The sequence below is a fragment of the Hemitrygon akajei genome, chromosome 21 (genome assembly GCF_048418815.1).
Source record: "Hemitrygon akajei chromosome 21, sHemAka1.3, whole genome shotgun sequence".
NCBI classification, from domain to species: domain Eukaryota; kingdom Metazoa; phylum Chordata; class Chondrichthyes; order Myliobatiformes; family Dasyatidae; genus Hemitrygon; species Hemitrygon akajei.
The window spans coordinates 67,059,058-67,203,236 of NC_133144.1; the positions used below are offsets into that span (position 1 = coordinate 67,059,058).

At 42.7% G+C, this 144,179-nt stretch overlaps 2 protein-coding genes and 1 long non-coding RNA gene across 8 annotated transcripts; 1 reads left to right on the forward strand and 2 right to left on the reverse strand.

Annotated features, from left to right (window-relative positions):
• Positions 1–597: 597 nt before the first annotated feature.
• On the reverse strand, positions 598–61,995 carry vstm4a (V-set and transmembrane domain containing 4a). Of its 5 annotated transcripts, none has more exons than XM_073025655.1 (9): positions 61,450–61,992; positions 42,052–42,444; positions 38,123–38,191; positions 33,651–33,719; positions 29,794–29,838; positions 29,653–29,686; positions 24,038–24,144; positions 11,333–11,397; positions 598–3,390 (listed from the first exon to the last, which is right to left on the reverse strand). In XM_073025655.1, exons 1-9 carry the CDS (start codon positions 61,496–61,498, stop codon positions 3,244–3,246), a joined length of 978 nt encoding a protein of 325 aa, XP_072881756.1. In that variant the 5' UTR covers positions 61,499–61,992; the 3' UTR covers positions 598–3,243. The 5 variants fall into 5 exon arrangements, with proteins under 5 accessions (XP_072881756.1, XP_072881754.1, XP_072881758.1 ...); XM_073025653.1 differs by having other exon boundaries at positions 29,794–29,907; positions 61,450–61,989; XM_073025657.1 differs by lacking the exon at positions 11,333–11,397 and having other exon boundaries at positions 29,794–29,907; positions 61,450–61,995.
• LOC140714400 (uncharacterized) lies at positions 40,123–41,571 on the forward strand. The gene is made up of 3 exons (XR_012095868.1): positions 40,123–40,205; positions 40,835–40,948; positions 41,112–41,571. It is a non-coding gene; the product is annotated as an uncharacterized lncRNA (long non-coding RNA).
• A 34,313-nt stretch (positions 61,996–96,308) lies between the features above and the next one.
• Positions 96,309–137,638, reverse strand: LOC140714401 (transmembrane protein 273-like). 2 transcript variants are annotated; one of them, XM_073025658.1, is made up of 5 exons: positions 137,535–137,638; positions 116,223–116,279; positions 113,667–113,777; positions 109,645–109,675; positions 96,309–97,515 (listed from the first exon to the last, which is right to left on the reverse strand). In XM_073025658.1, the coding sequence occupies exons 1-5, from the start codon at positions 137,593–137,595 to the stop codon at positions 97,491–97,493; spliced, it is 285 nt and encodes a 94-aa protein (XP_072881759.1). In that variant the 5' UTR covers positions 137,596–137,638; the 3' UTR covers positions 96,309–97,490. The 2 variants fall into 2 exon arrangements, with proteins under 2 accessions (XP_072881759.1, XP_072881762.1); XM_073025661.1 differs by lacking the exon at positions 137,535–137,638 and adding an exon at positions 120,492–120,611.
• Positions 137,639–144,179: the final 6,541 nt, after the last annotated feature.

A 144,179-nucleotide genomic window follows, 5' to 3' on the forward strand; every position in this document is an offset into this window, starting at 1 on the left:
CTCCTCTCCAAGCAGCTGATGAATCCAAAGGAATGACAGAGACTGATATAGTTCATAATTAGGCAGTATAAGCAGTCAATATTCAGTCTGCTAATTAGAGTCATAGAGCACTACAGCATAGAAACAGGTTCTTCAGTCCATCTAGTCCATAACAAATCCCATTGACCCAAATTAGTTGTATTTGAGCAGCAGCAAGAGACAATTTATGTGATTAAGTGCAGACCCCTCAGTGCAGTAGACATCTGTAGCACTAGACTGCACTGAGTAATGAAGGCACCCTCAAAGTGGAGGTTACAACAGAAATGAACTCAGAATGCCCCAGGTCCAGTTTTGGTATTTTATCTTCACATGTTCTGTCCTGTGAGTGAGACACTTTAATTCCCCTGGTACTTGGGATAACTTAGAACACTTATAAACCTGTACCCTGAATAAAGTGTGTTTCTGACTCTGAATGATGCACAGTCATTGCAGTCATCTTAAATTATGTCCTCTCATATTACCCCACTTCTGTCCTGGGAAAAGTCTTTGGTTGTCCACATATTGACTTCTCCTGATTATAACAATGGCATTTTGATTCCAATGGAAATAAGAAAAGTAGTGAGTAAATGTTTAAATTTATTCATTATAACCATTGAAGTGTGGTCACTCAGGAGAGGTGTGATACTTTGTACAAGACCCCACAAGTAGCAAGGAATAAATCTTAAGCGAAAACAAACAATCTGCTGAGGACCTCAGTGTGTCAGGCAGCATCTGTGAACAGAAATGAGCAGTCAATGTTTTAGGTCGAGACCTTCCCCTGGACATGACCCTTCATAAGTCCAAATGAAGGGTCTAGACTTGAGACATTGACCATATATTTCCTTCACTTTGATCCAGTTCTCAGCACCTGCAGTCTTTCGTGTCTCCAAATCTGAAGGAGGGTCTTTGTCCGAAATGTTGACTGTTTACTCCTCTCTGCAGATGTTGCCTAACCTGCTGGGTTCCTCCAGTATTTTGTGAGCTTTGGTCAAGATGTCCAAGCCCTGCAGACTCTCTTGTGTCTCTGATTATGGGCACATCTCTCTTTCACCTCAGGTTCCATCACCTCTTGGCGGACTTCACCCAGATAACATTGGCTGACTTCACCCAGATAACATTGGCGGACTTCACCCAGATAACATTGGCTGACTCCACCCAGATAACATTGGCTGACTCCACCCAGATAACATTGGCTGACTTCACCCAGATAACATTGGCTGACTCCACCCAGATAACATTGGTGGACTTCACCCAGATAACATTGGCTGACTCCACCCAGATAACATTGGCGGACTTCACCCAGATAACATTGGCTGACTCCACCCAGATAACATTGGCTGACTTCACCCAAATAACATTGGCTGACTCCACCCAGATAACATTGGCGGACTTCACCCAGATAACATTGGCTGACTTCACCCAGATAACATTGGCTGACTCCTCCCAGATAACATTGGCGGACTTCACCAAATAACATTGGCTGACTCCACCCAAATAACATTGGCGGACTTCACCAAATAACATTGGCTGACTCCACCCAGATAACATTGGCGGACTTCACCCAGATAACATTGGCTGACTTCACCAAATAACATTGGCTGACTCCACCCAGATAACATTGGCGGACTTCACCAAATAACATTGGCTGACTTCACCAAATAACATTGGCTGACTCCACCCAGATAACATTGGCGGACTTCACCAAATAACATTGGCTGACTTCACCAAATAACATTGGCTGACTCCACCCAGATAACATTGGCGGACTCCACCTGCAACAGGTGACAAGTCTCAGCTGGAATTCAAAGAGTCCGATGTTACAGCTGGAGGTTCCTACATAATGTTCAGACATCACTGGTTCTATCCAAATATTCGCAGCTCTGTATATTTTAAAGGCATAAACCATTTTGGTTTATTATATAGTATTATTACTATTCTGTCTTTACAAAGAAGTACAGATTTTTTTTATTTTTGCAAACAGAAGCCCACACCTTTCATTATATTATGGGACTTAGTACAGACGCACACAATTCAAGTAATTCACTAACTGAAGACCATATACATCTACAGTAAAATTAAAAGCACACAGCCAGCAGAATTAAGCAGGAAAAGAGGTGACAAGCTGTTCAGGAAGTTGCCCGGTGTCTAGAGTCCAAGGAGGTCCCGCTGTTATTTTACAAAATTATTCCTTCCATCAAGTTTACAAGTTCACTTTTGCTTGCCTTGGCTGTTTCCAGCAGCTGTGATGGTGGCTGTTGTAGCAAATGAAAGGACCATCCAAATGGAGCTCTGTTCCGGAAGGTTCCAACTGTGACATCCCATGGTTGTACTTGATGTGCAGAAACGGAGGAGGGTTTAGAATGGGACTTCATTTGGTGTTAGTGGCCCCACTGCTGTTTTTGTACTGACCATTAACAATTCATTAAAGAGGTTCATAGAGTACAAGCTTTAGATAAAGGCTAAGGATTCTGGTGCCAGAATAAAACTGGCACACACACTCGGGCATTTACACACCCTCGCACACACTTCGGTGCATATTTCTTCATCATACACAGAATCACACTCACACGTGCATACACATGCACACAAATGTACATATTGTGCAGAAAATCACACACAAACACACTAAAACACATACACTCACTGTTCGCTGTAATATGTACGAGGGTACACTAACCTTTAGTGAATCATCTATCAAGGTATGTAGAACAAAAAAAACACATACTTGTAAAACTTTTATCATAGAAAAGCCTCATAGGAGCATTATCAAGTAAAATTTAGCAAACTATATATGGTCACAATCGCTTATGTATTTATACAATTACTTGTTTATTCTTCCTGCTAATCACACTCTCTGACTCATTACTGTCAGTGTACACTGATTAAATTATTGCTTTATTTTCTTACAAACACACACATACATCTTGCTTTGTTACCCTGACCACAAACTTCCTGTACAGCCAGTTCTTGTGTACAGGTTGGTGGGATAGACACTCGAAGCCAGCACTAAGAAGAAGGCCCAGAGTGACTCTCCCTGTTCACACGAGCGGGCTTTGAGCTGCCGTTGGAGTCTGAGTGCTGAGCTCTAGGCATTTCTCCAGCTGCAGTGGCAAGTTGACCCTTTGTGCAGAAATGTCTCGCTGATCTGGGTGAACTTCAAGAGGGCCACAGTATCACCACAGTCACCAGGTCCGGCGTCAACCGTGATGTTCTGGCAGCGGTGAATTAACTCTGGTTTTTGGAAAAGAAGATCTTGGCATAGACAGTGGAGGGACTCTGAGCGGTCGGAGAGCTCGTGACAGGCGGGGCAGTGGGGTGCGTGGGTGTGAGTTCCAGCTCAGCGTAGGTCAGGCTGTCTTCCACTATCCGAGGCTAAGGAAGAGACAGAAACATTACAAAACTCCTCAAACAACACATCGCAGGAACCAGCCTCCCTTCCGTAGACGCTGTCTGTACTCACGGCCTCAGTAAGGCAGCCAGCATATTCAAGAACTCCACCCACCCCGGACATTCTCTCTTCTCCCCCACACATCAGGTGGAAGATAAAAAAGCCTGAAAGACTCAGGACAACTTCTCTCTTTGTTAATCAGACTCTTGAATAAGCCTCTTGTATGAGAAGATGGACTCTTAGCCCCACAATCTGACTTTATCATTTACTGTCACTGCACTTTTGAGGCAGCGTTTACAGTTTACTCTGCATTGTTATAGCTTTTCTTTATTCTAGCTCAATGCACTGTGTAATGGACAGTGTGCAAGGCAAGTATTCCTAAGCTCAAAGTCAAATTCATTATCGAAGTGCATGTCTGTATCTGTATATAGGTAGTGCGGTAGCATAACGCTTTACAGTGCCAGTGACCTGGGTTCAATACCCACTGCTGTCTGTGAGGAGTTTATGTTCTTCCCATGACTGTGTAGATTTCCTCTGGGTGCTCTGGTTTCCTCCCATGTTCCAAAAACGTACCAGTTAGTAGGTTAACTGATTATTGTAAATTGTCCTGCGATTAGGCTAGGGTTAAATCGGGGGATTGCTGGTCGGCACAGGTGCAAGGGCCAGGAGGGCCTATTCTGCATTGTCTGTCAGTAAGTAAGTAAATAAATAAACAGACAAGTAAACAAATAAGTCATCATATACTACCCTGAGATTCATTTTCTCACAGACATTCACAGGAAAATAAAGAATTACAATAGAACTTATGAAAAACTACACATAAATAAGCATGAGCATGTGCAAAAGAAGACAAACTGTAAAAATAAAACCACAACAGCAAGAAGAGTGATAATAAACTTGTTTGTGTTTCTGATTGTGATTTTGAAGAGTCTTTGAAAATAAGTCAGTAGGTTATGGAATAACATGGTGAGTGAAGTTATCCATGCCAGTTCAGGAGCCTGATCGTTGAGTGGGTAATAACTGTCTCTGAACCCAGTGGTGCGGGACCTAAGGCTCCTGTACCTCCTGCCCAATGATAGTAGTGAGAAGAGAATATGTCCTGGATCTTTGATGAAGGATACTGCTCTTTCTGTAAAGCACGCTTGGTAAATGTGCTCAATGGTGGTATTTGTGAAGCAGTGCACATTTTCTGCTGTTTATGCTGGGGTCCTGCATTCTGAATCTTGAGGTTTTCCATACTACCCTGAATGCTCCTTCCACGCAAAGTGAAGAAATTACTCTGCTTTTTTCTCCTCCAAATCATTCCACCCTTTACTCTGTGGCCTTCTCCAGCCCTCCAACCCTCAAAGATCCCTGCACCCTTCCACCTCTAGGTCCTTTCTCCATAACTTCTGTGCTCTTCTCCAAAAGCCTGGTCAGCCAGTGCCTGCTTGTTTTCACTCCTTGAAGTGCCTTGAGCTGACTCACTGCATCAAAGGTCCTGATGAAACAATTTGTTGTAGTTTTTGTCTTGAGCTCGATTCGTTGACCTGGTATCCAGGAGAACTGAAGTCTTACGGCAGCTTGAACTAATGCAATTAGCTTGGAGCATTGTTTCAAATGTTAAAAAAGCACCACCAGCATTTTTTGGCTAAAGCTGCCTGCTTTGCTGAATGAAAATGTATATTAAAGTGTTTTCTCTTAATTGAATAAATGCCATATATGCTTTGTAAGCCAACTGTAGTAATTGAAAAATTCTGTTTGGAAATATGGTCTGGGTGCTTTTCAACCTCGTGTGCTGAGCATGGCTAAAAGCCAAGATGGAAGATGCTGCCAGCATTGGAACATCTTTGCCGCACCTGCCCTGCTGGTTATCATGCCCTCACCCAGTGTACCAAGGATGGGTCTGATCTTAAATAATGAGGCCCAAATGATGTGGGAGCTTCATGCACCTCATTGGGCAGATTAGGCCAGTCCTACACAGATGTTATCACCAATTGGCAGTTGGGAAAACTACATCTCCTGGCTTCATTCACTGTCAAATCTATCAGTTCTGGTCACCTCATAATAGGAAGGATGTGGAAAATTTAGAGAGAGTGCTGAGGAGATTTACCAGGATGCTGCCTGGATTAGAGATCGTGTCTTATGAGGATAGATTGAGTGAACTAGTGCTTTTCTCTTTGGAGCAAAGGAGGATAACTGCTGATTTGATAGAGATGTACAAGATGAGAAGAGACATATAGAACCATTGAACATTACAGCACAGAAACAGGCCTCCTGGCCCTTCTTGGCTGTGCTGAACTGTTTTTCTGCCTAGTCCCACCGACCCGCACCTGGCCCATATCCCTCCATTCACTTCTCATCCATATACCTGTCCAAGTTTTTCTTAAATGTTAAAAGTGAGCCCGCACTCATGCTTTGGCTCTTGGTAGGGTCACTCATGCCAAATAGGTCAAAGGGTAGAATCCAGACTAACAGTGTTTCACCAGACCTCCAGGATCAGCGGTTCAACTCAGGGCTAACAACCCTGACTGGTAAAACAAACTTGTTATGGAAATAGCAATGAAAAAGCCTTCTACATCTGAGTGTGACAGTATTCCTAAGTCTCCACCTGGGACTTGCATGACTGACAGTAGGAAAAACCAAGAGGAAGCTACTGGTGTGATGAGGGAAGCCCCGAACACCGCCAGAGTTGGAGGACCTTCATTGCTGCCATGAACGCCAGGAGTGTAATGGGCAGTAAGTAAGTCTTATGTCAGTGCATTCTCTGCATTCCTGCCATCATTTCCAGATGCATTTATGGAGTTGTGTTACATTAAGGAGACACAACTCAATGACGACATCATGAAAACCGTAAGGGGAATCAAATTGACTTTGAAATAACATTAATTCAAATGCAGAACGAGATGTGAAACAAAATTCTTCACCAAACACAAAGGGCAGAAAATGGACCAAGCTAATAACATGATAGTGTTAAAGCTGAATTGTAATATTTCAGCCATTTTACTTTTAGTAATGTAATTAGCGTTAATTGTTTTTTGCCAAGTGCCCTAAGTGTGTGTGTTAAACCCTGCTCTCTTGTTTAATCACCGTTAGTTTTATTCTCTTTTCACTGTGCTGACGTTTTACTGGCTCTCATAATCGTCCCGGCAAACTCCAACTCATGCAAATTTTAAGCACATCAAGAGGTAAAATCAGATTCTCTGGATCCTTATTGAATTTTTGTAAAATTGCATTGTGTTCTATTGTAGATTATCTATTTTTTTCTTGATCCTATTATGTTCTGATATGAAAAATAACGTTGCATTCTAGGATGTAGCTCACCCAGTGTGGTGTGTGCTTTTCATACATTTTTATGTTGGTCAGATTGTAAATATAATTCAATGAAGCCAAAGACCACAAAATAAATAATTGGATCTTAGAAAGCAATAAAGATACAATAAAATTAGCAAGTCTACGATGAGTAAATTATACGTGAAATGATAGGATTTCAAATTCTCTCTATGCTTATTGCTTGGTTCTGAAATTCTGACAATGGAAATATATAAAAGTATTGGAGGAGCAGGCAGAGAAGACGAAGGTATTAAAATAATGCACACAAGAGAATGCCGTCCGGTGGTTAACTCTGGAAGGAGGTACTGCTGAGGGTTTCATCACCTGCTTTCGGTCACCCTGCCCAATCTAACAGCTTTGAATCAGAATCTGAATCTGGTTTAAATCTGAGTTTGGTTTCACAACTGGCATATGTTGTGAAATTTGTTGTTTTGCAGTAGAAGTATTTTGCAATGCATTATTTTAAAAAAACTGTAAATTACAATTATATATACAGTGAATTCTGGTTAACTGGGTCATCAGTTAATCGGGGCAGATGATAATTTGGAACAATTCTTAAAAGACAAAAACAAATCAAGAAAATAGATGGGATTTCCTTAATTTATTTGAGAAACTATGTCACTTAATTGTCTGTGAGTCACATACACTTGTGTGGCTATTGAACACTACGCCATGCTTCGAGCAATCAGCTGTGTCAGTTGCACATGCTTGTGTTATGTTATCCATGTGGGCCGATGGACGCTGATTCAAAAAGCTGTGATTTTTGAGGTTTTTTTTAAAATTTTGACTTAAAAATTGTTTGAGACCCTTGCCATGAGGCCATGAAAAGATTTGACAAGAGCTGAAAAAAATTACCATATTGGACTAAATTAAAAGCCATCGACCTACCACCACTCACTGTCAGCTGGCAGAGATCTGCAATTGCATATTTGATATATCAGCAAGATAAACCGTGAGAAGAATAGCATTATGTGAGGGTCAACAGGGAACATCCCAGAAGTGAAAGTGTGAAGGTAAGGATCCAGAAGATGAAGATGCTCTCCGTCAGTGGTTTCTCACCGTAACTAGACAAGGCGTGCATGTCAGTGGATCAATGTTAAAAACAAGCCAGAGGAGCTCGCTAAAGAGCTAGGGCACAAAGACTTTAAAGCAACAGATGGTTGATTGCAGACACAGGAGGTACTGCAGATCCTCGAAATCTAGAGCAATATACACAATAAGCTGGAGGAACTCAGCAGGTCAGGAAGCATCTATGGATGAGAATGAACAGTCGACTTCTTGGGCCGAGGTGTTCGTCGGGATTGGGATGGTTTATTGTCTCGACTGAAATGCTGGCAGCACATTAACTTCAAGAAAGCACGTGTCAAGAAAGATAGCGCTGATGCTGTAAGTGCAGAAACATGGAAATCTACAAAACTCCCCGACTTGCTTGAAAAGTAGTTTACAGATGATATCTACATTACCAATGAAACAGTTCTTTTACTGATCATACTATGCCAAACGGATCCCTTTGCAACAAACACACAATACTATCAGGTTCAAAGAAAGCAATGGATCTCAAAACTGTGTTGTGAAAATATGGCAGGAACTGATAAAAATAATCAGAATCAGAATCAGGTTTATAATCACCAGCATGTGACGTGAGATTTGTTAACTTAGCAGCAGCAGTTCAATGCAATACATAAAATAGAGAGAAAAAAAATAATAAAAAATAATAATAAATACACAAGTAAATTTATTGTGTATATTGAATAGATTTTTTAAAATGTGCAAAAGCAGAAATATTGTATGTTAAAAAAAATGAAGTAGTGTCTAAGGATTCAATGTCCATTTAGGAATCGGATGGCAGAGGGGAAGAAGCTGTTCCTGAATCGCTGAGTGTGTGCCTTCAGGCTTCTGTACCTCCTACCTGATGGTAATAGTCAGAAAAGGACATGCCCTGGGTGCTGGAGGTCCTTAATAATGGACACTGTCTTTCTGAGACACCACTCCTTGAAGATGTCCTGGGTACTTAGTAGGCTAGTACCCAAGATGGAGCTGACTAGATTTACAACCTTCTGCAGCTTCTTTCAGTCCTGTGCAGTAGCCCCTCCATACCAGACAGTGATGCAGCCTGTCAGAATGCTCTCCACGGTGCAACTATAGAAGTTATTGAGTGTATTTGTTGACATGCCAAGTCTCTTCAAAATCCTAATATAGTTGCTGTCTTGCCTTCTTTATAACTACATCGATATGTTGGGACCAGGTTAGATCCTCAGAGATCTTGACACCAAGGAACTTGAAACTGCTCACTCTCTCCACTTCTGATCCCTCTATGAGGATCGGTATGTGTGCCTTCGTCTTACCCTTCCTGAAGTCCACAATCAGCTCTTTCATCTTAATGCCGTTGAGTGCCAGGTTGTTGCTGCGGCACCACTCCACTAGTTGGCATATCTCACTCTGGTACGCCCTCTCATCACCACCTGAGATTCTACCAACAATGGTTCTATTGTCTGCAAATTTATAGATGGTGTTTGAGCTATGCCTAGTCACACTGTGATGTGTATATAGAGAGTAGAGCAGTGGGCTAAGCACACACCCCTGAGGTGTGCCGGTGTTGATCGTCAGTGAGGAGGATAAGTTATCACCAATCCCCTCAGATTGTGGTCTTCTGGTTAGGAAGTCAAGGATCCAATTGCAGAGAGAGGTACAGAGGCCCAGGTTCTGCAACTTCTCAATCAAGATTGTGGGAATGATGGTATTAAATGCCGAGCTATAGTCGATGAAAAGCATCCTGATGTAGGTGTTTGTGTTGTCCAGGTGGTTTAAAGCTGTGTGGAGAGCCATTGAGATTGCGTAGGCAAGTTGCAAAGGGTCCAAGTCCTTGCTGAGGCAGGAGTTCAGTCTAGTCATAACCAACTGCTGAAAGCATTTCATCACCGTTGATGTGAGTGCTACCAGGAGATAATCATTAAGGCAGCCCACATTATTCTTCTTAGACACTGGTGTAATTGTTGCTTTTTTGAAGCAAGTGGGAACTTCCACCCATAGCAATGAGAAGTTGAAAATGTCCTTGAATACTCCTGCTAGTTGGTTGGCTCAGGTTTACAGAGCCTTACCAGGTACTCCATCGGGACCTTCCGCCTTGCGAGGGTTCACTCTCTTTAAAGAAATATTTGTTATTGGGAAAAGCATTAAAACTCGATGCTTGATGGGCCTAAGAATGGATAGTTTACCAACAGGGTACTATGCCAGCCTACACTCGGTGAATTCCTCCATCAGTAACCATTACAATGTAACACACAGTTTTCTAGTCCTATAGTAGTACTGGTAGCATTCTCATTTGTTCTGCATTTCATTTAAATACACAATTTGTCACAGTTACACATGGTTGTCTGTTTATACTTTTTAAACTATTTCCATGAAACTTCGGATAATTGAGGCAGCCGGTTAACTGGGCTAAAATGCATTGGTTCTAATGTGCCCCAATTAACTGGAATCCACTGTATATATAATTAAATTAAATAAGATGTGAAAAAAAGACAGCAAAAAAGAAAAAAAAGGTGAAGTAGTGTATATTGGTTCATTTTCCATTCAGAAATCAGATGGAGGAGAGAAAAAAGCTGTTCCTGAAACCCTGTGTGTCTTCAGACTCCTGTACTCCCTCTCCAATGGTAGCAATGAGAGGACAGCGTGTAGATCTGTCTATAGTATGCCATTTTTCTGTAAGAGCAGCAACTGTCAAAAAAGGCTCCTAGTTTCAATAAGCAGATGACTTGACTATACAGGATGTTAAACTCAGGCGTCAGACAATGAACATCCAGATCACTTTGATTTTGATAATGGCCACATATCAAAAACCCAAAAGCCTAGATAGAGTGGACATGGAGAGGATGTTCCCTATAGTGGCAGAGTCTAGGATCAGAACGCACAGTCTCAGAATACCAGGATATCCCATGAGAACAGAAATGAGAAGGAATTCCCCTAACCAGACGGTGGTGAATCAGTGGAATTCAATGCCACAGAAGTGGAGGATGATAGGCTATGGGAATAAGGCAGGAGAATGGTATTGAGAGGGAAAATAAATCAGCCGTGGTGGAATAGCAGAGCAGACTCGATGGGCTGAACTATCTAATACTGCTCCTATGTCTTATGGTCTTATGTCTTATTATTTTTCTCCAATACCTGAGTAATTCTTCTATTTGTTAGCTGGGCCATTCCATCAGTCAAACATTCAAAGCTCACAGAACGCACTGCTTTTAGATCACGTGCAGGAGTAATGGACTCTGTTTTACTCCATAGGGAACATCATTCCCAACATTAAAATACTTGTCTTTCTTTTAAAGACAGTATCCACTAACTGGGTATTAAATATTGTGGCCAGATTTCTATGGTAACATTTTGAGAAAGAGTGAAACTGAATAAAATAAGTCTAGATTTGAGTTGATAAGAAATCGATATAAAACTGGCTCCTCAGTGGACTGTGAGGGTGAATTGAGCTTGGTCTGTGCAGAGTGTGTGGGACCATCTCAACGATTGTTACAGTTCCAGAACCAGACTTATCTAATTCTGCAAAGTGAAACGATCATGCTCGGGCATGGCCTAAGTGTAAGGATGTGTCAAGTATTTGCTTACCAGAATGGATTTGGCATCATGCTTATTCAGGAACTTTCTTTTGGTGGATGCTTCTCTTCTCGGTACTGCAATGTAGAGCAGAGGCACACCGTGAAGTTGATGCGGTGAAAGGATATACCTTCCGCTTTGCTACGGTGCGTTGTTCTGCTTGTGCTCCTATCCAATGTGCACAGCCCAGTGTATGCACACACACAGGCACAGGCACGAACGAGATTCAAGAGTCAAGTTTACTCAGCATGTATACATCGAAACATACGGTGAAATGTGTCATTTGTGTTCACGCAGATACATGGTGGAGTATATACACACACCCAGGCAAATGACAATACAGGCACACACATATACCAATGCACGCAGGGAGACACAAACATCATTCGTACACACACACACACACAATGATAAACAAAGGTAGAGACAAACAGGCACATCCAAGCACCCACACTGATATAATCACATGTTCGATTCTGATACTTCTACATTCATTCAGATTCAAAGTACATACAAAGTACATTTATTGTCAAAGTATATATACTATATACAGCCTTGAAATTCATGTTCTTGCAGGCAGGCAGAAACTAAAGAAATTCAATAGAAGCCATTCTAAAAAGACTGTCAAGCACCCAGTGTGCAGAGAAAAAAATACCAAACTGTGCAAACAGTAAAAGCAAGCACAAGGCATTTGGAACTGAGGTCCACAAGACAGAATCCATCCACAGACACGAAGCCGCAGCCTCAGTTCAATGCAGAGCCAAGTAAGCGTTGTGGAGCAGCAAGCTGAACTGGCCCTTCCCTCACCTCAGGCCTCAACACCCTGGCCTTTTCAATCTGGCCCAATGTTTAAACTGTCCAAACATCACGTTTAGTCACTCGATGTGCTCTGGGGCCTGGTCCCTGCCGCCTCGATTCAGCCCATACCCGACCTTTCCATTTGGCCCAGTGCTTAAACCGATCAAACCTTGGGTGTTTTGTCACTCTCGACGATGGGCCTGCTGCCTTGACTCAGCCTCACTTCTACTCGCCTTGCCCAGTTCTGCCACATCGAATTGCCTCCAAGTCCAAAGGGAAGTTACAGGCTATTGTTTGCAGCGATCATTTACCAGAAGAAGTGTTATTAATAAAGTAACCAATTGCTTCCTTTGTTTTGTTTGCCACCAATAAATAGTCTCTGAGCTTCTCCAGTGCCTTCTTAAACCGGAAGGTCTAAGGTTATTTTGGAAATTGGGAAAGAGGCACAAAACTTATTGCTTTACGACTGTATTTTTAAGCATTAATAGAAAAAAGGACATTGAAAACCAGGCAGTAACACAAGCAGAAGCTAGTGAATGAAGGGAGAGGGAAGGAAAAAGAAGATAAAGAAAAATGGCACAGCCGCATAGTCAGCTCCTTTTAAACTCCATAGATAAGCAGCATTCCAATCAAATCCGCAGATAAGAGTTAACCTGTCAGATAGTCCCTCTTCAAATAACGCAACACCAGAGAAACTTTCAGAGTATTTCAGAATGATACAAATGTAACCTTTAGGAGACACACTGAATAATTGCATATACATACTGTGGCCACTAGGAAACATACTAAACAGTTACATGTATAAAATTAGTTATAAAAAATACAAGCAGATAATTAATTGTTAAACTGCAATGAAAATAACAATTAAATAGTCTAATCCAACTTCTCTCTCTCACACACACACACGCACACTGGTACTTTGGCACTAGTAATATGGTGACTCTTGTGGACTGCCCAGCACAATCCTCGATGAATTGATTTGACACATTCCACTGTATATTTTGACATACAGGCGACAAATAAACTAATCTTTGCACACACATGCACGAGCTGACACTGCAGTTTGAGGATTTAGAACTACCTCTTATACCAACTAATTTGAAATTGCTTTTGGAGTCCTTCACAGTAGACCTCAGCAGTCTACACTCTTGTTTAGTCTGGGTGTAATATACTGCAAATGTACATTATAGGGCACTGAGCTATAATTATGGTGAGCGAGTGAGTCATAGGCAGAAACAATGAACTGAGTAAAAATTAAAATTAAGTGTGTTTTTATTGCAGAGTTGCATTTCACTGTATGTATATGCGGGAAAAGGGCCAGTAACATCATGAAGGATCCCACGCACCCTGCTTATGGACCGTTTGTCCCACTCCCATCAGGGAGGAGGCTACGTAGTATCCACATCAGGACCACCAGACTCAAAAACAGCTACTTTCCCCAAGTGATAAAGTTGATCAACATCTCTATCCACTAACCCACCCAACCACCAGTACTTTATCATTCCCTGTCAGTCACCTTATGTACAGACACTCCTGTCCCCAGTGTCACTTTATAGACATACCATCAATCTATGTACATAAGCTATCTTATGTATTTATATCTACGACGATGGGGTCCAAGCCTTCAAGAGTCGAGTGCACAAACACCGATCATCTCTGGGAGGGAAGTCACATGCTTCTTCATAAGCTGTCATGAAGGGGACCAGGATGGCAATGCTTGGTTGTTGGCAGCTAGGGTTAATACCTGACTTTCAAGAGCACTTGTGAGTTACTTAGTCCTTAAACTGCTGGGGAGCAGTGCGGGAAGATCAGGGGCTGTTTTCTCCCGGTAGGGATTAGTTTTTAGTTTCAAGTGCTCCTGCCATGTTTTGTCACCCTGCAATCTTATCTTTCAATCTCTTTGAATTATGGAGGACAGCATGTGTATAAATGTCTCTCCCCAGCAGACCATCATGATCATCATGACTCCAATATTTCTACTATTTTTTAATATTTCTTAATTGTACATATGATTTTTTTGTGTTCTATCGCTGAGCAGCAGTGAATCTTCTGATTGGCCTATCAGAGTTCTCTTTGGGAACTAGTTGACTTGATCAGCATTTCTGATCTGGCTATTGTTCATGATTGCACTTCATAATAAAAAATAATTATTGTATTTTTTATTCTTGTGTTCTTTATCTTATTATGTGTTTATTGGGCTGCATTGGATCCAGAGTAACAACTATTTTGTTCTCCTCTACACTTGTGTACAGGAAATGACGTTAAACAATTTTGAATCATGAATACGTGACAAATAAAGCAAACCTTTAATCATTAACATTTTTAATAGGAGGTGGAAAATTGGAAATAAATACTGCAGTTTTGAGTTTAATACCTCTCAGAGCTAATCCTGCCCATAGTGATACATACTTATCCAGCATCTACAGAGAGACCCAACTGAATTCTGTGTTTGGGACAAAGAAGTGTAGAAGCCAACTTAGGCACCAGGTAGAAGCCCACAAATATAGCTAGATCCCAATCCGAAATGAGACTCTCATTGCAGAGAAGTTCCTTTGTGCAAATAAAACTCATGGCTCAATCAAAACTTTCTCTTTAGCTTCATTCCCATGGGATGGGCAGAATGTTTACCATGGCTGGGGCTGCCACGCAGCATGTGGAGGTGAACTTCAGGCAATCGTTGGTTCCTGCTCCTCCCCAGAAAAGGAATATTTCTCTTTGCCTGAAACAAGAAATTATTTCCTGTGGCTGCGGACAACTTCTGTCTGAAAATTTCTGCCTTCAAACACCTTTGCCAATATCAGTGTTGGTGGATTTGTGGATAGTGCAGAAGGTTGTTTGTTGTAGGTTTTCAAAGTACACAGAGCTGGGCAGAGAAGTGGCAGATGGAGGTCAGTCCAAAAATGTGTGCAGAGATACACTTTGGACAGTTGAACTTGAAGGCAGAGAACAAGGCTAATGGCAGGATTCTTGGGAATGAGGAGGGACAGAGAGATATTGGGGACCCTGTACATAGATGCCTCAAAGTTGATAGGATGTTTAAGAAGGAGTATGGTGTGCTGGCTTGCATTAATCAGGGCATTTAGTTCAAGAGCTGTGACGTGTTGTTACAGCTCTATAAAACATAGGTTAGACCACACTTGAAATATTGTGTTCAGTTCTGGTTGCCCCATTATAAAAGAAGGACCACACTTGAAATATTGTGTTCGGTTCTGGTCGCCCCATTATAAGAAGGACGTGCAAGATTCAAGGCAGGCACAGGGGACATTTACCAGGATGCTGATTGGATTAGAGAGCATGTCTTATGAGTGAGCCAGGGCTTCTCCCTTTGGAGTGAATCCCGATGAGAGATGTAAAAAATGATAAGAAACAAAGAGTGCAGAGTCAGAATTTTTTTCTCAGGGTGGAAATGGCCAATACAAGGTTTCAGCATTTTAAGGATATTGGAGGAAGGTATAGGGGGTTGTCAGAGGTAGGGTTTTACATGGAGTGGTGGATACATGGAACACACTGCCAGGACTGGTGGTAGAGTCAGGTACATTAGGAGCATTTAACAGGCTCTTAGGTACAAGGATGAAAGAAAAATGGAGGACTATGAGAGAGGGAAGGGTTAGGTTGAACTTAGAGTAGAGTAGGACAAGTCATAGCAGCTCTGCATGAAGAGTAAAAGAGAGGCAAGGGTGGATACTGGCTACGATGCATGTGCATTGCTGATATTTGCATATTTGTCTGATTCGTGTATAAAGTATTTAACATGACGTGGTTGCAAGGCCCATTTAGATTTCCTCTTTACAGAGCAGCTGATACACTTCCATTTCTGTTGTAAATAACTAAAACATGCAAAACAGAACGTACAAGATAAATAAATAAAATGCTGGACGTTAACTTGGACATTAATTAGATTTCCATCAATTCATTAATAGCCATGTCAGAGGGAGGTTTAGGCAGCTGCCAGCAATTACAAGCAGCCTCCATCAATCAATTCTTCTGTGGCCAAATAACCTTCTGTTGACTGATATCCTAAATAGTCTTTTATTACTGTTAACCATGTAAGCGGGAAGATCTGGGATACTGGAAGTGGCAGCTCTTTTGTTCTTTTTCCTGGAATTTAGCTTGACAAGCAAATTGGCCCAGGAAGTTCATCCAGATCATAGAGTTCTCCAGTGACGATTAATAACTATTCTATTAAATATATTTTTACTGGACTATGATCACCACAATCTGCAGCCTGTAATTTCCCTTTGGGAGTTGTGCATTTGAATCGACCGTATGATCTGCCGTTTTTGTGGTATTCAGAAGGATTCAGCGAACTGGGCTCTCGAGGATGCAGGTATGGCATGGGACTGGTTCCACTGCATTGGACTCATTTTCGGGGACTCTGCTGTTCCTGTTCTGTGTAAAACACATTTGATTTCTTTATGGTTTGCACGATTGTTTTTTGTTTTGTACACATTGGATGTTTGGCGGTTTTTGCGGTATGGGTTTTTTTTGTAGATTCTAATGTGTTTCTTTGTTTTGTTTAGTGGCTGCCTGCAAGAAGATGAATCTCAATGTTGTATATGCCATACACTCTTTAATTATAAATGTACTTTGAAAGGTAGCACATAAGGTCAGAATCTTTTCCCCCCATGGGTAACAAAAGCAAAAGCAAAAGGGCATAAGTGTAAAGCAGGGGTTCCCAACCTTTTTTATGCCATGGACCCCTATATTATTTACAAAAGAACATAAGAATATAAGAAATAGGAGCAGGAGTAGGCCATCTGGCCCATCGAGCCTGCTCTGCCATTCAATAAGATCATGGCTGATCTAGCCATGGACTCATCTCCACCTCCCTGCCTTTTCCCCATAATCCTTAATTCCCCTACTATGCAAAAATCTATCCAACCTTGTTTTAAATATATTCACTGAGGTAGCCTCCACTGTTTCATTCAGCAGAGAATTCCACAGATTCACCACTCTCTGGGAAAAGCAGTTCCTCCTCATATCCGTCCTAAATCTACTCCCCTGAATCTTGAGGCTATGTCCCTTAGTTCTAGTCTCACCTACCAGTGGAAACAACTTTCCTGCCTCTATCTTATCCATCCCTTTCATAATTTTATATGTTTCTGTAAGATCTCCTCTCATTCTTCTGAATTCCAGCAAGTACAGTCCCAAGCGACTCAAACTCTCCTCATAGTCTAACACCCTCATCTCTGGAATCAACTTGATGAACCTCCTCTGCACTGCCTCCAAAGCCAGTATATCCTTCCCTAAGTAAGGAGACCAGAACTGCACACAGTACTCCAGGTGCAGCCTCACCAGTACCCTGTACAGTTGTAGCATAACCTCCCTGCTCTTATATTCAATCCCTCTAGCAACGAAGGCCAACATCCCATTTACCTTCTTGCTAGCCTGCTGCACCTGCAAACCAACCTTTTGTGATTCATGCACAAACACTCCCAAGTCCCTCTGCACAGCAGCATGCTGCAATTTGTTTACCATTTAAATAATAATCTGCTCTTTTATTTTTCCTTCCAAAATAGATAACATTGCATTTACCGACATTGAACTCCATCTGCCAGACCTTTGCCCACTCACTTAACCTGTCTATATCTCTCTGCAGATTCTCCTTATCTTCTGCACAATTTGCATTTCCACTCAACTTAGTGGAAACTTAGTGGAATGTATCAGCAAACTTAGATACATAGAACATAGAACATAGAATAGTACAGCACATTACAGGCCCTTTGGCCCACAATGTTGTGCCAACACTCAAACCCTGCCTCTCATATAACCCCCCACCTTAAATTCCTCCATATATCTGTCTAGTAGTCTCTTAAACTTCACTAGTGTATCTGCCTCCACCACTGACTTAGGCAGTGCATTCCACGCACCAACCACTCTCTGAGTGAAAAACCTTCCTCTAATATCCCCCTTGAACTTCCCACCCCTTACCTTAAAGCCATGTCCCCTTGTACTGAGCAGTGGTGCCCTGGGGAAGAGGCGCTGGCTGTCCACTCTGTCTATTCCTCTTAATATCTTGTATACCTCTATCATGTCTCCTCTCATCCTCCTTCTCTCCAGAGAGTAAAGCCCTAGCTCCCTTAATCTCTGATCATAATGCATACTCTCTAAACCAGGCAGCATCCTGGTAAATCTCCTCTGTACCCTTTCCAATGCTTCCACATCCTTCCTATACTGAGGCAACCAGAACTGGACACAGTACTCCAAGTGTGGCCTAACTAGAGTTTTATAGAGCTGCATCATTACATCGCGTCTCTTAAACTCTATCCCTCGACTTATAAAAGCTAACACCCCATACACTACACTTGGTCTCCTCTTCCAGATTGTTAATGTATATCATGAACAGTCGCGGGCCCAGCACTGACCCCTGTGGCACACTGTTCACCACTGATTGCCAACCAGCATAACACCCATGTATCCCAACTGTCTGCTTTCTATCAGCTAATCAATCCTCTATCCAAGCTAATACGTCACCCCCCCCAACTCTTCGCATCCTAATCTTATGGATAAATCTTTTATTGGCACCATATCAAACGCCTTCTGGAAATCCAAGTAAATAACGTCCATCTGTTCCCCTCTATCCACTGCGCTTGTTATATCCTCAAAGAATTCCAGTAAGTTAGTCAAACAGGACCTGTCGTTGTTGAATCCATGCTGCATCTGCCTGATGGATCCATTTCTTTCCAGATGCCTCATAATTTCTTCTTCAATGATAGCTTCAAGAATTTTCCCAAATACCGATGTTAAACTAACTGGCCTATAGTTACCTGCCTTTTGCCAACATCTTTTATTTTGAACTGAGGCATGACATTATTCATCTTCCAATCCATCCGAACCTGCCCAGAGTCCAGAGAATTTTGGTAAATTATCACCAAAGCCTCTACTATAACTTCTGTCATTTCTCGCAGTACCCTGGCATGCATTCCATCTGGACCAGGGGACTTATCTATCTTCAGGCCCAAAAGTTTGCTCAACACTACCTCTTTAATGATAGCTATTGTATTGAGGTCCTCACCTTCCATCACATCCATAACATCTCTCTTTGGCATGTTAGACGTGCCTTCCAACATGAAGACCAACACAAAATAGTCATTCAAAGCTTCTGCCACTTCCACATTACCCAATATCAATTCTCCCTTCTTGTCCTCCAAGGGACCTATCTTCACTTTAACTACCCTTTTCCACTTTTTATGATAAAAACTTTTACTATCCGTTTTTATATTTTGTGCTAGCTTAGTTTCATAAACTATCTTCCCTTCCTTTATTGCTCACTTAGTGGTTCTTTGTTGCTTTTTAAAGTTTTCCCAAACTTCCAGTTCCCCACTACTCTTGGCAACTTTGTATGCACAAGCTTTTAGTTTGTTGTCTTCTTTTATTTCCTTAGTTATCCAAGGCTAGCTCTCCCCACCCTTACTGTCCTTGCTTTTCTTTTGAATACACTTTTGTTGAGCACTGTGAAAAATCTCATTGAAAATCTTCCACTGTTCTTCAACCGTCCCACCTTATAGTCTGTGTTCCCGTCTACACTAGCCAAATCCTCCCTCATCCCATTGTAGTCTCCATTGTTTATACATAATACACTTGTTTAGAGTGAACTATTGCACCCTCCATTTGTATGGGAAACCCAGCCATACTGTGATCACTCTTTCTAAGAGGATCCCTAACCACAAGATCACTAATTTTACCTGTCTCGTTGCACAGGACCAGATCTAAGATAACACGTTCCCTTGTAGGTTTATTAACATGTTGTCAAGAAAGCCATCATGGAGGCATTCTATGAAGTCCTCCTCAAGACTGCCTCGGCCAACTTGATTCGCCCAATCTATGTGCAAGTTAAAGTCCCCCATGGTAACTGCTGCTCCATTCTTACATGCCTCAGATATTTCCCGGTTATTGCCTGTGCCACTGTAATGTTATTATTCAGTGGCCGATAGACAACTCCCACCAGTGATTTTTTCCCTTTACTATTCCTAATCTCTACCCAGATGTATTTAACATCCTGCTCCTTAGATCTTATATCATCTCTCACTATCGCTCTGATCTCACCTTTAATTAAGAGCACTACCCCACCTCCCTTACCTTCCTGCCTTCCTTCTGTATTACCTGATTCCTTGGATATTTAATTCCCAATCCTCTCCAGCCTGCAACCATGTTTCTGTAATGGCCACTAAACCATACTCCTTTGTACTGATTTGTGCCACAAGCTCACTGCCCTTGTTTCGAATACTAGGGCATTCAAATAAAGTGCCCTTACACTAACTGTGCTTTTACTCTTTTGCAATTGACTTTTCTTCACTCCGCTCTTACTTTTCTCTTGTTTATCTTTTGTTTTCTCTTTATCTTTATCTATATTTTACTTTATCTATATTTCGCCAATATATTGAAACCACCCGCCTACTATTTAGTTTAAAGCCCTATCCACAGCCCTGTTATCCAATTCGCTAGGATCCAGGTCCCACCACGGTTCAGGTGGCGCCCGTCCCATTGGATTAGCTCCCTTCTTCCCCGATACTGTGCCAATTTCCCATGAATTCAAACCCACTTCTCCCACTCCAATCCTTGAACTAAGCATTTAACTCTTTAATCTTCTTTGACCCAATGCCAATTTTCACGTGCTTCAGGTAGTAATCCAGAGATTATTACCTTTTTGGTTCTACTTTCTAATTTAGTCCCTAGCTGCTCAATTTCCCTCAGCAGAACCTCTTTCCTTATTCTACCTATGTCATTGGTATCCACATGGACCACAACAACTGGGTCTTTCCCCTTCCACTGCAAATTCCTCTGCAGGTCAGATAAAATGTCCTGAACTTGGGCACCGGGGAGGCAACACAGCGTTCAGGACGCTCTGTCTTCACAACAGAGAACTCCTTATAGTCCCCTGACTATACTATCTCCAATTACCACTACATCTCTCTTCTCTCCCCCTACTCGAATGGCTCCCTGAACTACAATGCCACGGTTAAGTTGCTCATCCTTCCTACAGCCCCCACTCTCATCTCTTCTTACTTCTCTTTTAATATTGGTATATCTGTGCATTTGTAATGTTGCTGCAACACTGTAATTTCCTTTGGGATCAATAAAATATCTATCTATCTATCTTTCTAAATGAGAGGGAGGCCATGCTGTAGCTGGCTGGAACATTAAACTGGTCTCAGTTAATGACTGTCAACAGTTAACCAAAGCGGTGTGATGCACTTAGAAACATTGAACCCCTATAGCACAATACAGACCCTTCGGCCCACAAAGTTGTGTCGAACAAGTCCCTACCTTAGAAATTACTAGGTTTACCCATAGCCCTCTATTTTAGTAAGCTCCATGAACCCATCTAAAACCCTCTTAAAAGACCCTACCATATCTGCCTCCCCCACCGTTGCCGGCAGCCTATTCCACGCACTCACCACTCTCTGAGTAAAAAACTTACCCCTGACATCTCCTCTGTACCTACTCCCCAGCACCTTAAACCTGTGTCCCCTTGTGGCAACCTTTTCAGCCCTGGGAAAAAGCCTCTGACTATCCACACGATCAATGCCTCTCATCATCTTGTACACCTCTATCAGGTCACTTCTCATCCTTCGCTCCAAGGAGAAAAGGACGAGTTCACTCAACCTATTCTCATAAGGCATGCTCCCCAATCCAGGCAACATCCTTGTAAATCTCCTCTGCACCCTTTCTGTGGCTTCCGCATCCTTCCTGTAGTGAGGTGACCAGAACTGAGCACAATACTCCAAGTGGTGTCTGACCAGGGTCCTATATAGCTGCAACATTACCTCTCGGCTCCTAAACTCAATCCCACGATTGATGAAGGCCAATACACCATATGCCTTCTCAATCACAGAGTCAACCTGTGCAGCTGCTTTGGGCGTCCTATGGACTTGGACCCCAAGATCCCTCTGATCCTCCAAACTGCCAATTGTCTGACCATTAATACTATATTCTGCCATCATATTTGACCTACCAAAATGAACCACTTCACTCTTATCTGGGTTGAACTTCAGTTGCCACTTTTCAGCCCAGTTTTTCATCCTATCAATGTCCCGCTGTAGCCTCTGACAGCCCTCCACCCTATTCACAACACCTCCAACTTTAGTGTCATCAGCAAACTTACTAACCCATCCCTCCACTTCCTCATCCAGGTTGTTTATAAAAATCACGAAGAGCAAGGGTCCCAGAACAGATCCCCAGGGCACTCCACTGGTCACTGGCCTCCATGCAGAACGTGACCCATCTACAACCACTCTTTGCCTTCTGTGGGCAAGCCAGTTCTGGATCCACAAAGCAATGTCCCCTTGGATCCCATGCCTCCTTACTTTCTCACTAAGCCTTGCATGGGGTACCTCATCAAATGCAAGGCTTGATACCTAATGATTGAGTATATGTTTACAGAGATTGCTCTCACATTCATCACCAACCCCAACAACAACAGCACTTCTGCAAATGCTGGAAATACAGAACAACACGCGCAAAATGCTGGAAGAACTCAGCACATCAGGTGAGGCCGAATTCGGAGTATTGTGTGCAGTTTTGGTCACCAAATATACAGGAAGGATATTAATAAGGGTGAAAGAGTGCAGAGAAGGTTTACAAGGATGTTTCTGGGACTTGAGAGACTGAGTTACAGAGAAAGGTTGAATAGGTTAGGACTTTATTCCCTGGAGCGTAGGAGAATGAGGGGAGATTTAATAGAGGTATATAAAATTATGATGGGTATAGATAGAGTGAATGCAAACAGGCTTTTTCCACTGAGGCTAGGGGAGAACAAACCAGAGGATATGGGTTAAGGGTGAAGGGGGAAAAGTTTAAAGGGAACATTGGGGGGGCTTCTTTACAGAGAGTGGTGGGAGCTGCCAGATGAAGTGGTAAATGCGGGCTCACTTTTGACATTTAAGAAAAACTTGGACAAGTACATGGATGAGAGGGGCATGGAGGGATATGGGCTGGGTGCAGGTCAGTGGAACTAGGCAGAAAAATGGTCCGGCACAGCTAAGAAAGGCCGAAGGGCCTGTTTCTGTGCTGTAATGTTCTATGGTTCGATCAGGCAGCATCTAAAAAGAGCCAACGTTTTGGGCTGCCGCCCTTCATCACGACCTGAGAGGTCACCTTTCCTTTCCAGTTCTGATGAAGGGTCTCACCCTGAACCATCATGTATTCCTCTCCGTAAATGTTGCCTGACCTGCTGGGTTCCTCCAGCGTTTTGTGTGTTGCTGTCACATATTCAAATAAACTGAGCAAAGATGGAGAATTCCACACTGATTGGTTGGTTCAGCAACACACTGAATCTTTAGTTCATGATCTTGTTGTATTATTAAATTGCCTAGGAAGAGAGAGTAATGTTTCCTACAGTAGGGGAGTCGAGGACCAGAGGGCACAGACTCAGAATACAAGGACGTCCCTTTAGAACAGAGATGAGGTGGAACTTTTTTAGCCAGAGGGTGGTGAGTTTATGGAATTCATTGCTGTGGAGGCTAAGTCACTGTGTCTATTTAAAGCAGAGATTGATAGATTCTTGATTAGTAAGGATATCAAAGGTTATGGTGAGAAGGCAGGAGAATGTGGTTGAGAGGGATAATAAATTTGCCATGGTTGAATGGTGGAACAGACTCGAAGGGCCAAATGGCCTAAATCTGCACCTATGACTGATGTAGTCTTAATGGGTAAAAACTCCCTTCACTTGGGTTAAGGGAAAAATCACCTACACCATCTTGTACGCAACGTGCTTCACTTTGAGAGCAAGCTACCCTCAGGACATATTGGTTAAAGTGCCCTGAAACTCGGTTGGAAACGCAGTTTGAAAGGAGAGAGGGAGGTAGACTGTGTAAAGAGCTGATTTCCGATGCTTAGTCTGGAAAACGTAAGGCAGCTGCATTCCTGTAAAGCCCTGGCTGACACAACATCTTTGGAAGAAGATCCATAAAGACCTACTTTTCACTGGGACTGGCGGGGGTGCGTCACCTGCTGCAATTGTTTTCTTCCCCGATTTGGTTTGGAAGATGGATGAGCTCACTGTATTTGTCACCATTTCTCCTGAACTGCAAAACACAAGATTTTATTCCATGATTCATTTAGCTGTCTGTCATCTTTCCCAGTGTTCACAGAGAAATATAGAAAGCTGCTGCAAATCCTGTATGTAACAGAACAAGCATATTTTTCACATCTGCCATCCATCATCCCTGGGGTACTCAGCTCCCAGTGATGTACAGAAAGGTCATCTCTATTCAACCAGGAAGTGCAGGCACTTTGTGATTATTTTCTTCTTGACATGTCCTTAACCGTATACAGCAGTATCCAAAGATAAACGATAAACACCAGGATTAGAAAGAACCACAGACATTAACTTTGTGATTCAGGAAAAAAGCACTTAATTTGTATTTCCTGAAATATGGTTAATATCTGATCCAGTCAGAATAATGATACTTTTGGAGGCAAAATAGCAATCAAATCATCTTATTTTGAGGAAGAAGTTCTAATTTACATCCTAGAAGGTAAAATCCATTCTCAATTGGCAATTAAGAAATGGTAATTTATCCAAACTATGTTTAGAAAATATTTTCATTAAAAAGTTATGTTGCAGTTTTATAAAACTTTGGTTAGTCCACACAGCCTCTCATTGCTCCAGAACACAATCTACACAATTAGAAAAGCTGACAAATGCCTCTACTTTCTGAGGAGGCTGAAAAGAGCTGGACTTTTCACATCTATATTCACATCTCTACAGATACACAGTGGAGAGCACCCCAACAACTGCATCACTGCATGGCACAGAAACTGCACTGCAGTGGACAGGAAGGTTCTACAACGAGTAGTCAAAATTACCCAATGCATCACTGGCACCAGCTACCCATTGAGCAAAGACATACGTACAGAAAGGTGCCAGGAAAGGGCAGTAACATCATGAATGATCCCACTCACCCTGGGCATAAACTGTTTGTCCCACTCCCATCAGGGAGGAGGCCTAGTAGCATCAACACTAGAACCTCCAGACTCAAAAACAGTTACTTTCTCCAAGGCTGATTATTGCCTCCACCCACAAACCCACCCCCAACCACCACTACTTCATAATTTCATGTCAGAATCACTTTATGTACCAATACTCCTATGCCTAGTGTCATTTTATGGACATACAATCAATCTATGTATATAAATTATCTCACATATTAATATTTATTGTGTTTTTTATTGTGTTCTTTATCTTATTATGTTTCTTTGTACTGCATCACATCCAGAGGAATAATTATTTCAATCTTCTTCACACTTGTGTATTGGAAATGAGACAAAGCAGTCCTGAATCTGGAGTATTACATACAGTTCTGGTCGCCTCATTATAGGAGGGATGTGGAGGCTTTGGAGAGGGTGCAGGAGAGGTTTACCAGGATGCTGCCTGGATTAGAGGCCATGTGCTGTAATGAGAAGTTGGACAAACTTGGGTTGTTTTCTCTGTAGGAGCTGAAGCTGAAGGCAGATCTGATTGAGGTTTATAAGATTATGAGAGGCATAGTTAGAACAGACAGATAGTTTCCTTTTTCCCAGGGTTGAAATGACTAATACCAGAGGGTATGTATTTAAAGTGAGAGGGGGTAAATTCAAGAGGGGCAATTTTTTACATAGAGAGTGACGGGTGCCAGGTGGTAGCGGTAGAGGCAGATACACTAGGGATTTTGAGAGATATTTAGATAGGCACACGAATATGAGGAAAATGGAAGGGTATGGACGGTGTGTAGGCAGAAGGGATTAAATTAGAAGGCCATTTGACTACTGATTCAATTTGTTCAGCACAACATTGTGGGCTGAAGGGCCTGTTCCTGTGCTGTATTTTTCTATGACTCTATAAGCACAAGAGATTCTGCAGAAGCTGGAAATCCAGGGCAACACACACAAAATGCTGAAGGAACTCAACATGTCAATCACATCTATGCAGAGGGATAAAGAGCCAATGTTTTGGGCTGACACCCTTCACAAGGAGACATTTCTTTTCTCAGAATATTAACTAATGGAATTCTTAACTCCAGATAGTTATGGAAGTGGAACTAATGGTAATATTCCAGGCTAACAAACAGAGATGATAGAAGAATTGATGGTTCTCGAGAATTGGCAGAAAACTGGAAGTTGAGACAAAATTATGATCTTAGAACAGAGAACACTACAACACAGCGCAGGCCCTCCAGCCCATAATATTTTGAAGACATTCTAAACCTTTCCTCCCACATACCCCTCCATTTTTCTATCATCCATGCGCCTATCTAGGAGTCTATTAAATGTCCCATATGTACAGTTTCTGCCTCTACCACTACCCCTGGCAGTATGTTCCACACATCCACCACTCTGTGTAAAAAACCTGACTCCTTACTTTCCTCCAATTGCTTCAAAATGATGCCCTCTTATATTAGCCATTTCTGTGCTGGGAAAAAGCCTCCAGCTCTCCACTCTAATGATGCCTTATCATCATGTTCCATGATAGAGCGAACTCGAGGGGCTAAATGTCTGAGCCCAGCTCCTGGGCTTACATTATGATTATTGGATGGGGTTAAGAACATGCCATGTAGCTTCTTGTACCAGCAAAGGCATTATTTTCAAAGGAGATTCCAGGAATTAAAGGGTTAACATATGAGGAGCATTTGATGACTTTTTCAAGAGGAATAGTGCTGAGGTAAAGATTAGCTTTGATCTTATTGCGTCTGATGCTGAGGCTTTATAAGGTATTGATCAGACTACACTTGCAGTATTGTGGGCAGTTTTTAGGCCCTTGTCTAAGAAAGGACGTGCTGGAGAGGGTCCAGAGGGTGTTCACAAGAATGATTCCAGAAATAAAAGGGTTAACATATGAGGAGTGTCTGATGGCTCTGGGCCTGTACTTGCTGCAGTTTAGAAGAATGAAGGGGAGAAACTCAATGAAACCTATCAAATATTGAAAGCTCTGAACAGAGTGGATGTGGAGAGGATGTTTTCTATTGTGGGTGAGTCTAGGAGCTGAGGGCACACCCTCAGAATAGATGGATGTCCACTTCGAACAGAGATGAGGAGGAATTTTTTTAGAATCATTGATGTGAATGGTTTAATTCTGCTCTAATAGTCTTATGGCATTTGCACTAATCAGCTGCATAGTCCTCTATACTCCAAATTCTCCAAGGCAAATCTATTACAGATCTGAGAACTCCAACAGTTCGGCAGCTAGAGGAGTAACTAATGACCTCACCTTTAGCTTTTATTGTAATGATTTTATAAATAGCAAAAATATCTGCAGATGTTGGAAATCTGAAATAAAACAGAGTATATGGAAAAACACAGCAAGCCAGGCAGCATCTGTGGAGAGAGATACAGTTAATAGATCAAGTTGAAGGTGAAGTTCTCATGAAGGATATCCAAGCTGAAATGTTAATGCTGTATTGCTTAACTTGCTGAGTGCTTCCAGTGCATTCTGTTTTTATTTCATACCGTGGAATATTTAGGAATGAATTCTCAATTCCAAAAGGTAGTTGCAGTTTCTGATATAAAGTTTGCCTCCACCCTGGAGGTACTTCACTCAAAGCCTTATGGCTGTGTCTTCTGATATCCAGTTGCTCCAAGCACACCCCTAGGTTGTTTTGGTTGTTAAAGCAGAAGATGCATTTCACTGTATGTTTCAATGTACATGTGATAAATAAATCTGACTCTAAATCTGTGTATTGGGTAACTGGAAGATATGAAGCTAACTGCTGAGTTCTGAAAAAGCAATGTTGTACCTTACATAAAATCACTAAAATCAAACACAAGAGATTCTGCAGATGCTCAGAATCCAGAGTGACACACTCAAAATACTGGAGGAACTCAGCAGGTCAGGCAGAATCTATGGAGAGGAATAAGCAGACGACATTATTTGCGAGAGCCTTTATCAGGGCTGGACAGGAAGGGGGCAGAACCAGAACAGAAAGATAGGATGCAAAGACAGTAACTTATCCCTCAACATCAGCAAGACGAAGGAATTGGTTGTTGACTTCAGAAGGAGTAGTGGACCGCACGACCCCATCTACATCGGTGGTGCGCAGGTGGAACAGGTCAAAAGCTTTAAGTTCCTCGGGGTGAATATCACAAATGACCTGACTTGGTCTAACCAAGCAGAGTCCACTGCCAAGAAGGCCCACCAGTGCCTTTGCTTCCTGAGAAAGCTGAAGAAATTTGGCCTGTTCCCTAAAACCCCCACTAATTTTTATAGGTGCACCATAGAAAGCATTCTTCTAGGGTGCATCACAACCTGGTATGGAAGTTGTCCTGTCCAAGACCGGAAGAAGCTGCAGAAGATTGTGAATGTAGCCCAGCACATCACACAAACCAATCTTCCATCCTTGGACTCACTTTACACCGCACACTGTCGGAGCAGTGCTGCCAGGGTAATCAAGGACACCACCCACACAGCCAACACACTTTTTGTCCCTCTTCCCTCCGGGAGAAGGTTCAGGAGCTTGAAGATTCGTACGGCCAGATTTGGGAACAGTTTCTTTCCAACTGTGATAAGACTGCTGAACAGATCCTGACCCGGATCTGGGCCGTACCTTCCAAATATCCGGACCTGACTTGCACTACCTTACTTTCCCTTTTCTATTTTCTAATTAAGATTTATAATTTAAGTTTTTATTATATTTACTTTGATTTGTATTTCAGGGAGCGCGAAGTGCAGAACAAATATCGCTGTGATGATTGTACGCTCTAGTATCAATTGTTTGGTGACAATAAAGTAAAGTAAAGGAGGGGTGGGGAAGGAAGTAGAAGCTGACAGCTGACAGTTGAGTCCAGGTGAGATAGAAGATGACTGTGAGGGTCAGGGAGGATGAAATGGAATGATGCAAGAAGCTGGGAGGTGATACGTGGAAGAAGAAAAGGGCTGAAGGAGGAATCTGATTGGAGAGGACAGTGGACCATGGGAGAAAGGGAAACAAAAGGCAGTGATTGGCCCCCACCCATGCCCTCCCCCCTCACTGTGTCTCACCCATCACCTGCCAACCTGTACACCTTCCCCTCCCACACCTTCTCATTCTGGTTTCTGCCCCTTTCCTTTCCAGTCCTGATAAATGATCGCAGGCCAAAACATTGACTGCTTATTCCCCTCCATAGTTATTTATTTGTTGAGAAACAGTGTGGAATAGGCCCTTTCGGCTGCACTACCCAGCAATTCCCAGATTTAACCCTGGCCTAATCGTGAGACAACTTACGATGACCAATTAGCCTACCAACTGGTAGGTCTTTGGTCTGTGGGAGGAAACCGGAGCACCCGGAGCAAACCCACTTGGTCACGGGGAGAACGTACAAACTCCTCACAGACAGTGGAGGGAATTGAACTTGAGAAGCCCTCACTGTAAAGCATTGTGCTAGCCACTATGCTACCGGTGCTGCCTGACTTGCTAAGTTCCTCCAATAGTTTGTGTATTTTGCTCTGTATTTTCAATATCTGCAGAATCTCCTGTGTGTCTGACTAGGAAGAACTTGAAATAAGCAGCTAATCTACCTTTAGTTATTTTTAAATTTAATTTAGATTTTGGTTTTCACCCAAAGTTGCATAAAAACAGTACCTGCTATTCGGCTCATTGGTCAGGTATTTCCTTGCTGCAAAAGAAAAGAAAAAAGGTGAAATTCTTCAGTTGCATTGAAACCAAATCAATTATCTGATGCAGTCAAGTGAAAGTTGAACATTAAAGAGTGTTAAAGGTCACCTTTTGTCTTTTTCCTGTTCTTCAGAATCTGGCAGACGATAACGGCTGCAAAAAGCATCACTGATAAGATTCCCACAGAGCACATCGAAGTCACATAAAGATACAGATCTGAAACTAAGATCAAATCATTAAGAAATACAGATCTCCTGTCATGTAAACAAGCAGGTGTTTATTGACAGGCAATCTTCACAATTGTAAGGAAAGAGTTCAATTTAAATTTTCCTTGGTATATGCTAAAACGGGTAACGTAAAATGGAAGTTTGTATGACAAAATGGAGTTGGTTTAGGATGTGAGAATGCTTGAGAAAGTACAAGGGAACCAGTCCACAGAAATGTTTTCAGAGCCTAGTGTGAACACTCTACAGCCATGAGAGTGGATAATGATGAAAAACATTTGTCTGAGAGGTATTAGAGTAAAGGGTCGATGGGTACAAGAAAGGGGCAGTTTTTTGTGTAAGTGAGAATCTTCTCTTTGGCTGGAATGTAACTAACGCTAAAAGTTGGAGATAGAGACAAGGACATCAAGAGGGAGAAGGAGTGAGGGAGAGAGAGAGAGACTGGAAAACTTGTTGGACACCTCAACCTATCAACCTCCACTTTAAATATACTCAAAGACTTGGCTGCCACAGCTGACTGTGGCAATGAATTCCACAGATTCACCACCCTCTGGCTAAAGAAATTCCTCCTCATCTCTGTTCTAAATGGACATCCGTCTAGTTTGAGGCTGTGCCCTCTGGTCTTAGAATCCCACACCATAGGAAATATACTCTCCACATCCACTCTGTCCAGACTTCTCAATACTTGATTAAGTTTCATTGAGATTCTACCTGCCCCCCCATCTTTCTAAACTCCATTGCGTGCAGGCCCAGAGCCAGCAAATGTACCTCATATATTAACCTTTTCATTCCTGGAATCATTCTCGTGAACCTCCTCTGAACCCTCTCCGATGCCATCCCATCTTTTTTTCAATAAGGAGCCCAAAACTGTTCACAATACTCCAAGTGGCTCATCATTACTTCCTTGTTCTTATATTCTAGTTCTCTTGAAAAGAATGCTAACATGTATTTGCCTTCCTCACCACTGGCTCAAATGCAAGTTGACCTTCAGGGAATCCTGCACAAGGACTCCCAAGTCCCTTAGTACCTCTGATTTTTGAATTTTCTCCCTGTTTGGAAAATAGCCTACACCTTCTGTGAAAGTGCATGACATACACTTCCCTACACTATATTCCATCTGCCACGCCTTTGCCCGTTCTCCCAATCCGTCCAACTCTTTCTGCAGACTCCCTGCTTCCTCAACACTACCTCCCCACTCCCACGATCAATATTTGTATTGTCTGCAAACTTGGCCACAAAGCCATCAATTCCATTATCCTAATCATTGACATGCAGTATAACATGAAAATAAGTCATCCCAAAACTGACCCCTGTGGAACCATTAAGGCTTGCTTTATCTCCACTCTTTGCCTCCTGCCAGTCAGCCAATACTATATCCATGCTAGTATCTTTCCTGTGATAACATGGGCTCTTAACTTGTTAAGCAGCCTTACATGCGCCACCTTGTCAAAGGCCTTCTAAATATTCAAGAAAACATCTATGCTCTCTCCTTTACTTACTTTGTCTGTTACTTCTCGAAGAATTGCAACAGATTTGTCAGGCAAGATTTCCCCTAAAGGAAACCATACTGAATTTGGCCTCTTCACCTATTTCATAACCCTGGGGTGGAGTCCATCTGGTCTAGGTGACTTATCTACTTTTCAGACTTTTCAGCAGCCTAAGCACCTTCTCCTTCGTAATAGCAACTGTATTCATTTCTGCCTCTGACACTCCCGAATTTCTGGCATACAGCTAGTGTTTTCCATAGTGAAGACTGACGCAAAATACATTTTAAGTTTGACTGCCATTTCTTTGTCCTCATTTAGTAACTCTCCAGCATCATTTTCCAGTGGTTTGATATCCACTTTCATCCCTCTTTTACTCTTTATATATTTGAAAAAACTTTTGATATCCTCTTGGTTAGCTTTCCTTCATGTTTCATCCAAATCATTCTTTTTATGCTGTAAACAATGATTCAGACGATGGAACAGATGGCTTTGTTGCCAAGTTTGCAGATTGGTGGAGGGGCAGGTAGTGTGGAGGAAACGGGTAGGATGCAGACGGACTTAGACAGATTAGGAGAATGGGCAAGAAAGTGGCAAATGAAATACAATGTTGGAAAATGCATGGACATGCACTTTGCTAGTAGAAATAAGTGTGCAGACTATTTTCTAAATGGGCAGAAAATCCAAAAATCTGCAACACAAAGGGACTTGGGAGTCCTTATGGAGAACACCTAAAGGTTAACTTGCAGGTTGAGTTGGTGGTGAGAAAGGCAATGTTAGCATTGTTAACATTCATTTGAAGAGGTCTAGAATACAAGCACAAGGATTTGATGCTGAGGCTTTATAAGGCACTGGTGAAGCCTCACCTTGAGTATTGTGAACAGTTTTGGGCTCTTCATTTAAGAAAAGATGTGCTGGCATTGGAGAAGATTCAGAGGAGGTTCACGAGGATGATTCTGGGAATGAAAGGGTTATCATACGAGGAACGTTTGATGGCTCTGGGTCTGTAGTCGCTTGAATTTAGAAGGATGAGGGGGGGGGATCTCATTGAAACCTTTCGAATGTTGAAAGCCCTAGCTGAGTAGATGTGGAAAGGTTGTTTCCCCTAGTGGGGGAGTGTAGGACAAGAGGGCACAAACTCAGGATAGAGGGGCATCCACTTAAAACAGAGATGCAGAGAAATTTCTTTAGCCAGAAGGTGGTGAATTTGTGGAATTTGTTACCACAGGCAGCTGTGGAAGTCAGGTTGTTAGGTGTATTTAAGGCAAATCTTGATTGGACATGGCATCAAAGGTTATGGGGAGAAGTCTGGGAGTGGGGCTAAGGGGGGAAAATATCAATGATGATTGAATGGTGGAGCAGTCTTGATGGGCCAAATGGCCTAATTCTGTTCCTATGCCTTATGGTCTTATGGTCTTATGTTTCATCTTTTCTCTCCTTTTGGCTTTCCTCGTTGTCTTCTGTTGGTTTTTAAAAGCTTCCCAATCCTCTAACTTCCCAGTAAGTTTTGCCCTCTCCTTTGCTTTTATGTTGGCCTTGATTTTCCTTGTCAGCCATGACTGCATCATTCTCCCTTTAGAATACTTGTTCCATACTTTGATTCCAGTCTAGCCTCTCCACCATCGAGGACATCTTGAAAAGGCGATGCCTCAAGAAGGTGGCACCTATTGTCAAGGACCCTCACCAGCCGGGACATGCCCTCTTCTCATAGCTACCATTGCGGAGGAGGTACAGGAGCCTGCAAACACACTCAATGTTTCAGGGACAGCTTCTTCTTCTCTGTCATCAGATTGCTGAATGGACACTATCACACTATGTATGTAGCTCTCGTTTTGCACTACCTATTTACAGTATTGTGTTTTATATATTCTAATTATAATTCAAAATAACTCTTATGTATTACACCGTACTGCTGTTTCAAAACAATTTTCACAATTGTGTCAGTGATAATAAATCTGATTCTTATCCCATCTGCGGAACTCAGTGTGATATTTCACTATTTTCCCCAACAAACTTAACATCATCATTGTTACTCTGAAAAAAACCATAAATTTAAAAATCAATCCTTTTCTCAAATATTTGATTCCGTAAGACCATAAGACCCAAGGGCAGAATCAGGCAGCTCAGCCCGTGATGATGATCCTCTCGAAACATCTAATGGTTGTGATGTATACACTAGATCTCCTGTTTCAAATACGGTCCCTTTACATTCAGTTCAGATCTAGGCAATTTATTGATAAAGAGCAATGAATTTTACCTTCAAATATTTTCCATTCTTCTTTAGTGTTTCTGGAAATCAGCAGAGTGGAAGTTTCCAGAAGGGACTCTGCAAATGATAAACTTTCATTGTTTGTCCTGGTTCATTGAAGACAGGGCTTCCCGACCTGGGGTCCACAGACCCCCTGGTTAATCGTAGGGGTCCATGGCGTAACCAAGGTGGGTTCCCTGATTTAAAGTCTGGTCCATTTAAGCGCTCTGAGCATCAGAATTACACCAACAGTGCTGATTTCCCATCGCGAGATTTTGCCTGGTGTGAACAATCCCATCCCCAGAAACTTGGTTGCAAGAAATCTGTCAAGGGATCATGGCTTCTTTTTAGATAAACCAAGTCATTCCCGTGGGTGTTGGGAAAATGAAACCATGTGGACAGAAGTTAGGAAAAGGATTGAGGTGAGGAATTTGAGACATTGTCCATCAAAGGAGAGGAAAGGCATTCTTAAGGAAGCCAGCATGGGACTATTGTGCTGATTGGCCACCTTCGGGGTGGTAATAAGTATATTGATATAAATCTATGCTAAAGATGGTTAGGAAGGTGTAATAAATGGCTGACGCTATTCACGAAACTCGCTATCCTTGTCAGTGAGCATTTCATTCTCTTTAACATGAAAAAAAATTAGACATCATTTATATCATTAGGCATACAGAGCAGAAACAGGCCCTTTGGCCCACTGATTCTATGCTAACCCTCAAACACTTATTTGCACTAATCCAGTTATATTCTCCCTAAAATTATATCGAATGCCCCCCTTTCAGATTGAAAACATAGAAACATAGAAAACCTATAGCACAATACAGGCCCTTCAGCCCACAAAGCTGTGCTGATCATGTCCTTCCCTGAGAAATTACCTAGCCCTCTATTTTTCTGAGCTCCATGTATCTGTCCAAGAGTCTCTTAAAAGACCCTATCGTATCCACCTCCACCACCGTCGCCAGCAGCCCATTCCACACACTCACCAGTCTCTGCCTAAAAAACTTACCCCTGACATCTCCTCTGTACCTACTTCCAAGCACCTTAAAACTGTGCCCTCTTGTGTTAGCCATTTCAGCCCTGGGAAAAAGCCTCTGACTATCCACATGATCAATGACTCTCATCATCTTGTACACCTCTATCAGGTCACCTCTCATCCTCCATTGCTCCAAGAGAAAACGCCAAGTTCACTCAACCTGTTTTCATAAAGCATGCTCCCCAATCCAGGCAACATCCTTGGAAATCTCCTCTGCACCTTTTCTATGGTTTCCACATGCTTCCTGTAGTGAGGCAACCAGAACTGAGCATGGTACTCCAAGTCAGGTCTGATCAGGGTCCTATATAGCTGCAACATTATCTCTTGGCTCCTAAACTCAATCCCATGATTGATGAAGACCACTGCACTGTATGCTTTCTTAACCACAGAGTCAACCTGCGTCGCTGCTTTGAGTGCCCTATGGACTCAGACCCCAAGATCCTTCTGATCCTCCACACTGCCAAGAGTCTTACCATTAATGCTATATTCTGCCATCATACTTGACCTACCAAAATGAACCATCTCACACTTATCTGGGTTGAACTCCATCTGCCACTTCTCAGCCCAGTTTTGTGTCCTATCAATGTCCCGCTGTAACCTCTGACAGCCCTCCACACTATCCACAACACCTCCAACCTTTGTGTCATCAGCAAATTTACTAACCCATCTCTCCACTTCTTCATCCAGATCATTTATAAAAATCATAAAGAGTAGGGGTCCCAGAACAGATCCCTGAGGCACACCACTGGTTACCAGCCTCCATGCAGAATGTGACCCGTCTACAACCACTCTTTGCCTTCTGTGGGCAAGCCAGTTCTGGATCCACAAAGCAATGTCCCCTTGGATCCCATGCCTCCTTACTTTCTCAATAAATTCTTTCAGGTTCTATAACTTACTTTCACAACTGGGGCCAATTAACCCAACCCATTCTTTTAGAAACATGCAGTCTCCACATAGTCAGCCACAAGCTGCAGGCTGTGAGATAAGATAACAAGACAAGGAAACATCTGAGGATGTTAAACCTACAATAGAGTCATACAGAACACAAACGAGCTATTCAGCCCAGCTGGGCCATATTGATCAAGCTTCCCATTTAAACCAAACACATGTGCCTCCATCTGGCCCACAGCGCTCTAAACCTTTCATATCCATTTACTTGTCTGAGTATCATTTAAATATTGTTGATGTATCCTCTTCAATTCCCTTTGCCAGTCCGTGCCACGTACTGACTACCTGCTGGGCGAAAATGGTACCCCATAGAACATAGAGCATAGAACATTTCAGCCCATGATGTTGTCCTGACCTTTTAACCTACTTCAATATCAATCTGAGTGAGTACAGCAGTTTCTGCTTTAATTTAAAATTTCCTGCATCTGCAGGATTGTTTTATATTTTTACAGGACAGAACCGAACCTTACCCATGTGTGGACAATGGTGCCTGGTGAGATCACACAGCCTCCCTGCATGCACATTACCATCTCTGGGTCAGAATAAACCAGGTGGAAGCACAGACCAGTCTCAAAGTTCAAGATCCCAGTGGACAGTGTAAGTGAAAAACCATTTCGTCATTTGCATACGCATATCAAAGTTCAAAGTTTGAAGTAAATTTATTGTCAAAGGAATAACTGTATCTGTCATCATAAACTGTATGACCCTGAGATTCATTTTCTTGCAGGCATTCACAGTAGGACAGAGAAATACAATAGAATCAATGAAAATCTACACACAAATTCTGATAAACATTCAATATACAAAAGATGACAAACTGCAGATACAAAATAATACTAATAAAGTATAAAAGTAATGAATAATATTGAGAGCAAGTTGTAGTGTGTTGACCTGTTTATTTTAGTTTATTTATCATTAGAGATTGAGCACAGAATAGCCTTTCAGCCATGCTGCCCAGCCAACCCCAGCAACCCCAGTATAACGCTAACCCAATCACAGGACAATTTACAATGGCCAATTAACCTACTCAGTACTGTGGGAGGAAACCAGAGCACCTGCAGAAAACACACACATCCCATGGGGAAGACATACAGAGAAATCTTACAGAGGACGCGGGGTCGGAACTCTACATCTCGATGCCCCGTGCTGTAATAGCATCATGCTAACCACTACACTACTGTGACGGTAAGTGAGTTGGGACAGATCCAAATGTCTGCTGTGGCAGAAACTGGTATGTTTCATGACCAGCCTCTCAGAGCACTTTATCACAGTGGATGCAATGCCATTGGATGATGGTCAATGAAACAATCCAAATGTGCAGAGGAAAAGGCGAAAGGAGCCCAAAAGCCTTCCTGTCTTGTTATCTCATCTGCAGTCTGCTGTCCAGGACAGCTGACACCTGACTGGGGCATTTAGAATATAGAACACTACAGCACAGGAACAGGCCCTTCAGCCCACAAAGTCTGCACCAACCAAGATGCCCATTTAATCCAAATTCCTTCTGCCTGCACATGGTCCTTATCCCTGCATTCCCTGTATATTCCCACCATCCAGCCCAGGCTCTCTTCTCACTGCTGATACCAGGAAGAAGGTACAGGAGCCTCAGGTCCCATACCACTAGATTCCAGAACAGTTATTACCCTTCAACCACCAGACTCCTGAACCGGCATGAATAACTTCACTCTCCTCAACACTAACCTGATTCCTCAACCTCAACTCACTTTCAAAACTCTACAGCCATATTCTCAGCATTATTTATTTATTTGTTTATTTGTTTCTTTGTTTATTTATTTATGAATTGCATTTGCACAGTTTCTCTTTTTTTTGCACATTGGTTGCTTGTCAACCTTTGTGTGTAGTTTTTCATTGATCCTACTGTATTTCTTTGTTCTACTGTGAATGCCTGCCAGAAACTGAGTCTCAGGTAACACATACGTACTTAGGTAATCAACTTTCTTTGAACTTTTGAACTCTATTCATGTGCCAGTCTGAAAGGCGGTTAAACACCACCGTCACATCTGATTCTACCACCACACCTGGCAATGTGTTTCAGGCACCTACCGCTCTCTGTGTAAAAAAAACCTGTCCACACATCTCCCTTAAACTTTCCCCTCCCACCTTAAAGTTACATCCTCTAGAATTGGACATTCCTACTCGTGGGAAAAGGACTCCGACTACCCTGTCTCATAATTTTACAAACGTCTGTCAGTTCTCCCCTCAGCCTCTGACACTCCAGAGAAAACAACCCAGGGTTGTCCAGTCTTCCCTTATGGCTGACACATCTAATCCAGGCAGCATCCTTGTAAAATTAACTTGTACCCTCTCAAAAGCCTCCACATTCTGGAATGAGATGTCCAGAACCACTCACGATCATGGTGATAAAAGTTGTCCCTGGTCATTTTACTGGTCGGCCCATCCGGCTCTCCAGAATGATCGGCTACAAGTTGGTCTCAGAATCACTCACGGGTAATAAATGAGGTAATGCATAATACTTTACCTTTGGAGACAGTCCAAGTTTGTTGTGTGCTCTGGGGTACAACCACGGTAGTTGTCTGCAGTAGCCGCACTGTCAACAGATTAAAGAAACATCAGGAATGTGGGCTACAGTTAGCAAAAACACTAAGTGAACCATGTCAGGCCAGGGTTTAGAGGTGAAAGAGAAAAATTAAACGTTACCTTTATTTTTCACATGTACATCAAAGCACTCAGTGAAATATGCTGCTTGTGTCAACAACTGACAGTCTGACTGTGTGCAGGGACAGCCCACAAGTAACACCCTGCTTCCAGAACCAGTGTAGGATGTCCACAACTTACTAGCTCTTTGGAATGTAAGAGGAAACCAGAGCACCCGGAGGAAACCCATGCAGTCATGGGGAGAACGTAGAAGCTCCTTACAGACGGTGGCAAGAATTGAACCTGAGTTGCCAGCAATGTAAACCATTATGCTAACTGTTTATGTCCTCTTCCCCAGCTGGTATCCCAGTCAGGATGACCAGTGCCTCTGTGCTGAGCCATCGCCAGGCCTGGTGAAGGTCAGTGCGCTCACCATTTCCTGGTCAGCATGTTGTCACATGCAGCTCAGATGTCAGGTGTATTTAACCACCCGCAGTGCTTCTGGAGTCAATGGAGGACTCCATTCTTTCAGGATTCAGCCTTTGGAATGAAGATTGCAGCCCAGACAGAGGAGATCATTTTAACTTCTAGGAGATAAATACACTCAGTGGCCATTTCATTACATACACCTATACGTCTGCTTGTTAATATAAAGCATCTAATCAGCCAATCATATAGAAGCAACTCAATGCATAAAAGTATGCAGACATGATCAAGAGGTTCAATTGTTGTTCAGACAAAATATCAGAATGAGGAAGCAATGTGATCTAAGTGACTTTGACCAGGGAATGATTGTTGGTGCCAGACGAGACGATTTGAGTATCTCAGAAACTTCAACTTCTGGGATTTTCCCACTCAACAGTCTCTCAAGTTTACAGAGAATGGGGTAATAAGCAAAAAAAAAATCCAGTGAGTGGCAGCTCCTTGGGCGAAAATGCCTTGTTAATGAGAGAGGTCAGAGGAGAATGACCAGACTGGTTCATGCTGACGGAAAGGTGACAGTAACTCAATAATCCACACATTACAATAGTGGTGTACAGAAGAGTTTCTCTGAATGCACAACACTTCGAACCTTGAAGGTGAGAGGCTGCAGCAGCAGAAGACCATGAACATACATTCACTGATATCTCCTGTACTTAATAAAGTGGTCACTGAGTGCCAATATTCTTAAAGTTTTGAAATATTATTTACTGTTTCAGTTCATTAAACCAATTTCTCCATTTTTATATCATTGATTATCAGAAATAGTTGAAAAGGCTTTTAACAGCAGTCGCAAGGGATGCTACAAAATTCCTGATGAAGGTTCGCAGCCTGATTTGTTGACTATTTATTTGTCTCCATAGATGCTGAGTTCCTCCAGCATTTTGTGTGTGTTGCTCTGGCATCCACCACTCTCTGTGTAAAAAATCTTTCCCCTCATATCTCCTTTGAACAAATTCCCTTAAGCCATATGCTTTCTTCACTGTTCTATCAACAACCTGTGTAGCCGCTTTCAGGGAGCAATGAACTTGGACCCTAAAATCCCTCTGCTGTGTTAAGGGTCTTGCCATTAACAATGTATTGCCTCTTTACATTTGACCTACCAAGGTGCAACACTTTATGTTTGGCCAATTTAACTCCACCTGCCATTTCTCCGCCCATATCTGCACCTGATCTACAAACGTTTGTATATCCCGCTGTATTCTTTGCCAGTCTTCTACATTATTCCTTGCAAAATAATCTCTCCTTAGTTCAGTGTACTTAATTATTTCAGGAGTTTCTAAAAGGCCATTTATCTGTATTAATCGTTTTTATTATTACAGTTTATTACTTATAACAAATTATTCCTAACTTTATTTTTATTTATTGTGCCTAACTATTCCTCCCGTGCTGCTGTTCTCACAGATATGACTCAGCGGATGAGCCTTACTCAGCTGCAGTGGAATGAGGAGGTGGAATGTGCTTCGAGGACCTCAAGGATGCGCTGAGTGAGAACTCTGTGTTGCGTAGTCCTGACTTTACTAAAGATTTTGTGTTGCAGACGAATGCCTCAGACCATACACTTTTCAACACTGTATTTCATTTGCCTCTTCTTTGCCCATTCCCCTGAACTATCTAAGTCTCTCTGCAGGCTCTCTGTTTCCTCAACACTACCTGCTCCTCCATCTATCTATGTATCATCAGTAAATTTAGCCACAAATCCATTAATCCCATAGTCCAAATCACTGACATACATCATAAAAAGCAGCGGTCTCAACACCGACTGCTGTGGAACTCCACTGGTAACTGGCAGCCAGCCAGAATAGGATCCCTTTATTCCCACTCTCTGCTTTCAGCCAGTCAACCAATGCTCCACCCATGCTAGTAACTTCCCTGTAATTCCATGGGCTCTTACCTTGCTAAGCAGCCTCCTGTGCGGCACCTTGTCAAAGGCCTTCTGAAAATCCAAGTACACCACATCTACTGCATCTCCTTTGTCTACCCTGCTTGTAATTTCCTCAAAGAATTGCAGTAGGTTTGTCAGGCAGGATATTCCTTTCTGGAAACCATGCTGGCTTCACAGTATGTTTCATTGTTTCAATATACAGTGAATCTTTACCTTTTCTTTAAATACCAGCAGAGAGAAGAAGTGAGGGGTTACAGTCTGGACCATAACAATCCAGCATACTGTGAAGCAACAGCGTGATTATTCAATTGTGTGAAGACAGTCGCTTAAAAGGGTAAAACAATGGTGAATATTACATTGGTTTATTCTCGCCTCAATGGTTACAACAAGATAATTTCAAGGCAAAGCTATAAGAATAATTGATATATTTAATTCCATTAAATGACAATCCATCATTTTTGACCTCACTATTGCAAATATGATTAATTATTTTCCTTTCACCTTGAAGATGCAGGGCTGCCTACATAAAGTTCCCTCAAAGTTGCCATGCAAATTGATAGAGTGTTGAAGATGGTGTATGGTGTGTTGGCCTTCATTAGTCGAGGAATTAAGTTCAACAGCCACAAGGTAATATTTCAGCTCTATAAAACCCTGAATAGACTACCTTTAGAATATTGTGTTCAGTCCCGGTCACCTCATTATAGAAAGGATGTGGAAGCTTTAGAGAGGGTGCAGAGGAGATTTATCAGGATGCTGCCTGGATTAGAGAGCATGTCTTATGAGGAAAAGTTGAGCAAGCTAGGGGTCTTCTCTCTGGAATGAAAGAGGTTGACAGTAAACTTGATTGAGCTGTACAAAATGACAAGAGGCATGGATGGAGTGGATAGCCAGAGATATTTTCCTAGGGTGAAATGGTGAAAGCCAGTGTCACAATTTTGAGGTGATTGAGGGAAAATGTAGGCAGTATGTCAGAGGTAAGATTTGTTCACAGAGATTGGTGGGCGCTTGGAAAGGCCTGCCAGGGCTGTGGTAGAGGAAAGCATGAAAGGGGTGTTTAAGAAATTCTTAGGCACATGGATAACAGAAAAATGGAGGGCTATGGGGAAAGGAAGGGTTAGATTGATTTTAGAGTAGGTTAAGAGATTGGCACAACATCATGGGCTGAAGGACCTGCACTGTGCTGTCGAATTCTATGGTGTATATTCTTAATTGTGTAAAGGCAGTTGCCTCTGGGGTAAAATGATGTTAACTGTGCTAAATATTGCAACGTTTTCTTCTCGCCTTCATTGTTTCTATGCCAACAGGAGAATTTCAAGGTAAAACTCTAAGAATAATCTATATTTTCTAAAAGACATCTCCATCAGTTTTGACACACATTTGGAAGCCTGATTAATTATGTTGCTTTCACCTTGAAGATGGCAGGATGTGAACATGAAGCTCAATCTCACCTCTCACTTCGGTGCCATTTTCCCCATTCGATATTGACAGCCACCTCCTATTTAGGTATGCGATTTCCTGAACTCTGCATCGGTAGTGCCCTTCATCAGAGCTGTGAAACTTGTCGATGATCAATACAAAGATCTTGGCGGCACCTTGCTGAAAGAACTGGAGTTCACAGTGGTGCTCTTTGCAGTTCCGAAAGGCCTGTACATGGCCGGTCCGGTTCACTCTCAGGATTCGTTGATTGCTGTTCTCTGCATTTGAGAAGAACCACACCAGAGACAGGTAACTGTTCTTCCGCCTCTGCTGGGACACTCGGCAGAACAGACTCCCCCGCTGGCCTTCAGTGAACTCCACCACAGGCCCCGGAGTTACAATAACACTCAAGGCCTCACAGAAATCTGTAAGAAGATGATGACATTAGAATCAATATCAAAATATTCTACAAAATCCATACATGCTGTCAGATGTCATTGATATATATTGATAATATAATATACATAATAGAACATAGAACATTACAGTAGAGTACAGGCCCTTTGCCCCACAGTTTCTACAATTGCAATAGCTACTGCACCAGATTCAGTCCTGGTAAGATTTTGTCGGGTAAATTTGTTACGAGGAAGCAGGTTCACAGGTTTGGTCAGTGAGACAGAAGACAGAGATACAAATAAGCACATTAACCATTTATTGATAGGCAAACTGTACAGCATTCAATCAAAGATCTAAGCCACACTAAATTACACAAACTACGACAGTAAACATTCAGTAACACTTCAAGCTCAACAGGTATCTCATTAAGTCTCCCCAAGTTACAGAACTACAAAACTAAACATTCAGTAAGCCAATACTTAGCTAAGAGAGTGCGTGAGTCCTCCAGAATCCACAAGCATACTGTTAGTAACCTCAGTGTGAAGGTGAATGCTCTGAAGACAAAGGAGGCACCTGAAACCGAACATAGGTGCTGTGGCAGATAAAGCAACCAATGGGAAAGAACTGCTCCATACTTCACACGGGCCAGGCGATGCTCAGCATGGTAGAAACAGCTTTTGACCGACAAGTAAACTAACCTTAACATGAGAAAATCTGCTGATGCTGGAAATCCCAGCAAAACAAGCAAAATTTTGGAGGAGATCAGCAGGCCAGGAATCTATGGAAAATAGTAAACAGTCAATGTTCTGGGCCGAGACCCTTCATGAGGACTGGAAAAAAAAGGATGAGAAGTCAGAACAAGAAGGTGGAGGGAGGGAGGAAGAAGTACAAGGTGGTGGGTAATAGGTGAAACCGGGGTGGGGGGGGGGAGTGAGGTAAAGAGCTGGGAAGTTGACGGGTGGAAGAGATAAAGGGTAGGAGAATTGGGAATCTGATAGGAGAGGGTAGAAGACCATTGAAGAATTGAAGAAAGGGAAGGGGGAAGAGGAAGAAGCACCAGAGGAAGGTGATGGGCAGCTATGTAGATAAGGTGAGTGAGGGAAACAGGAATGGGGTAATTATGAAGGGGGAAGTAATTACCAGAAGTTCAAAAAATTGATGTTCATGCCATCAGGTTGGAATATCTAGATGGAATACAAGGTGTTGCTCTTCCAACCTGAGTGTGGCCTCAGATCAGCAGTAGAGAGGCCATGGACTGACATGTTGAAATGGGAATGGGAGTGGAATTGAAATGGGTGGCCACTGGGAGATCCCATTTTTTCTGATGGATGGAGCGTACCCCACTCTATGTCGGGTGACCGTCGAATAAACTAACCCTTCACATTACAAAATTACAATCAGAATGATTTTCATAGACTTCAAATGATTTGACAGTGCACCATAATCTTCGACATATATTTGTTCTCTATGTACACTTCTTCAGTAAACTTCTCAGATTTCAAGTCTAGTAATTAAGTTCACAGAGTGATATGAGGTACATATCTGGCCTGTCACAAACACAAGAGGTTCTGCAGATGCTGGAAATCCGGAGTAACACACGCAAAATGCTGGAAGAACTTAGCAGGTCAGGCAGCATCTATGGAAAAGAGTAACAGTGAACGTTTTGGGCCAAGACTCTTTATCAGGGCTGGCCCAGGAAGCAATTGTGAATAACTGATGTTATCTATAAATCTTTAAGCTATCAATTGGAAGTGTGAAAATATTCGTATACTCTAAGGCTTTGTCCAAATCTATAACTGGAAAGTATGGTCCATTTTCTTAATAATGAACTTCAGAATAGTATGGAAAATGAACAGGCATGCTGGCTTTTCATTCACTCCCCCTTGTTTGGATCCGATTCAGATGAATAGACTGAAAACCCTGTCACTTTTCTCTGCCTTGGGATTCTTGTGTTTGTTGTGTATATCTTTGTTTCTCAGTGAATGAGATCATAGAGAATCCACTAGCAATCATCTATAGATCAGCATATCCCTCAGGCAAGCCACCAGGAGGCAAGATGGGAATTTTATGTGAAACAAAATATCTTGGAAATGGGACAAACAGAAAGTATAATGACAGCGATGTTCTGGTTCAGTGTAACAGGGGCTGCAGAGACCTCTAGAAGGATGTTAAAAACACACAACTCAAGTCTTTAATGACATCCCAAGACATTCAAAATCAGTAAAGTCTTTGAAATGAATATTTGCAGTGTAGGTGGCAGTTGTGGACAGAAATAACGGGATTATCTCCTGGTTATTGGTGGTAATTTAACAGAAAATGTTTAAATTACTTGGCTTCTGTTCCCTCACTGATTTTTGAATACCTGGTCAGAATGTGGCAGCTGCCTTCAGTTTTGAACAAGTGATAACTTCGAGTGAAGAAGAGAAGAGAAGGGAAGTTCAAAGTCTAAAAGTACATGTACATGTACAAGTACAAAGTACATGTAAGTTATCCCAAGATTCATTTTCTTGTGGACATTCACAACAGACCATTGAATCAATGAAAAACTATACACAAAGACTGACAAACAAACATTAAGAAGGTGGGGGCAGGGGAATGAGTGCAAACTGACAGGTAAGGGATAGGTGAGACCAGGGGAGATGAAGTGAGAAGCTGGGAGGTGATAGGTGGAAGAGGTAAAGGGCTGTAGAAGAAGGAATCTGAGAGGAGCATGGGAGAAAGGGAAGAAAAAGGGAAACCAGAAGGGAAGTGATGAGCTGTTGAGAAGAGAAGGGTAAGAGGGTATCCAGATTGGGGAATGGAAAAGGAGATAAGGAAGAAAAATTACTGAAAATTAGAGAAATCAATGTTCATGCCATCAGATTGGATGCCACCCAAATGAAATTTGAGGTATTGCTCCTCCAACCTGAGTGAGGCCTCGTTGTGACCATCAAGGAGGCCATGGACTGACATGTCAGAATTGGAAGGGGAAGCGACCAGGAAATCCCACTTCCTGCAGTGGGCAGAGGGAAGGTGCTCGATAAAATGGTCCCTCGACCTGCGACGGACCTCACCAATACTGAGGGGGCTGCACCAGGACCATCGGTGTAACTAACGCAGGATTGCAGGAAAAGGGCACAAGATTAGGACTGGGTAGAAAGCTTTATGTGGAGACAGGATTTGCAGCTATTATAAGCAATATTTGTTTTGAGAAAGTGCCGGTTGTATGAGACCTCAATGTATAAGATCTGCTATCATTACAATATTTGCACAAACAAGAGAAAATCTCAGACGCTGGAACTCTGAGCAACACACACAAAATGCTGGAGGAACTCAGCAGGCCAGACAGCATCTATGGAAAAGAATAAAGTCAACCTTTTGGGCTGAGACCCTTTGTGATTGAATAATTGCACAAACATGTTTTCTACCTGTAGAAACAAAAGATTCTGCAGATGCTGGAAATCTTGAACAACACACACAAAATGCTGCAGGAACTCAGCAGGTCAGGCAGCTTCTATGGAGGGTGATTGATGTTTCAGGCTGAGATTTTTCATCAGGATTCATCACAGCTGTTAATTAGCTCTGAATCACAGTGGTACTTTACACCCGAGCTGGCATGTTCTGACTTAGTTCATAAGATACCTTCTGAAAATCCAACCACCCCACACCCTAAACCTAATATAATCACATATACATGTAACTGTTCGGTTAATTTCCTGGTAATTACCGTACAATTGCTTCTGTACTTTTTTAGAAGCTTCTTAGTTTTCAGTGGTAGGTGTCACACTCTTTGACTCTGGCTATTGTATAAAGTAATTATTATCACTGGAACTTTGCTATCTCTAGTCCGTCTATGAGATGACCATGACTGCTTTATGCTTTGTCTTACTCTTAGTGTCATTAAGAAATAGAGTAAAGAAACAGGCCCTTCAGCCCATCCAGTCCATACTGAACCATTGAAACTGCCTACCCCCCATTGACCTGCATCTGGACCATTGCCCTCCATATTCCTACCATTCATGTGTCCATCTAAATTTCTCATAATCTTTGAGATTGAGCTTGCATACATCATTTGCACTGGCAGCTCATTCTACACTCTCATGCCTCTCTGAGCGAAGAAGTTTCCCCTCAGGTTTCCCTTAAACTTTTCACCTTTCACCCTTAACCCATGACCTCTAGTTGTGGTCTCAACCAACCTCAGTGGAAAAAGCCTGGTTGCATTTATACTGTCTATACCCCTCAACATTTTGTATACCTCTATCAAATCTCCTCTCAATTTTCTATATTCCAAGGAATAAAGTCCTCACCTATTTAATCTTTCCTTACAACTCAGACTCCAGACTTGGCAACATCCTTGTAAAGTTTCTCTGCAATCTTTCAACCTTATTTACATCTTTCCTGTGAGTGACCAAAACTGAAAACAATTCTCCAAATTAGGCCTCACAGCGGAGACAGTTGTTAATGTTGCAGTACTTTGTCAATGAGATTAGTGTGCAGGAGCATGTATCACAGGAGATCTTTGCTTCATACACAAGTAGTCTCCCAGATGAAACAAATCATTCATTGTTCCCTCGTAATTCAGTGGGATGGTTTCCTGATAAACTGTAGTCTGCAGCTCCAGAATGACACAGCCCAACCCAACTCATGTTGGGAGGGCTTGGATTTCCAACAGGTCATCGTGGATCTCTGTGCCCAGTTCTGCTTCTGAGGTAGAAGCTGCAAATTCTAATCACCATATTCACCTCCTGTATATCTCACTTCCTGGCACCATAATAATAAAATATTTGCCTGTATACCCACATTTAAATTCAGTTTTAGGACACACACCTAGAAGGGGTCCAACAAGCGAGTGTGGATAGGCTCACTACAGTGACTCCAGGACAAAGGGGTGACATGGATGTACTTTGATAATAAAATTAAATTTGACTTTGAGTATCTCAGAAACTACTGTTTTCCTGGGGTTTTTCATGCACAACAATGTCTAGAGTTTACAGAGGATGGTGTGAAAAACAAGAAAAATCCAGTGAGCAGCAGTTCTGTGGACAAAAATGTCCTGTTAAAGAGAAAGGTCAGAGGAAAATGGCCAGACTGGTTCAAGCTGTCAGGAAAGTGACAGTAACTCAATGACCATTTTTGGTGTTACTACAGTGGCGTGCAGGCGTGCATTTCTGAATGCACAACATGTCAAATCTTGAAATAATGGGCTACAGAGCAGAAGACATCTCTTATGTAATGAAACGGCCACTGAGTGTAAATGCCAACTCATTTTCCTCAGGATATTTCACGTTTTCCTTGGGCAACAAAAAGTAGCTCACTTCCTTTATTCAGTTTTAAAACATTTTGACAATATTGAAATGAATTGATCAGCAGCCAATCCAGACCTTTGGGAGATGAAAGACCTCACAGCCCTCTCATCCCCAGGGCAGAACATGGATTCTCATTGGGGGGAGGTGAAGTCAATTTGTTGGATTTATTACAGAGAGTGGAGAGACCTTGTACATTCTGCCTGGCTGCCCTTCCAGGGAGGCTAATGCCGCTGAATAAATCACTGAAGCATGAATGGGGTCTAACTGAGAACCTTCTTTGAACTAACAACTGGTCTGGACTAGTGAACTAAACTCAGAGCTCTCCACTGATTTCACTTCTGAATCTTTGAGATATCCAGCCTGTGAGTGCCGACACTATTCAGCAAGTCTCCAATCTACACATCTGGGTTCCCACCCCAAATCATCTATTAAAAATAGACCATACAACATTAGCACACAATGTGCCAAGCTTTAACTTACTCTAAGATCAATGTAACCCTTCCTTCCTACACAGCCTTCCATTTTTCTATCATCCATGTGCTTAACTAAGATTTTCTTAAATTCCCCTGATGTGTCTGCCTCTAGCACTATTCCCGGAAAGGCTCCACTCTCAAAATACTTATCTCTAATATCCCCCCCTATGCTTTCCTCCAATCACCTTAAAATTACACCCATCTTAATTCCACTTCCCATTCCCATTCCGCTATGTCTACCCATGGCCTTCCACTACTGTTGTCGTGAAGCCACACTCAGGTTGGAGAAACAACACCATAGAACCATAGAACATTACAGCACAGAAACAGGCCTTTTGGCCCTTCTTGGCTGTGCCAAACCATTTTTCTGCCTTGTCCCACTGACCTGCACCTGGGCCATATCCCTCCAAACCTCTCTCATCCATGTACCTGTCCAAGTTTTTCTTAAATGTCAAAAGTGAGCCCGCATTCACCACTTCATCTGGCAGCTCATTCCACACTCCCACCACTCTCTGCGTGAAGAAATCCCCCCTAATGTTCCCTTTAAACTTTTCCCCCTTCACTCTTAACCCATGACCTCTGGTTTTTTTCTCCCCTAGCCTCAGTGGAAAAAGCCTGCTTGCATTCACTCTATTTATACCCATCAAAATGTTATACATCTTGGAAGTGATCCAAGATGGCAGCGCGACGCAGCTTTCAGCAGCCACTCCAGAGCTGATTATCTGTTATTTGTGAAGCGGGGTGCCGTGTGCAATCATAATCGATTGAAAATGGACGTGGGAGCATGGAGGAACATCTGGAAATCTCCAGGAAGACCTTCTTCGTTGCTGCTGCTGCTGTGAGGTCCGGGACTCTGCTGGGAAGAACAGGCCCCCAGTCCTCGGGGTTGTGTTGCCGATGGCCGTTGGTGGGGCCGTCTTAATACGCTCAGCAGAGGATGGTGCTCGGAGAAGCTGTGCCGGAGGGGATGGTCGTCGGCTCGGAGGTTCGACGGACTCGGAGTCCACTGCGGTCAGGTCGCTTTCGATGTGTGCTGCGTCTGCGAGGCTGGTTTCGACAGAGCTTTCATTGTGTGCTGTGTCTGCGAGGCTGAGTCGGGCGGCGCCGTGGAAGTCCATAGCGGGGGTATTCCCTTCTGCCGCCGGCGTGGGATGGCGAGTCTGTCGGGACCCTGGGGACTTGTGGAAACTGTGTGGTGATTTCTTTTGAACTTATAGTCTTTTAACATCTTTGGACTATTTTTACAGTGCCCATGGTCTGTTTTTTTTTATCAATTATGCTATTGTTTGCACTGTTGTAACTATGTGGTTTTGTGCAGGTCTTGTAGCTTTAGTTTTTGGTCTTCTTTGTCTGGCAGATTTGGAACTCCTTTCTGGGGAACACGCTAAGACGGTAGCGTGATATTAATACGCAGCAGCCTCTCCGGACTCTGGATTCGGGATTGCCAAACGTTACATGGATTTTCTGGTGTAGTCTGTTTTGTCATGTGCTTTTGTGATATCGTTCTGGAGGAACGTTGTCTCATTTTTTAACTGCATTGCATTTGTGGTTTCTTAATGACAATAAACTGAATCTGAATCTGAATCTGAATCTGAATATACCTCTATCAAATCACCCCTCATTCTTCTACGCTCCAGGGAATAAAGTCTTAACTTATTCAACCTTTCTCTGTAACTCAGTTTCTCAAGTCTCGGCAACATCCTTGTAAACCTTCTCTGCACTCTTTCAACCTTATTAATATCCTTCCTGTAATTAGGTGACCAAAACTGCACACAATACTCCAAATTCGGTCTCACCAATGTCTTATACAACCGCACCATTACATTCCAACTCTTATTGGCCTTTGATTTATTAAGGCCAATGTACCAAAAGCTCTCTTTATGACCCTATCTACTTGTGACGCCACCTTTAGGGAATTATGTATCTGTATTCCTAGATCCCTCTGTTCTACTGCACTCCTCAGTGTCCTACCATTTACCTTGTATGTTCTACCTTGGTTTGACCTTCTGAAGTGCAATACTTCACACTTGTCCGCATTAAACTCCATCTGCCATTTTTCAGCCCATTCCTCCAACTGGTCCAAATCCCTCTGCAAGCTTTGAAAACCTTCCTCACTGTCCACTACACCTCCAATCTTTGTATCATCAGCAAATTTGCTAATCCAATTTATCACATTATCATCCAGATCATTGATATAGATGAAAATAACAATGGACCCAGCACTGATCCCTGTGGCACACCACCAGTCACAGGCCTCCACTCAGAGTAGCAATCCTCCACTACCACTCTCTGGCTTCTTCAATTGAGCCAATGTTTATTACCTCTCCATGTATACCTAGAGACTGAATCTTCCTAACTAACCTCCCTTGTGGGACCTTGTCAAAGGTCTTACTGAAGTCCATGTATACAACAATCCACTACCTTCCCTTCATCCACTTTCCTGGTAACTTCCTCGAAAAACTCTAATAGATTGGTTAAACATGACCTACCACACACAAAGCCATGCTGACTTTTTCTAATAAGTCCCTGTCTATCCAAATGCTTGTAGATCCTATCTCTTAGTATTCCTTCCAATAATTTACCTACTACCGATGTCAAACTTACCGGCCTATAATTTCCCGGCTTACTTTTTGAGCCTTTTTTAAACAATGGAACTACATGAGCTATCCTCCAATCCTCCGGCACCTGACGCGTGGATATCAACATTTTAAGTATTTCTGCCAGGGCTCCTGCAATTTCAACAGTAGTCTCCTTCAAGGTCCGAGGGAATACCCTGTCAGGTCCTGGGGATTTATCTACTCTGATTTGCCTCAAGACAGCAAGCACCTCCTCCTCTTTAATCTGTATAAGTTCCATGACCTCCCTACTTGTTTGCATTGTTTCCATAGACTCCATTTCAGTTTCCTTAGTAAATACAGATGCAAAAAAACCATTTAATATCTCTCCCATTTCTTTTGGTTCCATACATAGCCAACCACTCTGATCTTCAAGAGGACCAATTTTATCCCTTACTATCCTTTTGCTCTTAACATACCTGTAGAAGCTCTTAGGATTATCCTTCACCCTGACGTTCGAAGCAACCTCATGTCTTCTTTTAGCCCTCCTGATTTCTTTCTTAAGTATTTTCTTACTCTTTTTATACTCCTCAAGCATCTTATTTCCTCCCTGTTGCCTATACATGTTATACATCTCTCTCTTCTTCTTTATCAGAGTTCCAATATCCCTCAAGAACCAAGGTTCCTTATTCTTATTCATATTGCCTTTAACCCTGACAGGAACGTACAAACTCTGCACTCTCAAAATTTCTCCTTTGAAGGCCTCCCACTTACCCATCACATCTTTGCCAGAGAACAACCTGTCCCAATCTACACTTTTTAGATCCTTTCTCATTTCTTCAAATTTGGCTTTTTTCCAGTTTAGAACTTCAACCCGAGGACCAGATCTATCGTTATCCATGATCAGGTTGAAACTAATGACGTTATGATCACCAGAACCAAAGTGTTCCCCTACGCACACTTCCGTCACCTGCCCTAATTCATTTCCTAATAGGAGATATAATATTGCATCCTCCCTAGTTGGTACATCTATATATTGAGTTAGAAAACTTTCCTGAACACACTTTACAAACTTTAACCCATCTAGACCTTTAACAGTATGGGAGTCCCAATCAATGTGTGGAAAATTAAAATCCCCTACAATCACAACTTTCTGTCTCCTGCAGTTGTCTGTTATCTCTCTGCAGATTTGCTCCTCCAATTCTTGCTGACTATTGGGTGGTCTATATTACAACCCTATTAATGTGGTCATACCTTTCCTGTTTCTCAGGTCCGCCCATATGGCCTCAGTAGACAAGCCCTCTAACCTGTCCTGCCGAAGCACTGTTGTAATATTTTCCCTGACTAGCAAAGCCACCCCGCCCCCCACCCTTCATCCCTCTGCCTCTATCACATCTGAAACATCGGAACCCTGGAACATTGATCTGACAGTCCTGCCCCTCCTGTAGCCAAGTTTCAGTAATGGCTATGATGTCATAATTCCATGTGTCAATCCAGGCCCTCAGATCGTCTGCCTTTCCCACAATACTCCTCGCATTGAAATATACACAGCTCAGAAGATTATTACCAGTGCACACAACCTTACTATTTGTGACTTTGCATGAACTACTAACATCATTTATTTTTACCCTCGTTCCACTATCTACTCTGGCACTCTGGTTCCCATCCCCCTGCAAATCTAGTTTAAACCCTCCCCAATAACACTAGCAAACCTCCCTGCAAGTATATTGGTCCCCTTGTAGTTCAGGTGTAACCCGTCTCTCTTGTACAGGTCCCACCTGCTCCAGAAGAGGTCCCAATGATCTAGAAATCTGAAACCCTGCCCCCTACACCAGTTCCTCAGCCACATGTTCATCTGCCAGAGCATCCTACTCTTACCCTCACTGGCATGTGGCACAGGCAGCAATCTGGAGATTACTACCCTCGAGGTCCTGATTATCAACTTCCTACTAAGCTCTCTGTACTCACTGTTCAGGACCTCCAGACACTTTCTACCTACGTCATTGGTTCCGATGTGTACCACGACATCTGGCTGATCACCCTCCCACCTCAGAATGCTGTGCAGGCGATCAGAGACATCCCTGACCCTGGTACCCGGGAGGCAACAAACCATCCGGGAGTCTATGTCATGACCACAGAATCTCCTGTCTGTACCCCTGACTATGGAGTCCCCTATCACTACCGCTCTCCTCTTCTTCCTCCCTCCCTTCTGCACTGCAGAACCAGACTCAGTGCCAGAGATCCAGCTGCCACAGCTTGTCCCAGATAAGCCATCCCTCCCAATGGTATCCAAGTCGGTATACCTGTTTTGGAGGGGAATGGCCACAAGGGAACCCTGCACTACCTACCCTTTCCCCTTCCCTCGCCTGACGGTAACCCAATTACCTGTGCCCTGTTTCTTAGGTGTAACTACCTCCCGGAAGCTACTATCTATAAACTGCTCAGTCTCCTGAAACACTTTATATTCCGTCTGGGTAGCTTCCAACCTGATGGCAAGAACATTGATTCCTCGAACTTCTGGTAATGCCTCACCCCCTTCACCATTGCTCATTCCCCTTTTGCCCGTCTCATCTTATCTCCTTGGCCACCCATTGCCTGCCTCTGGTGGTCGTCTCCTTTTCTCTGTCTTCCGTGGCCTTCTGTCCTCTTCTGTCAGACTCCCCCTTCTTCAGCCCTGTATCTCTATCACCAATCAACCTCCCAGCTCTTTACTTCACCCCTCCCCCTCCTGGTTTCACCTATCACCTTGTGTTTCTCTCTCCCCTCCCCCCACCTTTAAAATCTACTCCTCAACTTTCTTTCTCCAGTCCTGCTGAAGGGTCTTGGCCTGAAATGTTGACTGTACTCTTTTCCACAGATGCTGCCAGGCCAGTAGAATTCCTCCAGCATTTTGTGTGATTCCCACTTGAATTAACCATTTCCACCCTGGGAAAATGTCCCTGACTGTTCACTCAAACTATGCCTCTTATCATCTTGTACAAATCTGTCAGTCTTGGTTTTAGGATTTTCAGTTGTCCCACAATAGATTTTTGACAGTGAGAGCTCAGATATCCTCAACCCTTGGTGCCAAGTTGGTATCTACTCAGTGTATTGTGTTTAGTTTTGGTCGCCTCATTATAGGAAGGATGTGTATGCTTCAGAAAGGGTGCAGAGGATTTACCAGGACACTGCCTGGATTAGAGAACCTGTCTCACAAGGAAAGGCTCAGTATGTCCAGTCTTTTCTCTTTGGAATAAAGGAGAATGAGATGTAACTTGATAGAGGTGTACAAGATGATAAGAGGCATAGATAAGAGTGGACAGCTAGGGTGAAAATGACTAATATGAAAGGGCAACACACACAAAATTCTGGAGGAACTCAGCAGGTCAGGCAGCATCTATGGAAAAGAGTACAGTCTTGATGTAAGGTCTCGTCCCGAAACGACGACTCTACTCTTCTCCATAGATGCTGCCTGACCTGCTGAGTTCCTCCATTTTTCGTGTGTTGCTTGGATTTCCAGCATCTGCAGATTTTCTCTTGAATATGAGTGGGTGTTACTTTTAGGTGACTGGAGGAAAGTACATAGATACTTTCAGATGTCAGTGTGGACATGGTGGAGGATTACAAATAACTGGGGATACGAATTGACAATAAACTGGACTGGTCAAAGAACACTGAGGCTGTCTACAAGAAGGGTCAGAGCTGTCTCTACTTCCTGAGGAGACTGAGGTCCTTTAACGTCTGCTGGACGATGCTGAGGATGTTCTACGAGTCTGTGGTGGCCAGTGCTATCATGTTTGCTGTTGTGTGCTGGGGCAGCAGGCTGAGGGTAGCAGACACCAACAGAATCAACAAACTCATTCGTAAGGCCAGTGATGTTGTGGGGGTGGAACTGGACTCTCTGATGGTGGTGTTTGAAAAGAGGATGCTGTCCAAGTTGCATGCCATCTTGGACAATGTCTCCCATCCACTCCATAATGTACTGGTTAGGCACAGGAGTACGTTCAGCTAGAGACTCATTCCACCGAGATGCAACACTGAGCGTCATAGGAAGTCATTCCTGCCTGTGGCCATCAAACTTTACAACTCCTCCCTCGGAGTGTCAGACACCCTGAGCCAATAGGCTGGTCCTGGACTTATTTCCGCTTGGAATAATTTACTTATTATTATTTAATTATTTATGGTTTTATATTGCTATATTTCTACACTATTCTTGGTTGGTGCGACTGTACCAAAACCCAATTTCTCTCGGGATCAATAAAGTATGTCTGTCTGTCTGTCTGTCAGATGGGAGATACCAGAGGAAAACGTTTTCACAGAGAGTGGTGGATGCGTGGAATGCACTGTCAGGGGTGGTGGTAGAGGCAGATACATTTGGGACAGTTAAGAGACTTTTTCCACGGGCACATGGATGATAGAAAAATGGAGGACCGTGTGGGGGGGAAGACTTAAGTTGTTTTTGGTGTAGTTTAAAATATCCGCACAATATTGTCGGCTGAAGATCCTGTTCTATATTGTATGTTCCTGATACAAAGAGGACTCATTAGAATATACTTTCATAAAGTTGCTGGCAGCAGCCTAATCTCTGAATGTTATCCATGCTGAGGTGATTCAGGGTAGAGTTTCAGCCTGGACACTGGTGTAAAGTGTCTTCAACACATTTTGCACAAGAGCACATAAATGACACAAGATGTTGCAGAATTTTAATAATAATTACAATTCATTCCTAACCAAGTTTCTGTCACCTTTAACTCTGTTTTGAAAGAATCACTCTCGACCCAGAAACCAAGCCTTCCTCCAGAATGAATTAATTACAAAAGGTGATCTTTCATTGGCTGCGTTCATTTGCAGCTCTTTGAAGAGTCTCCAAGTGATCCGTTGGATATTTTCAAAGCAAAGACACGAATAGGATTGTTTAAAAGCTGCTGAATGTATTTTTTAAAGTTACTAGCAAACTGACCACTAAACTCAAAGGATTTCCAATTAGTTATGTTTATGTTGCTTCATTAATTTACAGTGAGGATACTGAGATTAAATTGTTTATGTTAATAAACCCTAACTCAGCTTTATAAATTCCAACTTTAAAAATAAAAATACTAAAATATATTTAAAATCAGGAAAGTATTTTTTTGAAACAAAGCTTGATTTCGATAGTTTCTTTATATTCAGCCACAAACAATAAAGGACACAGAACACCACAGCACAGTACAATCCCTTTGGCCCATGAGGCTGAGCCAACTTTTAACCTACCCCAATATCAAATTAACCCTTTCTTCTTTGTCCCACATAGCCCTTCATTTTTCTATCACCCATATGCCTATGTCTCTCATTAAATAGCTCTCATTATTTGCCTCTACCACCACCCCTGGCAGCAAGTTCCATGCACCCCCCACTGTCTGTGTAAAGACATTATCTCTGAAATCCACCCCCCCCCCATGCTTTCTGCCAATCATCTTAAATTATGCTTCCTTGCATTAGCTATGTCCACTCTGGGAAAATATCTCTGGCTATCCACTCGACCCATGCCTCTTATCATCATATACACCTCTATCAAGACATCTCTCGTCCTCCTTCAGTCCAAAGAGAAAAGCCCTACTCACTTTACCTATCCTCATAAGACACACTCGCTAATCTAGACAGCATCCTGGTAAATCTCCTTTGCACCTTCGCTAAAGCTTCTATGCCCTTCCTATAATGAAGCAATCAGGAGTGAACACAATATTCCAAATGAGGTTTAACCAGAACTGCAAATTAATTTGAGTAAAATTCACTTTACAAAGCTGACACCAGAGTGCATGTGAACTGGAAGCCCTATCTGGTTTTATCATGAAATAAGCCCTATTCTTTGGACACATTCCAGATTAATTCTACACCCACTCAGCTAACCCTGTATGTGTTTCCTTTCTACAGTGCTGTGTTCTTTTATCACCCAGCTTTGTAGCACAGGCCACCTTTAAAAACATCCACCATCCCCTCTCCAGCTGGCAAACTTCACTTAGTCTAGAATTTCTTCAACAACAGAGGCCAAAGTAAACCTGGCCGCCAAAGGCAGTTATGTAGTGTGTTAGCAATGAGTTTTCTTAATTCTTCTTCGACGTTCTAAAATCTACGTCACTTTCCTTTAAAGAAAGAAATGAAGGCAGTATGAAAACTGCTGTGGAGAGTGCAGTCTGGGAATGCTGTAAAGGAAATATGGTCAGGATTTGCCCCTGTCTCTGGCAATAACTGGAAGATGAAGTCAGGCTTGGGCAAATTATTTTCTCAGCTAGACCAGTTTTTAACGACATCTGCAGCTGACATGTTCCTCCAGCATTCACGTTAAAACATTGATCACCTTTCAGAGAATTCAATTAGCTTTGAATTGCACTGGTTAAATGTGAGTGGTGATTTATACACTCAGTATGCACCGAATAAAGAGGCTACAGAGTGTACTTGTGTGGTCATCTGCTGCTACAGCTCGTCCACTTCAATACTTGGCAGGTTGTGCATTCAGAGATGCTTTTCCGCACGCCACTGTTGTAACATGTGGTTATCTGAGTTACTGTCACCTTCCTGTCAGCTTGAACCAGTCTGACCACTATCCTCTGACCGCTCATTAACAAGGCATCTTGCCCACAGAACTGCTGCTCACTGGATTTTGTTTTTGTTTTTTTGCTCCATTCTCTGTAAACTCGACTGTTGTGTGAGAAAATCCCAGGAGATGAGCAGCTCCCGAGATACTCAAATCTCCTCGTTTGACATCGTTATTCCACAGTCATATTTCTTCCCCATTCTGATGTTAGAACTGCTCAGCAACTGAACGTCTTGAATCTATCTGCATGCTTTTATACATTGAGTTGCTGCCACATGATTGGTTGATTAGATATTTGAGCAATACAAATATCTAATAAATTGACCACTGAGTGCAAGAGGTCATTGAATGCCAACAAGCAGCCTGGCTTTCCCCACGGGCTTCAGTGCAGGTGCAGGATTCTCCATTTAATCGTCATCATTTAGGAATGTGCCAGTGAGATTCTGTTGCATTCTGATGTTTAAATCCAGGGGTCTTTCAGAAGTCAGGAAAGAGGCACAAAACCAGTTGCTTCATGACAGTTTTATTAAGGGTTGATAGAACAAACAAAAGTTGAAGAGACTATGACCGTGATCTATTAGGCAAAGAGAGAGACAAAAGAACAAAGCATAGAACAGCTATTTTTATATCCACAGACAAGGAAGTTCCATTCAAATTATAGATAAAAGTGAATCAATGAGATATTTTCCATTAAAATAATACAGAACATTAAAGTTTCCAGAGTGTTCCCGAATTATACTTTGTACAACCACTAGAGGCATATTGAACTTGCATAAAATACACACAATTAATTGTTAAATTGCAATGAAAGTAACAATTAAACAGTCTAACCTCAGAATTAACAGTCAGATCCAACAATCCTAGCCTACCCTGCATTTCCAAGTGCCTATGGTGGAGAGGGATAAGGGTGCTTGATAAAACACTCAATTACAGAAGGTTAAACATTATAGTCCATCACAACCATGCTATAAATGTGCAACAATGATGGGAGAGCATTTCACAGATTAGGCAAATGCAATCACAGAGGAAAAAAAAACTAGACAAGGAAATACAATCCCTCATCTGCATGCTGGGTTAGACCCCAAAGACGTGAGGGAATGAATGAATTTCTGCTATTGCATCTTTCTATGACATTGGGAACTGGATGACAACAATCAAATCAATCGACTGAATCAAAAGTGATGACGAATTGGCATGTGGGGGGAGACAGAAAATCCGGCTGAAAGGTGCTACAGCAACATCCTCTTACTCAACATCAGCAAAATTAAAGAGCTGATTTTCAACTACAAGAGGAGGAAACTGGAGATCTATGAGCCAGTCCTAACTAGGAGTTAGAGGTGGAGAGGGTCAGTAACTTTAAATTCCTCGGCATTATCATATCAGTGAATCTGTCCTGGGACAACCATTTATGTGTCTTTATAAAGAAGGCTGACATACCTCTACTTTCTTAGAAGTAGAAATCCTCTACCTTCTTAGTAGATTTTGCACGTCATCTAAAACTTTGACAAACTTCTAGAGACGCATGGTGGAGGTTTACCTGACTGGTTGCATCATGGCCTGGTATGGAAACAATAATTCCCAGGAACTGAAAAGGCTATGTTCTCCTAATCTAAGTCCTTCTGTAGCTTTTCTACTTCCTCAAAACTACCTGCCCATTCATCCATCCTCATATCATCTGCAAATTTTGCCACAAAGCCATCAATTCTGTATTTGAAGTCATTGACATAATACATAAAAAGAAGCGGACCCGACCCAGTCCCTTGTCAAACACTACTAATCAATGGCAGCCAACCATGAAAGGCTCCCTTTTTTCCCGCTCTTTGCCTGCTGCCAATCAGCCAATGCTCTATCCATGCTAGTATCTTCCCTGTAATACCATGGCTCTTAACTTGTTCAGCAGGCTCATGGGTGGCATCTTGTCAAAGGCCTTCTGAAAATCCAAGTATGCCATATCCACTGATTCCCCTTTGTCTATCCTGCTTGTTATTTCTTCAAAGAATTCCAACAGATTTGTCAGGCAAGATTTTCCCTTGAGGAAACCATTCTGACTATGACCTATTTTATCATGTGCCTCCAAGTACCCTGAAGCCACATCCTTGACAATTGACTCCAACATCTTCCCAACCACTGAGGTTAGACTAACTGGTCTATAATTTCCTTTCTTCTGCCGTGGAGTGGAATGACATTTGCAATTTACCAGTCCTCCGAAACCATGTAAGAACCTAGTGATTCTTGAAAGATCATTACTAATGCCTCTACAATCTCTTCAGCCACCTCTTTCTGAACCCTGAAGTGTAGACCATCTGGTTTAAGTGACTTATCTACTTTTAGACCTTTTAGTTTCCCAGTCACTTTCACCCTAGCAATGACAACTTCACTCACTTCTGCTCCCTGACAGGAACTTCTGGCATACTGCAATGTCTTAAACAGTGAAGACTGATGCAAAATACTTACTCAGTTTGTCCATCATTTCCTTGCCCCTCATTACTACCTCTCCAGCATGAGTTTCTATTCTACTCCCACCTCTATTTTACACTTTATGTATCTAAAGAAACTTTTGAGATACTCTAATATTATTGGCTAGCTTACCTTTGTATTCCATCTTTTCCTCCGAATGACTTTTCAATTGCCTTCTGTTGGTTTTTAAAAGCTTCCCAATTCTCTAATTTTTGTTCTATTATATGTCCTCTCTTTGGCTTTTATTTTGGCTTTAACTTCTTTTGTCAGGCACGATTGTGCCATTCTGCATTTAGAATACTTCTTTGAGATGTATATATCCTGTACTTTCTGAATTGCTCCCAGAAACTCCACCCATTGCTGTTCTGCCATCATCCCTGCTACTCATCCCTTCCAATCAATTTTGCCCAGTTCCTCTCTCATGCCTCTGAATTCCCATCACCAATCTAATTTTCCCAATCTACCAGCATATTGAAATCCCCATGACTATCGTAACATTGTCCTTTTGACATGCCTTTTCCATCTCCTGTTTTAATCTGTAGACCTCATCTCTACTACTGTTCAGAGGTCTATATATAACTCCATCAGGGTCATTTTTACCCTTGCAGTTTCTTAGCTCTACTTACAACAATTCAACATCTTCCAATCCTATGTCACCCCTTTCTAATGATTTGATTTAATTTTTACCAACAGAGCTACCCCACTATCTCTGCTTACCTGCATGTCCTTTTGATACAATGTGTATCTTTGGACTGCAAGCTCCCAGCTATAATCTTCTTTCAGCCATGATTCAGTGATCCCCACAACGTCATAAATGCCAATCTGTAACTGTGCTGCAAGTTTATCGGCCTTATTCCATATACTGTGTGCATATAAATATAACATTTTTCAGTGCTGTATTCATCACCCTCTTCAATTTGGTGTCCCTTTTACATCACAACTCATCCCATTGATTGCAATTTAAACCAAACACTGTTTTCTCTTAAACACATGAAATTCTGCAGAGCGACACATACAAGATGCTGAAGGAACTCAGTATTTGTGGAGTCAATATTTCAGGCTGAGAACCTTCATCAGGTCAAGGGAAAGAGGAGAGGCTCTGATGCACCATCAATAACTCTCGGAGATGGGAGGCAAAAGATAGGCTTTTATTAGCTGCAAACGTGACCACGACATCTTGGAGACTGAGGGAGGAGCAGTGCCTCCAATCGCCTTTATACAGGGGTCTGTCGGAGGAGCCACAGGAGCAGTCAGCGGGGGGCGTGTCCAGACAGGGATACATAGTTTACCACAGGCTCCAGGAGGAAATGATAGGCAGGTGAGGAGAAGTGAGGGGGACCCAGACAAGAAATGGAAAAGGAGAGAAGGGACGGACGGGGTAAACACTGTCCCGTCCTCACTGTTCATGTTACTAATGGCCGTGAAAGTTGATGATGCACAGTTTAGCTGAACAATGTTGAGGCAAACACAGAATAAACCAAAACATAGAGACAGGTTGCAGTTGATTTAGATCGCCTCCTTTTATTAAACAATAAAGGATTTTCAGGAAAAAAAAGAGAAGTTTAATGAGCAATTTGTTCAAAGTGCTGGAGGGACCCACAGCATGCTGGCACTGCTTATATTTTGTGTAGCAACTTGAAAAGATAACATCCTGTTTTCAGAATGGAAGTTGTGAAATTTTGCCAACTGGTACAGAGCTTTAAAGACATCTTACCTGTTATCAGAAGTTTTGTCAACAGCAGCACCACTCCCAGAGTTTGCATGCTTCATGGAAGCCAGCTGTTTAAATCAAGTGTACAAGCATCTGACATGTTATGTAAGAAGTCGGCAAACCGTCTGCTCCTTGCTTCTCATTCTCCATGCACACACAGTCTTCCTTCCACGAGTGTAGGAAATGACATTTCCTCTGTAGTCCGACAGGCAAGTCACTTCTTTCAGTTGATGTTTAAAGGGAATGAGCCAGCCTGAAGTTCATTGTCAGCACATCTGGCGCAGATGAAGACGCCCAGCTGCAGGAAGACAGAAACAGTGCAGCTCCACGGTTTGGCTGGAAGAAAAGTTGCCTGGGGTTAAAAGACTTTCCAGTGGGTGGGTGGAGTGGCACAGCAGAGGAAACGCTGCCAATAACACAGCCCCTGCCTAGCAGCTGCCTATCGGTGCCACACTGGAGTTTCAAGGGGGAAGGACGAGGACGGGCAGGGAAGGAAGGATGGGAAGAGGTGGGAAAGGGGAGGAGCAAGCCCACTTACTAGTGGCTGGTTTTGTGACTAATTTCTCAGGCATTCCATTTGGAGGAAATTAGCCGACATATAATCACTTCATTGTGAGCTCCTAGGGTGAAGCATATTCTGTTTCTATCCCACCAGGACTTTTGCTGAACTCAGTACTTTAAGCGTATTCCACAACGGCAGTTTTGAACATGACCTTTATCCTCACAGTGTGAGGCTGCAGACACATCCAGCTTTGTGTTTTTGCAGGCTACAAAAGCAGTGGGGACTGATTCTCTGCCTGCTGGAGATGTCTGCTGTTCCTGGACTGTCCTTGGAACTGGCGACACCTCAGTGCTGAGGGGGAGGGGTTTAGGAACATGACTGTAAGGAGTGGGGAGGGATTAGAGCATCATAAATAAGTACAGGTCCAGAGACAATCTAAATCTATCAGCATCATCTTCGAGTATCAGGCAAATAGTAAACATGCTGTGGTTATGTTTCATGAGGAACTTGAGAAGCATTGGTATGTCACCAAAGACACTTACAGATGTACTGTGGAGATCATTCTATCTGGATGCATCATCGTCTGGTATGGAGAGGCCACTGCACAGGATCAGAAAAAGCTACAGAAATTGTAAAGTTAGTCAGCTCCATCATGGGCTCTAGGCTCCTCAGCGTCTAGGATGCCTTCAAAAGGCAATGCTTCAAAAAGGCGACATCCATCATTAAGGACTGCCACGGCCCAGGACTTGCCCTTTTCTCATTGCTACCATCAGGAAGGAGCTACTGAAGCCTGAAGATACACACCCAACTTTACAGAAACAGTTTCTTCCGTTCTGCTGTCAGATTTCTGAATGGACATTGAACCCATGAACACTCCCTCAGTATTTTCTCTCTCTTTTTGCACTACATACTTATTTAATTTATTTTTATATATGCAGTATATACAGCTCCTCTACTTCCTCAGGAGTCTGCAGAGATTTGGCATGTCATCGAAAACCTTGACAAACTTCTGTAGATGTGTGGTGTCTTATGGGAACACCAATGCCTTTGAGTGGAAAATTCTATAAAAGGTAGTGGGCTAGGCCCAGTACATCATGAGTAAAACCCTTCCATCCATTAAGCACATCTACATGAAATGTTGCCTTAGAAAAGCAGCATCCATCATTAACTATTCTCACCACCCAGGCCATGCCTTTTTCTTGCTGCTGCTATCAGGTAGAAGGTACAAGAGCCTCAGGACTCACATCACAGGTTCAAGAGCAGTTACTATCCCTCAAAAGGGGATAACAACAGTCATTTAAGGACTTTTTTATGTTGTTACTTCATGCTTATTATTTATTACTATTTATTTATATCTGCATTTGCACAGTTTGTTTACAGTTTACAGTTCATGATGTTTACGGTTTGCAGTTACTGTTCTATAGATTTGCTAAGTATGCCTGCAGGAAAGGAATCTCAGGGTTGTATGTGGTGACATGTCCGTACTTTGATAATAAATTTTACTTTGAACTTCGATATACTGCTTATTGTAATTTATTGTTCTTATTATTATGCATTGCATTGTACTGCTGCTGCAAACAGCAGATTTCTCAACATATGCCGGTGATATTAAACCTGATTCTGATGTGCCTGGAGTCAGAGGAGGTAGGGAGATCCTTAATGAAAACTTTACTTGAGTATTCACCGATGAGTGGAACCTTGATAAATGTGAGGACAGTATAGAACAGGCTAATATACTACAACATGTCGACATTAAGAAAATCATTAGGACAGAAAAGTCCCCAGGGCCAGACAGGCTATATCTCAAGTTATGACAGGAAGCAAGGGAAGAAACTGATGCACCTTTATCAATGATCTTTGTGTCCTCACTGGCCACAGGGTAGTACCAGAATATTGGAGGATGGCAAATGTTAATCCGTTATTCAGAAAGGCAGTAGGGATAACCCTGGGAATTATAGACAAGGGAGCATTAGTACAGTGGTGGTTAAACTATTGGAGAAGATTCTTAGAGACAGGATTAATAAAGCATAGTCTAAGTAGTGATAGTCAGCATAGAGAGGGGCAAGTCGTGCCTCATGAACCTGATAGAATTCTTTGAGGCATTCATGATTACATCAAATCCTAGTACATTATTTCCTTGATTCACAAGCTCCAGTCCATAGCCAGTGATTCTTTTGCATTCCTTGTCTACTGTCACAGACTGAAATGACCTCATGAACTCTCCTCTGACCCGCTGATCAGATACTTTGACTGCATTAGACCTCAGCCCATGTCCTGTATGCCTTGTCCTTCCCCTATTCAATTAAAGTTTTTATTTTATTTTATTTTATTTTATTTTAGTTAGAGATACAGCACAGTAACAGGGCCTTCTGGCCCAACAAGCCCAATTACATCCATGTGACCAATTAACCTCCTAACCCATACGTCTTTGAACTGTGGGAGGAAACCGGAGCACGCAGAGGGAACCTACATTGCCACGGGGAGACAGTATACATTTTTTACGGGCAGCGGTAGAAATGAACCCAGGTTGCTAGTGCTGTAACAGTGTTGTACTAACGGCTACTGGATTACATGCAGAAGTGTTTCCATGTACACACTCAGGCAGGGCACACTCCGACTGGATTACATGCAGAAGTGTTTCCATGGTACAGTAGCAGTTAGCTCGTTGCTATTACAGCTCGGGCTATTCCAGAGTTCAGAGTTCAATTCCAGCACGGTATGTAAGGAGTTTGTACGTTCTCCCTCTGGGTGCTCCAGTCTCCTCCCATAGTCCAAAGGCAGTCATTGGTTATTGTAAATCGTCCTGTGATTAGGCTAGGGTTAAATCAGCAGGTTGCTGGGTGGCGTGGTTCATTTCCCTAAATAAAATGACTAAAATGTGATAATAATAAACCAATACCAACAGGGTAACTTATTCTATTGGTGGCAAAAAGAGGCTACAAATTCCTGTTCTGCATCCTGTATACATTTCCCACAGCACTGAGCTACTGTGTCATTATCAACAGTGCCTTCCAAAAGATGCCACGTGTAAAGGAACCAGTGGAGATTCCTGTATACCATCGAGCTTGCAAATCTTGTCTACCAACAAGAAACCACTGGCTCACACTAACAATTTTCAAAGTAAATTTATCATCAAAGTATGTTTACGTATCCATATACATACTCCGTTTGTACATTGCAATTCATTTTCTTGCAGTCATTTTCAGGAAAAATGAAGAAATATAATAGAATCTACAAAAATATACATACACAAAAACTGGCAAACAATTGATGTGCAACCAATTTGTAACATCAACCACACTCTGAGCTGGATGCTTTTCTTTGAGATATTTGGGGCTTGAATCAGAGTCAGTGAACCATTTATTTTATTGATGACCTATTCCATTTTTCAATGAAGAGAAACAGCTGGTGCTTGTTCTGAAGGCATTATCTGTCTCAATAACTTCCCTCCTCACTATTGAGCAAATGTGGTTCTTGCTCCCCTCCTCCCATCTTTTAACTCGACTCATCTTTGTTCTGCAGTCTTGCTGAAGGCTCTCGGTCCAAAACATCGACGGTACTCTTTTCCACAGATGCTGCCTGGCCTGCTGAGTTCCTCCAGCATTGTGTATGTGTTGCTTGCTTTGGTTGTGCCATCTAATTTTCCAAGCCACTCAGCTGATATAAATAGGATCTGGGGTTCAATGTGTATTGGTATTGTGGTCTGACACTGTCCAGCTGACCCAAATAGCACTGGGATCCAAGTGAGTGGCTCAGGTTTGGCTTCCAACTCCCACAGTGGCCACAATGACATACCCTTCCTTCAAACAGGTCACACACACACACACACACACACACACACACACACACACACACACACACACACACACACACACACACACACACACACACACACACACACACACACACACACACACACACACACACACACCTACCTACCTACCTACCTACCTACCTCCTGGAAATCAAAATCAGGGTGAGTGGTGCAGGGGTACTTTTTGTGTAAGATACCACTGGAAGAGTACAACATAAGAGCTCGGAACAGGACTAGGTCATCCAGCCCAATAAGCCTTTAATGTTTCCTCTACTATCTTTTAAACTATACTGCCCAACCATTGCTCTGATCAGGAAATTTTTTCATGGCCAGAAAACTGTGTGGCACTTTAAACGTACTTTTGTAATATGCACATCAAATAGATACAAACCACAACTCATAACACAATAAATAATATCAGGCAGTCAAAACAACTGACAGGCACAATGGCAAAAGTAAATTGTTTTGATTCAATGGCGTCAGCATTTAGCAAGCCAGTGGTTTATTAACGATGAGCAACTGCCTTCCATTCTGTGTTTATTGTTACAATATGTAACAGTGTCTTATTTTGAAACACTGGCAATCTAAACACATTGAAGCTCTAAAATGTTTCGAAGTAAATGTGTCATGTTTATTATTTAGGAAATTGATGTATTATATTCAAGAACACATAATTAATTAGAGTGCATTTCTTAATTATATTAACATTATATAAAAGAACATTTCAGCTGCATGGCAACTAAAGCTATGTGCATGGAAGCATTTCAGTTACTAAGTGGTTGTGCACCCGTGCAGCTTGAAGGGAATATGGGCTCTGCCCTCTGGTCCTACACTCACCCACAATAGGAAACATCCTCTCCACATCCACTCTATCTGTGTCCTCTGGTCCTACTCCCCCACTATAGGAAACATCCTCTCCACATCCACTCTATCTGTGCCCTCTGGTCCTACACTCACCCACAATAGGAAACATCCTCTCCACATCCACTCTATCTGTGTCCTCTGGTCCTACACTCACCCACTATAGGAAACATCCTCTCCACATCCACTCTATCTGTGCCCTCTGGTCCTACTCCCCCACTATAGGAAACATCCTCTCCACATCCACTCTATCTGTGCCCTCTGGTCCTACTCCCCCACAATAGGAAACATCCTCTCCACATCCACTCTATCTGTGCCCTCTGGTCCTACACTCACCCACAATAGGAAACATCCTCTCCACATCCACTCTATCTGTGCCCTCTGGTCCTACACTCACCCACAATGGGAAACATCCTCTCCACATCCACTCTATCTGTGCCCTCTGGTCCTACACTCACCCACAATGGGAAACATCCTCTCCACATCCACTGTATCTGTGCCCTCTGGTCCTACACTCACCCACAATGGGAAACATCCTCTCCACATCCACTCTATCTGTGCCCTCTGGTCCTACACTCACCCACAATGGGAAACATCCTCTCCACATCCACTCTATCTGTGCCCTCTGGTCCTACACTCACCCACAATGGGAAACATCCTCTCCACATCCACTCTATCTGTGCCCTCTGGTCCTACACTCACCCACAATGGGAAACATCCTCTCCACATCCACTCTATCTGTGCCCTCTGGTCCTAGACTCCCCCACTATAGGAAACATCCTCTCCACATCCACTCTATTTAGGACTTTCAATATTCATTAGTTTCAATGGGATCCCCCTTCATTCTTCTAAATTCCAGCAAGTAGGCTCAAAGCCATCAAACTCTCCTCACACATTAACCCTTCAATCCCTACTTGTACAGCACTTTCTATAGCTGTTACACTTTTTTATGTACTCTCTTATTGTTTTACCAATGCACTGTTGTAAAGAATTGATCTGTATGGACAGAATGCGAGACAAGTATTTTTTTCTGCACCTCGTACATGTGACAATAATGAACCAAATTACCAAATTAAAACATGTTTCTTCTCTAACTTTTCTAAATTTCTAAATTATTAACTCAGCATCTCTCCCCACTGCCTGCCCTGCTGAATATTTCTAGCGTTCTGTTGTCAGATTTCCAGCTGAGCAAAATTATGCCATTTGGCTCAGTGAATCTCCTCCCTCATTCAATCAGGACAAACTATTTTCTTTGATTCCATTCTCTCTCACCTTCTTCCCATAACTTTTAACCCCCTTACCAATTAATAACCTATCAATCTCTACCTTAAATATATCCAGTGACTTAGCCTTCACATCCCCCTGTGACAATGAATTCCACAGATTCACCACTCTCTGGTTAAAGAAATTTCTCCTCATCTCTGTTCTAAATGGACATGCCTTTCTTGATCATGAGATAATGAGAGGCATTGATCATGTGGATAGCCAGAGGCTTTCTCCCAGAGCTAAAATGTCTAACCCGAGGGGGGATAGTTTTAAGGTGTTTCGAAGTCAGTACAGAGGCAATGTCGGGGTAAGTTTTTCCATACAGAGAACAGAGAGTGGTGGGTGCATGGAATGGGCTGCCAGCAAAGGTCGTAGAAACAAATAAAGCCCGCAGCACAATACAGGCCCTTCAGCCCACAAAGCTGTGCCTAACATATCCTTACTTTACAAATTACCCTGGGTTACCCATAGTCCTCTACTTTTCTAAGCTCCATGTATCCATCCAGGAGTCTCTTAAAAGACCCTATCGTATCCACCTCCACCACCGTCACTGGCAGCTCATTCCATGCACTCACCACTCTCTGCGTAAAAAACTTACCGCTGACATCTCCTGTGTACATTCTTCCAAGCACCTCAAAACTGTGTCCTCTCATGTTAGCCATTTCAGCCCTGGGAAAAAGCCTCTGACTATCCACATGATCAATGCCTCTCATCATCTTATACACCTTTATCAGGTCACCTCTCATCTTCCGTCACTCCAAGGAGAAAAGGCTGAGTTCACTCAACCTATTCTCATAAGGCATGCTCCCCAATCCAGGCAACATCCTTGTAAGTCTTCTCTGCACCCTTTCTATGGTTTCCACATCCTTTCTGTAGTGAGGCAATCAGAACTGAGCACAATACTTCAAGTGGGGTCTGACCAGGGTCCTATATAGCTGTAACATTACCTCTCAGCTCTTAAACTCAGTCCCACAATTGATGAAGACCAATACGCTGTACACCTTCTTAACCACAGAGTCAACCTGTGCAACAGCTTTGAGTATCCTATGGACTCGGACCCCAAGATCCCTCTGATCCTCCACACTGCCAAGAGTCTTGCCATTAATGCTATATTCTGCCATCATATTTGACCTACCAAAATGAACCACTTTATACTTATCTGGGTTGAACTCCATCTGCCACTTCTTAGCCTAGTCTTGCATCCTATCGATGTCCCGCTGTAACCTCTGACAGCCCTCCACACTACCCACACACCTCCAACCTTAGTGTCATCAGCAAACTTACTAACCCATCCCTCCACTTCCTCATCCAGGTCATTTATAAAAATCACGAAGAGTAAGGGTCCCAGAACAGATCCCTGAGGCACTCCACTGGTGACCAACCTCCATGTAGAATACAACCCGACTACAACCACTCTTTGCCTCCTGTGGGCATGCCAGTTCTCGATCCACAAAGCAAAGTCCCCTTGGATCCCATGCCTCCTTGCTTTCTCAATAAGCCTTGCATGGGGTACCTTATCAAATACCTTGCTGAAATCCATATACACTACATCTACTGCTCTTCCTTCATCAATGTATTTAGTCACATCCTCAAAGTATTCAATCAGGCTTGTAAGGCACGACTTGCCTTTGACAAAGCCATGCTTACCATTCCTAATCATATTATGCCTTTTCAAATGTTCATAAATCCTGCCTATCAGGATCTTTTCCATCAACTTACCAACCACTAAAGTAAGACTCACTGGTCTATAATTTCCTGGGCTATCTCTACACACTTTCTTGAATAAAGGAACAACATCTGCAACCCTCCAATCCTCCGGAACTTCTCCTGTCCCCGTTGATGATGCAAAGATCATTGCCAGAGGCTCAGCAATCTCCTCCCTCGCCTCCCACAGTAGCCTGGGGTACATCTTGTCCAGCTCCGGTGACTTACCCAACTTGATGCTTTCCAAAAGCTCCAGCACATCCTCTTCCTTAATATCTACATCCTCAAGCTTTTCAGCCCACTGTAAGTCATCCCTACAATTGCCAAGATCCTTTTCTGTAATGAATACTGAAGCAAAGTATTCATTAAGTACCTCTGCTGTCTCCTTAGCTCCATACACGTTTTTCCACTGTCACATTTGATTGGTCCTATTCTCTCACGTCTTATCCCCTTGCTCTTCACATACGTAGAATGCCTTGGGGTTTTCCTTAATCCTGTCCGCCAAGGCCTTCTCATGGCCCCTTCTGACTCTCCTAATTTCATTCTTAAACTAGAAGATTATAATCTTCTAGCTCGGAAGGTTTGCCTGCTGCAGCTGCTCATCTCTCGCTCTCTCTCTCTCTCTCTCTCTCTCTCTCTCTCTCTCTCTCTCTCTCTCTCTCTCTCTCTCTCTCTCTCTCTCTCTCTCTCTCTCTCTCTCACATCACAACAGCAACTACCTCAACCCAAACTGAGCTGAACTCTGCATTATAATCTTCTAGCTCCCTATAAGACTAACAGGAAGAAGCTCAAGAGGCAGATACAATAGGATTTTTTAAGTGACTCTTAGATAGGTACATGGAGCTTAGAAGAATAAAGGGCTATGTGATAGGGAAATTCTACCAGTTTCTAGAGTAGGTCACATGGTCAGCAAAACATTGTGGCCCGAAGGGCCAGTAATGTGCTGTAGATTTCTACGTTTCTATGTTTCTAAGGCTGTGCCCTCTGGTCATAAACTCATGCAGAAGCCTCGCCTGGTTCCATTTTAACACCAGATTCTAGTTCAATTTCAACTTTATTGTCAATCATACATAAATATATATATATATATACCGCTAAACTAAACAATGTTACTCTCAAGCCAAGGGGCAAAAGAGAGTACATATAGTCACACATAGCACATATAGTTATGGTCCAGCACATGCAGTCACAAAGTAATATTAGCACGTCCTTAAATAGCGTGATCTGAAGATAGACCGGTCAATATAAAGTGCGAAGTGAATGATAAAATGCCCTCAGAAGAGATTCTGGTTCGGCAGCAATCTTGTTACGAGGGGGTTAGTCCTGTAAGAAATGTAAGAGTGGAATGATTTAATTTGAACAAGAGCTGCTCTTTTGTTTAACAATGGTAATGAAAAAGGCAAACCAGTCACTTTCTCTCATAATGTTTCAGGTACCCATAATGGGAATGACAAATGAATGGCGGCTGCGGCATTCAGCAGCAAATGCCTGACATAATTTCACCACAGCCTGATAAAAATTTGTCATTATTTCTTACATTGTTTTTCTGCCAGGGCTTTAACTGAAACACTCAGGACTGCCGGTTAATTGAATCATACATGGTCTGTCATAGACTGATAATCTTCACGTAAGAAATTTCATTTTTCAGAATGATGATTGATCACCCTGACTGGGAGGAGATGATGACAAATTGTCCAGGTGGAGACAATGGATTAATCAAGCAATAGGTGGTGGATTCACAGAAGGCAGAAACTGCTGTGTGCTGGTGTTTATGCTCTCGTCTGACACCAGATGACCCTTGCCTACCTATGGGCACCAAGGTAACGTAGGGGTTAGTGTGACGCTATCACAGCTCAGGGCATTGGGGTTCAAAGTTCAATCCCAGCATCCTCTGTAAGGAGACTCTGTACGTTCTCCTGGTGAAATGCCTAGGTTTTCTCCGGGTGTTCCGGTTTCCTCTTGCAGTCCAGAAACGTACCAGTTAAGTTGATTGGTCATTGTAAGTAGTCCCGTGATTAAGCTCGAGTTAAATCAGGGCTTGTTGGGGGTTGGTACGAGGTGCGGCTCAAAGGGCAGGAAGGGCCTATTCCGCACTGGATCTCTAAATAAATTAATTTATTTATCTGCACAGATGACTCAATTCGAGGGCTGTCTGTAAAGAGTTTTTATGTTCACCCTGTCCTACAGGCATTCCATTTTCCCCTTACAGTCCAAAACGTACTGATTAATTGGTCATTGTAAAGTGTCCAGTGATTAGGTTTGTGTTAGATAGGTGGGTAGCTAGGCAGCACAGCTCGTTGGGTCGGAAGGGCTTGTTCCACGCTGTATCTCTAAATAAAATAGAATAAAATAAAATAAAAGATATTGCGAGAGCGGCCTGGGAAATGAAACCAGCGCGTCCTTGCAGGAAGTGTACCTCTGAGGCCCTGTGAGATCCCTGCCCAGAGAACTCACTCTCACTGTGAAGGAATAAGACAAGGCCATTACTCATCACAGAATTTCCTTATTGATGGTTCCATTACACAAATTATTCACAGATGATCCTACCACTGGTTATTTACTATGGACTAGGAGGTATGTATAGAGTCAACAATATTTTCCTGATGTATGTTTTTGCAAAAAGCTATTGTGGCTTGCCACACTAAATGCAAATCAGTTACTCATCTTACTGTAATTAAACCATCTGATAGATATTAAAGTATATCTGAGACACCAACAATTGCAGTCAAAAGTAGCTCTGTGGTGTAGTGTACAACCAGAACACAGATTAGTAAATATTAAAACATTGCAATTCTTCCTTTATGACTTATATGTTAGATTGCCAGTGTTCTGAATAATTAATTTCCACTATGAAGAATTTGATACAAAGATAGCAGTTTAACCTTTTTATTTAAAGGTACAGCGCTGAACAGGCCCTTCCAGCTCTAGCCAGCAAACCTCCTATTTAACCCTCGCCTAATCGCAGGACAGTTTACAATGACTACTTAACCTACTAACTGGTTCATTTTTAGACTGTATACCTCGGTATAGACACACTATAACCAATTTGACCACTCTGGTCAGATAGCATCTATGGAGTGAAATGGACAGACAATATTTTGGGGTTGGCACTGGGCCTGGACTTCATCTGGACCTGATGCTGCCTGACCCGTTGAGTTTTTTATGTTGCTCCAGATTCCAGCATCTGCAGTCTCTTAGAGTCATAGAACATTACAGGACAGAAACAGGCTCTTCAGCCCATCCAGTCCATGCCAAACCATATAAACTGCCTAGTCCTGTCAACCTTCACCAGACCATAGCCTTCCATACACCTCCCATCCAAGTATCTATCTAAACTTCAGTTGAGTATTGAAATAGAAATCACATCCAGCACTTGCACAGGCAGCTTGTTCCATACTCTCATCACTCTTTGAGTGAAGAAGTTTCCTCTCATGGTCCCCATAAACTTTTCACCTTTCACACTTAACAATGGCCTCTGGTTGTAGTCTCACTCAATCTCAGTTCCGATTACCCTATCTATATTCCTCATAATTTTGTATGATCTATCAAATCTTCCTTCAATCTTCTACATTCTAGGGAATTAAGTTCTAACCTATTCAATCTTTCCTTATAACTCAGATCCTCCAGTCCCAACAACATCCTTGTAAATTTTTTCTGTATTCTTTCACCCTTATTTACATCTTTCCTGTAGGTAGGTGACCAAAGCTGTGCATAGAACTGCAAATTAGGCCCCACTAACATTGAACATACAGCGGCAACATGACATCCCAACTCTTGTACTCAATACTTTGATCTATGAAGGCCAATGTGCCAAAAGCTTTCTTTACGACCCTATCTATCTGTGACACTGCTTTCAATGAATTATGGACCGGTATTCCCAGATCCCTTTGTTCTACTGCACTCCTGCTGTTCACTGTGTAAGACCTACTCTGGTTGGTCCTAACAAAGTACAAAACCTCACACTTGTCTGCATTAAATTCCATATGTCATTTTTCAGCCCATTTTTCCAGCTGATACAGATCCCTCTGCCAGCTTTGATAGTCTTCCTCACTTTCTACAACATCTTCATTCTTGGCATTATCTGCAAATTTGCTGATCCAGTTAACAACATTATAACCCAGATAGTTGATACAGATGACAAACAATAATGGACCCAGTACCAATCCCTGCGGCACACCACTAGTCACAGGCTTCCAGTCAGAGAGGCAACCATCTACTACCTCTCTCTGGCTTCTCCCACAAAGCTAATGTCTAATACCATTTACTACCTCATCTTGAATGTCATGCAGTTGAACCTGCTTGACCAATATCCCGTGCAAGACCTTGCCAAATGAAGTCCATGTAGGGAATATCCACTGCCTTGTTCATGCACTTCCCAGTAACATCTTCAGAAATCTCTATAAGACTGGTTAGACACGACCTACCATGCACAAAACTGGGATGACTGTTCCTAACCAATCCCGATCTATCCAAATACTCATATATCTGGTCTCTTAGAATGCCTTCCAATAACTTATCCACTACTGATGTCGGGCTCACTCGCCTACAATTTTCTGATTAATTTTTCAAGCCTTTCTTAAATAGCAGAACAACATTACCTATCCTCCAATCCTCCAGCACCTCACCTCTTGCTATGGATGATTTAAATGTCTCTGCTTGGGCCACCATTAATGTCTGCACTTGCCTCCCACAGGGTCTGACAGAACACCTTGTCAGGCCTTGGGGATTTGTCCACCCTGATTTTCCTCAAGACAGCAAACACCTCCTCCTCTGTGATCTGTATATCTCTCCCCCCTCCTTCTCTTTTGCCTCCACGCATGGATTACCACTCTGTTCTTCCAGAGGACCAGTTTTGCCCCTTGCAATCCTTTAGCTCTTAACATACTTGGAGAATCCCTCAGGATTTTCCTTCACCTTGTCTGCTACAGCAACCTCATGCTTTCTTTTAGGCTTCCTGATTTCTTTCGTAAGTGTTCTCTTGAATTTCTTATATTCCTCAAGTACCTCATTTGTTCCTATCTACCTGTACCAGCTATGCACCTCCTTCTTTTTTACTTAACCAGAGCATCAATATCTCTCGAAAACCAAGGTTCCTTAAAACTAGTATCTTTACCTTTCATTCTCATAGGCACATACAAGCTATACAGGATAGGGAGTTTGTAGAGTGCCTACGGGATGCATTCTTGGAACAGCTTGTACGAGAGCCGACCAGGGACAAGACTATTCTGGATTTAGTGTTATGTAATGAACAGGATTTGATAAGCGATCTTGCAGTAAGGGAGCCATTAGGAGGTAGTGATCATAATATGATAAGTTTTTATCTGCAATTTGAGAAGGATAAGGGCAGCTCGGAGGTGTCAGTGTTGCAGTTGAACAGGGGAAACTATGGAGCCATGAGGGAGGAGCTGGCCAAAGTTGACTGGACGGATAGCCTAGCAGAAAAGACAGTGGAACAGCAATGGCAGGTTTTCTTGGGAATAATGCACAAGGTGCAAAATCAGTTCATCCCCCAGAGAAGGAAGGATTCAAAGGGGGGAAAGGGGCCACAGTGGTTGACAAAGGAAGTCAGAGATTGCATAGCATTAAAAAAAAAGGAAGTATGACAGAGCTAAGGTGAGTGGGAGGACAGATGATTGGGAAATTTTTAAGGAACAACAGAACTTAACTAAAAAGACAATACGGAGAGAAAAAATGAGGTACGAACGCAAGCTAGCCAGGAATATAAAGGAAGATAGCAAAAGCTTTTTTAGGTATGTGAAGAGAAAGAAGATAGTTAAGAACAATGTTGGGCCCTTGAAGAATGAATTGGGTGAAATTGTTATGGGAAACAGAGAAATGGCAGAAGAATTTAATGAGTACTTTAGATCTGTTTTCACTAAGGAAGACACAAGCAATCTCCCAGATGTATGGATGGGCCAAGGACATAGGGTAACAGAGGAAATGAAACAGATTGACATTAGGAAGGAAACGGTGATGAGAAGACTGATGGGACTGAAGGCTGACAAATCCCCAGGTCCAGATGGTCTGCAACCTAGGGTACTAAAGGAGGTGGCCCTGGAAATTGCGGATGCATTGGTAATCATTTTCCAATGTTCCTTAGACTCAGGATCAGTTCCTGAGGATTGGAGAATGGCTAATGTTATCCCACTTTTTAAGAAAGGAGGGAGGGAGAAAACAGAGAACTATCGACCTGTCAGCCTGACATCAGTAATGGGGAAGATGCTAGAGTCCATTATTAAGGATGAAATAGTGGCATATCTAGATAGCAGTGATAGGATCGGGCCGAGCCAGCATGGATTTACCAAGGGTAAATCATGCTTGACTAATCTGTCGGAGTTTTTTGAGGATGTAACCAGGAAGTTAGACGGGGGAGATCCAGTGGATGTAGTGTACCTCGATTTTCAGAAGGCATTTGATAAGGTCCCACATAGGAGATTGGTGGGTAAAATCAAAGCTCAGGGCTTCGGGGGGAAGACATTGACATGGATAGAAAACTGGTTGGCAGATAGAAAGCAAAGGGTAGCGGTGAGTGGGTGTTTCTCGGAATGGCAGGTGGTGACTAGTGGGGTGCCACAGGGCTCGGTATTGGGACCACAGCTGTTTACAATTTACATCAGCGATTTGGATGAAGGCATTGAAAATAACATCAGCAAATTTGCTGATGATACTAAGCTGGGTGGCAGTGTGACATGTGATGAGGATGTTAGGAGAATTCAGGGTGACTTGGATAGGCTGGGTGAGTGGGCAGATACTTGGCAGATGATGTTTAATGTGAATAAGTGTGAGGTTATCCACTTTGGGAGTAAGAACAGGAAGACAGATTATTATCTGAACGGTGTAGAGTTAGGTAAGGGAGAAATACAAAGAGATCTAGGAGTCCTTGTTCATCAGTCACTGAAGGTGAATGAGCAAGTGCAGCAGGCAGTGAAGAAGGCTAATGGAATGTTGGCCTTTATTACAAAGGGAATTGAGTACAAGAGCAAGGAAATCCTCTTGCATTTGTACAGAGCCCTGGTGAGACCACACCTGGAGTATTGTGTACAGTTTTGGTCTCCAGGGTTAAGGAAGGACATCCTGGCTGTAGAGGAAGTGCAGCGTAGATTCACGAGGTTAATTCCTGGGATGTCTGGACTGTCTTACGCAGAGAGGTTAGAGAGACTGGGCTTGTACACGCTGGAATTAAGGAGATTGAGAGGGGATCTGATTGAAACATATAAGATTATTAAGGGATTGGACAAGATAGAGGCAGGAAATATGTTCCAGATGCTGGGAGAGTCCAGTACCAGAGGGCATGGTTTGAGAATAAGGGGTAGGTCATTTAGGACAGAGTTAAGGAAAAACTTCTTCTCCCAGAGAGTTGTGGGGGTCTGGAATGCACTGCCTCGGAAGGTAGTGGAGGCCAATTCTCTGGATGCTTTCAAGAAGGAGCTAGATGGGTATCTTATGGATAGGGGAATCAAGGGATATGGGGACAAGGCAGGAACCGGGTATTGATAGTAGTTGATCAGCCATGATCTCAGAATGGCGGTGCAGGCTCGAATGGTCTACTTCTGCACCTATTGTCTATTGTCTATTGAACTCTCAAAATTTCACTTTTGAAAATTTCACGTTGTTACAAAATTCTGTCACCTGCCATGTCTCATTCCTTAATAGCAGATCAAGTAACACACACTCTCTCATTGGAACTTCTACATACTGATGAAGGAAACTTTCTTGAACTCAAGTGACAAACTCTATCCTGTCTGACCCTTTTACAGTATGGAGGTCCAATCAATATGTGGAGTCAAATGCACCTACTATCACAACCTTATGTTTCTTGCAATAGTCTGCAATCTCTCTACAAGTTTGTTCCTCTGATTCATGCAGACTGTTGGCTAGCCTGTAATATTGTCCCATTAATGTTGTCATACCTTTCTTATTCCTCAATTTCACCCATAACACCTCACTAGACGAGTTCTCCAGTCTGTCCTGATGGAGCATTGCTGTAACATTTTCCCTGACTAGTAATACCACCCCTCCTCCTTAATACACCCTCCCCCCCACCATCGTGTCCAAAACAATGGAGCCTTGGAAAATTGAGCTGGCAGTCCTGCCTCCCCCTGCGACCAAGTCTCACTAATAACTACAATGTCATAATACTAGGTGTTGACCCATGCCCTGAGCTCATCTGCCTTGCCTACAATATTTTTTGTATTGAAATATATACAGCTCGGGATATTTGTCGCTCCATGCTCAACCTTTTGATTCCTAACTTTGTCTGAGGTCTGAACATCTGTCTCCACAATCTCTCCACTAACTGTTCTGACAGTCTGGTTCCCATCCCCCTGCAATTCTAGTTTAAACCCCCTCCCTGCCACCACCCCCCAGTGCAGCACTGGCAATCGTTCCTACTCGTGGCTCTAAGTTTCTCCTTGCTCCTGAAGTCTGCGACACTCTGAGACAGATCAGAGGGCTTTCAATAAGATTTTCAAAGTACATTCATTAAAAATCATGCAAACAATAAATGGAAGCAAACAGAGTTCTGAACTGAAGTTAACAAAGCAAATCCTGCCAGCAGTCCTTTAGATCAGCGCGGAGCCAAGTAAACGATGCATCAGTACCATCTTAAACCAGAAAAAGTGCTAGGAAGTTTTTCCTATCATCATGTTGTGCTATCTCTCAAAGAGGCACACTTTTATTTTACAACCCAAGAAGCTCATAATAGCTGCAAATACCTGATATTTGTATTAATTCACTGTTTCTTGTTTAATTGAAGTGGCAATGGCTGTAAGACTGTACAGATGGAACATGATCAACACCTCATATTCCAGCTGGGTAGCTTCCAACCTGATGACATGAACATCTATTTCCCTAATTTCCAGTAAACTCTCCCCCTCCCCCTTCTCTCTTTTTCCATTCCCCACTCTAGTTTTCCTCTTCTCCTCACTAGCCCACCACCTCCCTCTGGTCACAAACAAGAGAGAATCTGCAGATGCTGGAAATCCGAGCAATGCACACAAAATGCTGGAGGAGCTCAGCAGGCCAGGCAGCATTGTTGGAAAAAAGTACAGTTGAAGTTTTGGGCCAAGACGTCGACTGTACTTTTATTCATAGATTCTGCCTGGCCGCTGAGTTCCTCCAGCACTTTGTGTGCGTTACCTCCCTGTGCTGTCCCTCTTCCTTCCCTTTCTCCCGTGGTCTATCAGATTCCTTCTTCTTCAGCCCTTTACCTCTTCCACGCTTCTCACTTCCCCCTCACCCAGCTTTACCTATCACCTGCCAGCTGAATCCCCTTCCCTCCCCTCCCCCACCTTTTTATTCCCCTTCCTTCCCAGTCCTGATGAAGTCTCCGCCCTAAACATTGACTCTTTTATTGCCTGACCTGCTGAGTTCCTCCAGCAGTCTGTGTGTGTTGTAGATGAAACACGAAACCTGAATTGCTGACACCAGCTTCGAGATTTTTGCTTGAACTACACATGCATGGGAAACCTGAATTTGGGTCATGTTTCTTGTTTAGTGATAGCAAACATTAGGTGTTTCACCACCCTTAACAAGGGCAACTTCAGCCCAATGTACCCTCACAGGCTGAAACCTCCAAAGCCAACATCCAGGCTGCAGACAAGGCATATTATACTAGAAATACCTGAACTTTGTGTACAACTTCTTTGGATATAGAACTCTGCATCCAGCTGCGAAATGAATCAGTGCGGGAAGGGGAGGAAGTTAATAACTCAAGGCCAACCTCATTCTTAGGCATGTTACTGCTGTTGGCAATATACCTGCTTGTTGTGTAATTTCAAGCACAGTATTTTTCTCACTGAATTAAACCAACAAATGGATTGCTATAAACTAAACAGATTAAACTAAAGCACCAATTAAACACTAATTAAGGAGTAGAACTGGTGATAAGATAATAAACAGGCATTGCTCCTAGTATTTTTGTGTGCTGAAGATATATTGGTAGCAGATTTTAATTCTTGTAGTCTATTAAACAAACACTTAGTTAAAAATCTGTCAGACATACTCTGCTACTTAAGGGATTGCTGTGATTTATAGAACTATTAGGATTTATTATCATTGGCTATGATGTTATCACAAGCTGCTTTTAGAGCTGGCGAGGAATATCCATTGCACTGGTAAACTCACCAATTACAGGAACAGACCTAGTCAGTGATAATCTCTGAAATGATGACGTTGACTTTATTGGTTTGAAGTAGAAAGGTAGGTATGAGAGGGAACCTGAGAAAGAAGAACGGTGCAGGTAACTTCATGAGCTGAGGTAGGTGGTTGAGCAGTGGAAGCTGTCTACATGGTCTCCCAGTTACAGGGAGAGGGCAGGAGAATGAACATAAGAACAAACATTAGAACATAATAAATAGGAGCAGGAGTAGGCCATCCGGCCCATCGAGCCTGCCCCGCCATTCAGTAAGATCTGTCCGTAAACTCAGCTCCATCTACCTGCCTTTTCCCCATAACCCTTAATTCCCCTACTATGTAAAAACCTATCTAACTGTATCTTAAATATATTTAGTGAAGAAGCCTCAACTGCTTCCCTGGGCAGAGAATTCCACAGATTCACCACTCTCTGGGAAAAACAGTTCCTCCTCATCTCCATCCTAAATCTTCTCCCCTAAATCTTGAGGCAATGTCCCTAGTTCTAGTCTCTCCTACCAATGGAAACAACTTTCCTACTTCTATCTTATCTATCCCTTTCAAAATTTTGTCTGTTTCTATGATCCCCTCTTATAATGGACTTGAGGGATAATAAATCAGCTATGATCAAATGGCAGGGATGGGCCAATATTCAAATTCTGTTCTTATGGCTCAGGATAGTGTATCAGTTAGTAAAACATTATTACAACTCAGAGTGTCAGAGATCAGAGTTCAATTCTGACATCATCTGTAAGGAGTTTGTACATCCTCCCCGTGGAAGGTGTGAGTTTTCTCTGGGTGCTCCAGTTTCCTCTCATAGTCTGAAGACGTACCAGTTAGTAGGTTAATTGTTCATTAGGCTAGAGTAAATCGGGGGTTGTTGGGTGGTGTGGCTCGAAAGGCCACAAGAGCCTACTCCGTGCTATATCTCTAAAAAGGAAATGTCATACGGGCTTTTCATCAGTGAGTCATTGAACAAGGTCCCCCAATGGAGTTCATCCAGAAGATTTAGACGCATGGGATCAATGGTCGTCGTCATCATCATCATCATCGCTTGTCACACCAGACAGCCAGCCACTCTAGTGTTGTTTGGTTGATGTTGAGCAGGTCAGTGTCAGCTAAATCAGGCGAGAGTGGGCAGTTGCGCAGAACGTGTTCAATGTTCTGCACCCTTTTCCCACACTCACAGGATTCACTGGTCTTTAAACCCCACTTCACCATTTTGTCTCTCGTCCTACAAACTCCCGCTCTCGCTCTGTTGAGAGTGCACCACTTCCGTTTGTAGGACAGGAGACAATATGGTGAAGTGGGGTTTAAAGACCAGCAAATCCTGTGAGTGTGGCGAAAGGGTGCTGATTATTCGGCAGTCGTCGTTAAGCAGCGGGTCTATTTTTTTCGCATGGGCCCCACACAGGCACACAGTATTCTGCAGGTAGAAGGAAAGGATCAGTGGTGTCCTGGTTGTTGGGATTCAGAATTGGATTACCTCAGAGGTAGTGGTTGATAGGCCTTATTCTGGCTGAGCGATCCATTCCACAGGGGCCTGTACTTGGATCTGTGGTGTATGTGATACATACAAATGACCTGGATGAAAATATGGATGGGTGGGCTAGTAACTTTGCAGACGACACAAAGACTGGTGGCAATGTGGATCCTGTAGAAGATTGCCAAAGCAAACAGCAGGACATACAGCAGATCAGTTACAGATATCCACAAAGAGGACTTCAACCTTGTTGTAGAGTTTGGAAGCTTGCATACCCCAATGGGCCGGACAGCTATGCTGGCTGGAGTCAGGGGCTTGTGCTTGAGCTCTTGGTAGGGCCACCCATGCCAAACAGGTCTAAGGGTGGAGGCAAGGCTAAGAGTGGTTCACTGGTCCTCCAGATTCGTGGGGGGGGTGGGGTTCATCTCAGGGCTGACAACCCTGACTGGTCAAGAAAACATTGCTACAGAAACAGCAAGGAATAGTCTTCTTTATCTGCGTGCGACAATCTGGACAGACAGAGATGGAGGACCTTCACTGCTGCCCTAAACGCCAGTGGGATAGCGGGTAGTAAGTAAGTTGGAGATATGGGTGTAGAAATAGAAAATGAAGTTTAATCCAGCCAAGTATGAGGTGTTGCACTTTGGGAGATCAAAGAGAAAGTACGCCGTTACTGGTAGGACCCTTAACAGCATTGCTGCAGAGAAGAATCTTGGGGTCTGAGTCCATGGGCCCCTGTGAATGGCCGTGCAAGTTGATAGATATATGGTATGCTTGACTTTATTAATCAAGGCACTGAGTTGCAGAGTCAGGAAGTTATGTTGCAACACTATAAGACTTGGGTTAGGCCATATCTGGAATATTGCATTTGAGTTCTGGTTGTTCTGTTTCAGGTGGGATGTACAGGATTTGGAGAAGGTGCTGAAGAGATTTTATAGGATGCTGCCTGGATTGGAGGGCATGTGCTATAAGGAGAGATTGGTAAAATCTGAGTTGTTTTCTCTGGAGTGTCGAAGGCTGAGTGGAAACCTGATGGAGGTATATTTTGTGTATGAGCTTGGGATTCATAACATTTTGGACACTGGAGGAACTCAAATATAGAATCAGGTAGGGAACATAGAATTGAAACACAGGAACAGTTTTACTCATATTGAGTGGTGGAGCTGGCTAAAGTTCAACTCCCTGCCACTGCTCTGCCACCAGGAGATGTACCAGGGCTGAGGGAGCAAAGCATCAACGAATGGTGGTCCCCGGCTGATGACCTTGCAGCTGACTTAAGGGCACTGCTGGAGGTGAAGCAGGCAGTAATGCCAAGCAGGAAACATCTTCCTGTAAGTCCCATTCAAAATCCAAAATTCAAAGTAAATTTATTATCAAAGTATCTATATGTATGCAACCTTGAGATTCATCTTCTTGCAGGCAGCCACAAAGCAAAGAACCACAATAGAATCCACAAAGACTGCACACAAAAAAACACCCAGTGTGCAAAATAAAATTGTGCAAACAATAAAAAAGTAAACAAATAACACATGGAGTGTGAACGGCAGGGTCCACAGTCTTGGAGCAAGTTCAGACTGCAGCCTGACCAGGATCTCAATGGCTGCAGGCCGCAGCTTCAGAGTCAGTTCAGCACTGAGCCTCACAGTGTAGTGAGCTGAACACCAGTTCAATCCTTGCCCTCGAGCTTGACGCCTTAATCTTTATAATTTGGCACAGCACTTGAATCTGCTGAGGGGGAACGTGTCCCGGTTTTGCTTCTCTTTGGTTCTGGTTCAGAAAATCATAAGCAGAAATGTTTGGAGATGGGCATTTGCATGTTCTCACATAACATTTCTCTGTTCAGTTTATCATTACTTCCAGCAAGAGAGCTGATAAAGAAAGCACAAGCACGCACATTCGGGTTACTTTATATGATGCTAAATTCCTGGCTCCAAGATGCGTGAAAGAATCCTTTAATTCTAAGAAATCTGGGGATAGGGATTAAGATTAGCACAACTGGGACCAGTTCAGGAAAAAGAATATTAGAATGTAAAACAGTACAATGCCGTACAGGCCATTCAGCCCACAGTGTTGTACCAATCTTTTAACCTGCTCCAAGATCAATCTGTGCTTCCTTCCCTCTTAGCCTTCCATTTTTCTTTCATCCACATGCCTTTCTAAAAGTCTCTTAAATGTCTTTAATGTATCTGCCTCGACCACTGCTCCTGGTTGGGTATTCTACACACCCCCCAGCCATAAAAAGCAATAGCTTTGGACCTGACTAATTCTGGTCAGACCACTCCACATCTCTTCTTTCAACTTACTCTGAGAGACTTTGGTATATTCCTACTAGGTAGCATGAATCAAAATTCACCATCAAAGTTATACCTATGCCACAGAACATCAAACATTATAGCAAAGTACAGGCCATTCAGTCCATGATGTTGTGCCGACCTTATAACTTGTTCTAAGATCAATCTAACCCTTCCTTCCTGCATAGCCCTCCATTTTTCTATCATCCATGTGCCTATCTATGAGTTTCTTAAATATCCCAAATGTATCTGTCTCTATCACCACCCTTGATAGAGTATTGCTTGCCCCCACCACTCTCTGTGTAAAAAACGTACCTCTAACATACCCCCTATACTTACCTCCAATCACCTTAAAATTATGCTCCCTCTCCTCACGTTAGTTATTTCTACCCTGGGTAAAAGCCTTTGGCTCTCCCCTCGATCAATGCCTCTTATCACCTTGTATGCACCTCCGTCAAATAACCTCTTATCCTCCTTCACACCAACGAGAAAAGCTCTAACTCACTCAAATTCAAGTTCATTGTCATTCAACCATATAAATATAAAGAGCTGAAAGAAAGTTCGTTACTCTGGGAGCAAGGTGCAAAACACAGTACGTACAGTCGCACACAGCACGTACAGTTACGATCCAGGATGTACAGTCACAAATTAATATTAGCACAAGTCCCTGAGTGACATGGCCTGAAGGTTGATAGTGAATGGGATGTTGTCACATTTCTGTAAGAACAAGCACACACAATTTCTCATCTCGTGCTGGGCCAATTGCAGGTGAGCACAATCCAGTTTGTTGTGAATACTGGAGAGCAGTATTAATGAGAGAGCCGGCCTGCAGGGGTTAGTCTTTTGACCTTGCACAGATTGCAGTGTGCTCTGTCACACAACTTCCGGTGCCTCCTCCTCTGGGTGGCTGTACACAGAGGGCCTGAGAGTTCTGGTCCTTGCAATAACCCAAGGCCATGCAGCTCGTCTGCTCTAGAGTCTTGCTAATGAGCTGGACTTACAGTATTTCATATTATTATCAACAGCATCTTGTGATCATAAGAAAAACATGTAAGACAAGCACTGGCACCATTTACTGGACCTGGAGATGCTGCTGTCATCTCACTAGACACCATCTTACCAGAAAACAACCATATCAACTATGATGAATAAGAAATATGCAGAAACAAGAATCTTTTAAGGTCTAAGTAGAGAAAGGATAGGTTATAAAATTAGCATAAACAAGATATATTGGGATTAGTTAAGAATTTAGCCAAAGTACTATACTGTATTGAAGCATCTGGATAGAACATTGCTGTGATGGGGAGTACAATAACCAAAGCAGAATTACCAAGAAACAAAACATTTCCAATCACTTCTGAGAAATGTATTCTTCCATGTAAATAATCTGAATGATAAATCTAATCCCAATTTAGTGTGAATCAAACACCTTGCCTTTTCATTGGCTGATTTAATAATCAGATTTGTCAGTTTGTAAGGGTTTCAAAGCTCTTCTCCTTGTCTGTCAACAGAAAATTATATTGATTTCCAATGAAGTACCTGGCATTGAGACTGCAGCTACACATTATGAACAATTTCAGCAGCTCAGATGGCATGTAAGATCAATGGAAAATATTCTTGTGACTGATGGACTGATGGAAACATCTCTTCTCATCAGAATATTGAATGACTGCACCATATTTAAAGTTTGAGTTCAAGCTTTAGTGAGGCATAAGCCTCAAGCCGCAGTGTGGGCAGTTTGTAGCTGCCCAGGGTGAGGCGTTGGAGTCAGCTGGAGTGCTGGAGGCAGTGTGGTGCAGTGTCCCTGCTGGAGTCAGTGTTTACTCGGCATGAGACAAGCTGCGCTGTGAATAATCTCCTCTCGGGCTTCCAGCCAGGTACAGGTATTGATTATAACTGATGTTTCAATGACAAACTCTCCAGTCTTCATCTGCACTGATGTCTGGTTAAGTCTGGTCCAGTAGTCTGTCCCTCCTGATCGATTAGTCCTCACCTCTCTCCCACCTTGTTGACAATCAAATTCCAGTTCTTACTTAGAGTGAGAACTTTGGCTTTGTTAAAATTCTTTTCCTCTTGTGATTATTTCAATGGCTTTCTTTACAAGGCCATCCCAAAAGCCATTGGCACAGCACAGTAGCCTTCAAAGTCAATCCTATGGCCATCGCGAATGCAATGTTCTGCTACCACTGATTTCTTCTAACGTGATTATGGACAACATTCCGACAGAATGGCGAGAAGGCGAGGGAAATCAATCAGGCCCTTAAAAGGGCCAATGGAAAAACAAGAAAACCAAACAATGAGGAGGAACCTGTCGCTACTGCCTGTCTTCCCAATATTACCACGTTTCTGAAAGATTGCCAGGATCATGAAGAAATACCAGATTAATTCCATCCACAAACCTGTAAGGAAGCTCAAATCACAAAGATGACCTGGGACTCAGCTCGGCTGATGTTTATGGGATTCCCTGTGAATATGGAGCCGTGCATATCGGCCAGACGGGACACACTGTGGAAAGCCGCATCAAGGAGCATAGGAGGTATATCCGTTTGGGTTACCTGGAGAAATCGGTGGTAACAGAACTTTGCATTCGAAATAGCCATAGGATTGACTTCAATGGCACAAAACTACTGTGCCATTGGCTTTTGGGACCACTTGGTAAAGGAAGCTATTGAAATAAAACTGGAAGAAAAGAATTTTAATAAAGAAGAAGGTCTAGGTTTAAGAAAGAACTGGAATTTGATTGTAAACAAGGTGGGAGTGTGGAAACCTGATTGGATGAAGACTAACCAATCAGGAGGAACAAACTACAGGGGTATAAATACCTCTAGACTAGATATGCCCAGGCATCATCCCTGATGAAGATGGCAGATTTTGTCATCAGAACTTTGGTTAAAATTGATATCTGTACTTGGCTGGAAGCCCAAGAAGAGTTTATTTGTCATATATGCCGGGAAAGCACTAGATCCTTTTGCAAGCAACACACACAAAATGCTGAAGGTGCTCAGCAGGCCAGGCAGCATCTATGGAAAAGAGTCCAGTTGATGCTTCAGGCTGAGACTCTTCATCAGGATCCTTTCTCAAGCTGCATTGTGTTCAACTGCAGACTGCTGCAACATTCATGAACTCAGGGACTTGCACTATGCATATTTTTGAGTGACTGTATTTTTCTGCTATCTTATATGTGCTTTGTGTGGTGTACGACTGTTGGTACTGTGTTCTATACCTTAGGGGCAGAGTAACGCTGTTTCATCTGGCTGTATTCATGTAAGGTTGAATGACAGTTAAACTTGAACTTGAACTTCAAGAGCCACAAGGTAATGTTGCAGCTCCGTAAAACTCTAGTTAAATCAGACTTGTACTGTGTTCATTTCTGATTGCCTCATTATAGGAAGGAAGAGTATGCCTTAAAGATTGATCTTGTAGCAGATTTACTAGGATGCCGTCTGGATTAGAGAACATAACTCATGAGGTGAGGTTGAGTGAGCTAGGGCTTTTCTCTTTGGAGTGAAGGAGGATGAGGGAAACGTGATAGAGATCCATATCTTGAAGAAGTATCTCGGCCCGAAACATCGACTGTTTACTCTCTTCCATAGATGCTGCCTGACCTGCTGACTTCCTCCAGCGTTTTGTGTGGGTTGCTCTGGATTTACAGCATCTGCAGATTTTCTCATGTTTGAGAGATGTATAAGATGTTAAAATGATAAGAAGCATAAAATGAGCGGGTAGCCAGAGACTTATTCCAGCAGCTAATATGAGGAGGCATCATTTTAAGATGATTGGAGGAAAATAAAGTGTCAGAGGTATGTTTCTTACACAGAAAGTGCAGTGTGCGTGGAACACGCTGCTGGAGTGGTGGTAGCAACAGATTCATTAGGGACTTCTCAGAGACTCTTAGATAAGCACATGGATGATTAAACAACGGAGAGCTATGTGGGAAGGAGGGTTAGATTGATTTTGGAGAAAGTTATAAGGTCAGCACAACATTGTGGACTGAGGGACCTATATTGTGGTGTACTGTTCAATATTCAATGTTATATTTGATGATGAATCTTGATTCATGCTACCAAGTAGGAACATACTGAAGTCTCTCAGGGTAAGTGGCAAGAAGAGATTTCGAGTGGTCTGATCAGAATTAGTCAGGTCCAAAGCTGCTGCTCTTTAAGAAACAGAAGGATTGCATGGTCAGTCTTCCATTACATCGTAATTGGTTCCCTTGCCCCCAGGCCTTTGGCTGAAGATAATTGCTTTAGTCACATTCCAGCATGCTGCTGTCACCCTACACTGAGGCTGTTAATTGGCTCCTGCCTGCCTTTCTGTCAAGAAATAAAACCAAAATAGTAAATAATTATTAAATCAGTTCCTGCTGCCTACCGAGGGCCCACCGCTGTAATTTAAGCTGGCATTGATTTAGAAGCAGGGGTTTTGCCTAGGACAAATAGACCAGTAAAGTCGTAACTCTCTGATTGGCTGCTTTATGACAATGGAAAGGGATAGTAAACAGGGGTTATTAACCCATCACCCTTCAATTGGTAGTTGGGAACATGCTGGAATCCATAATAAATGGTGGTGGATACGGCCCAGTCCATCACAGACAAAGCTCTCCCCACCATTGAGCACATCTATATTGAGTGTTGCCACAAGCATCCATCATCAAGGACACCCACCATCCAGGCCATGCTCCCTTTGTGCCACTCTCACCAGGCTGGAGGTACAGGAGTTCTAGTCCCACACCACCAGCTCAGGAACAATTATTACCCTAAAACCATCAACAGCAGAACCAGTGTGGATAACTTCACTCATCTCAACAATATACTGATTCTACAACATATGGACTCACTTTCAGGGACCGGGCAACTCAACTTCTCAGTATTATTTATATTTATATTATTATTATTATTATTATTATTATTATGATCATCATCATCATCATCATCATCATCATTATGAGTCACGTCGTATGACATGAGTGATCATGGTGACAATGTTTGTTCTAGGCAGTGTCTTTACAAGGCAGGTGACCTCAGCCATTATCAGTACCCTTCAGAGGTTGTCTGCCTGGCAACAGTGGTCACATAGCCAGGATTTGTGATATGCACCAGCTGCTCATACAACCATCCACCACCTACTCCCATGGCTTCACCTGACCCTGGGTAGGAGGCTAAGCAGGTGCTACACCTTGCCCAAGGGTGACCAGCAGGCTAGCCGAGGGATGGAGAACCTTACACCTCCTTTGGTCGAGATATAGCTTCACCTCACCACCTGTAAATATACCTACCGGTATATATTTTTGTTTATTTGCACTATATGTCTTCTTTTGCACATTGATTGTTTGTCAGTCTGTATTTATGTAGAGTTTTCCATAAATTCCATTGTATTTCTTTATTTTGTTGTAAATGTCCACAAGGAAATGGTGACGTATACTGTATGTGCTTTGATAATAAGTTTACTTTGAACCTTGACTTGAAGAAAATGTGACATCAAGGCATTTAGAAACTAATGTGACTGAGGAGAGTCAACATGGACTTATGAAAAAGAAATCATGGTTGAGTTATCTGCTTAAGAACCTAAAATTTGGGAGCAGGTGTTGGCCATCTGGCCCATTGACCCTGCTCTGACATTGCATACAATCATGGTAGATCTGGCTGTAGGCTCAGCTCCACCTACCTTCCTTTCCCCCATTACCCTTAATTATCTTGCTATGTCTCACATGTGAAGTGTCCCCTCACCTGAAAGCATTATTTGGGATCCTGAATGGTGGAGAGGGAGAAGGTGTAGGGGCAGGTTTGGCACATGTCATGTTTGCAGGGATAAGTGCCAGGAGGGAGATCGGAGGTGAGGAACGAGTCTGTCAGGGTAATCTATAGTATCTAGTGCTCCAAGTGTGGCCTCCACTATTTTGCTGAGGTCTAATGCAGACGGGAGGACTGCTTCATCAAGCTCTTTTACTCAGTGTTCCTAAAAGAGAGGGTCACTCCACTCGTAGACTCGTTTGTTCATTATGTGCCATGTTGTATTAGGTGGACAATCATGGTCTTTCCATGACCATGAATGATCTTGGCAAATTTTTCTGCAGAAGTCGTTTGCCATTGCCTTCTTCTGGGCAGTGTCTTTACAAGATGGATGACCTCAGCCATTATCAATACTCTTCAGAGATTGTCTGCCTGGAGTCAATGGTAGCATAATCAGGACTTGTGATATGCACCGGTTGCTCATATGACCATCCACCACCTGCTCCCATGGCTTCATGTGACCCTGATCAAGGTGCTAAGCAGGTGCTACACTTTGCCCAATTGTGGCTTGCAGGCGAGTGAAGGGAATGAGCACCTTTGGTAGAAAAATATCTCCACTCCAACTTCCCAATTCAATTCAATTTCCCATTTCCCTTAATGGCATCTCTATCCATGGCCCCCCTCTACTGCCATGAAGAGTACAAAACCCCATATTGCATCAAAGTAGCCTCCAACCTGATAGTATGAACGTTCTTCTCTCCAACTCCTGGTAATTTCTCCCACATTTGCCCTTGTCTCCCTTTTCCATTTCCCATTATCCTCTCACCCCTTTTCGTCTCCTAACCTGACCATCTCTTCCATCTGGTGTCACTCCTCCTTCTCTTTCTTCCATGGTCCACTCTCCTGTCAGATTTCTTCTTCTTCACCCTTTAACTCTTCCACTTATTCCCTCCCAGCCTCTTACTTCACCCCCCCCCCCCCCACCCACCAGACCCCTCACCTGGCTTCACTTATCACCTGTCAGCTTGCACTCCTTCCCCTCCACCCACCTTCTTAATTTGGCTTCTGCCCCCTTCCCTTCCAGTCCTCATGAGACAATTAACTGTAAGACTTAGGAGCAGAATTAGGTCATTCAACCCACTGAGTCTGCCCTGCTATTCCATCATGGCTGATCCTGGATCCTACTCAACCTCATGCACCTGCCTTCTTCCCGTATCCTTTGATGCTCTGACCAATCAGGAAACTATTAACTTCTGCTTTAAGGATACGCATGGACTTGGCCTCCACCACAGTCTATGGCAGAGCATTCCACAGATTCACTACTCTCTGGCTAAAAAAAAATTCCTCCTTAGCTCTGTTGTAAATGGTCACCCCTCAGTTTTGAATCTGTGCCCTCTAGTTCTGGATACCACCACCATCCTCTCCTCATCTACCCCATCTACTCCTGTCAACATTTGGTAGGTTTCAATGAAATCCACTCCCTGCATTCTTCGAAATTCCAGTGAGTACAGGTCCAAAGCTGGCAAACGCTCCTCACATGTTAACTCCTTCATTCCTGGAATCATCATATTGTGGACATGTTCAGATACATCGCAGACCCTGGCACCTAAGAGGCAAACTATCACCCATGTTTCTTTTCACGTCCACAGAATCACCTAACTGTCCCCCTAACTATAGGGACCCCTGTTACTGCTGCCATCTTCTTCAGTCTTCCCTACTTTTCAAAGTCACAGGGCCAGACTCAGTGCCAGAGGCACGGCCGCTGTTGCTTCCCCCAGGTAGGTCATTGCACACCCCCTCCCAGCAGTACTCAAAATGGAGTACTTATTGTTGAGGGGAATGGCCATAGAGGGGCTCTCCTCTATCTGATGTTCTCCCTTCCCTCTCCTGGCAGTCACCCATTCCTGTAGCCCTAGGTGACTTCCTCCTGTAGCTCCTCTCTATCACCTCTTCACCTTCCCTAGCAAGCCAAAGGCCACTGAGCTGCGGCTCAGATTTTTAAATATGGTCTCTAAGGAGCTGCAGCTCGATGAATCTGGTGCAGACGTGGCCATCGGTAAGGCCAGTAGTCTCCCAGAAATGCTACATCTGACAACCAGTACAGAATACTGGCCTTGTAGATATACCCCCTATTCTCTCAAGAGTTAAATAAGAAAAAAGAAATAGGAAATAAAAATGAACTTACTACTTACCTTGCCTCCACCTGTTCTCGCCGAAGCCCTGTTGAGCCACCGTGACTCAGACCACTCCTACGATGACCACTTTGCTGGATGGTACCCCTCTTTTATGGAGACTGGGTTATTTAAGCTCTTTGCTGGATTTGCATGGTAACACTCATGAAGGGACTTGGCCCAAAACATCAGCTGTTTATTGCCCTCCATAAATGCTGCCCGCTCTATCAGATTTCTCCAGCATTTTGTGTGTGCTGCTCAAGATTTCAAGCATCTGAAAAGTCTTTTGCATTCATGCCTTCCTCTTCACCATCTTCAGCTCTTTGTTCACACCACCTATCACTTTCCAACTTCTGTCACTATCCCCACATCTTATCACCTCTGCTCAATCAATTTCCACTATCGTCACCAGCTCTTCCTCCCCCTTTTCTGTTAGTCCTGATGAAGCTCCTCATCCCAAGATGTTGACTATCCATTCCCTTCTGCAAGGATGAACAGCGCAGTGTGCAAGGCATTTTTGTTCCATTCTTTCTCGAGAGTTTCCTCTGGGTGCTTCTATTTCCTCCCAGTCCCAGGTTAGGTTTAGTAAGATATGTTGGTGCAGAAAGCACGGTGACACTTGAACATCCACAGCTCGTCCTCGGGCTGATTCGGTTGTTGACACAAGCCACGCACTGCGCTGTATGTTTCAATGTAATGTAGCAAATAAAGCTCATCTTTGCCTGACCAATTGATTCCTTTCTCTATGTTGCTCCAGATTCCGACATCTGCAGTCTCCGGTGTCTCCAGTTCAATTCCAGTCTAGTTATCAATCTTTCTGTAATTTCATTTACTATCTCCTTTTATGTTCCTTGACAATTTAATATTAAGTCCCTTTTGTCTTCCTCTATTTTTTTTCTTGAGTTTGTTTCTGACGCGTTCCCAATCCCTTTGACCACTTGGTCCTGATGTTCCTTTATAGTTTCAGTTTGACTCATTCCGTATTTATTCCTGGAGAGTCACTGAATATTATTCTGGGCTTCCCCTTGGCAGAATGTTTATTTCTGGGCTCTTTTGATCAGCACCGCCAATATTTACCTCAGTTTCTTTTGTTCAGTAAATGATAGCGTAGCAGTTAGCACAGCGCTTTACAGCAACAGCCAGGAGTTCGATTCCCACCACTGCCTATAAGGAGTTTGTATGCTCTCCCCCCAACCACATGGCTTTCCTCCAGGTGCTCCGGTTTTCTCCCATATTGCAAAGATGTATGGGTTAGGGCTAATAAGCTGCGGACATGCTACTTTGGAACCAGAATCATGATGGGGCTTGCAGGCTGCCCCCAGCACACGCTCAGCAAATTATGTATTTCAATGTATATTTCGATATGCAGTGATAAATAAAGCTAATCTTTTCTTGAATCTCTCTTTATTTGTCAGGTTTATTTCTCCAAGTTTCATTTCCTCCCCATATTCATAATCCTTTCCTCTTATTCATCTGTTTTATGCTTGTAAGTTTAAATATGTACTTATCAAATAAGCTTTCAAAGCAAACATGATGATCTGCATGGGCCTTGAATCTATAATCCTAATGGATCATTGATAAAGTGCTACATTAATAGATGCATATTATTAGGAACATTAGATTCTTAGTTTGAAATTCAAAGCTTCATTTAAGATTTGAGTGATACCATTGGTTTTAAAACTCTAAGCCCTTTGGTTCTGTTCAGTGAGAAAGAAGCTCCTAGGCAGCAAATGGTGAAGTATTCCTACTTTCTTCCGAATGATTCTCAGGAGAAGGTGGCAATGGAAACTCAAATAAAACATGGAGAATGCTTCTTCTCATTGCTACCAGCAGGGAGGAGGCACAGGAGCCTGAAGACACACACACAACAGCTTTGGAACAGTTTCTTCTCCTCCGCTATCAAATTTCTGAACAGACAATAACCCCATGAACACTATCTCATTATAATTTTGCTCTCTTTTTGCATTACTTATATACCAGAACACTGACATATATTGTGAAATTTGTTGTTATTCTGCAGCAGTACAGTACAATATATAACATATACAGTATTTTATTTACATAACAACACTATACGTATATAGGAATGAAAGGGTTATCATATGAGGAATGTTTGATGGTTCTGAGTCTGTACTCACTGGAATTCAGAAGGATGAGGGGGGGGGGATCTAATTGAAACCTTTCAAATATTGAAAGGCCTAGACAGAGTAGATGTGGAAAGGATGTTTCCCATGGTGGGGGAGTCTAGGACAAGAGGACACAGCCTCAGGATAGAGGGATGCCCTTTCAAAACAGAGATGCAGAGAAATTTCTTTAGCCAAAGGGTGATGAATTTGTGGAATTTGTTGCCACATGCAGCTGTGGAGGCCAGGTCATAGGGTGTATTTAAGGCAAAGATTGATAGGTTCTTGATTGGACATGGCATCAAAGGTTACGGGGAGAAGATCAGGAACTGGTGTTGAGGAGGAAAAGAAAAGGATCAGCCATGATTGAATGGTGGAGCAGACTCAATGGGCCAAATAGCCTAATTCTGCTCCTATGTCTTATGATCTTATAAATATATATTTATTATTGTAATTCATAGTATATGTTATGTATTGCACTATACTGCAGCTGATAAAACAATAAATTTCACAACATGCGCTATTGATAAACCAGTATCTGTTTCTGATACTGAAAATGTAGTCATGGATATTTGATGAAACTGTTAAATTCTACAAAAAAGTTTAAGTTCCCCAGTAAGCAGTAGAATGAGAATGTTGACCAAGAATTAAGTTACTGACTGGTAAACTTTAGCTTAGGTTCAATAGTTCACTGTTCCATATGACAAGAAAGGACACCATTCCATTAAGCGTGTCTTCAGTGCCCTTGGCCCTGTTATAATAGCCATGTTGCAACAGAGGTGAAAATCCAGCTGAGGGAAGGCATCGTTATTTGATGATTGGAAGGAGAGAAATATGCACAATGAACGAATCAGTTCATTTACTCCATGGTAGCACTTCTGATTAAAGGTCTTGGCCTGAATTGTCGACTGTTTATTCCTCTCCACAGATGCTGCCTGACCTGAAGAGTTCCTCCAGCATTTTGTGTGTGTTGCTCTGGAATCTCTTTTGTTTATGGTCGCATTTTGCCTGTAAATGAATCTTGAACAGTTAACTGGTCACCACAATTAACTGTCTTTGCCACAATTAATCTTAGGCACAAGTTCAACAGTAGTCAGAATACATCAAGAATCCAAAGCAGTTCATTATACATACATACTCACTGGCCACTTTATTAAGTACCTCCTGTACCTAACACAATGGCCACTGGATATATGTTTGTGGTCTTCTGCTGCTGTAGCCCATCCACTTCAAGGTTCGTAGATGTTCGTCTACACACCACTGTTGTAATGTGTGGCTATATGAGGCTACGTCCACACTACACCGGATAAATCCATAACCAAAACCGGAGCTTTTCAGAAATGCTTTCCAAGGTGGGTATTTTTGAAAACGCTGCTCGGGCAGATCAGTGTGGACGGGGTAACCGGAGACTTCTGAAAACGCTGTCAGACGGCAGCGCGCTATTTCATTGTTTTCCTGAACACAACCTAACAATTTCAGAACAGACGGCAACGAGACTGAAGCCAGAAGAGTTAGAAATGTACTCACCAAATAAGGTACTGAATAAATAAGTATACTCACTTTGCCTTGATTTCTATCCTTGCTCGTATGAAGGTGGTTTACCTATTTATGCAAGTACTTCTCTGATAATAGATGTGTAACAGCCTAATGTAACATTGTATGGAAATACAAGATAACACTGATGCAGACATGTTTTATACATTTAAAAAGGTGCTTTATAAATGCAACAGAGTTAGTCAGTTTTTCAATGTTTGTCGTCAGCCGGGTCAATCTGTTCATGAACTCCCTGTCGGTTGCCTCCATACGCTCCAGTATTTGTTTTTACTTTTAAGTTCTCCTGCACGAAAGCCAACAGCTGTCCGTCGTTTTAAGTTTTTCTAGTCTGTAACTACACAAACGTGCACTTTTACGGTGAGATTCGACACCAAACATGTCGCTTGTTGTCGGTAGATGTGTCCTGCGCATGTGCAGGAGGAGAAGATTTGCCGAAATCTCCGTTTCAATGTGGATAGAGATATTTTTAAAAACGCATAGTGTGGATGCCTATCGTTTTTAAGCGAAACCGGCATTTTGAAAATGATCCAGTCTAGTGTGGATGTAGCCTGAGTTACTGTCGCCTTCCTGTCAACTTGAACCAGTCTGGCGCTCTGTGGATTTTTTTTTGTTTTTCGCACCATTCTCTGTAAGCTCTAGAGACTGGTGTGCGTGAAAATCCCAGTGGTTTCTGAGATGCGCAAATCACCCACCTCTGGCACCAACAACCATTCCATGATTAAAATCACTTAGATCACATTTCGTCTCCACTCTGATGTTTGGTCTGACCCACAACTGAACCTTTTGATCATGTCTGCATGTTTTTTATGCATTGAGTTGCTGCTACGTGATTGGCTGATTAGATATTTTCACCATTGAGCAAGAGTACAGGTATACCTAATAAAGTGGCCGTTAAGTGTAATTTGACTCTACCATGACTATCCTCGTGGTTACAGAGGTTTCTGGCTGAAAATAATAACATAAATTAGGATTGTAGCTTTCTAATTGCTTTTGATTGGGATCAAACGAGGAAATGTGCTTTTTGGTGAGCACATTTAGTTTGCTGTAAACAAAATGCAGAAATCCAACATGGGCAGGAAAAGCTGCAAAGGAAGATTGAAACCTGCAGAGGGGCTGAGAGATCGGGACTGACAGGAGGCCATCAGGCCTGGAGGGAAATTAGAACAGGATGGGGAAGAATACTTGAATAGAGGAATTTCACGTCCAGCTGCTCACCATTCAGAAATCGGCTGATTTTATAAATTTCCAACTAACAATTTATTAATTATACCTATTAATTTTACAGACACAGAACACATATGACTCAAAACACACAGTAAAAAAAGAGGATATTGCTGTGTTAAGCAACAAAACAACAAGGTTCTGGTTTATACAATCTCCTGAAATAACTGCAAAGCTACTAAATATTAGCAGCACATAGTCAAGATGTTGCATGGCTGTAATGCAGTTTAGAGTGGGGCTGCTTGGATTGACATGAGATTTACAGCACAGGATCGAGACATCCAGTCCCGTCTGCTCTGTGCCGGTGCTCGTACTCTGAATTATTGCACACAATATCAGCTTGCTGCATATGCATTTGAACGTATGTTCCACAAGAGTATTGTCCTGCATTTCTGCTGGTCACCGGCACTGACGGCAGTCTGCAGCTTTGGGAGCTGGTGATTAGGAATGATCCTTCCTTACAGGCTTGCACTGTTGGAAAGGCCACAAGATCTTTGAAAATGAGGAACCACACAAAATTACTGTGTGGGTGTGAATGTTTGAGATACATCCTAAATCTACTTGCTTGTGCACTTTCCTAATACTATTTACAACATCTGTTACAATTGATAGGAATCTGCCTGTGTAAATACTTTAATGGCCACAGGTACCAGAATCGAGACAGCTGGTATGGTCCAGTGGGCTGTGGTCAACATTTGCTTCAAGAGGCAGTCTAACGGCATGGTGTGACAGCAGTTTAAGATTAAAAGTGCTAAGTTTCATGTAACATGAATACTACATTATTCAATGAAAAAGTTAAAAAAATAAAAAATCTAATAAAAAATCAGTATCAAGCCTAACAAATCCATTAGAAAACTAAGCACTTTGTTTATCCAGTGAGTGAAGGTGGGCAGGGTACTACAAGAGGTACCGAATTAAATGGGATAAACGGAATCTCGGTAAGGATATCATAGAGGCAGGAATGGATGGTTCTGCCGACAGAGTTAACTGGGGAAAGGTAGTATGGAGCTGAATGTTAGTGCTGGGATAAACTAAAGATCTTATTTCAATACTAAATAAATTGTGTATTCCATGTAATATCCAGAAATGGATCCAAACTTGTCCCAAGTGGTAACTGCAAACACAAACATCTCTTCTTCAGTGAAGCAGCTGTCCAAGCTTACGGCCCACTCACTGCTCCTGTGACTTTCGGTTCTAGGCAATTCTGTGTCTCTCTTCTCTGAAATAGAAAATATTATTATTTTAAAGCATGCTACATTGGTGCAGGAGAGTGCAGTACTTGCACAATCCTCACTGATATGACTTGACACAAATTATGCATTTCACCATATGTTTAGACATACAGATGACAAGTAAAGCTAATCGAATCTTAATTTTATTCACAACATTTAAAAAGTAAATGGAGAGAAAAGATTTAGAGGGATATGGGCAATATGTAGTCAAATGGGACTCGCTGAAGTGGGAATGTCGCTAGACATGGACCCTTTGGGCTGAATGGCCTGTTTCCTTGTTGTATGACTCGATGACTTCCTGACTCTGACATAAGGAATAGAAGAATCTGGAATAGGCCATTCAGCCCCTCAAATCTGCATCAACATCCATCAATGATAAATTTGCTATCATTTCAAAGAATGTCCCTGTTTTTCCAATTAATGCTACAGAATAGTTTCGGTTCAGCTGAGAGAGCAGAGGAGCCCACAGTTCTTCAAGATTCAAGATTGTTTAATGTCACTTCCTCCACACAAGTGTAAAGTGAACAAAATAATTGTTTCTCCAGATCTGATGCAGCACAAAAAGAACATAGAAGATAACAAACATAATGATAATACTAAAAAAACACACAATAAATATAAATACATAAGAGCGCTTCTATAATGCAGATTGATTGTACGTCCATAAAGTGATGCTAGAGTTCACGTATGGTGACTGACAGTGGTGGAGTTGGTGGGTGCAGGTGTTGATCAGACTTACTGCTTGGGGAAAGGAATTGTTCTTGACTGTGGTGTTCTTGGCATGGTTATGTACATAGCCTCCTCCCTGATGGGAGTGGGACAAACAGTCCATGAGCAGGGTTGATGGGATCTTTCCTGGAACCTTTCTGTGTATATGTCCTTGTTGGCGGGTAGGCTGGTGCCGGAGATGCAGGCAGATGTAGCTGAAACTGAACATGCCTGACTGTGCCATGATCCCAGAATTCTGTGCTGAAGAATCAGCCTAGACTCTTGCCCCCATTCTCTGCAGTCAGCAGTGACTCTGTGACCTTTCCATTCTGTTCAGGGACCTTTACCAATGGGAAAATTAAACAAAATACACAAAACTCTGGAGGTCAGGCAAACAGTCAATGCTTTGGACTAAGACCCTTCATCAGGACTGGAATGGAAGGGGGAAGATGCCAGGATAAAAAGGTAGAGGCAGGGAAAGGAGGGAAGTTGATAGGTGAAGCCAGGCGGGTGGGAAGGTAAAGAGCTAAAGAGGAAAGATTCTGATAGGAGAGGAGAGTGGACCATAGGAGAAAGGGAAGGAGGAGGGGCACCATGGGGAGGTGATAAGCAGGTGAGAAGAGGTAAGAGTCCACAGTGATAGATAGATGGATAGATAGATAGATAGATACTTTATTCATCCCCATGGGGAAATTCAACATTTTTTCCAATGTCCCATACACTTGTTGTAGCAAAACTAATTACATACAATACTTAACTCAGTAAAAATATGATATGCATCTAAATCACTCTCTCAAAAAACATTAATAATAGCTTTTAAAAAGTTCTTAAGTAGTTTACTTAAATACATTAAATACAATCAACCCCGGCACTTTAACATATCTTACTCCTGGCGGTTGAATTGTAAAGCCTAATGGCATTGGGGAGTATTGACCTCTTCATCCTGTCTGAGGAGCATTGCATCGATAGCAACCTGTCGCTGAAACTGCTTCTCTGTCTCTGGATGGTGCTATGTAGAGGATGTTCAGGGTTTTCCATAATTGACCGTAGCCTACTCAGCGCCCTTCGCTCAGCTACCGATGTTATACTCTCCAGTACTTTGCCCACGACAGAGCCCGCCTTCCTTACCAGCTTATTAAGACGTGAGGCGTCCCTCTTCTTAATGCTGCCTCCCCAACACGCCACCACAAAGAAGAGGGCGCTCTCCACAACTGACCTATAGAACATCTTCAGCATCTCACTAAAGACATTGAATGACGCCAACCTTCTAAGGAAGTACAGTCGACTCTGTGCCTTCCTGCATAAGGCATCTGTGTTGGCAGTCCAGTCTAGCTTCTCGTCTAACTGTACTCCCAGATACTTGTAGGTCTTAACCTGCTCCACACATTCTCCATTAATGATCATTGGCTCCATATGAGGCCTAGATCTCCTAAAGTCCACCACCATCTCCTTGGTCTTGGTGATATTGAGACGCAGGTAGTTTGAGTTGCACCATATCACAAAGTCCTGTATCAGTTTCCTATACTCCTCCTCCTGTCCATTCCTGACACACCCCACTATGGCCGTGTCGTCAGCGAACTTCTGCACATGGCAGGACTCCGAGTTATATTGGAAGTCTGATGTGTACAGGGTGAACAGGACCGGAGAGAGCACGGTCCCCTGCGGCGCTCCTGTGCTGCTGACCACCGTGTCAGACCTACAGTCTCCCAACCGCACATACTGAGGTCTATCTGTCAAGTAGTCCACTATCCAATCCACCATGTGAGAGTCTACTCCCATCTCCGTTAGTTTGTGCCTTAAGATCTTGGGCTGGATGGTGTTAAAGGCACTAGAGAAGTCCAGGAATGTAATCCTCACAGCACCACTGACCCCATCAGTGGGGAATAGAAGCTAAAGTTAATCTTTATTTTATTTGCATGCCCACACTAAAGAGTGCAACACACTTTACTCCATTTACAAATTTCCATTTGCACTTCTTCCTGACTTCTAGATCAATCACATTTCTCCCAAATCTCTACCAATTTACCCATTATTTTCCCTTCATTACTTTATTCCAATATTGATTCCTTCCGAGATATGACTAATGCATTTATATGATACCGTTAACTGTAAAAATGACCTTCAAAACTTCACAAAATTCACAAAATGCTGCTTGTGACACAGGGCTATAGAGAACATAATTATCAATTATCTGTCTGCAATGTTTGTGGAGGAATTTTCTCTGGGGAGTTAGCTTCGACTTACAAATTATTTAATATTGATGATAAGTAGGAATGATCTGTAAATATTTTATGATGTACCTGCAGCTTTCCTGGTCAAGCTGTCAATTTGTTCATCTGCTTTTAATTTTATCATTTTAGTAGTTATGCTTTAATTTTTGGACAATAACCTGATGCCAAATTGTTTCCAAAACTGCCCAGGTGCATGATTCTCTTTAGCGTACAGGATTTGAATCATTTGAACCCAGAAAAATTGAATCTCAGAATGAGTTGTGCAGTGTGCCTTTATCAGAATTCTTTCATCACCAGTTACTTGCTGGATGCTGCCTGACCTGATGAAGTTTGTGTGATGCTCAAACTTTCCAGCATTTGCAGAATCCCATGTGTTAGAGGTTGAACGGTTTAGGAGGATATTCAAAGTTCAAAGTAAATTTATTAACAAAGTAAGTATATACCACCATATACAACCCTGAGATTTGTTTTCTTGCAGCCATTCACAATAGCACAAAGAAATACAATAGAATCAAAGCAAAACTACACACAAAGACTGACAAACAACCAATATGCAAAAGAAGATGAACTATGTAAATACAAAATATAATAATAATAACGGACCAAAATAACAAAATTTCAAAAAACATTATGTACATTCAAACGCACACGTACTAACACTACCCAGGACAGAAGGAGGAAGAGGAAAAACAGACATTAAAAGTCCACACAAAAGTCAGATACAACTTCTTAGGATATACTTTAATCAACAAAAACAGGATTCAGCACTCCACGCAGGCATATGCAATTCTGATAAGATGTACACGCCACTAAAATTAAAGTCCAACCCAGAAAAATAAAGACATTGTTCCTGTAGAAGAAAAGGTTAACCAGTGATAGGACGTGACCCTCCATGGAAGACATCCCACGATCTGAGCAGAATAAATGTGAACGCCTGGCTCAGAGTGGGAGACCTCTTCCCAGAAACAGAAGGTTTCCTTGTGACAATACAGGGTCGGGTGGTTAACACAAAAAATTAACAAAAATACATAACAAAAAAAGAACAAATTCAAGATGATAAATGTGGAGAATGCCAAGAAAAAACAGAAACAATCCAACACTTAACAAGATCCTAAATCAGTTTAACTCAAACTTACACAGCATCATTGATCAAAATCTTGCTTTAAAATACAAACTCATAAAAGAAATCATACCTTAATATAAATACAAGCCTGATCCAGTTTTAGAGTCAGAATAGCACAAATTATATTATGACTGATCGGTTATTACAGAGAGGACAATCCACAATCACTGACCGGATATTATAATACAGGATTAACAAGCAGGAACAATTTACGTTATAGATGTTATAGATTTCAAACGCACATAACTTACAGAAATCAATATGAAAGAAACAGAAATGTGTTGAATTAAAAGAGGAAATTGAAAGACTATGGAACATGAACGGGCTATATATTGTTCCAATAGTAATATCTACAACTGGTATCATCCCAAAGTCACTACACAATAGCTTTAAACAATTAGCAATATCTAAGTAAATCTTCAGAAAGCCACAATACTAAACACCAAATTTCCCAGTAATTTAAAATGAGTGAGCTTGGCTATGCCCATGTGCTTGACTGAGAAAAAAAGTTGTAAGATTTTTATAATAATAATAATAAAAATAATTAATACTGAGAACACAAGCTGTAGAGTCCTTGAAAGAGAGTTCATAGGTTGTGGAATCACTTCAGTATTGGGGTGAGTGAAGTTACCCACGATGGTTCAGGAGCCTGAGTCCCAGTACGCTGAGCATTGGCACTCCCCAGAGTTGTGTGCTCAGCCCACTGCTGTTCACACTGCTGATGTATGACTGTGTCACAGGATTCAGCTCAAACCATGTCACCAAGTTTGCAATTGACACAACAGTGGTCGGCCACAATGATGATGAGTTGGAGTACAGACAGGAAATGGAGCAGCTGGTGGACTGGTGTGAGGAGAGCAACCTAAGTCTGAATATGGACAAGACCAAGGACTTCAGGAAGGTGCAGATGAGCCATCCCCCTCTGCAAATACATCACTCCTCCATAGAGAGAGTTAAGTGCACAGTTCCTGGGAGATCACATCATAGATGCCTCACCTGGTCCCTTAATATCACCACCATGAACAAGAAGACACAGCAGCACCTCCACTTCCTAAGGAGATTGAGGTAAGCAAGGCTCCCCCTCCCATCTTAACTGTGATTTACAGGAGCACCATTGAGAGCATTCTGACAAGCTCCGTCTCCACCTGGTATGGGAGCAGCCCAGCATCAGACTGGGTCTCTTTGAAGGACTGTGAGATCATCGGTGTCTCCTTACCATTCATTGGGACCATTTAACAGGAACTCTGCGTACACCGAGCCATTAGTATTATCAAGGATCCCACCCATCCATCCAGCATCCTCTTTGACTTTCTACCATCAGGCAGGAGACTCCGATGCATAAAAGCAAGAACAGTCAGGTTTATTCCCCAGACCATTAGGCTTCTGCACTCAGTCACATTGCATTCAAAGTGTCACCGGTTAATCTGTTCTATACCCGACAATATTTATTTTCTGCACTTTACTTTGTTTATTTATGTGTGACTCATCTGTAGATTTTATCCTTACTTTCATAAGTTACTGTGTGTTATTTGTATGTTATGTTTACTGCTTTACACCCTGGTCCAGAGAAGCATTTCCTCATTTGATGGTATACATGTATATAGTTAAAAGGCACTAAACTGTATTCTGACTTAACTTGTCTCGATGGTTGAGAGTTAATAACTGTTCCAGAACTTGATGATGTGGGATCCAAGGCTCCTGTACTTCCTTCCCGATGGCAGCAATGAGAAGAGAGCAAGGCCTAGATTGTGTGTGTCATTGATACTATGGACCAAATGCAGGCTGATGTGACTTGATCAGGTAGACAACTTGGCTGTTATGGTAGGCCTGTTTTTATGCTGTATAGATCTATGACACCGACTGTTGTAGTGCTGGTCAATTAGCCTGATATCTCTCTCAGTTGAAATTCTGTGAAATCTGATACTCCAGTAATCAAGTTCAAGTTTATTGTCATTTCAACCATATACATGCATATTGCCAGTGAAACAATGTTTGTTTGGATCAAGGTGCGCAACACAGTACATATAACTCACACACAACACACAAGTAATATTGGATGAAAGTTAATCTCTCCTTCTGGTAAAAAAAAATTCCCTCTTCCTCTATTCCCCAAACTGGCCTTTTACCATTTCTCATCTGCCTATCACTTCATCCTTCCCTTTCTCCTATGCTACACTCTCCTCTCCTATCAGATTCTTTCTTCTCCAGCCTTTGACTTTTCCCACTCACCTGGCTTCATCTATCACCTTCCAGCTAGCCTCCTTCCCCTTCTCCCACCTTTTTATTCTGGCATCTTCCCCCACTTCCTTTCCAGTCCTGACGAAGGGTCTTGGCTCTTTCTTCCTCTCTGTAGGTGCTGCCTGACCTGCTGAGTTTCTCCAGCATTTTGTCTGTGTTGTCCTGGATTTCCAGCAACTGCAGACTTTCTTGAGTTTACATAAAGTAATATTACCACAAATAAAATAACAATAGACAATAGGTGCAGAAGTAGACCATTCGGCCCTTCGAGTCTGCACCGCCATTCTGAGATCATGGCTGATCATCTACTATCAATACCCGGTTCCTGCCTTGTCCCCATATCCCTTGATTCCCTTATCCATGAGATACCTATCAAATAATAAAGTTTGAAAGTAAACAACATTACACGACTGGCGTTTCAGACATGGTGAGACCTAGGTGGTGGCAGGGAGTTTGGTAGCCTCACAGCCTGGGGGAGGAAACTGTTTCCCATCCTGACAGCCTAGTGGCCGGATTACATGAATGCATCTTGCATTATCAAGTTGAGAAAATAAACAAAGAAGGTCATTGACTAACGAAAGCTGCAGAATAAATTGAACTCTCATTGCTGCATTTTTTCGGGCAGCTCTGCCAGCTGTACTGAAACCATTGCATTCATTTCCTGCCGCGGAGGGAACTCACTGCTTCCTCATTAATACTCTTGCTGCCACGCACTTTACCAGTCACTCTTAACTCTTAAACTTGAAGTCTGTTGCAACTTGTACAATTCTCCTTCACGTGGTAAGTTCCCGAAAGTAGAGGCTGCAGAAGTAAGTGATAACTTCCTGGAGGAGGTTCTCTGTCACATCTGTTGTAACCTCAGAAACATCTCTCACAACTATTGCTCAAGACTTCCTCAGCTAGTCCTAGCTCTGTTGGAAGACCATCAGCTTTTTCAGATAAATGTTCAGAGACAGTCTGAAATCCCATTGCTCATGTAACCACTGTATTGAGGAAATATTGCATTATTGAGGAAACCTTGTTTTAGCTGAGGCATTAAATCAGGAACCTCAACAACCTTCTCAGTGCAATGAAACACTCTCTCTCCATTTGTAGATTTCAAAGTTCAAAATACATTTATTATCTATCCATCTACACACACACACACACACACACACACACACACACACACACACACACACACACACACACACACACACACACACACACACACACACACACACACACACACACACACACACACACACACACACACACACACACACACACACACACTACCCTGAGCTTCATCTTCCGGGCAATCCCAGAAAATACAAAGAAACACAACAAAATCAATGACAAAACACACATACACACAAGCTGGACAGACAACCAATGTGCACAAAACAACAAACTGCAGTAAAAAATCAAAAAAACAAACAAATAAGCAAAAAGGAATAAATACCAAGAACATGAGATGAAGAGTCATTGAAAGTGAGTCCATAGTTTGTGGGAACATTTCAGAAATGGACCAAGTGAAGTTGAGTGAAGTTATCCCCCTAGTTCAAGAGCCTGATGGTTGAGGGGTAATAACTGTTTCTGAACCTAGTGGTGTGAGTTCTGTGGATCCTGTACCTTCCTCCTGATGACAACATCAAGAAGATGGTTGCTGGTTTCCTGAACAGCGCTCCATGTAGATATGCTCAATGGTGAGCAGGGCTTTATTATGATGGACTGGGCTGTATCCATCACTTTTTGTAGGATTTTCCATTCCTGGATTGGTGTTTCCATACCAAGTCATGGTGCGGCCATTCAGTACACTCTTCAGGATGTATCTAGAGAAGTTCGTCAAAGTTTTAGACGACTTGCCTAATCATCACAGACTTCTAAGAAATTAGAGGTGCTGCTGTGCATTACATGCTGGACCCAGACAGACCTGATATGGAGAGAGGAGTTTTCCAAGCTGGAGACATGGGAGACTGCAGATGGTGAAACCTGGAGCTGGAGCTGGACTGGAGATGGTGAACAGAGGATTTAAGAGTGTTAAGCAGCATCTGTGGGGCAGTGTGGGGTCAGGAATTGTTGGAGTTTCAGGTCAGTCTTGTTCTCTCTAGCTGTTCTAGCAGTGATTCATTCCTCAGCCAACTCTCTAACAGCTTTTTTGGTCATTGCTGTGTTTGGATCTTACAGTGTGTAATCTGCTGTGCTGTCTTATACAGTGTAAAGTGAGTGTGTTCCCGATATATTATGTTGTAGAGGTTGCTCATTTGGGAAGCCATAAGGCCCAGCTCCACATGCACTCTCTGCTGTGTCTGCTAAGCTGAAAGGGCAGGACATTCTCCTCTACCTCAGAGGATTGAGCCATCCTACCAAATCCTCTGCTACCTCTTTCTTATACAATATTGCCTAATGGTGAGTCTCTCAAGAGATCGAAATACAAAGGTAGAAACATGAGATCTCCACAACTTACAATCTCCCAACAAAGTTACTCAGTGTCCTGACTTGTAAATACCTCTCAACTTTGTCATCACCTCTGGCTCCATCATGGGCACTGGCATCCCCAACATCGAGGACATTTTCAAAAGGTGATGCCTCAAAAAGGCAGCATCCATCATCAAGCATCCCATTACCCAGGACATGCTCTCTTCTCATTGCTACCATCAGGGAGGAAGTACAGGAGTCTGAAGACACAAACTCGACGTTTTGTGTCCTTATTATGGAATAAAATGATTATCTGCAAGTCCAACAAAAAATTGAAATTTCAATTACAACAGTGGGTATTTGCTAAAATATAGTTAGTGAAGATCCTGAAACTTGGGTGTCATTGCTGCTGTGTTCCATGCCTCTGAGTCAAGATCAGGATCAAGATTCAAGATTGATTCATGTCATTTCCCGTACACATAAATATATAAGTTAGCTAATATACATAGATTGATTGTCCATCCATAAAGTGACACTAGGCACAGGAGTATCTGTAACCTAAGGTGACTCCGACACGAAATGGTAAAGTAGTGCTGGTTGGTGGTGTGAAGGGGTTCATCAAATCATACTTTAATTTGTTTCAAGTTTCAAGATTCAGGATTGTTTAATGTCCTTTCCAGTACACAGGTGATAAGGAGAACAAAATAATTGTTACTCCAGATCCAATGCAGCACACAAAAAAAACACAATGAAATAAAGAACACAATAATAAAAAAAGAATGAATATAAATACATAAGATAGCACAATCCACATAACTATTTACTATTTATTTTGGAGCTGCAGCATGGTAACAAGCCCTTCTGGCCCAAAGAGCTGATGCCACCCAGTTATACTCATGTGACCAATGACTCGACTAACTGATGTAATAGGTAACACCGTCGGTGATCGAGATCCAGTTCCCACCACTGCCTGTAAGGAGTTTACGTGTTCTGCCTGTGACTGCGTGTGTTTCCTCTGGGCAGTTTGTTTCTCCCCAAATTCCAAAGACATACAGGTTAGGGTCAGTAAGCCGTGGGCATGTTATCACGGTGCCAGAAGAATGGTGGCAATTGCAAGCTGCCCAAAGAACATCGCAAATGATGACACAAATTACTAATTTTATTGTATGTTTTGATGTACATGTGACAAATAAAGCTAATCTCTAAGTATATAAGATTAGACCTTAAAGTTGTAGGGACAGAGTTATGCCATTTGGCCCATCGATTCCTCTCCGCCATACCATCATGGCTGATTTATTATCCCTCTCAACCCCATTTTCCCGCCTTCTCTCCATAATCTTTGATACTTTTACTAATGAAGAACCTGCCAACCTCCACCTTAAACACCCCCAATGACTTGGCCTGCACAGCTGCCTATAGCAATGAATTTCATAGATTCACCAACGTATGGCAAAAGAAATTCCTCCCCCATTTCTGATCTAAAGGCATGCTCCTCTATTCTAACATATCAGGCACATTAGGGCTGCTTTCCACTCTTCCACTCATTGTCAATGTAGCTCAGCCAAACGGGAGATCCTGTAGCCAACCGCCCAGGAGAGGCAAGACATCAACTGAGATCAGGACTTCAAGGGTGGAGGCACCACATTAAGGATGGGAACAGGGTGTTCTGATTAGCATTCACCAAGATGTAACACTGAGCGTCATAGGAAGTGATTCCTACCTGTGGTCATCAAACTTTACAACTCCTCCCTCGGAGTGTCAGACACCCTGAGCCAATAGGCTGGTCCTGGACTTATTTCCACTTGGCATGATTAACTTATTATTATTTAATCATTTATGGTTTTATATTGCTATATTTCTTCACTATTCTTGGTTGGTGCGGCTATAACGAAACCCAATTTCCCTCGGGATCAATAAAGTGTGTCTGTCTGTCTGTCTGGGATAAGGGTTGATCTTGAGGTTGTGGATGGGAATAGTGTGTTCATGGCACATGGAAGGAGGGCGAGGTTCTGGGCCTGAGGAAGAGCCACCATTAAAGGCACGTTATGTCATTTAAACAGGAGTTTCATAGCACCGGGGGCTGTGAAGGTAGATCCTCTTTAATCAATGCTTTAGCAAGCTCACATATGAAACACCCTTTGCATCACCATCTGACATGCAGGGGTGAGATGGCAGCTACTGCACAAGATTGAAATAAGTTGTAGAAAACTTGTAAAATCATTCAGCTCCATCATGGGTACTAGCCTATGTAGTATCCAATACATCTTCAACCAGCAGTGCCTTAGGGAGTCTGTGTCCATCACTGAGGACCGCCACCACCCAGGAAATGAACTTTTCTCATTGTTACCACTGGGAAGGATGTACAGGAGCCTGAAGACACACACTCAGTGATTCAGGAACAGCTTCTTCCCCTCTGCCATCCAATCTCTAAATGGACTTTGAATCCTTGAACACCATCTCACTACTTTTTTATTTCTAGTTTTTAGCACTGCTTATTTTAACTTATGTATTTAATAATATATATACTTAATGTAACTCAGTTTTACTTATCAAGTATTTTATGCACTGCTGCCATAAAGTTACCAAATTTCATGACATATGCTGGCGATATTAAACCTGATTCTGATGCTGAAACCAGACTTGGGATATTGTGTTCACTCCTGATTGCCTCATTATAGGAAGGGTGTAGAAGTGTTAGAGCGAATGTAGAGGAGATTTACCAGAGCTAGGCTAGACAGCATGTCTTATGAAGATTGGTTGAGTAGGCTAGGGCTTTTTCTCTTCGAAGCACAGGAGAATGAGAGGTGACTTGATGGAGGTGTACAAGATGATAAGAGGCATTGATTAAATGGATAGCCAGACTCTTTTTCCCAAGGTAAAAATGGCTAAATATGAGGGATATAATTTTAAAGTAATTGGAGGAAAGTATGGGGGAATGTCATAGTTAAGTTTTTAACACAGAGATTGGTGAGTGTGAGACACACTGCCAGGGATGGTAGTGGAGGCAGATACATTAGGGACATTTAAGAAACTCTTAGGTGATCACATAGATGATAGAACAATGGAGGGTTATGTGGGAAGGGAGGTTACATTGATCTTAGAACAGGTTAAAAGGTCAACACAACATCATGGGCTGAAGCTCCTGAAGTTCTATCAATGGTGCATTTCACATGTGGGACACTCATGTCAACCTAAGGTAGGCCATGGGATAGAACTGATCCTTTCTGAGCTCCTCCAAATGTCAAAATGTCAAACAAGTGAGGAGCTGGAGAGATCACACACCTTGTGAAACTTTAACAAATCTCCAACCGCCATTACAGAGTGCTTCAATTTACCACTGAGGCTACGTGGTGTAAAAGAAATATGCTTACAGACCAATTTCTGGGCAAGATCTTGAGGAAATTTCCACTGCTTACCTTAATGACTGGCTTTGCCTGGATGGAGGATCTGAAAGAGATAGATAGCATCTCAGCAATTGCTTTGGTACGTTGGTGTGAATTAGTTATTTAGAGATACAGTGTTAAACAAATCCTTCCAGCCAATGAACTGCACCGCCCAGCAACCCGCCTATTTAACCCTAACCTAATCACAAGACAATTTACAATGACCAATTAACCTACAAACTGGGAGGAAGCACACATGGTTCCCAGGGAGAATGGTCACACGGCTTACAGATGGCACTGGAATCGAACTGTGAACTCCGGAATGCCCTGAGCTGCAATAGTGTCACGCTAACCACTATGTGATTAAAGCATTAGACCTGAGACTATAAGACACAGGAACAGACTTAGGCCACTTGACTCATCAAGTCTGCTCCACCATTCAATCATGTCTGATGTTTCTTCCAAGCCCATTGTCCCGTCTTTTCTCTGTAAACCTTAACCCTCTTACCTATCAACAGCCCATCAATGTCTGCCTGAAATATATCACATGACATGACCTCTGCAACATTCTGTGACAAAAGTTCCACTCATACACCACACTCTGGCTGACAAAATTCATCTTCATCTCTGTTTTAAAGGGATGTCCCTTTATTCTGAGGCTGTGCCCTCCGGTCCTGAACTCCCTCACTAATAGAAATATCTTATCCACATTCAATCTATGCAGATCTTTCCGTATTCTGCCTATTGTGTCTGTGCACAACTACATATATATTAAATAAAGGCATGCACGTGGGAGATGGCTTTAACTGGTGTATTCACATTGCAGAGAGAGAGAGAACAATGTGCATGGGTAGAGAACATAAGACCATGAGATCTAAGACACAGGAGTAGAATTAGCCATTCAGACCATTGAATCCACTTCACCATTTCATCATGGCTGGTCCCATTCAACCTCATGCACCTGCCCTGTCACTATATCCCTCGATGCCCGACCAATCAGGAATCCATCAACTTCCACTTCAAATATACCCACACACTTGGCCGCCACTGCAGTCTGTAGCGGATCATTCCACAGATTCACCACTCTCTGGCTAAAACACATTCCTCCTTAATTCTGCCCTGAAAGGTCACCCTCCCTTCAATTTTGAGGCTGTGCCCTCTAGTTCTGGATACCCCCCCCCCAGAGGAAACATCCTCTCCCCATCCACCTTCTAGTCCTTTCAACATTTGGTAGGTTTTAATGAGATCCCCCCGCATTCTTCTAAATTCCTGTGAGTACAGGACCAAAACTGTCAGTCACTCCTCATATGTTAACCCCTTCATATCTGGAATCATCCTCGTGAGCCTCCTCTGGACTCTTGACCCTGACGTTGGGTGCTGCTTGTGTGGAATTTGTAGATTCCCCAGTACCTCCCACATCCCAGCAATGTGGAATTGCCCCCAGTGCTGTGGGGAGGTAGTGGAAGGAGGAGTTGATGGGAATGTGAGAATAACATGGGATTTTAATTTTTCATTTTTATTTAGAGATATATCACGGTAATAGGCCCTTCTTGCTCAACAAGTCCACACCACCCAATTGCAGCCGTGAGACCAATGAGCCTACTAACCTGCATGTCTTTGGAAGGTGGGAGGAAACCGGGACACCCACACAATCACAGGGAAAACATACAAACTCCTTACGGTTAACAGCATGGACTGAACCCTGGTGCTGGGACAGTAAAGCACTACACTACCATGCCGTCCATAGTCAATTTGAAATTTTGATTTTATCAGTTTGAAATTTTGGGCTCAAGAGTGAGGGGAACACAAGTGGAAATTTTTTTTTCCCCTTCAGAGGGTGGGGAACCCGCAGAACCCACTGACTTATCCCTACTGCCCTCTCTGAGTAAGGTAACAATGTGAACCATTCTTCTGGTAGTTCACCCAAGGTTAACAAAAGATTAATGCAAGATTGTTCAAGAAGAAATGGGATTGGACAGGTCGATAAATCGAAAAGGTTTAGAGGGATATGGGCCAAATGTAGACAGAAATGACTAGCTTAGATGTAATGGCCAGTTTCCATGCTGTTTGACTCAATGATTGGTGTAAATGGGGGGTTGTTGAGGACTTGCTAGACAAAAGGACCTTTATCTGTGATATATTGGTCTCTGAACACGGAACATGGAGCACTGACTCAAAGCACGGTTATACTCTTGTGATTGAACAATATTAATTTGGCCGAAACTTTCAACCTGTGAGCAAATCAATTGACTAAAACCCATGAAAATTTAGGTTGAAACTCGGACAGCGGGTGTTAATAAGAATCCTAACACACACAGAATGCTGCAGGAACTCAGGAGGCCAGGCAGCATCTATGGAAAGGAATTCTGGGTTCCTATGTCTGCAGAATCTCTGGTGTTTATCCACAAATAATAAAACTCTGTCACCTCGGTGGGAGTGCAGTTTTACACAACTTGTAATGTTAAATATTAATCTTCAATGAATGTGAGTTTTATAAAATGGAGGCACATTATTTATTGATAAATATGTAGAACTATACTGATGTCTCTCAGTTTTACCATCTTCTGAGTGAGATGAGATGGGAGAATATTCAGAACTGTTTTTCTTAGTTCACCAAATTAAATCTGTTGAAAGGAGCCTGAACAGGTTGAATTTAAATGATCTGAAATATGTGCTGATTTGCACAAGACATAGGAGCCCATCGAGTTTGCCTTGCCATTCCATCGTGTCTGATTTATTATCCCTCTCAACCCCGTTCTCCTGCCTTCTCCCCATAACCTTTGACACCCTGACTTATCAAGAATCTTTCAACCTCTGCTTTAAATATATCCAATGACTTGGCCTCCAGAGCCATCTGTGGCAAAGAATTCCATACGTTCACTGTCCTCTGGCTAAAGAAATACCTTCTCATCTCTGTTCTAAAGGGATGTCCTTCTATTCCTGGACTCCCCCACATAAGGAAACATCCTCTCCCATCCACTCTATCTAGGCCTCTCAATATTTGATACGTTTCAATGAGATCCACCTTCACTCTTCTGAACTCCAGTGGGCACAGCCCTGAGCGATCAAACCACCTCATACATTAACCCTTTCAGTCCCAGAATCATTTCTGTGAACCTCCTTTGGACCCTCTCCAATGCCAGTACATCTTTTATTAGACAAGGGGCCCAAAACTGCTCACCACACTCCCAGAGCAGACAGGCCATTGCACTGATCCACAAGAGTAGATTTGTTTGAATCGATCTGTTTCTGCATGTGTTCATTTTTAAGTAGACGTCAGGATGTTTCCTGATTGCTTGGCTCCCACGTTCATGGCTTTGATTTTCAAATGGAGATTCAGGATATTGGGCGTAGTGGTTATATGACACTATTACATCTCATGAAGTTATCGAGTTTGGAGTTTAATTTCAGCACTGCTTGTAAGGAGTTTGTATGCTCTCCCTGTGAACCTCTGGGGGCTCCAGTTTCCTTCCACAGATGTAGTGTTAGTAGGTTAATTTGTCATTGTAAATTGTCCTGCGATAAGTCAGGGGTTAAATAGTTGGGATGCTGGCTCGGTGGACTGGAAGGGCCTGCTCTGTGCAGTGTCGCTAAATTAATTAATAAATATTGCTGTTGTGGTGAGAGACTTACTCCTCCCTCTGTAGGACAGAGGGACACAGGGAGTGACAGTTCTGAGGGTGAGGGGAGAGACTTACTCCTCCCTCCATGGGATGGAGGGACACAGGGAGTGACAGTTCTGAGGGTGAGGGGAGAGGCTTACTACTCTCTATATGAGATGGAGGGACACAGGGAGTGACAGTTCTGAGGGTGAGGGGAGAGACTTACTCCTCCCTCTGTAGGACAGAGGGACACAGGGAGTAACAGTTCGAGGGTGAGAGGAGAGACTTACTCCTCCCTCCATGGGATGGAGGGACACAGGGAGTGACAGTTCCGAGGGTGAGGAATAAAACAACATACATGCTCCCATTGCTGGAAAAGCCCCAAAAACTGATGTTTACAAGTGTCTGAATTAATTTATTCTGTCGTGTGTCTTTAATTATTTGCAATCTTACCTGATAACTCATTTTCATAGATGTGCTTTTTAATCATGTAAATCTTAACCAAGACAAATGAGACAACTAGAAATATTCCTATTCCAGCTCCCATCAAGGCATACTTCATTTCTAGAAAAGAGCAGAGAGATGATGAATGATGAGGGGGTGCCGATTCTCCAATCACACTGACATGTTTGACCTCACAATTCAGCACTTTGTCACAACAAAACACTTGCAGCTATCTGCAACTGCATAACCAGGATACTTCTCAACAAAGAGAAAGCTTGTTGGGATTGTGGCCACTTCATTCTGTACCTCCCATACCTAATAAAGTGGCCACTGAGTGTATGTTAGTGGTCGCTGTAGACCACCCACTTCAAACTTTAACGTGCTCTATGTTCAGAGGGGCTCTCCTGCACACCACCGTTGTGACGCGTGCTTGTACGCTCTTTGCTCACTGCCGCCAGCAGGCAGAAAGCACAAGAGCCTCAGGACTCGCAGCACCCGTTTCAGGAACAGTTGAACCATCAGGCTCTTCCCCATCCACTGAGATGTTCCTACAACCAATGATCTCACTTTAAGCACTCGTTATCTCATTATCTCATGTTCTCATTATTTATTTATGTTTGCATTTTCACAGTTTCATGTCTTCTGCACTCTGGCTAATCTTTCATTGATCCTGGTTTTAGTTACTGTTCTATAGATTTGCTGGGTATGCCCGCAGGAAAATGAATCTCGGTTGTATGTGGTGACATATATGTTCATATATAATAGAACATCACAGTACAGAAACAGCCCATCTAGTCCATGCTGAATTAATTTTCTGCCTAGTCCCATCTCTCTGCACCTGATAGCCCTCCATACCCCTCCCTTCCATGTACTTATCCAAACTTCTCTTTAATGTTGAAATTAAATCCGCATCAACCACTAGCACCTGCAGCTCATTCCACACACACCACCTCTATGTGAAGATCTTCCTCCCTCATGTTCCCCTTAAATATTTCACACCTTTCCCTCTGAACCTATGACCTCTAGTTTTAATCTCATACAACCTCAGTGGAAAAAGCCTGCTTGCATTTACCTTATTATTCCCATCATAATTTTGTATACCTGTATTAAATCTCTCCTCATTTTTCTGCACTCCAAAGAGTAAAGTCCTAACTCTATTCAACCTTTTCCTATACTTAAATCCTCAAGTCCTGTCAACATCCTTGTAAAACTTCTCTGCACTCTTTCAATCTTATTGATATCTAGTATATTTCCCTTTCCTTCCAGTCCTGAAGAAGGGTCTCAACCCAAAATGTCGACAGTTCATTTCCATGGATGGCGCTTGACCCGCTGAGTTCCTCCAGCATGTTGTATGTGTTGTTTATTGATAACTTTCTGGTAGGTTGGTGACCAGAACTGCACACAACACTCCAAATTAGGTCTCACCAATGTCTTTTACAGCTTCAATATAACATCCCAACTCCAGTGCTCAATACTGTCATTTATGAAGGCCAGTGTGCCAAAGGCAGCCTTAATGACACTATCTACCTGTGACGCTCTTTCAAAGAACTTTGAATCTGTGTTCCCAAATCCCTCTGTTCTACCACACTCCTCAGTGGCCTACTACTGAGGTAAAGTGGAATTTCTTCTGCCATCATGGGGACAGAATTTCCTCTTCAATAGATATAAAATCTCAGAATGTCTGGACGTGTCCACAACATTGTTTGTGGGAATTTGCTCTGTTTCCTGCACTGGAATGTTTCAGGAGGAATTTCATTGGATGTGAAGGATTGCAGTTTGTCTACAAGGGAATATTTCCATCTTTGACCATGTCACAGTTCCACTCACAATTTTCAAAGCAAAATTAGAAAATATGGAATTTAATTAGATTTGAATGAGTAGGAAAAGGTTTGGGCTGTGGCCTTTCAGAAGCATGGAGGGATTCTAATAGCAGATATTCCCTTGACAGAACTGGAAGAGGAAAATTCGCCAAGAAAAAAAGTTAAGCATTCAGGTACAGATAATCTACTACCCAGAAAAGTGAATGCCTCATAGGCCTGATTTTATTCTCACAAATCAATGAATATGTTGTAAAAAAAGATCACTCCCTACTTGTACATAGTTTTTCCTTTTGCTTGTTTTTTCTTTCCACTCTTTTCTATGTGTATACCCCAGATAAATACTTTGTGGAGATTTGTGATATATATGATATATATGTACAATGTCTGAAATACATCTTATGGAAATGTTTGCTTGATGATGAACTTCAATAAAAAATAAATCACAAAAAAAAGGAAAAAAAAGTGAACTCAGGCTGGAAGGAGTATAGTGGGAAAGACAGATCAAAGATGTGAACACAAGAGATTGTGCAGATGCTGGAAATCCTGAGCAACACACGGAGAAAATGCCAGAGGAACTCAGCAGGCCAGGCTGCGTCCATGGAGGAGAATAAACAATCAACCTTTTAGCATGTGACTCTTCATCAGGCCAAGAAGGCAGAATAAGGAGGGGAGAGGGGAAGGAGTACAAGCTGGCGGGTGAAACCAGGTGAAGGGGAAAGTGAGCAGGTAGACTGAGGATACTCACCAATTTCATCACCATCCTTGGATGTTCCATTGGCAGATGCTTTTGTTGTGAAATAATCTGCAATACAAAAATGTTAAATGAGTTACAACATAGCAACCATGGTAATTATTCGTTGACTTTTCTATTAACGGCAATTAGAATATAGGTTAAAAGGTCTTCCTTGCAGTTCAATGAGCCACACAAAGGATCTAATCAAATTTCCTAATTCATTAATTTTTCTCTATTCACAAGTATTACTAGGACACTGAACTAGCTCCAGACCCCTGAGAGTGTGATACGTTCACACCTGAGGGTGCTTGAGTGTCAAACTGGGTAATGCATACCCAACATGCTTAAAGATAAAGGTTAGCTTTATTTGTCACATGTGCACAAAACATACTTGCGCCAAATCAAATCCGTAAGGATGGTTCTGGGGGAAGCTGGCAATTTAAGGATTAGAGATCCATCCTTGTCCCAAACTATCTTCTGGTGCTTAACCTCTCTGCATCCCACCCCAAGCAAAGCTCCAAATCTCCCTCCCCATCTCACTGGGGCCTTTTACATCTATTATTTCTGACCTGTGTTCTATCTAATTTCCTCTACTTACAACTTGGAAAGGTTCCTTAAGAACATTTGGGTAGACAAAAGACAACAATCTTCCTCTAGTGCAGGTGCATAATGCAGTCATGTAGTGTACTACAGAGTCACCCACAGGGCACCAGTCTAAACCACCCCTGACCCTGAAACTGGGTACACAGGCCTCACATGGCAACGGTCTGAAAGGTCAAAGGACTTTGTCAAGGGTCCATCCAAGGTCACAAATATCCTTTGATTTAAATAGATAAATTCAGACTTTGGTGAGGCCACATTTGGAAAATTGCTTGTAGTTCTGGTTGTGCCTTTACAGGAGGAAGTGGAGGCTTTGGAGAGGGTGCAGAAGTTGTGTACCACAACGGTGACTAATCTAGAGTGTATGAGAGGTTGGACACACTTGGAATGTTATCTCTGGAGTCTCAGAAGCTGAGGGGCAAGTGACAGCAGTGTATCACATTATGAGAAGCATAGGTGAGTAGAACGAGCCTCAGAATGGAAATGTCAATTAATAGAGGGCGTTCATAGTGGGAGAAGGAAATGTGAAAGGAGATTATTGAGGCATTTTGTTATACACAGATGGATAACTGCTTGGAATGTGGTGTACTGTTCTACTGTTGCTGTGTTCTAGACTGACATTTGGGAAGAGGGTGTAATCAATTTGGAATGCACCCCTATATTTACAGCCTAACTCTAGATATGGGAAATACTTGACCATACTATCAGATTTAACTCTAACAGTGGAGAATCATTCTAAGCATGGCTGTCTTGAGAAATCGGTCTCTATTCAACCATTGCCATGTTCTACGTTCTAATTAACAGGTCCGTCATGGGGCTATTCAAAGTCCAGACTTTTATAGGCTTTTATTAGCAGCAACGATAGGCTTTTATTAGCAGCAAAACAGAGCACGTCATCTCGGAGACTGAGGGGGGAGCAGTGCCTCCAATCGCCTTTATACAGGGGTCTGTGGGAGGAGCCACAGGAGCAGTCAGCAGAGGGGCGTGTCCAGACAGGTATACATAGTTTATCACAATCACATTTCGTTACCTCCAGCTTCATCCTGCCCCCTACTTCTTACCTCCCACCACAATCCTCACTGATTTGATGTGATGCAAATGACATATTGTATTTTATGTTTTATTGTACTTGTGACAAGTAAAGCTAATCTTTAAAATCTTTTGCTGCAGATACAAGTTAATTTTCAGTGATTTCACGTGCAGGCCCTTCAGAGCAACAACTCTTTTCAGTCTTTCCCCATTTAAAAATACTCGCCTTTCCATTTGTATTAAGCTCAACTTCAAGTTTATTGTCATTCAACTGTGCACATGTATATAGCTAAATGAAACAATGTTCCTCCAGAGAAAGGTGCACAACACACACACAACACATAAAGTGATATTACCACAAATAAATTAACAAATAATAAAATATATTCCAGAAGATTGACATTTTGCAGAAGGTACATTTAAAGCACGCAATAGAACCATAGAACCATAGAACACTACAGCACAGTACAGGCCCTTCAGCCCTCCATGTTGTGCCAACCCAAATAATCCTTAAAAAAAGTACTAAACCCATACTACCCCATAACCCTCTATTTTTCTTTCATCCATGTGCCTGTCCAAGAGGCTCTTAAATACCCCTAATGTTTTAGCCTCCACCACCATACCTGGCAAGTCATTCCAGGCACTCACAACCCTCTGTGTAAAAAAACTTACCCCTGATGTCTCTCGTAAACTTCCCTCCCTTAATTTTGTACGTATGCCCTCTGATGTTTGCTATTGGTGCCCTGGGAAACAGGTTCTGACTGTAAACAATATGTCTATGGTTCTATGGTTCTAATAGATTAGCTCTTTCACCGCAAGACTGGCATTTCCCTGCCTGTCTCTACATGCCTGCACTTTACAACCCACACTGACTCACAGCTCTGTCTGTCAACACACGGATAGCTCTAGCTCATGTACACACACCAAGCTCGCCAATTTCATCAATTTTGCCTCTAACCTGTCCACCCTGTCCTTAAGTTCAATTGGGCCATCTCTGACACATGCTTCCCCTTTCTTGATCTCTCCGTCTCAATCGCAGAAGACAAACTGTTAAGCGGCATCTTTTATAAACCTGCTGATTCCCATTGTTATCTGGACTATAGCTCTTCCCAGCCTATCTCCTGTGAAAATGCTATTCCCTTTTCTCAGCTTCTTCACCTTTGCCACATCTGTTCTCAGGATGTGGCTTTCCATTGATGTCCTCCCTCTTTAAAGAACATGATTTCCCTCGCTCAACTGTTGATGCTGCCCTCTCCCTTATCCCCCTCATTTCCCATACTTCTGCGCCACCACTGTCATAATAATAATATTACTGAGCAACCCATCAGCCTCCACATCCAACGTATTATCCTCTGCAACTTCCTCCATCTCCGAAAGGACCTTAGCACTAAACATATCTTTACCCACTCTCTTCACGATCCTCTTCACTCTCCTGCAACTCCCTTGTCCATTCATCCTTCCCCACTAATCTCCCTACAGGCACTTATCCCTGCAAGCTCTGAATGGTGAGGGAGGAGGTGAATGGGTATACTTGCTCATTCACCTCCTCCCTCACCTCCATTCAGAGCCCCAAACAGTCCTTCCAGGGGAGACAACACTCCACCCGCCAGTCTGCTGGGGTTGTCTATTGTGTCCAGGGCTCCCAATGCAGCCTCTTCTACATTGGTGAGACCTGTGGTAAATTGGGGGCATGCTTTGTCAGACACCCCCACACCATTCGTCACAAGCGGGGTGTCCTGGTAGCTAAATATTTTAATTCCCATTCCCATTCCCATGCTGACGTGTTGGTCCATGGCCTCCTCTTGTGCCAAGATGAGGCCGCTCTCAGGGTGGAGGAGCAACACCTTATATTCCATCTGTCCACCCTCCAACCTGATGGTATGAATATCGATTTCTCCTTCTGGTGAACAAAATTCCCACCCCACCCCTCTTCATTCCCCACTCAGACCAGTTACTTCTTCTTGCCTGCCTATTACTTCCCCCTGCGCCCTTCCCCCTCCTTCCCTTCCTTCCATTTCTCATTCTCTTCTCTTTTCAGATTCTTTTTTCTCCAGCTCTTGAACTTCCTTACCCACCTGGCTTCATCTATCCCCTTCCAGTTACCTTCATCCCATTCCCCCCACTTTTAATTCAGGCAACTCCCCTCCCCCTTCCCTCTCAGTCCAGAAGGAGGGCCTGAAATATGGACTGTTTACTCTTTTCCATAGATGCTGCCTGGCCTGCAGACTTCCTCCAGCATTTTGTGTGTGTTGCTGTAGTCCCCTCATCTGGTTCATTCATCCAGCACCCGTCTCTGCAACATTCCCGGTTTCTCAATCAAAAGTGTCCCTTAATCCCTGCTCTATTTCCGATCCATAACTAATCCTCAGTCATCTAGGTATATCTCCCCCACCCCCCCACCCCAGTCTTATATGCGGTGGTCTTCCTGAACAATATCTTGCGTGTAACCTTAACAGAAGTCGTCCTAAAGTCCAAATGCACTACATTCACAGTCTTATCTTAAACCCAAGAACTATGGAGCAACACATACGCACACACACACACCCAAAATGCTGGAGGAACTCAGCAGATCAGAACGGAATAAGCAATCTATATTCCAGATTTAGACCCTTCATCAGGACACAGGTTCCCACGTTTAGATATTTGTCTCACCTCTCTTATGATCCATTGCCTTAGCCTGAAGTGAGAAGGAGAAAATACTTGCTCAAATTCTTCCTTATTTCTGTAACACCCAACTTCCTGGATTATTGCTGTATGTCTATTAACTATTTCAGAGAACGTCAGGGAGAAACAATTGTGTAATTCTCATATGAAGCAACAGGAACTAAATTCAAAATGGGATTATAATCTCATTGAAATGTGCACAGAAGGAGAGTTTTTGATTCTTGGTGTCAGACAGGCAATCCTGAAACAAAGGATTGTTTTAAACTGATTTAACTGCTGGTGAGCCAGTATCCTGGCAAAAACTACACCATGAAGACAAAAGAACTCCACGAGAAGAGTATTGAAAAGCACAGTTTGGTAATTAGATACAAGAAAATTTATCTAATTTTCACTGAATATCCCTTAGAGTACAGTTAAGTCAATCATCAAGAAATGGAAAAAATATGGCACAGGTGTAAATCTGCCTGGAGCAGGCTGTCCTCAAAAACTGAGTGACTGGACAAGAAGGGGACTAGTGAGAGAGGCCACCAAGAGATCTATGACAACTCTGGAGGAGTTACAAGCTTCAGTGGCTGAGATGGGAGATACTGTGCATACAACAACTGTTGCCCGGGTGCTTCGCCAGTCACAGCTTTATGGGAGAGTGGCAAAGAGAAAGCCACTGTTGAAAAAACTCACATGAAATCTCAGCTAGACTTTGCCAGAAGGCATGTGGGAGACTGAAGTTAGCTGAAAGAAGATTCTATGGTCTGATGAAACCAAAATTGAGCTTTTGGCCATCAGAATAAACTGTTAGGCATAAGCACTGCACATAATCAAAATCACACCATCCCTACCATGAAGCATGGTGGTGGCTGCATCATGCTGTGGGGATGCTTCACTGCAGCAGGCCCTGGAAGTCTTGTGAAGGTAGAGGGTAAAATGAATGCAGCAAAACACAGGGAAATCCTGGAGGAAAACCTGATGCAGTCTGCAAGAGAACTGTGACTTTGGGAGAGTTGTTTTCCAGCAAGACAATGACCCCAGGCATAAAGCCAAAGCTACGCAGGAATGGCTTAAAAACATAGATATAAACAAGTTAATGTCCTGGAGTGGCCAAGTCAGAGTGCAGACCTCAATCTATTGATAATTTGTAGCTGGACTTGCAAAGGGCTGTTCACTCACAATTCCCATGCAATCTGACAGGGCCTGAGCAGTTTCGGAAAGAAGAAAGAGGAAAAATTGTAGTGTCCAGATGTGCAAAGCTGATAGAGACCTATCCACACAGACTCAAGGCTGTAATTGCTGCCTAAGGTGCATCTACTAAATACTGACTTGAAAGGGGTGAATACTATGCATTCAATTATTTTGTGTTTTATATTTGTAATTAATTTAGATCACATTGTAAAGATATGTTTTCTTTGACACAAAATAATCTTTTTCTGTTGATCGGTGTCAAAAAAGGCCAAATTAAATCCACTGTGATTCAATTTTGCAACACAAAACATGAAAACTTCTGGGAGGGAGGTTGGGGGAATATTTATATAGGCACTATATATTCTTATTCTACTTTATTATTATGCATTGCAATGTACTGCTGCCACACAACAACAAATTTCATGACAAATGCCAGTGATATCAAAGCTGATTGTGATTACTGGGGTCTCTCTTCCACCCATCTGAGGTGTTTATCAGAAGCACTGCAAATGCAAGGCTCTTCCATAGTCAATGATTCCTCCCATTTGTCCTGCAGTCTCTTTGACCCCGACCGTCAGGCAGGATGTACCGTGGCATTGGGACAAGGTCTGTTAGAATGAACAGCTTCATTCCCCAGGCTGTGAGACTACTGAACTGCCTGCCACTACCCAGGCCTCATCACTTATGAACTTCCAGTAGCATTATACTGTTTATATTTTCATCATAAATACACCTTATGCTAAATGTCAGTCTTTTGGGATATACTTTATTATTTGTTAATTTAATTGTGGTAGCATTATCTTATGTGTTGTGTGTGAGTTATATATACTGTGTTGTGAATCTTGGTCCAGAGGAATGTTGTTTTATATGGTGGTATACTTGTATAAGGTTGAATATCAATAAACTTGAACTTGAAGATTGCATGTAAGGGGAGTCAGCCTATTCCATTGTCAGTAAGAACATGGCTCAGCCTTGGTTTCACATCCCCACCTGTTACCCTTCATCACCTGTAGACCAAATACCTCTACCTCAGCCTCGAATATGTTCCATAGAACCAGGCCCTTTGGCCCAACATGGTCATGTTGCCCACCAGAGGTTCTCCCATTTACCTGCATTTGGCCCATATCCCTCTAAACATTTCCTATCCATGAACCTGTCCAGATGGCTTTGAAACATTGTAATTGTACACAAGAGATTCTGCAGATGCTGGAAATCCAAAGTAACACACACAAAATGCTGGAGGAACTCAGCAGGTCAGGCAGCATCTATGGAAATGAACAAACAGTCGACATTTCAGGTTGGGACCCTGGTAGATCATTTCATATCCCCACCACCCTCTGCGTGGAAAACTTGCCCCTCAGTTCCCCTCTCAACTTAAACCGATCCCTTCGAGTTCCCCTACCCTTGGACCATTCACCCCTCCATGCCCTTCTTGATAGTATATTCCTCTATATGCTCACCCCTCAGTCTCCTACACTCCACTCCAGGGGTGTAAAGTCCCAACTAATCCAGTCTCTCCATTTAACTGAACCCCTCCCCCAGTCCTAGTAACATCCTTGTGAATCTTTTCTGCGCCCTTTTCAACTTGGCATCATTCCAGTAGGTGGGTGATCAAAACTAGGATAAACTGTTCTTTGATTCAGTGACTCCCCCTCCAAAGTGCTCTGGGATAGAGAATTCCTCGGAGAGAAGGAATTCCTCTTTTTCTCAGTCTTAAATGACCAAACTCTCATTCTAAAACTCTGTGTTGTTTCCAGATAACCCACTTGAAACATCTGCTCAGTTCATCCACCCTTCAGACATCATCCACCCACCCCCCCCAACAATCTAAAATGTTCCAGAATCAGAATCACTGACAAATGTTGTGCTGCCAGTACAGTGCAAGACATAGAAAAAGCTTACTGTAAGGTACAATAAAAAGTAAAATAAATGAATCAATCAATAATGTGCATCAGGAATATAGAGGTAGTGTTCATGGGTTCATGGACTGTTCAGAAATCTAATGGCAGATGGGGAGAATTTGTTCCCAAATTGTTGGGTGTGTGCCTTTAGGATCTTGTACCTCCTCCATGGTAGTAACGGGAAGAGGGCATGTTCCGGATGGGAATGGTCCTTGAGGAAAGATGAATCCTTCTTGTGGCACGGGCTTTTCAATGAGGTCACTCCTCATTCTTTTAAGCTTCTATTAATGTAGACCGAACTTATTCAACCAGTGCTTGTAAGGCAGCCTCTTCATTGCGGGAGTCAATTGAGGGAGCTTCCTCTGAACTGCCTCCATTGTAGGTACATATTGAATCTCTAGTCCAACATCCTAGGCACCTGACTGGAATCAGATCACAGAAATTCCAGGCCACAGAAACTTCTCCTTGATTATCTTCTTCTGAACAGGAGAATTGTTCTCTTTAAGTTAGTGAGACAGATGTGGAGAATGAAAGGTGGAGGTTTCCAAGAACTGTCCTTATCTCAGAGTTTCCATAAGTTGGAAACAGTGTTTATTGAGAACATGGAATTAACTCTCATCTCTTTAGTTTATTTTAGATATTTGATAGATGTTAGTTATAATTAGTTAATTTGTTCACATCACTCCTATACTCAAACATGCCAGACCACAAAATGTCACACCAGAGAACTTCAGCCTGTATATCCCTCTATAAATAAGGAGACCAAGTGCATTAAGTATGCCAGGAACAATTGCACCAGCTGAAGCAAGACTCCACTGTATTTAGATGAAATTACAATATATAATCTTTCCATCTGTGCCGGGTTGAGTGCCGAGCTAGCCACTCGGCCTCATAAAAAACCAGGGTTGAGTCAGGAACGTTCATACCGTGACCCGGTTAATCCGAAAGGAGACCAATCCTGACACCACATGCCAGACAAGAATGGCTGACTGTCTGGTGTGACAAGCTATGAAATGAACAATATAGATTAATTATAGATTACATATACAATATATTAGATTAGATATTAGCTTTAGATGAGAAAGTCTTCAGATGCTGGAAATACAAACAACACACAAGAAAAGCTGGAGGATCTCAACAGGCCAGGCAGCATCAGTGGAAAAGAGTAAACAGTTGACGTTTTGAGCCAAGACCCGTCATCAGGACTGGAATAAAAGGATGAAAGTTAGAGCAAGAAGGTGGGGGGAGGGGAGGAAGAAGCACAAGGTGATAGGTGGTAAGTGAAACCGGGAAAGAGTGAGGGGTGAAGTAAAGAACTGGGAAGTTGATTGGTGGAAGAGATAAAGGTCTGGAGAAGGGGGAATCTGATAGGAGAGGCCAGAAGACCATGGAAGAAAGTGAAGGGGGAGCACCAGAGGGAGGTGATGGGCAGGGAGAGAGATAAGGTGAGAGAGAGGGAAACAGGGATGGGAATGATGAAGGTGGGGGACAACTACCTGAAGTTTGAGAAATTGATGTTCATGCCACCAGGCTGGAGGGTTCCCAGACAGAATACGAGGTGTTGCTCCTCCAACCTGAGTGTAGCCTCTTCACAGAAGTAGAGGATGCCATGGACTGCCATTTTGGAATGGGAATGGGGAGTAGAATTGAAATGGGTGGCCACCAGGAGATCCCATTTTTTTCTGGCAGACAGAGAGTAAGTGCTCAGTGAAGCAGTCTCCAAATCTCTATCAGGTCTCACCAATATACAGGAGGCCACACCGGGAGCTCTGGATACAGTAGATAATCCCAACAAACTCAGAGGTGAAATGTCACCTCATCTGGAAGGACTGTTTGCGTCCTAAATAGGCATGAGGGAGGAGATGTCGGGGCAGGTGCGGCGCTTGTTCTGCTTGCAAGGATAAGTACCAGGAGGGAGATCAGTGGGGAGGAATGAATGGATAAAGGAGTCGCATAGGGAGTGATCCTTGCAGAAAGCGGAAGGTGGGGGGTGGGAAAGATGTGCTTGGTGGTGGGTTCCCATTGCAGATGGTGTAAGTTATGGAGAATTATGTGCTGAATGCAGAAGCTACTGGGGTGGTAGGTGAGGACAAGAGGAACCCTATCCTTGGTGGGGTGGTGGGAGGATGGGGTGAAGGCAGATGTGTGAGAAATGGGAGAGATGCGGGTGAGGGTAGGGTTGATGGTACAGGAAGGAAAGCCCCTTTCTTTTGAAGAAGGAGGACATTTTATTAGTTCTAGAATGAAAACCCTCATCCTGAGAGCAGATGTGGTGGAGTTTGAGGAACTGAGAGAAGGGGATGGCATTGTTACAAGTGACAAGGTGGGAAGAGGTATAGTCTAGGTAGCTGTGAGAATCGATGGGTTTCTAAGAGACCTGCTGAGTTCCTTCAGAATTTTGTGTGTGTTGTCTATGTATTAGTTTTATTTGCTGCATGTCCATCAACACTTTGAAACATACAGTGAAATGCATCACCAAGGAGGATGCGCTGGAGGCATCCCACAAGTATCGCCATGCACCTGGCACCAACGTAGCATGCCCACACTTGGCTAATCCTAACTGTACATCTGAGGCAACCAAACCACCCAGAGAAAACCCATGTGGTCACAGGGAAAATGCACAGCACACAGCAACAAATCCCACTGTCCAAAGACGTACTGGTTAGTAGATTAGTTGGTCGGTGTAAATCAGGAATTGAAACCTGATCAGTGACTGCTGGTGCTGTAAAACATTACGTTAACCACTACCCGACTGTACCGCCCTGTACTTGCAATGAAGCTTGAACATTTCATTTGCTCTCTCATTTCCGTACCGTCCTTGTACAACAATATTGTGTTTCATGTACGAGAATTCTCGCTTGCCAAATTGCACTTTCTCTTCATTTGCACAATATTTGGATTTCTGCTCTTCCTACCACAACTCCTCACAATATACCCCCATACAACATTTTTGACACCTTTGCTCTGCCTATCTACATCTGTTTGCCAACTTGAAAATGAAGGGTAACCACCTGGCTGAGATAGAATGCAGAGTGGTGTAGTGGTTACTGCAACACCGTTGCACCTCAGGGTGCTCCGGTGTTCAGAGTTCAACTCTGGAGCCGCCTGTAAGGAGCTTGTACATTCTCCCTGTTAACTGCATGAGCTTCCTCTCAGTCCTTTGGTTGCCACCAACAGTCCAGTGACTTACTGATTAGTAGGTTAATTGGTCATTGTAAGTTGTTCTGTGATTAGGCAAATGGTGGGTTGCTAGACAGTGTGGCTTGCTGCGCTGGAAGGAATTGTTCTGCACTGCATCTTAAGATAAATAAAACTAGTCCTGCAGTAAAATATTCTGAAAACCTTGGTTCTTGCTTGAGATTTAAATTAATTTTTAATTAATTCACCAAATAATTACTTTTTGCAAAGTAAGTGGTCCTAAAAATCAATTCCATGGATATGCATCGTAGTTTCCTGATGCAAGTATTGAAGAGCATGGATTTTAAAGCCAATAAAAGAACAACAAAATCTATTACGCAGGAAATTCTGCAGATGCTGTAAATCCAGAGCAACATGCAGATATGGTGAAGGAACTCAGGAGGTCAAGCAGCATCTATGGAGAGGAATGAATAGTCGACATTTCAGGCCAAGACCCTTCAATTGGACTGGAGAGATGGGGGAAAGCCAGAAAACTCCTCCCACCTTCTTATTTTGGCTTCTTCCTCTTTCTCTTCATAGATGCCACCTGACCTGCTGAGTTCTTCTAACAAAATCTATTTATGGAATTTGAACTCTTTTCTTAGCTATATGTGTATATTCCATGCTCTTCTGAATGTCCCTCCATAGCCAGCTCCTCCAGAGTCTGGGACCTCAGCAGTGAACACAACTGCTTCTCTTCTGACCACAAACACTGGGTGTTTCAGTGAGTCAGCTGCCACAGCAGTGTCCAGTAGAGTCGAGAATTACCTTCTAAAGATAGCTCTCCTAACTCCACAGCAACACACAATTTGCTGGATGAACACTGCAGGCCAGGCAGCATCTAGAAAGGAAATGAAGTGTCAATTTTTGGGCTTAAGACCTTTCATCAGGCTTTTTCCCCTGAAACTGGGTAAGACTAGAACTAAAGGTCATAGGTGTAGGGTAAAAGGTGAAATATTTAAGGGAAATCTGAGGGAGAACTTCTTAACTAAGAGGGATTAGAGTTTTATTTCTCAAATACACTTGAAAACATATGGTGAAAGGTGCCATTTGCATCAACAACCAACAGAGTCTGAGGATGTGCTGAGGGTGTGCACAAGTATTGCCATGTTTCCATTGCCAACATAACAAGCCCACAACTTACTAATCTAACCGGTAAATCTTTGCAAATGTGGGAGGAGGCCGGTTCACCTGGAGGAAATGCCCGTGGACACAGGGAGAATGTACAAACAGCTTACGGACAGCAGTGGGAATTGATGGCACTGTACAACATTACACTAACCACTACACCAGTTAGTAGGTTAATTGGTCACATGGGGGTAATTGGGCTGTGCGGGCTCATTACCGTGCTGCAACTCTAAAACAGCTAAATAAATACAATTTGGGATGGGGCTACAGTCATGCTGCTGAAGGCAACAAAGCTCAGTTGGTAGATGCCGTAACCGCCCAACAGCCATAGCACATCTTCAGGTACTGTCCCCATTTCCGAGGCCACCTTCTGTTGTGTTTCTTTGTTCTACAGTGAATGCCCACAAGTAAATCAATCTCAGGGTTGTATGTGGTGATCTATATGTACTTTGATAATAAATTTGCTTTGAACTTTAAGATAAATACTTGGAGACAACATGACAGGGATCTGAGTCAGAACCGGGCGGTGATGCCATTACGATTGGCCACTGATAGAGGCAGCACCAACTGCATGTGCTTCGAATCGAGGGCCATTGGTAATGTGAATTTAAGCAGTTATTTTTTCAGAGGGTTGGGAAACCTACAACTGGAGGGCACAGGCTTAAGGTGAGTGGAGGGAGATTTCATAGGAACCTGAGGAGCAACGTTGTCACCCAGAAAGTGGTCAGTAAATGGAATGAGATGCCAGAGGAAGTGGTTGAGACAGACAACTTTTAAAAGGGACTAGGACAGGCACTTGAGTGGTGGGATGGTGATACATCTCTACCACAGGAGATGTAAGGTGCCCTCCACTAGCCTGCAGTTCACTCGTGGGAAAGGTGTAGAACCTGCTTAGCTCCCAGCCAGGGTCACATAAAGCATTGGGAGCAGGTGGTGGATGGTCGTATGAGCAGCCGGTGCAGATCACAAGTCCTGATTATGCGACCACTGATGTCAGGCAGATAACCTCTGAAGAGTATTGACAATGGCTGGGGGTCACCCATCTTGTAAAGGCACTGCCCAGAAGGGGGTAATGGTAAACCACTTCTGTAGAAAAGCCTGCTAAGAACAATAATGGTCAAAGACCACGATTGCCCATGTCATTCGACATATCACATAGAGATGATGATGAAGACAGATACATGGATAGGAAAGGCATGCCGATCTTGGGAAAACGGGATTGATGGATGGAAATCCTGGTCAGCAGTGATTGGTTGGGTCGAAGGATCTGTTTCCATGCTGTATAACTCTATGGCTGAATTACTTTCGCCGATCTATAGTTCTCTGGCTCTAACAGACTGGCTGATTACTGACTGCATGGCTTGTAATAGTGGCTGTCTCCTAGTGTACCCTCGCATGTAGAGTAACCCACAGTAACAATGTGAAGTTCACAGCCTGGTATTCCCAGGATCACGAGAGTTTGCCTTAGACTCTACCAGCTTCATCATGGCCACAACTTTCCCCTCCATCAAGGACATCTTCAAAATGCAGTGTCTCAGGAAGACAGCATTCATCACTAATGACCCTTACCATCCCGGACATGATCTCTCCTTGTCACTATCATCCAAGGCCTGGTACAGGAGCCTGAAGACCCACACTTAATACTTCAGAAACAGCTTCTTCCCCACTGCTGAAAGATTTCTGAATGGTTTGAAAATCCACGAACACCACTTTGTTAATCCTTCTTTTTGCATTATTTATTCATTTTAATAATTTATAGTTTTTCTGCTGTCACAAAACAAATTCCACATAATTAAAGTCAGTGATAATAAATCTGATCTGATTGTGAGTCTTACTCTGTCTTTGAGATGTGGAGCTTGTCTTCAGGAAAATCCAAAAGTCGTTTAGTTTCCAAATGAAGCAATCAGTCCCCTCCCAAAGACCAGCCTAGTCTGAAACTTAAAAGCCGTAATCAAATCAAACTGTAGTCTCCCAGGAACAGAACTGGGCTTCCTTCCCTGTGTAATTCCACACAAACTGTTAGTTTTTCATTTAATTTTGAAAATAACTATTACAAAATTTAACTTACAGCAATATTCCACTGTCACCTAGTTCAAATAGACCAGTAGTAAACTCAAAAATACTTTATTTAACAATAATTTGTGTTCTATCCCGAATAATCTTATCTATATGTTGTTGTGTATTTGAATCAAAATTGGTTGAAACTTCCTTGAGTTCCAGTCAGAAAGATACAATACTAATTGATTATAATGGATTTGCAAAATCCATTGGAGCATCTAGTATGCCAGCATGTTGAGTATTAGAAGGTTACGTCAAGAAAGTCACATATTATCAAATGTTGGCTTCTTTTAGACAGTCATTGTCATCTTTGATTATAGTGTAGAGCCAAAGTTTGTTTTCCAGTAGTTACTTGTCCAACATTCTACTCCAGTGATGATGCTTGCTATACCAGCTTTAGCTGACACATTTCTTTTCACATGAGATTGTGGAAGTTGGTGCTGGAAACGGAGACCTTTCCATTCCAGGATCCCTGGTTGCAGCTGAGATCCTGGTGATCTCCCACATAGAGTGACATCTCTGGGTCTGAGTCTGCAGGTTATGAACATCACAGTTAGGTGAGGGGTAAACCCTACCCCTGCACCAAAAAATGTGTCTCCTTTGGAAATTTGCCATACAGGGTCTCCATAATAGGAGTCAGGGCAGTTCCCTGGAGAAGTACAGAGGAATGGGTAGTTGAAGATGAGAAGATGCATCTCAATAGTCAGAGCCCATGCTGTATGGTGAATAGCTTTTACCATAAGCGTTCTCTAGCTCCTCTGGGCAATATTGTCATTCAGTGTCAGATCATGGGGCAACATTATCTTTCAGTGGCAGATCGTGGAGCAATATTGTCCACAATATAAGTTTCATTGGCACTGAAGTCCCAGAGATGGAATGGCAATCTCCAATGTGCTGAGTGGCCTCATCACTACCAGTTTGCTAGTGCTGTTACATTAACAGGAAATCCTGATAGTTGAATAAAGACATAACTGATCTTTGAAAGTTCATATCAATTCCTGTCTAAGCACCACTGCAATACTCGAAGGATTTCTGATTGAGAAAGCAGGTTCTGTTTTTAAAGGCAACAACAGCCGATGTGTTACAAGGCCTGTTAATAGTTGTTTTCAGTTCCTCCCAGCAACAAGTCAGAATGCAGAGTGCGCAGATGAAATGTCACAGGCTGTACCTTACAGCTGTGACCCTGGCAGGAAATAGACAAAGAAAAAGGTCTGCTTTCAAAGAACACTATTTTCTTATTCCTTTCAATACACCTTCCAGACTCCTGAGTGGTCGAGACAGGATACATGTGGAAGATCACCCCTATACTTTCCTCCTTAAAACTATGCCTCCATATATCAGCCACTTCCATCCTGGGAAAAAGACACTGACTATTCATTCTATCTAAGTGTACTTTTATTGTTTAGTGGTTTGTTTGTCTGTAGATACAGCACACTAACAGGCCCTTCTGACCCAATGAGCCCACACCACCCAATTCAAGTTCAGGTTCAGATTTGTTATCATTCATCCATACATGAATAGCCATGAATGCAACCAAACTAAACAGCATTCCTCCATGGCCAAGTTGCAAGACCCAGTACCTACAGTCATACACAGTACAGGAGACAGATAGCAAGTAAACATACAGACACATAAAAAATAAAATCCCTGAGTGACATGTCCTATATATAGGTGCTGCATGGATGTTAGCATCAAGAATAAGCAGTTCTCAGCACTCCGCAGATGATTGTATGCATGCACGCCTACAATCCAGCTCACTTTCACCAAGTGAACACTGGAGAGCTGCACCCAAAGGACAGTCCTGCCCCCATCCCAGCATGGGTGCCTCCGGCATCTCTCCCGGGCTGCTGCAACAGGCTTGAGGTCTAGTCCTTCCTGCAATCGAGGCCACACAGCTCCCTTGCCATCTGTCTCACCCAATTACACACATGTGACCACTTAACCTACTAACCTGTACGTCTTCAGAATGTTGGAGGAAACCAGATCACCAGGAAGAAACCCACGTGATCACTGAGAGAATTCACTTAGCCTCCTGTGGATTCCCAATTAGCCACAGATGGATGATAACTAATATATTGTACATCACTGGCTCAGCACTGGACGCACTTTGGTTAAATGTGTGTGTGTGTGCGTGCGTGCGTGCGTGCGTGCGTGCGTGCGTGTGTGTGTGTGTGTGTGCGCGCGCGTGCGTATGGGAGGAAGGAATGGGGTTTGTTTTGTTGCTGTTGTCCTGTGTTGTTCTGCTGAACATTGTGGGCATGCTATGTTGAAACCAGAATGTGTAGCAACACTTGCAGGCTGCCCCCAGCACATAGTTAGGCTGTGTAGTTCGTTAATGCAAACGGCACATTTCACTCTATGCTCCGATATACATGTGATAAATAAATGAACTTGAATCTGAAACCGGTTAATTTTCCTTCTCAGCCCCATTCTCCTGCCTTCTCTCCGTAACCTTTGACACCTTTACCATTGTTGAAAAACACAAGGAGATTAAAGCCTTCCTGGTTATGGCCAAAAACACAGGTTTAATGATATTGGAGTTGTGGTAAGGCAAGGGCTAAAGACAAGGATAGCCTGGGGACAGTTCTAGACAAACGGGACCTTTGAAGTGAGACCAATGGAGACTCCTCTGCTTACTACAGACGTGGTAGGTGGTGGTGACTATGACAGTGTGTACTCAAGTCAGGTGAGTAATGCCTCTGTAGTGAGACTTTTCTAGAAAAGTCTTCCTAAAACATACGTTCCTTTACACAATACAGGGTGCTGGAGACAGATGAGATAGGAATAATGAAAGGATGTGAAACACACCCAACAACTAAGGGACATTGTTTTACTGACACCAATGTATCATTGGTTGTTTGCTTGAAGCTTTGATTTGCTATTCCCATCTCTACTGTGAATGGCGATTGATCTTGCAAGCGAGGAATTCAAGCATACACAGTTTACCAAATGGTCAACATCTGTAACTAATAAGCCAATTCTGTTCAGACTTCAGAACAGTGTGGGTGACAGGGGCCATGGTGTTTTCCCTGTGCAGAACTAAAGTGAAAGGTATGCTTGAGCCATAAGGGTGTTTGTGTTGCGGGCCGAGTTACTTTAGCTATTTTATTAGCAACAACAACAGGCAAAAGAAGGTAACAGCACATTGACAATTGAGTGGACATGAAGATAAAGAGCCTGGCTTGGAGAAAGGAAGGAGCCCAGGAAAGCACCAATTGACCAGAAGTGCTGTTACCGAACAGAAATGAGAGTTACACTGGAGAGTGGGACCATTCCCCAAGAACAGCAGCCCACAGGCCTGATCTGGTAAGAAAAGGACTGCTTATAGTCAGAATCGGGGAGATCCAAATATAAAGATTTAACAGAAACATGAGGCTAGGATCTAAATGTTTTGGCCAGATGTTTTCAATCCATGTAAAATTCATACACATAAAAATATTGGCAGAGGTTTTCTCCAACCCAGAGGAGGTCCGGTCGTTCAGGCGAACAAGGTTCCCCAGTAGAACTTTGTAATTCTAAACCATCTGAGCACAACGGCAAAGCATTCTGTTCTGCCCCTTCTCAGTCAAGTACAGGGAAGTACGTGGCTAATTGTGACAAGTGTTAATACTTCACAGGTGACGGGGAGAAGGCGGGAGAATGGGGCTGAGAGTCAAAATAAATCAGTTTCTTATTCAGATCACTTGTACATCAAAATATAGAGTGAAATGTGTTGTTTCCATTGATAACTACCACAGCCTAGGATGTGCTGGGGGCAGCCTGTAATGTCTGAAAGAAGGTAATTCTGAAAACATTCTGTCCCAATGAACCTTTGGCTGAATGCTCGACTCTTTATGTTGATGTATTGTTGATCAAAAGCAGGAACTGTGTTAGCAGTGAACATCGGGGTGCAGTAGTTTAACTTGGCATGTTCCTACAACTTAAAACATCTAAGACGGCACATCGCACAAAAGACTCCTGTGAAGATTTGACATCTGGTAAGGCCATGGATCCCAGCGTCAAATTAATCACACAAAATGTGTTCAGCAATGTATGCTGTTGACATGTCGATCCAGATTTATCTGTTACATATGTGCAGCCCAATTTCATTCCCACATGTAGCTCCAATCGTTACGTTTGGGACCAGAAATGTGTGCAATGAAGCCCTCCCCCACCACTGCCTTTACCATATGGACCAGAATTAACTCTTTATCGTTGTGTCATGACAGATAGATGAAATATATATTAAGCGATTTGATTTGTCCTGCTACTGTTTTCTCATAGGTAGATTAGTCACAGAATTCCTTTAAGTAGCAGTATGCAAATTTCACAGCCAGATGAAAAGGCATTTTACCTCATCTGAATCATTAGGACTTGTTACCTTGTGACTTCAACATGCATAACCAGCGCATTTTTGTGAACCAGGTCTTTTGAAATGTATCGAATATTGAAAGGCCTAAATAGAGTGGATGTGGTGAGAATGTTTCCTATAGTGGGTGAGTCTAGCACTAGAGGGCACAGCCTCAGAATAGAAGTATGTCCCCTTAGAAGAGAGATGAGGTGAATCTGTGGAATTCATTGCCATAGACAGCTGTGGAGGCCAAGTCATTGGGTATATTTAAAGTTGAGGTTGATTGATTAGTAGGGTGTCAAAGGTTATGAGGAGAAGGCAGGAGAATGGGGTTAATAAATCAGCTATGATAGAATGGTGGAGCAGACTTGATGGGCCGAATGGCCTAATTCTACTCCTTATGGTCTTTAGTTACACAAACTGCTCTCAAAGTCAAGGTGAATTATGTATGCAACACACACAAACTGCTGAAGGAACACAGCCAGTTGGGTGGCATCTATGGTGGGGAATAAACAGTTGATGTTTCAGGTCAAAACCCTTCATCAGAACTGGAAAGGAAGGACAGAGAGACCAGAGCAAGAAGGTGGAGGGGGAAAAGGAGCACAAGCTGACAGGTTAAAGGTGAGACCAGGTGATGGTGGCTACAAAGTAGTCTATAAGTAGGATGGGTTCTTCAGTTTTAACTGTGGACTCATTTGTCTAAAATAGACATTAATGCTTTGCAAATTTGCATTGTGAAACAAACGTTACCCTAGACAGGAATAAAAGAATAATCCCATCAGAATCAGAATCAGGTTTATCATCACTGGTTACATGAAGTGAGATCTGTTGTTTTATGGCAGCACCACAGAGCTAAGGGAAGAGTGGGGCTTGTTTTGCCGGAGTTCTTTAGTTGCTAGTTGTGTTCTCTGCTGTTCTGCCGAGTGTTGTGGGCATGCTATTTTGGTGTCTGAATGTGTAGAAGCACTTACAGGTTGTCCCCAACACACCCTTGGATGTGTTGATTGTTAATGCAAATGATACAATTTACTGTATGGTTCTACGTACACATGGCCAATAAACTTAAATCTTGAATTCAGCTTCAACCAGTGATATTGAGCACTCCTTAACAATAAAAACACCTTTATTTCTCCAATTTCTAACAGTACACTTCATTGTTCTTGGCAGATCTTGTTTCCCTGCAAGGTATCTACAAAATGTTCCTTGGTATATCTTTGATATTTCATCTGCAGAATAGGGTCCATGAGTCAGAATCAGGTTTATTATCATTGACATATATCATGAAATTTGGTGTTTTGTAGCAGCTGTACAGTGCAATACATGAAATATACTATAAAATAGAATAAAAACTCTATGTATATGTAAATACATATGTGCTGGACTGATGTTATAATCTTTAAAAACTATTTCTGCAGTTACATAAAGCACTTTGAGCAGATTGCTCCAAGGTTATAATAATATTCCCTTGACAACATGTTATATTTTTTGAAAGATTCTGTCAGATATTTTCCAGTTCCCAGTAAGTGCAAAGCATTCTGGAGTTCAGACCGCCTGCCAACATTCCAAGGTTTGGCTTAGCTCAGCCAAATTTAGACAACACCATCCAAACAAAATGATAGTAACATTACAAGCCTCTGCAAACTTGTAGGAAATCCAATCTGGGATCTGCTTCCTCATGTTACAGGGCATTATGTACGTGCAAAGCCCCAGCAATGCTTAGCTGACTCTCATCCTTCTGCACAAAAAGAAAATAATCCAAGCTGATTCTGACTGCGTCAGCAAACGTTCCCTCTGACTAAGCTGCTAAAATCTGGGTTGGCTCACTTTCGATCCGGGAGCTGATTATAAAGGACTACGGCACTAGAGCTGTCTGTAGCTCTCCACCAGTTGGCACCATGGCTCCTGGTAAGCCCCATGCTATTTACACAAACCTCATAGGAAAAAGGAAAAAAACTTTAATTTTTATGATGTCCTTTGCAGTGTCCTGACTCCCAAAACCATCCGCCTCAGGAAAGCAGCCAACATAATCCTTCCATTCTGATCATTTTCTCTTCTGCCCTCTTCCGTCAGATGGAAGATACGAAGCTTTGAGAGCATGTACCACCAGACTCAAGGACACCTTGTATCCAAACCGAGGAACACAATTCCCTTACACTTAAGAATTTAATACAACACTCCAGATGTACCCCAGCCAGAGTTTTATGAAGTTGCTACATTACTTGTTGATTAAAGATAATTTTTGATAATTTTTTAAATGATTATAGTGGTTAGTGCGTAGCTTTACAACACGAGCGTTAAACTCAGAGTTTAATTGCTGCCACTCTCTGTAAGGAGTTTATACATTCTTACATTTCCTCTGGATGTTCTGGTTGCTCCCACATTCCAGTTAAGGTTAGGTTAGTAAGTTGTGGGTATGCTATGTTGCTGCTGGAAGTATGGCGACCTTATGAGCTCCCCAGCACAATCCTCGCTGATTTGATTTGACACAAGTGACATATTTTACGATATGTTTCAATGTACATTTGATAAATAAAGCTAATATTTAATTTCTTCCGTTTTGTTGTCCAATCTAAATCATTCACTAAAAGCCTGAAGTTTATCTTTATGAGGTGAAATGCGACAGTTCACTCATTTAGCAAAGAACCTGAAATTGTCCAAGGACATTCCTGTGAACGAAGATGGAAAATCATTTAACTTATTTTTAATTTAGAGATATAGCACGATAAACTGTGAACGAGATATAGCACGATGGCCATTTCAGCCCATTGAGTCCATGCTTGTGACGAATTAGCCTACTAACCCTTATGTCTTGGGAAAGTGGGAGGAAACTGGAGCTCCTGGAGGAAATCCACATGGTCACGGGGAGAGGGTACAAACTCCTTACAGACAGTGGTGAGAATTGAAGCCTGATTGCTGACACTGTACTACCATGCCACCGTTAGCATTTGATCAGGAAATTAGTTTGTAGGGCTTGTCTACTCCGTTGAAAGCAAAAAAGTTAACAGACTTGAAGTAAATTGCTTAGGTCACAGATGTAGGTAGTCAAGATGTCAATACCTTAGAATTATGTACTCCATTTGACAATTTGACAATTCACCTTGGGTCTTAGTTCAAGTTTTTAACAAGATGCTTGAGGCCATATTTTGTTGTTCAAACAACTTAACGGAGCTGGTAAACCACAACCATTAAAGAACCTGAACAGAATCCTTCCACAACAGCAAACAACATTTATTTTTTATTAAGAATATCTTAGGTACTTACGAAATGAGAGAATGAAAATTGGTAAAATCCTAAACCAGCTGAAAGCCAGAATCATTGCCATGGCACCGTCACAGTCAAACCCTGTACGATCAGACCGTGACTGGTAAGATACATAAAATACAAAGTACTCAGAAGGAAATACAAACCACATCCTGTAAATGGTGTAAAACATCGAGTGGTTCCTTTTCATTTGCAGCCAAGTGATTTGAATACCCTCAGTATAAAGTGAAGTCTTGGCTGTTGAAAATAGTATCTGCGTGTTACTATATTAAAAAATCAATCCTGCTTATTTTTTTCATAACTATTGTTTAAATTGGTTTCCCCGTCATAAAGATTACCGGTACACTTTAGACAGTAGGTTTCGTAAGTTGAACCAGCAATAGGAGCTTTGGTACAGTGTTAGTCAGGTGGGAAATTATTTCAGAGAGCCGTGATCTAACAGACTGACAGCAAGCTAAACATAAGTGACGAGGAGAAGGTGTTAGCCCATAAACTCACACAAAGACACTGGCTTTATGGAAGCTCATAAAAGAACAAAGAGACTTTGTAAGTCTTTAATTCAAAGAGCGTGAGATCAAGAGTCAGGGTGTGATGCTTCAGCTTTATTAAACTCGTTGCGCTGCACCTTTGGTATTCCATTCAAGTCTGGTTGCCCCATTACAGGAAGGACATGGAGGTTTTGGAGAAGGTTCAGAAGAGGTTTCTCAGGGGGTTGTCTGGATAATAAGAAGAGGTTGAACAAATTTGGGTTGTTTTCTCCAGAGCAAGAAACAAGAAGGAAATGAAGATGGTTGTTAAAATCTGACACAGTGTGTGCTCCGTTTTCATTTCCACCAAAGACACAGTAACATTGGTCTGAGGAAAAGTCCCGAGGGTTGTTGTGAAGCTGAATAATGCTACATTTCAGCTTGCTCGTGGCCTTTGAGTGTTAAGGATTATCAAAGTCACTTGCTGCATGTCAATATGATAATTTAAAAAAAATTAAGCCAAACTGCATGCATTGTAAATAACTGGTTTGCACGGACTGGCATAGCCTCTCTTAAGCAGTGACAATAAAGTTCTACTCTATTCCAAGAGGCTTCTCTGTTCACAGGCGCAGAGGGTTACAAACCATCTCTTTTATGAAACCTACCTGAGCCCATGGAATCCAGGTCTGACAATCTGCTTCAGGCAAGTTCCCATTAGGTAGTATACATCTCCAGATCTTTGTCCAATCTCCCGCTACCATTCTCTCTCTGTTAGGTCCTCTACCCCCATCGAACTCACAATCATAGAACATAAAACAGTACAGCACAGGAACAAGCACAACACCCTCAGTATCTGTGCCATCTATATAATGCCAAATTAATGTGCTGTTCCATATCCCCCCTTTTCTTGCATATCCCTGGGTCTGTATTAAAAACCTCTTAAATGCCACTATCTTATCTTCTTCCACCACCACCACCAACCCTGGCAGTGTGTTCCAGGCACCCACCACTCTGTGTTCAAACTTTGCCCCACACATGCCTCTGCAAACACCTCCCATTGCCACCTGAAAGCTATGCACTAAGTTCAGTTCAAGTCCATTTGTCATTTAACCATACCTGAATACCCATGAATGCAGCCAAATGAGACAGTGTTACGCTGGGGCCAAGGTGCAACACACTGTACCAACAGTTATACACAGCACTAAACACTAATAGCACATATAAGATAGCAAGCACATAAAAGATATCAGTAAAATACAGTCATGCAAAAACTATAGTCCAGGACCCTGAGTCAATGAATGTTGCAGAAGTCTGCAGTCGAACACAATACGGCTTGCCTTCTGTCAAGTAAACACTGGGGGGCAGCACTGACTCCAGCTTGGACACTGCCCTACACTGCCCCCGGTGGAAGGCAGCAGTTCCAACAATCCAACTAGTACTTGACATTTCCACACTGCGGAAAGAATTTAACTGACTACCCTATCACTGCCTCACATAATTTTATAAACTTCCATCAAGTTTCCTCTCAACCACTGCCACACGGGTGAAAACAATCCAAGTTTGTCCAACCTTTCTATATAGCTCTCCAATCCAAGCAACGTCTGGTGAAGTTGCTCTGCACCCTCTCCAAACCCTCCACGTCGTTGCTGTCATCACTCACAGCATCAAAGGCACCGATCTGACAGTGCAACTCCCCCACCCCCGGTACTGACACCCCCACCCCAGATGCCCCCACATCATGACTCCTGGCAGTTAACGTTTATCGTAACTCCTCCACAGAAAAATCCTGCGTCATGGCCAACCTCCTTTGCACTGACCACCTCACCTTTACAATCACTGACCCAAAAATCAAACTGTTGGAGGAACTCAGCAGGTCGAACAGCATCTGTAGAGGCAGAGGGATGATTCTGATGCAGGGTCTTGATCTGAAATGTTGACCTTGCCTTTGCCTCTGCAGATGCTGCCTGACCCACTGAGTTCTTCCACAGTTTCTTTCTCACTCTAGATCCTAGCATCTGCAGTCACTTGTGTCCCCAAAACTGGCCCATACTGGTCCATCTGTACTGGCATAAGACATAGAAACAGAATTAGGCCATTCAGCCCACTGAGTCTGTTCCACCATTCCATCATGGGTGATTTATTATCCCTCTCCACTCAATTTTCCTGCCTTTGGCAATTTTACTAATCAAGAATCTATGAACTTCCACTTTAAATATACTCAATACCTTAGTCTCCACACCTAACTGTGGCAACGAATTCCACAGATTCACCATCCTCTGGCTAAAGGGAATCTTTCTCATCTCTATTCTAAAGGCATATCTTTGTATTCTGAGGTTGTTCCCTCTGGTCCTAGACTTCCTCCACTATAGGAAACATCCTCTCGACATTCACTCAATATAGGCCTTTCAATATTCGATAGGCTTCAGTGGGATCCCACTGAACAGGCCCAGAGCCATTAACTGCTTCTCATATGTTAACCCTTTCATTCCTGCGATCATATTCGTGAATCTCCTCTGGACCTTCTCTAATACCAGTTCATCTTTCCTTACATAAGGGGCCCGAAACTGCCTACAATATTCCAAGTGCATTCTGAACAGTGCCTCATAAAGCTTCCACCACTTTTTGGAAATAATCTCTCTTGTATCACTCAACTGCAGATGTACTGTACAGGTTTTGTACAGATGGTCCCCAGTGGCACATCATCCCTTGCTGCTGAATTTTACATGGTTAGACCTTTGAATTATGGCACCATATCTGCATTTTACCCTTGCCTGGATGTTATGTCAACCCTTGCCTGGACAATATGTCAACCCTTGCCTGGACGATATGTCAACCCTTGCCTGGACGTTATGTCAACCCTTGCCTGGACGATATGTCAACCCTTGCCTGGACGTTATGTCAACCCTTGCCTGGACGTTATGTCAACCCTTGCCTGGACAATATGTCAACCCTTGCCTGGACGTTATGTCAACCCTTGCCTGGACGATATGTCAACCCTTGCCTGGACGTTATGTCAACCCTTGCCTGGACGATATGTCAACCCTTGCCTGGACGTTATGTCAACCCTTGCCTGGACGATATGTCAACCCTTGCCTGGATGTTATGTCAACCCTTGCCTGGACGTTATGTCAACCCTTGCCTGGACGATATGTCAACCCTTGCCTGGACGTTATGTCAACCCTTGCCTGGACGTTATGTCAACCCTTGCCTGGACAATATGTCAACCCTTGCCTGGACGTTATGTCAACCCTTGCCTGGACGATATGTCAACCCTTGCCTGGACGTTATGTCAACCCTTGCCTGGACGTTATGTCAACCCTTGCCTGGATGATATGTCAACCCTTGCCTGGACGTTATGTCAACCCTTGTCTGGACGTTATGTCAACCCTTGCCTGGACAATATGTCAACCCTTGCCTGGATGTTATGTCAACCCTTGCCTGGACGATATGTCAACCCTTGCCTGGACGTTATGTCAACCTTTGCCTGGACATTATGTCAACCCTTGCCTGGACGTTATGTCAACCTTTGCCTGGACATTATGTCAACCCTTGCCTGGACGTTATGTCAACCTTTGCCTGGACATTATGTCAACCCTTGCCTGGACGTTATGTCAACCTTTGTCTGGACGATATGTCAACCCTTGCCTGGACGTTATGTCAACCTTTGCCTGGACATTATGTCAACCCTTGCCTGGACGTTATGTCAACCTTTGCCTGGACATTATGTCAACCCTTGCCTGGACGTTATGTCAACCTTTGCCTGGACGTTATGTCAACCCTTGCCTGGACGTTATGTCAACCCTTGCCTTACCACATCTTCCACAACATCAGTTCCTTGGACACCTCGGAACCTGAACATCATTCCTAGCCCGCCACCCGATCACAATCATTCCCACGCCCCTGCCCTCTTGGTGACAGAAAGGATGCACATTGGCTCATGTTTGTATGACAGTGTAGCGATTTGTACAATTGACTTTACAGTGCCAGTGATTGCTGATCGGGGTTCGATTCCTGCCACTGTCTATACGGAGTTTATACATTCTCCCTATAACCATGTGGATTTTTTCCGGGTTTTAGTTTCCTCCCACATTCCAGAGATGTACAGGTTAAGGCTAGTAAGTTGTGGCATGCTTTGTTTATGCCATAAGCATGGCAATACTTGTGGGCTGCCCCCAGTACATCCTCAGACTGTATTTATCATTGACACCACACAACACATTTCAGTGAATGCTTCGATGTTTCGATCTATATGTGACAAATAAATCTAGTTTTTTCTGTTCTGACTTGAAATATTAACCACCTTTCTCCTCCACAGATACTGACTGACCTGCTGAATATCCCAAGCACTTCCTGTTTTTATTATGTGAGCCTTTTTTTATCCCCTGTTGACATTGTGGTGTCGAGAAGTATCGAAAAATAATCTCCAGGAACTAATTATTTGTCTTACCTGTAAGACTGTGGTTGCACCCTCAAATTTCTAATTTTGGCATCTTTACACATTGGTCAGACAAGACCATTCAGACACTTGTCATCATGTGACTGACTACAGCCTGCCACTAACTTAGCTCGGAGTAGACTCAGACCATAGTTGGGATCATTTTGATGCTCCTGGGCCAGTACTCACTGGAGATTAGCAGACCGGGGGTGCACGAGATCTCATTGAAACCTACAAAATACTAAAAGGCATAAACAGAGTGGACATGGAGATGATGTTTCCTATAGTGGGGGGAGGGGTGGTCTTGGACCAGAGGGCACAGCCTCAGTATACAAGGACTTCCCTTTAGAATAGGAATGAGGAGTTCAAAAGAAAAATTTCAAAGTAAATTTATTATTAAGGTACATATATGTCACCATACACAACCGTGAGATTCATTTTCACAGTAAGTACAAGAAGCTCAATAGAATCAACCAAAGACCGCGCCCAAACTGTACAAATACAAAAATAAATAAGAAGAAAATAAATAATAATAATAAAAAATAAAAAAGCAATAAATATCAAGAACATGAGATGAGCAGTCCTTAAAAGTGAGTCCATATGTTGTGGGAACAATCTGTGATGGGGTGAGTGATGAGTGAAATTATCCCCGCTGGTTCAAGGGCCTGATAGTTGAGGGGTAATAACTGTTCCTGAATCTGGTGATGAGGGTCCTGGGGTTCCTGTACCTTCCTCCTGATGACAACAGTGAGAAGAGAGAATGACCTGGGTGGTTTTACTCATGATGGTCTGGGGCAAATCCACTACCTTTCGTAGGATTTTCCTTTTAAAGGCACTGGTGTTTCCACACCAGGCTGTGATGCAGCCAGTCAATATACTCTACACTGCACATCTATAAAAATTTGTTAAAGTTTTAGATAACATGCTGAATCTTTGCAAACTTCTAAGAAAGCTGTTGCGCTTTCTTTGTAATTGCATTTATATGCTGGATCCAGGACTTATATCCTCTGAAATGATAACCGAGGAATTTGTTGCTTACCCTCACTACCTCTGATCCCTTGATGAGGATTGGCCTATAGACCTCAGTTTCCTCCTCCTTAAGCTAATAATCAGCTCCTTGGTCTTGCTTACATTGGGTGAGATGGTGTTGCTGCACAACCTCTTGTGGGATTTCTTCAATCAGAGGGTGCAGATCTGTGGAATTCATTGCCACAGACGGCTGTGGAGGCCAGATCATTTAAAGCAGAAGTTGATAGGTTTTTGATTAGTACGGGCGTCAAAGGTTCTGGGGAGAAGGCAGGAGAATGGGATTGATAGAGATAAGAAATCAATCATGATAGAATGGTGGAGCAGGCTTAATGTGCTGAATGGCCTAATCGTGCTCCTAGGTCTTATAGTGACTGAACGTGCATGTGATGTTGCAATGTCTGGTGACACTGTACCTTTATGCTTTGAGGAGGAACTCTTTGTTCAGCCACTCACTCCCAGTGAAGTTCTACAAACAGAGGCTTCATTACGATTCCCTCTCTCTCAATCCCTCTGAGGAACGAATGCTTCATCTAATTTTTATTTATTTCAGCAGCGTTGCTCACATCAGTAATAATTAATTCCATTTTCAAAATATGTTATTTATACTATTAAAACATGTACTTAAACATAGTAAGCAAATTGCCCAACTGCAGTTCAGGTCATTACTCAATATTAAAATACGTGATAAACTGCTCCATCATAACACACTCTTTA

Excerpts from the sequence above, each read along its gene's own strand:
- vstm4a (XM_073025653.1), bottom strand. The coding sequence starts at position 61,498 with ATGCAAACTCTGGGAGTGGTGCTGCTGTTGACAAAACTTCTGATAACA. Across the intron at positions 33,720-38,122 it reads AACTTGGACTGTCTCCAAAG|AGTCCCTTCTGGAAACTTCC; the intron begins GTAAAGTATTAT and ends TATCATTTGCAG. Across the intron at positions 11,398-24,037 it reads CCCGCCAGTCCCAGTGAAAA|TACCGAGAAGAGAAGCATCC; the intron begins GTAGGTCTTTAT and ends TCTACATTGCAG.
- LOC140714401 (XM_073025658.1), bottom strand. The coding sequence starts at position 137,595 with ATGGCAATGATTCTGGCTTTCAGCTGGTTTAGGATTTTACCAATTTTC. Across the intron at positions 116,280-137,534 it reads AATTTTCATTCTCTCATTTC|ATTATTTCACAACAAAAGCA; the intron begins GTAAGTACCTAA and ends TTTGTATTGCAG. Across the intron at positions 113,778-116,222 it reads CAAGGATGGTGATGAAATTG|AAATGAAGTATGCCTTGATG; the intron begins GTGAGTATCCTC and ends GCTCTTTTCTAG.